General features: G+C 41.6%; 14 protein-coding genes across 40 annotated transcripts in view; 8 read left to right on the forward strand and 6 right to left on the reverse strand.

Annotated features, from left to right (window-relative positions):
* Positions 1 to 6,950, reverse strand: part of LOC6572454 (protein Lilipod) — an 11,045-nt gene extending 4,095 nt beyond the window's left edge. The window contains exon 1 of the mRNA XM_001998526.4: positions 6,515 to 6,950. Coding sequence (XP_001998562.1) covers positions 6,515 to 6,586 — 72 coding nt within the window. The 5' untranslated portion in view covers positions 6,587 to 6,950. The remainder of the gene's footprint in view (positions 1 to 6,514) is intronic.
* Positions 6,951 to 7,012: 62 nt separating this feature from the next.
* Positions 7,013 to 7,761, forward strand: LOC6572453 (complex III assembly factor LYRM7). Its single transcript, XM_001998525.4, has 4 exons — positions 7,013 to 7,123; positions 7,187 to 7,330; positions 7,391 to 7,472; positions 7,529 to 7,761. Exons 1-4 carry the CDS (start codon positions 7,100 to 7,102, stop codon positions 7,693 to 7,695), a joined length of 417 nt encoding a protein of 138 aa, XP_001998561.1. The 5' UTR covers positions 7,013 to 7,099; the 3' UTR covers positions 7,696 to 7,761.
* On the reverse strand, positions 7,711 to 9,654 carry LOC6572452 (peptidyl-prolyl cis-trans isomerase sig-7). 2 transcript variants are annotated; one of them, XM_001998524.4, is made up of 2 exons: positions 8,148 to 9,654; positions 7,711 to 8,085 (listed from the first exon to the last, which is right to left on the reverse strand). In XM_001998524.4, the coding sequence occupies exons 1-2, from the start codon at positions 9,563 to 9,565 to the stop codon at positions 7,770 to 7,772; spliced, it is 1,734 nt and encodes a 577-aa protein (XP_001998560.1). In that variant the 5' UTR covers positions 9,566 to 9,654; the 3' UTR covers positions 7,711 to 7,769. The 2 variants fall into 2 exon arrangements, with proteins under 2 accessions (XP_001998560.1, XP_015021924.1); XM_015166438.3 differs by having other exon boundaries at positions 7,711 to 8,097.
* Positions 9,655 to 10,107: 453 nt separating this feature from the next.
* LOC6572451 (SAFB-like transcription modulator) lies at positions 10,108 to 15,427 on the forward strand. Of its 4 annotated transcripts, none has more exons than XM_015166436.3 (9): positions 10,108 to 10,380; positions 10,445 to 10,924; positions 10,983 to 11,010; positions 11,321 to 11,450; positions 11,574 to 11,620; positions 12,662 to 13,739; positions 14,092 to 14,241; positions 14,299 to 14,820; positions 14,892 to 15,427. In XM_015166436.3, exons 1-9 carry the CDS (start codon positions 10,261 to 10,263, stop codon positions 15,253 to 15,255), a joined length of 2,919 nt encoding a protein of 972 aa, XP_015021922.1. In that variant the 5' UTR covers positions 10,108 to 10,260; the 3' UTR covers positions 15,256 to 15,427. The 4 variants fall into 4 exon arrangements, with proteins under 4 accessions (XP_015021922.1, XP_001998559.1, XP_015021923.1 ...); XM_001998523.4 differs by having other exon boundaries at positions 10,109 to 10,380; positions 14,889 to 15,427; XM_015166437.3 differs by lacking the exons at positions 11,321 to 11,450; positions 11,574 to 11,620 and having other exon boundaries at positions 10,109 to 10,380; positions 14,889 to 15,427.
* A 1,266-nt stretch (positions 15,428 to 16,693) lies between these two features.
* LOC6572450 (bestrophin-2) lies at positions 16,694 to 28,910 on the reverse strand. 11 transcript variants are annotated; one of them, XM_032730388.2, is made up of 10 exons: positions 28,806 to 28,910; positions 22,900 to 23,135; positions 20,760 to 20,870; positions 20,274 to 20,697; positions 19,868 to 20,200; positions 19,452 to 19,814; positions 18,839 to 18,919; positions 18,017 to 18,719; positions 17,814 to 17,864; positions 16,694 to 17,375 (listed from the first exon to the last, which is right to left on the reverse strand). In XM_032730388.2, the coding sequence occupies exons 2-10, from the start codon at positions 22,968 to 22,970 to the stop codon at positions 17,032 to 17,034; spliced, it is 2,481 nt and encodes an 826-aa protein (XP_032586279.1). In that variant the 5' UTR covers positions 22,971 to 23,135; positions 28,806 to 28,910; the 3' UTR covers positions 16,694 to 17,031. The 11 variants fall into 11 exon arrangements, with proteins under 11 accessions (XP_032586279.1, XP_043863655.1, XP_043863654.1 ...); XM_044007720.1 differs by having other exon boundaries at positions 28,655 to 28,901; XM_044007719.1 differs by having other exon boundaries at positions 28,590 to 28,901.
* Positions 28,911 to 30,608: 1,698 nt separating this feature from the next.
* LOC6572449 lies at positions 30,609 to 50,190 on the reverse strand. 4 transcript variants are annotated; one of them, XM_044007639.1, is made up of 11 exons: positions 50,127 to 50,190; positions 48,019 to 48,177; positions 38,626 to 38,874; positions 33,856 to 33,962; positions 32,639 to 32,748; positions 32,492 to 32,570; positions 32,328 to 32,425; positions 32,069 to 32,263; positions 31,855 to 31,997; positions 31,649 to 31,794; positions 30,609 to 31,048 (listed from the first exon to the last, which is right to left on the reverse strand). In XM_044007639.1, the coding sequence occupies exons 1-11, from the start codon at positions 50,181 to 50,183 to the stop codon at positions 30,937 to 30,939; spliced, it is 1,455 nt and encodes a 484-aa protein (XP_043863574.1). In that variant the 5' UTR covers positions 50,184 to 50,190; the 3' UTR covers positions 30,609 to 30,936. The 4 variants fall into 4 exon arrangements, with proteins under 4 accessions (XP_043863574.1, XP_043863573.1, XP_043863575.1 ...); XM_044007638.1 differs by having other exon boundaries at positions 38,611 to 38,874; positions 50,127 to 50,188; XM_044007640.1 differs by having other exon boundaries at positions 38,611 to 38,874; positions 50,123 to 50,138.
* A 5,449-nt stretch (positions 50,191 to 55,639) lies between these two features.
* On the forward strand, positions 55,640 to 85,778 carry LOC6572446 (synapsin). The gene is given in 12 exon segments (XM_015166421.3): positions 55,640 to 55,731; positions 57,195 to 57,271; positions 57,604 to 57,947; positions 59,987 to 60,150; positions 60,213 to 60,284; positions 62,090 to 62,233; positions 62,308 to 62,412; positions 77,621 to 77,838; positions 78,246 to 78,342; positions 79,994 to 80,161; positions 80,228 to 81,704; positions 82,946 to 85,778. Coding segments are annotated over 10 exon segments (3,015 nt in total). The 5' UTR covers positions 55,640 to 55,731; positions 57,195 to 57,271; positions 57,604 to 57,724; the 3' UTR covers positions 83,293 to 85,778.
* LOC6572447 (tissue inhibitor of metalloproteinase) lies at positions 61,855 to 75,711 on the reverse strand. The gene is made up of 5 exons (XM_001998519.4): positions 75,439 to 75,711; positions 63,359 to 63,563; positions 63,209 to 63,294; positions 62,907 to 63,125; positions 61,855 to 62,840 (listed from the first exon to the last, which is right to left on the reverse strand). The coding sequence occupies exons 2-5, from the start codon at positions 63,489 to 63,491 to the stop codon at positions 62,646 to 62,648; spliced, it is 633 nt and encodes a 210-aa protein (XP_001998555.1). The 5' UTR covers positions 63,492 to 63,563; positions 75,439 to 75,711; the 3' UTR covers positions 61,855 to 62,645.
* A 223-nt stretch (positions 85,779 to 86,001) lies between the features above and the next one.
* LOC6572445 lies at positions 86,002 to 87,329 on the forward strand. 2 transcript variants are annotated; one of them, XM_001998517.4, is made up of 3 exons: positions 86,002 to 86,537; positions 86,603 to 86,922; positions 86,988 to 87,329. In XM_001998517.4, exons 1-3 carry the CDS (start codon positions 86,295 to 86,297, stop codon positions 87,103 to 87,105), a joined length of 681 nt encoding a protein of 226 aa, XP_001998553.1. In that variant the 5' UTR covers positions 86,002 to 86,294; the 3' UTR covers positions 87,106 to 87,329. The 2 variants fall into 2 exon arrangements, with proteins under 2 accessions (XP_001998553.1, XP_032584133.1); XM_032728242.2 differs by having other exon boundaries at positions 86,390 to 86,537; positions 86,593 to 86,922.
* On the reverse strand, positions 87,155 to 88,182 carry LOC6572444 (multiple coagulation factor deficiency protein 2 homolog). The gene is made up of 4 exons (XM_001998516.4): positions 87,926 to 88,182; positions 87,777 to 87,864; positions 87,563 to 87,704; positions 87,155 to 87,505 (listed from the first exon to the last, which is right to left on the reverse strand). The coding sequence occupies exons 1-4, from the start codon at positions 88,081 to 88,083 to the stop codon at positions 87,378 to 87,380; spliced, it is 516 nt and encodes a 171-aa protein (XP_001998552.2). The 5' UTR covers positions 88,084 to 88,182; the 3' UTR covers positions 87,155 to 87,377.
* Positions 88,183 to 88,269: 87 nt separating this feature from the next.
* On the forward strand, positions 88,270 to 89,066 carry LOC6572443 (UPF0691 protein C9orf116 homolog). The gene is made up of 2 exons (XM_015166420.3): positions 88,270 to 88,508; positions 88,570 to 89,066. The coding sequence occupies exons 1-2, from the start codon at positions 88,370 to 88,372 to the stop codon at positions 88,773 to 88,775; spliced, it is 345 nt and encodes a 114-aa protein (XP_015021906.1). The 5' UTR covers positions 88,270 to 88,369; the 3' UTR covers positions 88,776 to 89,066.
* A 1,548-nt stretch (positions 89,067 to 90,614) lies between these two features.
* On the forward strand, positions 90,615 to 113,293 carry LOC6572442 (golgin subfamily B member 1). Of its 9 annotated transcripts, none has more exons than XM_032728115.2 (11): positions 90,615 to 90,749; positions 90,816 to 91,186; positions 101,475 to 101,797; positions 101,863 to 101,988; positions 102,055 to 102,174; positions 102,240 to 102,631; positions 103,842 to 104,042; positions 104,097 to 110,352; positions 110,419 to 110,529; positions 110,591 to 111,049; positions 112,794 to 113,293. In XM_032728115.2, exons 1-11 carry the CDS (start codon positions 90,745 to 90,747, stop codon positions 112,917 to 112,919), a joined length of 8,490 nt encoding a protein of 2,829 aa, XP_032584006.1. In that variant the 5' UTR covers positions 90,615 to 90,744; the 3' UTR covers positions 112,920 to 113,293. The 9 variants fall into 9 exon arrangements, with proteins under 9 accessions (XP_032584006.1, XP_015021901.1, XP_032584008.1 ...); XM_015166415.3 differs by having other exon boundaries at positions 110,422 to 110,529; XM_032728117.2 differs by lacking the exon at positions 112,794 to 113,293 and adding an exon at positions 111,141 to 111,245.
* Positions 113,294 to 113,445: 152 nt separating this feature from the next.
* Positions 113,446 to 117,083, forward strand: LOC6572441 (glycine dehydrogenase (decarboxylating), mitochondrial). Its single transcript, XM_001998513.4, has 7 exons — positions 113,446 to 113,711; positions 113,772 to 113,850; positions 114,050 to 114,576; positions 114,653 to 115,386; positions 115,449 to 115,851; positions 115,905 to 116,831; positions 116,891 to 117,083. Exons 1-7 carry the CDS (start codon positions 113,535 to 113,537, stop codon positions 116,999 to 117,001), a joined length of 2,958 nt encoding a protein of 985 aa, XP_001998549.1. The 5' UTR covers positions 113,446 to 113,534; the 3' UTR covers positions 117,002 to 117,083.
* Positions 117,084 to 117,843: 760 nt separating this feature from the next.
* On the forward strand, positions 117,844 to 119,558 carry LOC6572440 (ruvB-like helicase 1). Its single transcript, XM_001998512.4, has 3 exons — positions 117,844 to 118,823; positions 118,880 to 119,078; positions 119,134 to 119,558. Exons 1-3 carry the CDS (start codon positions 118,007 to 118,009, stop codon positions 119,486 to 119,488), a joined length of 1,371 nt encoding a protein of 456 aa, XP_001998548.1. The 5' UTR covers positions 117,844 to 118,006; the 3' UTR covers positions 119,489 to 119,558.
* The last annotated feature ends 2,338 nt before the right edge of the window (positions 119,559 to 121,896 follow it).

The following is a 121,896-nucleotide window of genomic DNA, read 5'->3' on the forward strand; positions in this document are numbered from 1 at the left end:
ATTTCACCGTTCTCAAAAATATAATACGACTTCTAAAAAATATATAGTGGATTCCTATTATAATGGAATATGAAAATTATGCCATAAACACAGGTATTGAAATTAATTGTTGCATTTAGCTTTTTATGTGTTATTTTTGACACTTTCTAGGCATAATATGTTTATATTAAAATGATTTATATATTGTATAGGTCATCTATACTTAAGATATTTCCTCACTTCCTTATATGATTATTTCAAGGTTGTAATATTCAGATTGACAATTGAAAAATAATTGAGAATTTATTTAGAAGCATTAGAAGCCTTTTAAAAATATTTAAAATAATAAGTTTAAGTTTACGATGATTAAAAAAAAAAAAAAACAATAATTAATCGTTAAAATAAAATATTGTTGGATACTTATAAACAATAAGAAATGTATTACACAAGCATTATATGACTTCAAATAAATTAAAATTAATTTGAAACTGTTCAAATTTTAGTAATTACAAACAAATAATATCAATTCTAATTTGTTTACATAAAAGAATTTTTATTTATCAAATAGGAATTCCAGCCGTGGAGGCACATTCAATGCTTTTGTATATAACCCAATTATCAATATAAACAAACATTTAATCCAACAAGAGGCAAAATTGTGATCAAAGGTCAAAATAGATATTTCTTATCGGCAGCTGACGACAAGACGGCAGTTGTATTGATAAGGATTAGATTGAATGAAATGAAAGCGTGGCAATAAAGCATTAGGGTTATGTAGATAAAGCTTTGATTAATTACGAGAATAATGAAATAGCTGTAATAATATTAATATAGTTAATATAATAATAAATTTAGCAATTATTATGGCGAATGTAGAATATATATCATGTATTAAAAATTTATCAGAATATGCTTTTTAATTACCTATCACTACTGCATTTAGCTGCTAAACTTGCTTAAATTAATATTATATAGACAATAATTTTGGGATCAAAGATGGTAAGCAGTGAGTCAACTTTAAAAACTGTAGCATATATATTTTTAATGATTGTCAAGCCATAATAGTTGTACTTATGTAACCTTGACCTTCACTATTACAATACATATACAATCGTATTATATATAATAAGTTCCAAGTTTAGTAGTATGAGTTGTAAAATATTTAGCAATGCTATAGAACTTGGGTTTACATTTATTAATATCATCTATCTATTTCATAATGTCATCAGTCGCTTTGTTTTTATACGATCAGAAGCAGAAGCTTTGAATGAAAACAAAATGTTTCTTCAATATCAGCAATATATTCCTCAATTAAATGAAAGTAAAAGTAAATTCGGAGCACAGGGGAAATACTTATGCCTATATATACACATACATATGTGTATAAGATAGTTACCAATGATTGGTACTTTTCAAAAATAACTAACTTTGAATATATACTAATATAGATATAAATATAATTTATATACACTTGAAGTTAATTTCAAGTAGTTATTATTTTAATTTTCTTTCAATTCATATCAACTTGGTCCACTTGAGTGCAATAGCAATCAATTTGTTTTGGCGACAATTTCCTTAAAGTCTAAACTCAGATGCCAATTTAAAATAGCTAAAGTGTATTCAAACACACATAGATAACCAGCGACACTAAATAATGAATAAATGGAAAACAGACGCCTAGCGCGTAGAGCACACGTCATTGCTTTTTACGCTGTGAAAAATTAAAAACGACAAAAAAATAAAATAAAAAATAGAAAAAAACAACAAAAACAAACACAAAAGAATATATGTACAAGCATGAGCAAATATGCAAGTATCATTAATAAAAGACTTTTTTCATGTTCTCAACAGAAACAGAAAAAACCAACAAAATATCTACAAAGCAAAAAAACAATAAATACACAATGTCTCGAATGGCTGTTTGTTTTTATTTTTTTCTTTCCTTCTACAATTACGTTCCCTGATTCTTGGCATATAATGAATACCACAACATAAACAATAGATGAGATATATATAGACATATATACATATACATGAATATATAATAGATGTCGTATATGCATAACGGTGAGGTATGACAGCTTGCAATGAATTTAATGCTTCAATGAGACCAACAGCGTTGATTGGGATCGATTGATTTGATTGAAAGAATAATTACGTTTATTCTAGCTATTTATAGCACTATATAAATACATTTATTGTTAATTAAGTCTCTTTTTCTCTCTCCTTCTCTCATTGAATATTACTGTGCGTTTATTTATAAAAACCAAAAAGTATTTATGTAATATGAAGAATTATGTGACGTTTCGCTTTTTATTTCAATGCTGTTGAACTTGGAACGCGTGGAACGTCCCGCAGTTCGCTTTTAAAATAAAACCCAGAGATAAGCGCTATTAAATGCCAAGTCTCGGTCTGGCACGAATACTGAATGAATATGCTTCAATACGGCGATACGAGCACATTTGGAATTCACAAGAACAAACCGCAGCTCAGCTGTGTTCAGTTGCCAGAGAACACTTGCGGAAATCTTTACGTATTGTTACCCAAGCGCACTTGTTGTATAAGCGAGCGTACACGACTCCGCGATACACTCCACAACAGCCTACACAACAGCTTGTGTGGCAGTCAGTGCATCGCTTTGGAGCTCTTGAGTTAATCAAGTTGGTTAAGAGAAAGACAAACTTCACTTATCGATTTCCTTTAGATGTTAATGAAAAAGCCAAAGGCTGAAGAGCCAGGGAGAAATGTCAATTTTAGGAATTCTATTACAATCAGTTGTAAAGGACATTAGAGTGTCTCATACTCTTTAAATATAAAATATTTACTGACTAGTGAGTGTCCTAAGGGTTTTACTATGTCAACTTGTTTGCTAACGACCATATGTTCTAAATAAATTTTATTAATAAAGCTTCTTGAGCATGAATATGACATAACTATGTATATAGATATTTGCTAAAGCACATGTCTCTAGTATTTGAAATGCGATCAGGAAATCCGAAAATAATAAGTATATCAAAAATCTCTAGCTTTTATGTGATCTGAATAAAATTAGAAACAATTTTATATTATTATAAATTTTTATTGATTACAAAGAAATGTAAAGAGTATCGGATAAAATGATAAGCTCGTACTGTGTATTCATATACAGGCGCTCAGACGGTCACAGTTATATCGACTAAGCTCGTCGTCTTGATCTAGAAAATATGAACTTTATGTGTTCTGCCACGCCTCTTTCTGCCCTAGATTAACAAAACCCATTAGTCCGTAAATTCCCCATTTCCAATGAGTTCAGGGTGTAATGAATACATTAATTATGGTAATGTTGGTAAGCAGTTTATGACATCGAATACCTGAATTGGCACGTGTTCGGATAGGACTACTCTATTATAAAACTATATAAACTAATTTCTGTAGTATCGAGTTACAGATATATATCCTATGATTATATAATTCTCAATCAACATTCCAGATGAACCTTTTCACATGCTAGCACTACATTCATATATTATATATCTATAAATAGAAAAATATTTAGAATACTTAGATATAAGACATTATAATAATACGTCTACAAAGTCACGTATTTATTGAGATAACCTGGAATATCTCTAACTCGCTCGTTGCCCGCTTGAGCTGATGGGCTCAACAAGTTCTGCGAGTTGCATTGGCCAAGTTAACGCACCGAGTCAATGACTTGACATGAACTCGAGATGAAAATACGCCCAAAACGACGACGCAAAACTTGGCTATAAATAGCGATGCATATATTCCGAATGGAAGAGGGGCAACATGAACCAGAGGCAGCGACAATCATAAATGTTGTCTAGGCGGCATGCTGCTGCTGCTGCTGTGGTTGTTATTGCTGTTTCTGTTGCCATGCCGTTGATGTTGTGGTGCAACAACTTTACCGGTGAATGGTGGATCCACAAATACGTTTCGCACGCTTCCATTAAGTGAAAGATGTTTTGCAAATGGCCAAATAAACTATTATTTATTTTCCAGCCAAACAATGAGAAATAATGGACAGATACTGCGAAGGCTTGTTTAAATTTCAGAGAAGTGTCCGCTTAAGCGGCATTGTCAAATTGAGCATATATCCGATTGACTTGGCATTCAACATTGGTTTATATTTGGGATGATGACTATAAAGATTTGCAGTTCAATCTAAATGATTTAGAGCTTCAGCTTAAAGTTAACTAATTCTGATAATGACTCTAGAGATTGTAATTTGAAGATTGGTTTATATTTGAGATGATATTTCTAGTGATTTCCAACTTAAACTTCAACTGTTTTCCATGTACTGTTTGAAAATATTGTATTAATGTATTGATAATGTTAAACTAAGTATTTTTTCTCAGTGTGGCCGAAATTCTCACATAATAGCATTTTTATACCCTGAACCCATTGAAAATGGGAAATCAGGGTATAATGGTTTTGTGAAAAGTATGTAACAGGCAGAAGGAATCATCTCAGACCCCATAAAGTATATATATTCTTGATCAGGGCGACGAGCTGAGTCGATATAGCCCTGTCCGTCTGTCCGTCCGTCCGTCCGTCCGTCCCTCCGTCCGTCCGTCCGTCCGTATGAGCAAAAGGATCTCAGAAGATATAAGAGCTAGAGAGCTGAAATTTGGCATGCATACTCGTGTATACCATAGGCAGTACAAGTTTGCTTTATTTTTTCGATAACTTGTCCGATAAATTTTTTATCGAGAATAATCGAAAAATCGACTTTGTTTTTTCAGCCTAATTTGAACACTTTTAGACCTGGAGACTTCAAATTTGCGTTGTATATAAAGTCAATGGATACAAAGATTTTGTAATTTACAGATTTTGGATACCACGCCCCATTCGCCCCCAATTTGTCAAAAACGCATTTCAAGTACTAGAGACTTGTGCTTTGGAATGTACACACATTTTAGCCATATGATTACGCTTTGAAAGTTTCATTAAGATCATACGTCTACAAAAGAAATTATTCAACAAATAAATTCTCATAATATTGCCCACATTGCAGCGCAGCCCAAGCGCAGTCGCTGCTTACTGCGCTGTTAGCAGAGCGCGTGCTTATAAGTGCATGTGTATGTATGTATGAATAAACGAAGTCCAGAATGATTAGAATATCAGCTTGGAGGGTTCAGGGTATCTCCTAGTCGAGCAGTCTCGACTGGAGCCTTCTTACTTGTTCACTTTTCAGTTTGCATAGCTTAGACTTGACAGTTTGAGAGTATTTTTACGAAAATCCCTATAGGTAGAATCTTATCTTGACCAACCCCAACATGTCTGATGTGACACCTACTTATAACAACACTCGAATGACATTTCCACTTATCTGTATAAAGAAACGCCGCAAGAGTATTTAAGCTTCGGCATGTGTACCGAACATCGTTCATTTTCGTTTCATTTTCGATTCTTTTTTGAGGGGTTCCTGCATGGGCGCTTTGACCAGGTTTTTGGGGAGAGCATTGTGAATGCGACACACGCACTCTAATTGCTGCTGACCCACATACCGCCTGACATTATTCAATTTTCGTTAATAAATGCGGTGTAAACTGAGAACAGTTACAGCAACCAACGGCTACTGGTTTCCTGTTAAACTTTGAATAAAATTCTAAAACTATATATTGTATTAATTATAATAAGTAAACATACATGCACATATATAAGCATATGTATATATAGTATATCTAAGCAATTGTGCGATTTAAACAAACGAAATGTTTATTTTTAGCTGCATAAACATCGCACTGGCAGACATCAACTTTTCGTGTTGACTCTCTGTGTATAGTGTGTCAAGCTGAAAATACTGAAATATTTGTGAATTGTCCGCCGTGGCTGCTATTGTTTAAACAAAAGACAACTGCCACACTTGAACTTAATAGATTGGGCACGAATCGCGGCCATCTGCCCCGCACTTGAACCTGTTAGCAAGTGCAACAATTTTTCGAAATTATTTCAAATTTGTTTTGATTCGTTTCGTTTGCGCAACGCCTTGTAAACATTTATGCATATATGTATGTGCATATGTCTGTATGCTTATAGATTTAATTACAAGCCAAAATGTTTATTAATATACCGAAACACTTTCACTTGTTGCTGCGCGTCTCTTTCTCGTGTGCCGTTTTTATTAATTTTTGCATTTTACAGGTGCTAAGTTTTTACAGACGGCGCCTCATAAACCGTTGGTCATGCAGTTAACAGTCGAGCAGGAAATTAGTTAAGTGGCAACTTAAATAGTAACTTAGCGATGTCGGCGACTATCACAATTTTATATATTTTCGCCTCGTAAATCGAGCAGCGCCCAGCTGATAAGAACCATAAACAAAACGAAACACAGACACACACTTTCGCACACTCACACACATGCAAGTGTTTGTTCGACTGTAACTGTGATTCGCGACGTGTACGCTGCTGTACCAACAATAATTGTTGCAGCTGCAACAATAACAATAACGTAGGCAGCTGCATCCCGTTAGGGGTGGAGTTGGTGGTGGCACTGATGTAATGTGACGTCACAGTAGTTGATGCTACTTACAATGTGCTCCCGAACTGTATTGTGGAATAATTGCAGCTTCAGATCTGTCACCTCTTCCTCTTCTTCCTCCATGTTCTTGAGGAAGAAGCTTAATTTGTCGTTTTGAGCCAGTTTCGTGCTGATTTTACAAGGCCCGCCCACGCCCTGGAATAGTTTATTCGGCTCTTGAGTGAGGCACGCACACAATTAAATGGCCAATAGTAAATAATTTCACTTTTCTCCCGCGTACGCACGCGACCGCAGTCCGGATAGATATATAGATACTTGTTGTAATTGCGTATTGGTTAAATTCGTGTTTGCTTTCATTGCCGTTTTATACAATTTTTAAATAAAAATAATTTTGACTTTTTAGCTGTACAGCATTTTAGCTATGCCCACTATTCCTTCGCGCCGAAACGACCGTCGTACACAACCATACAACGTAAAAAATTCTTTCAACTGAACTGGAGATGTCAAAAACAAAAGACTATCGACCGAATTTACGATAGACACATTCGATAAATTAACAACTTGCAGCTCTGCAGTGCTTTAGGGTTGCCTATCACACTTAAATACCAGCTGATTGTCTATTAATGACGTAAAAAAATGTCCCAGCCGTTGAAGCGCCAGGTAAGTTTCTGATTTTTTTTATTTGATTGATGAATATAATATTTACTTTTATGATACCCACAGGTGCTAAGTGCGTTTAAAAAGCTCCATCGCACGAGGCAGTATGTGTTTCATGGGGATGACAGGGCCTTAGTGGCTGGGCGGAACAAAATAAATGAATCCTTTCAGCAGAACCGCAACGAAACCAATGAAGAGGAAATTAAAAAGGTGATATCCGCATTTTAGAATCATTTAAAACTTGATCTATATCGTGTTTTATAATTGTAGATGATTAAATTAGCTGAGGAAGTAGACTACGAGCTGCGCACGAATGTAATACAGGCTAAACAGAAGGAAGACAACGTCTTCGGTAAGTAAATATTACATAAATAGATTCCCATTCACTCAAGGCCACAATTCTTCCAGAGCTTCGCATTACGCCAGAGACAACACGCCTGGACAATGTGCCTTTCAATCCCGATGTTGTCATTGAGGCACCGCGCAAACGGCGAGGCGATAAATCTACAGGCTGCTGTGGAGGTGGAGCAGCCATGGCAGCGCTACAGGCCGAGATAGACGCGCGCAATAAATGAAAATAAGCTTTGTGATTATTGGCAAACTAGACTAACTAAAATTATATGTATTTCTTTTAGCAAAAAGTCAGTCATTATTTCTTATGTTTCTTCTTCGACTTGTGTTTCCTCTTTGTTTTGCTCTTTTTCTGCTTAGACTTGCTTTGTTTTTTGCGTTTGCTACGCTCATCCGAGGAGCTTTCGTCGGAGCTATCAGTTGAAGATGACTCACTGTCTTCAGAGGAGTCGCTCGACTCCGAGCTACTGGATTTTGCTCGCTTTGATCTTTTCTTAGATGCTCTCTCCTCTTCCACAGCTGCACGTTTCCGATCTTTTGAGACATTTTCTGATTCCTTTTCCTTATACTTTCTTTCCGCTTGCCGTCGCTCGCTTTGTGAGTTCGCTTGGGTTCTAAATGAAGGCCTTTAGATAGATGTTACTAAAACATTTCCATATCATTTTAATTTACTTACCTGTGATGCCTGTCCTCACTTCTATCACGTTGGCTTTCTCTACGTCTGCGCTCTGGCGAGTATCGCGAGCCTCTGTAAGGCGATGTGGGCCTTCTGCGATCTACGTTTCGGTCATTCGACCTAGATCGTCGTCTTTCGTATCGTTCGTTATGCCGAATATTGGTTTCCCTTGATCTTGAACGTTGTGTATTATTGCGTCGGCCACGATCTTCGCGTTCCCTTTGCTCCCTATGTCGTTGTTCACGAGCCTTTCTCCGTTCTTCCGAGGTTATTTCTCTGTTTTGTTCGTCGTTTCGTTTTCTATCGATACGTCGATCTCCTTGTCCTCGCCGATCTTCTTGTCCCCTCTTTCTCGGTTTGCTCTCGTGTTTCTTGCCATTGCTTTCCCTCAAGTTGTTAAAGTCCAATTGGCTACCATCACCAACGACGCCTCGTCCCTTCCCCCGCCACGTCACCTTAGACACAGACTGAGAGAAGTCCACGTGTATGCGGCGATCGTCAATAAGAACATTGTCCATTTTAAAATAGGCCGCCTCGCATGACTTCTGATCCTCAAACTCTACAAAGGCATACTGCAAGGAGTCACCTGTCTTGCGGTCTCGTATCACTTCGCAACCTTTTACAACGCCAAAGCGGCTAAAAATTATTTCCAAATCGTCGTCCGTAGTTACGGGATTGAGTTTGCACACAAAGAGCACGTTTTCTGGTGGCGCCATCTCGGCATCTGGCAGGTCACCCACAATTTCCAGAATTGTAGCACGAGCTTTAGCCTCACGCTCTGCCAACATCTCTTGCATCTCTTCCATGGTTTTGCCGTTGGTTTCATCAATGTCCTCGTCGGCCGCGATGCGTCCATTTTGGAGTCTTTCGGCACTGGGAGATGGAGAACGGCTAGGCACTTGAAAGCCACGAGGATTTGGAAATGGATCTTCGAGAACGACAGTATGCGTTATGCGAATATCCTGATAGGGTCGAAAATTGTCGTCCACAATGGCATCATTCAACTTTCGCAGTACTTCATGGCCCTCTACAACTTCACCTATAACGCAATGATTGCCATCCAACGAAGTTAGATTTTCACCGAGTGTGAAAAAGAACTGTGAGCCGACTAGATTTTTGCCGGCACTGACCAACGAGAGCATGCCCGCACTTGAGTGGTGTATTTTCGGTATGTATTCGGCCTCGAAAAAACGCTTCTGCATTCCTTCCACAACGCCCCAAACGGAAGAGCCGCCATTTCCAACACCACTGGGATCGCCGGTTTGAGCTATGAAGCCTTGCTGCACAGTATGAAACAGGTTGTAGTTGTAGTACTTTAGCTGGCAGAGTTTAATAAAGTTGAGGCAGGCAACTGGTCGCTCGTCCGTGAAGAGGTCAACTGTTAAGTCTCCCAGTGTGGTCTCAATAACCACCGACATAGTAGGACTATGCAAAAATCCACAATTATTTACAGAAACAAGCGGGAGGAAAGTGCTTTACTGAAACAATGTGACCGTACACAGCAATAAAAAAAAATGTATAAATAATAAGAATACACTATAATTCGAATTTCACCGCCATAAATCATTTATAAATCCAAAATTAATTTAAATGTATTAAATGTTCTTTAAAAATAGAATTATACTTTAACTTTGTATTTAAAAATGGTTTAATTTATATTAGTGAGCTTCTATATTAATTAGTTTATTGTACTATAATCATGCACCATATAATGAATATTATTTTAAAATTAGCTGCTTCGAAAGCCTTTCATTAAGTTAATATATAAATATATTTTATTTTTTTAACAAATATTCAACTTATAAAATTAATTCAATAAATATTATATACCATAAATGAACGGACGCTAAAAAATGAACGGACGCTAAAAAATCGAACTATCCCTGACTATCTAACAAAAGTTGAGTAGCCCTCGCCTATCGATATTTGATTCCTGGTAGATTTTTCTTATGTCGCCATTTTGATTATAGGAAAAATTGTGAAAGATTCTCAGTTGGCATACTGACCAGCACATTGTATAGTCGAGAAAATTTTCTAAAATTATTTCTACTTTAAGAGAATTTTTCATACATACCGGTTATTGTGTTATATTTGTGCATAAGAATTAATTAAAATGCCCGAGATCGGCAAGAAAATTAGCGAGTTGCGAGTCTGCGATTTAAAAGATGAGCTTGAAAAGCGCAAGCTGGAAACTGTGGGTCCAAAGGCAGTGCTAATCGAACGTCTTGAAAGGGTACGTACGCGGTAGACTTTCAAAAAAGTAATTGGTCTCACTACAACAGTGTGTAAAATTGTAGGCACTAAAAGAGGAGGGCGTCGACCCAAACACACATTTGATTGAAGCGACTGCTAAGCCAAAGAAGCCCACACCGGTACCAATGAATGAATCCACAAGCCAGGTTATAATCAAGGAGGAGCCAGTTGATACCGAGGAGGAACCCCAGGTAGAGGGTAATGAATTCGATGGAAATGGGGATGGGGAAGATAGTGCTCATCATGCCGACGAGGACGGTCACGAAATAGACCAAGTTGGCGATGTCGACGATGTATGCGTTATATTAGATGACGACGAAGAAGAGGGGGCAGAGACTTTCGATGAGTCAAAGAATGGCACTGAAGATGCAAATGAAGGAGAAGCCGCCGAAGAGGGCGATGGTGAGCCTGCAGGCGACGAGGAGATGCAGGAGGAGAATACAGGCGACACTGTAAACATGGATAATGACGAGTCCATTAATTTGACAATTGGTGAGGAAGAACAGAAACTTTTACACGATGAGGTAATTTTTATAAACATATCAATATTGGCCGCCTTCTAAATGAATTTGATCGTTTCAGGCCCCTGACGATAAGTCTATTAAATCGGGTAAGCACAACTACTTCGTCTGCCCGAATGTTAAATGCATGTACACGTATCATAACTATACTATATACACATGTCATGAGCACTGCGTCTATACTAAACTGGCTAAATTAGGTTTTAAGTGTGTCAATGCCGCTTTTCAGATCTTGTAGTGTCTGAACACATTTCTCGCAATCGTGGGCTGAACTACAAAAATAATTATCATTATTCAAATTGCATCATAAGCCAAATAGGATAGATTTAATTTTAATAATATAGGGGACTATCTTGTGAGATTTATTGATCAAAGAATTTAACTGATGACGATTTTCAGTAAAACCGGCAAATAAAACTGATAAATTGGGTGCAGCTGCTAAAGACGGTGATAAAAAGATTCACAAGGATGATGAGAGCGCTCGTTCAAAGAAGAAGGATGACAAATCCACTGATAAAAAGGATTCTAGGTTGGTTTATACAAACTGCCGGCTTAGCTTAAATCATGTCTATAATTTATCACAATTCTAGTTACTAATCTCGCTTTAAATTTCTTTTCACTTTACTTTCAATATATATTTTGGACCACATAGCGACCCAAAATCGGTTTCCAAATCGTCGAACCAGAAAGACGATAAAGGTAATTTATGTTACTTTTGCGTCAGGAAGATCAGTGTGCTTGAAAGGTTATACATATAAGTTGGTTAGGCCACGCATGAACTAAGTAAAAAAAAGCTTGCGATAAAAAACACCATATGCGGCACACTTGTAAGACAGTGTGTAAGAGAGTGTGAATTTGGTTGGGAGTGGAATGGACGTAACTGACTGCACAGCAATTCAACTTGGAGGAATCCCATCTGATCAGTACACAGATCACGTAAGACGTAACACAGAGAAATCGCCGTGACGAACATTTGACCATGCTGGATGCGAGGCTTCTGAAGGCTCTTCTAGATTTGCAGCACTCCATCGATTTGATTGTATTTGGGTTGATTGCATGCAGTATAGTATCCCTACGCAAATACTTCGAAGAGAAGCAGCAGGTGAATTCCTCCGGAGAAGAGATATTTCACATATTAAACGACTGTAAATTTGGCAAATTCGTCGATGTTCTTCAATTTACTTGGCGAGTCCTGCACGGCGCTTTTTAATCGACCTGTAAGGTGGACTGATTTTCCCAGCATACCATCTATAACACGTTGACGGTGAATGCCTTTGCCAATGGACCTACAGCAGCTTCTTAAACGATGAGCCAACGAGTGGCGTCGATCTGAGGAGCACGTATCATACCCGGCAACTGGCAAGCTCTTCACGTTCACGATGGCTACGACAGCATGATGACTTTGGCAGCCCTTCTGCATGGCATCCTTCTTTGAGAGCGACAGAGCAGCGACAGTGGAATCATGAGCAGCAACCCAATCAAATTCACACTCTCTTAGCTTTCGTAGTGCGCAGTTTCTCACGATATACTTATAATGTAGAGTCAGATTCAGGTTCGTTATGACAATAATTTACAATACAACAGCAAACAGCAGCAGCTACAAAGTGTACGTTTAAAGTGCTTCCCTTAACGATCAATGATAAAAAAAACAATACCAAATACCAAAACAGTTTTCCAGCCACTCACAGCTCTGACCATAACTCTCTTCCAATATTGTTATTATTTACATGGAACTTGCAGAGAAAACATCGACAACAGCAGCAGGTGCAGCATCGGCATCATCGGGTGCCGCTGCCAACAGCAAGTCGGGATCGGCGGGAGGTGCAGGCGCAGCTGGTGCCTCGTCCAGTGCTGCTGGCAAGCAGGCTTTGCTGTCACGCAATCTCTGGGTATCCGGTTTGTCTACTTTAACACGCGCCAGCGACTTGAAGGCCATTTTCTCGAAGTTCGGCAAGGTGATTGGAGCAAAGGTGGTCACCAACACTCGCACTCCTGGCACACGCTGTTACGGCTACGTAACCATGTCTTCGTCCGGAGATGCCTCGCGCTGCATTGATAATCTGCATCGTACGGAGCTGCACGGTCGAATTATATCAGTGGAACGCACCAAGAATGAAATCGGCGGCAGCGCAAGCTCATCCAAAGACGTTGGCAATAAGGGTAATAACAAGACGAACAGCAAGTCCAGCAATGACTCGAAGAAGAAGGATGATGATAAGAAGTCAGGCGGCAAGGGAAACGGGGGCGATGACAAGAAGGGTGGCGACGCCAATGGGGATGGCAAGAGCGTGGGTGGGGAATCTAGCAACAAGCGCGACGGCAAGGACAAGGACCGCAACGGCAAGCCATCACGTGATGACAAGGATAAGTCGACAACGGGCAGTGATAGGCGCCACGAGCGTGATCACCGCTCTGGAACGGGTCACAAGTCTCAGCACCGTGATGAGTCCCACGAGCGTCGTTCGGCACGCCAACCTCGAGATGACCGTGAGATCCAGCAACGTCAGCGTGAGCGTGAGCGTGAGCGACGCCAACGCGAAATGCTGTCCTATCAGAAGATTCGTGAGGAGCGGGAACGCCAGCGCTTGCGTGAACGCGAGCGTGAGCTTCGCGAGGAGGAGCGACGTCGTCGCGAAGCACGTGAACGCCAGCGCATTGAAGAGGAGCGCCTGGCCGAAGAAAGACGCAAGCTGGCTATCGAGCGGGAGCGCCTTGAGCGCGAGAAGGCTGAGCTGCTGCGTATGGAGCGGGAGCGTCAGAAGCTGGAGCGTGAGAAAATCGAGCTGGAGCGCCTTGAATTGAAGCGTCAACAGATGAAGTATGATAAACGTAACAGCGTTGCACACACAATGCTATATAAAAAAAAAAAAAAAAAAGAAAACAACAAACACCATATTTATTTTTACATATTCTCAAAGGGCATTTGGCCTTGTAAATTAAGCTAAGTGTGTTAAGTTGCAGCAGCCACGTTGTTTCTTCAACCTCAACAAAACTGCCGGGCAGTCTAGGCAAATGCTTTTGCATTCATGTATGTTTATGCAACTGCAAACGAACTGCATCCTAGTCTAAACTCTATTTACATTTATGTGACGATCTGACCTGCATTCCTTTGAAATATTGCTAATATATTATACTTTACTCTTTTCATCTTTCCCCACTTGGCACTCCAGGATTATGGAATCACGCGATGATCCCGTTAAGCGTTCGCTAAGCAAGCGCTCTGATGATCGCTACACCGATGTCTCCGACCGCAAGCGCTCCGCGGTCTTTGATGCTCCACCACCGCCACGTTTTGACACATCTTTGGTTAGCTCACGCAAGTACGTTTCAAAGATTCCCATTGTAGATTGGCATTAATCCGAATTTGTTTTTGGCAGCACTAGTACTTATGACAAGAAGCATGATGATTATGGCACCTCGTCGACCTCCAAGCGTGGACTTGATGACTATTCGAGCTCCAAGCGAATTGAATATTCCTCAAACAAACGTAGCGAATACGGCAGCTCCACTGGTACCAAGCGTGGTGCTATCGATGAATACGCTGCGGTGCCCAGTAAGCGCTCTGGCAATGATTATGGCACAAGCTCCAAGCATGATTACTCGTCGTCCACCACCAGCAAGCGTGATGATTACAAGCGCGACGTTGAGGTTCGCCACTTGCCGGTCTCATCAGGTGGTGTAAGCACCGGTGGTTCGAGCAGTTCTTATGTTCACAAGAGCAACACGGGCGGCGGCGCCGGCTCATATGTGCACAAGAACAACACTAGCAACGTTACCGCCTCATATGGTCACAAGAACAACACAAGTGGAGGAACCGGTGGTGGGAGTGGTCGCTACAACGATGCCGACCGCAGCAACACCTCTAACTACAGACGTGGCGGCGTCGACGACATGTCCCAGTGAGTAAATGAATAAATGAACTTTCCTAAATTGAAGACATTATAAACGGGACTTTTTTCATTTTTAGTAGCAACAAACGTTATGATAACTCAACCAGCAGTGGAGCAACCAGTGGTTATGGCAGCAACTCGAACAACGTTAACATATGGGCACCATCCAGTGGCGGCAGTGGCAGCGCTCATTTGGGAGGTGGCGGAGGCCCATTGAAATCTTACAGCAACAATGGAATGTCATCAAACATGCATGGCAACAATTCGTGGCAAAAATCGGCCACCATCGATGACAACTGGCGTCCAATGCAGACACAGAGCCGTTTTGATCGCAGCTACAACGAACGCTCCAGTGGCTACCAAGGCAACAGCGGAGCTGGTGGAATGTATGGAGGTAGTCGCCCGGCACAGGACCGCTATGGCGGCCAGGTGACACGCTATTAGCTTGCTCTGCTAGCACACACATTTAATGAGCCAACTGATAATCCTGTCTACGCACTATCCCAACCAACTTGATGATTTTCCCTTGAACGCTTTTGGCGTTTATGTTAATTTCTATTAGTTGTATTGACTTAGTATCTAAAACTATATTAAATATCATTAGATATATAATTTATATCAAGTGTTGTATGTAATCTTATTAAGTGATGTGAGACGATGCTATTTGGAGATTCTTATATGTACGTACGTTTTTATAAGTTGAATCTTAAGTTCGAACGTGGATCACTTATATTTATTAACTTCTTTTTTTTTTGTATACGGATTGTAAAAGTTAGGAAATGAATACAATTTAAATATCGTATAAATGAAATTAATTGTTTTGTGCATTTCATGCATGCGTTCAACTAACTTAGTGCAATGCATATCTCAAATAAATTCGCATTATTTCATCTTAAAATACTGCCATTTACTACAAATTCTTAAGACCAAAATTAAGTTCCTACAATCTTGAAATACTTTTGTTATTTTACGCAATGTGCGTCCTAGTGGCTCTTAGATAATCACAAATTTATCGAAAATTTTAAAGACTAGTTGATCACACACAGTATCAGAATGACTGTGAAGCGACCTATATCAACATCAGTTTGTTGCCTCCACAAATAATCCAAGAATTTTATGATGACGGTTATGAAGAAAGACAGAATATTTTTAATTGATTTTTATTTTTATATTATGAATTTCTAAGTTCCATAATTAAATAACTGAAAAAAGAAAACTATAGCTCGTAAAATTTCGATTTATTACCGTCGTCTTTCAAGTTTAGCACATATAATGTCGAATTACGTATATTACCCATCCGTTCATCTCTTTCTAACAAAAAAAAAACTAAAAAAAAAATATAAATTTACGCTTTAGGACACCTTTGGATGACATAATCGTTCGTAAAAGTCTCATCAACAGCAATCGTTAATTTTGTATATAACTCGATTTCCAATAGTATGGGTAACATACAGTGAACCTTCGGTTGACGAACACAGTCGTTCCAGTCGTTCCAGCATCTTGTTTGTTAACTGAAACCACAAATTTTGCATCTTAATTATCTGCAATGTGCTAAAACGATTAATGGAAAACACTATAATGTGTACTTGGGGTTCCGCTATTTCGTTGTTTGACATCGACAGATATTTTGCATACAAAGAATGTTTTCCAAAATTTGTTTAGTCGTTATGCGAAACCTTGTTCGTTAAGCGAAACTTATTTTTCCCAAAAATCGAGATTTTTATCAGAGGCTCGTTAACCGAAGATCTACTATAAGTATATGAAAATGACTCACGAACCGATTGATTGAATATCAGCTGCGTGCATCAGTGATATCAAGGTAGTCAGGGCAGACCCGCTAGAGCTCTCGATTCGACTTTAATTATCAATAAAACACAATTGATTGGCCATTTAGAAAAACTTATATTATTGTATAGATTCAAATCACTGTTGACTTAACTGATAAATAATAGTAATATTATATTAACTGCGCTAAATGGGTCCACTTTCACTCAAGATCGTTTTAACGTTATGAGCATTCTTAATCTGTTTCTAACTCTGCTTATTTGTTTTTTTTTTTTTTTTTTTTGTATCATTGTGCTTGTTAAGGTATTAAGTTTAGCAGCATAGATAAATTAACTAACGCTAACTAATCAACTTAAGGGTAGTTTGAAAAAGTATACAGCACAGGCGGCGTACTCCCTATGTAGTACGCCCAAATGTAAAACTCTAACTGTCAGTTCAACTTCCTGTGGTGGCATCCTCGGACTTGATGGTCGAGTTGGTCACTGGATTAGTGCCGGCGAGCAAGTCAGCATTGGAGGGCACTGTTCTCAGCGGGGTTGGGGCGGCCGGCTGAGCCGCGGGTGGCGCCACTAGTGCCACTGGCACCACAACTGGCACTCCGGAGGCATCCACGCCCGGGGCGGTGCTAATCGTCCGCGCCAAGTTCATTTGCTGGCGCACCAGCTTCTCCTTTTCGCGAGCAGCTCGTAGTTTTTCGAAGTCATCGCCAGTGTCTGGCGGGGGCTCGGCAGCTGGATTGGCCAAAACATCGGCCGATGCTTTGACGTCGAGATTTTCGACTGCAAGGACAGAGATTGGTATTAGCGTCAAGTGGAACAAAAATAATCAGGGATTAATGAGGGTTAAGTAAGACGTGCAACGGCTAGAGGGAATACGGCTAGGCAAAATCTAAATATAAATTTTACGGTAAGGAAAGTTTTACCTTATCAACAACCTAAAATCGAAGAATCAAATACGAGTCTTATGCAACACAATACAAACTACGGATGCAAATTATGGTTAGTAATTCTAGTTAAAAAGTCTACAGATGTATAATAAAAAAAATATATAAAAACAACGAAAATAATATTAATAATAATAATTTGTGATTTAGAGAGCTGAAAATAATAGACGATACCAAATGTCCGACAAGAATAAATTTTGGACTGGCAACAAATATGCGGAAGAATAGGCTAAGGAACGAAATAAACTTAGTTTGGCCAATGCTTGAACTTTACCGGGCGTCACGAACCACCGGAAGTACTGCGGTGCATCGGGTCTCTCACTCGCTTTAAGTATTAACAGTCGAAAGATCGAGATGTGTGTGTGTGTGCGTGTGTATGGATGTGAATAGATGAAGATATGTTAAATATGAATATCAAACACAGGAGAATGAAGGCTTTGTGGGCATCATTCCATGGCACCAGGGCCGACCACTTACCTGTCTCGCGGCTGGCAACCCTGTTCGGCTCAAACAGGGATTTGCTGCTGTCGCCTTGCGGCGAGCTGGGCGCCGTGTCTCCTGCCAAAAGCGAGGGACCGTCTCCAGCCGGCGCCGAGGTGCTCAGCAGTGCGTCCACACCGCCGGGTGGGAAGAGCGATGCTGTCGGCTCATACTGCGAGTAGGCGCGCTCGTATTGAGGCGAGCGTCTGGGTATGTCCATTGGCTGGGAGCGCGCCGGCAGTTCGCCGGGTCTACTTGCAGGCGGTGGCGGTTGCAGTGGCTGGCCGCCCGGCTGATGCTGTGGGTCGCCGGTGGTGGGCGAGAAAATGTCTTTGACATTGGGGCGTGGATCGTGGGGGCGTGTGGAAGTGATGGTTGCCTGCTCGTCCACCTCCTCGATGACCTGTTGGGTGATGCGCATGCTGCCCGCTGCCGGCTTCACAGCCGAGGAGCCAACGTTGGGTCCTGTCAAGCTGGCTGTGCTGGAGCTGTTCGGGAAACGGTACTTGCCCGGATCGTCGCTGGGCGTAGCGGAGCTCGGACGGCTTTCGTCGCGACTGAGCAGGCGTTTCAGTGCCGAGGCTACAGTGTTCACCCGCGACAGCGTACCCGATACACTAACCAGGCTGGGCGAGGAGCCGAGTCCCAGGCGCGATTTGCCATTGCCTGCAGAGAAATGTATGCCGCTGGCATCGTCCGCCTGCGTTTACCATTGGAAACGGGGAAAGGGTGGATTAGTTGAAAGTAATCAGTGAGTGAGAAAGAGAGAGAGAGAGAGAGCAAGAAAGAGAGGGAGAATTTAAATAGAGCATAGGTTACTTGAAACCAATTTGGTGCAAATTTCGTTCTGGGGTGCACTAAAGCAACCGAAAGCCGTGCAGAGCGTAGTGCAGTTAGAGGCTGTAGGCAAACAGATTATTGTTAGAATCAAAAGTTAGTATGCAGTCTTATAGTTTATAGAACAATCACACAAACACCACAATAGAGTTACAACTAGGTTAGTGATAATGCTCAGTGGACTCCATATGAACCTTAATCTGTTCTATAGCAGGTTTCGTCATCACAACTTTGATAGCCATATAACAAAATATTTCAGTATTCATAGAATCCACTGTTCATTTCATTAGAGCTTTCAATCGTATATCTTTCAACTCTTAAGTAAGTCTTAGCTATAACTACCAAGCACCGTTGTGATTTGAAATGCCAATGATCGACTTGAATCCCATATGAAATACATATTTCAGGTCATTACAGAAGATGGTTAGAAAATACTTTCATATTTGATTATTGTTTTGGTTAATTTGTTTGTTTTTGTTTTGTTTTAAATTGAGTTATCCGCCACGCCATGAATGTACATTTAGTTAAGATAGCCGATTAGTTGGTGCCAATACTTCGAATCGCTAGTGAATGCTGCCAACGTTTTGATTCTAACCTCCTCGTCTGGTGCAGCCTTGGAAAGGTCATAAGTAACTGTCTGATTGGTTGCCCCTTGCGACGGCTGCTCAGTTGCAGTCGGCTTCGACCCAGAGGCGACGCTGCCATTGTTACCAACCATTTCATCGATTCGCACAGATGACATGCCCGAGGGCATGGCCGCGTTCTTGGGCACATCGATTTTGGCAGTCGAGGGCTCCGGATGATTCTCACGGAAGCGTTCCGCAGCGATGGTGTAGGGCAGCTCGTTGGGGAACACCTCGTCCCAGTACTGATCCTTCAGTAGCTCCGGATGATCATGGTGCATTTCATCTACAATTAAATACGAAACTTGCAAATTGCGATCCACCATCCAATTGACCTAAGGATTAGATCAGTTATCACATGATTGAACACCTCAGAAGATCGATCTACCTCAAAGTCGTCGTCGTCCTCGCCAAAGGGATTGATCAGGGACTCGGCCACCTTCAGCCACCCCATGTAGAAGAAGAACTGCAGCGTGGTGAACACTGGGAAATACAAATCCACCTTGTTCAGGTAGCTGCTGCCGCCGACGACTTTGCCATCTGTCCACTGCTGACCCATGCAGCAGGTAAGGAAATATGAGTATACGGCTAGCGTAACTACCTGGGTGTAAACCAGGGGCACACTGATCGTATCATAGCTAATCAGTAGTCCGCACTGTCCTCGGAACTTGTTCAGCTCATCGATGATAGTCTTCACAGCAAAATCGTCCCTTATGCGGCCCTACATATGCATGCATAGATATATAATATTTATAAATTAACACATCTCATAATGTTATCCTTGCTATTATTACCTCCTTCCTTGCTCGCGTAATGATGCTCGCCGCCCAGACAATGGGCAGCCAGTGCTTGGAGGGCCTGGGAAATGATTTGTTCATCGTCTCAATGATGGTGCGCTCGTTCTCGTTGAGCAGACCCGCCTCCACCAGATTGTTGAGGCCGGGGAATCGTTTCTTGACGCGCGGCGACACATTGGCCAGCACCATGGTGAGGCAGAGGCACACATAGCGCATGATCGTGCGACGCATGACCCGACCACGCTCGTCCTGGCCGTGCACATTGGAGCTGACGAAGACGGCGATGGGATCCGGCCAGGGGATGGAAGTGTACTGATTCCACCAGCGAGTCATCACAATGGATACATAGAAACCCAGCACAAAAGACAGCGGTATGAGATCACGATAACTATTACAATAGGCGACGATCGCCTCAAAGGTTCTACATGGCAAATAGACTACAATAAGTATGTGCACTAGTGTAAACATTCAAGCTTCACTTACTCTTTCTGGGCCTCGTTGAGCGCAAACCGATAGACCAGATTAAGTAGATAATATAATGTGAGGAAGGCCAACAGATCCAGCCAGACTAATTTGTAAATACTTCCGCGCCACCTACAAGAAAACACAAACATATCAAGTCATATTTATAAATAGATCTACAGAGTGGTTGATTCTTAGTAACGCTACTCAAATTCCATCATTTATGGACCCTATTGGGTCCCACTAATCGAACGTAAGCTTCTATTTTAATAATGTGCGGCACAGAGTCTGGCATGTGTTTACCAATATTCCTTTAGCTGTCAACGTCATTGGCCTGATATTGGGCCATAATCATGCCACCGTCGAAACGTCATAAAAATTGGTCTATCTATATGCTATATGTATACTATATAAATTTGAAAATGTTCCAGCCATTATTTGAAATGAAAAGCCCGCTAATTATAAAGTAAATTCTTATCAAATATTTCTGTGATAAAAACACCAAAAGCAAACACGTAATCATTTATCATAAGCAAATGACAAACAAAATTTTTAACTTTTATCAGTTAGCCACAAAGATTTCAAGGTCTGTCCCAGCTGATAAATTTAATTCAATTTTGAGTTGAGTTCAAAAAACTTTACAGGGTATATGTTTACAAGCTGCTATAAATTATATAAAGTTGCGATCAATTTCGCTATATTTTTTTTTGTTATTTTTAAGAGATAAGAATTAATCTAAAATGAAGACCAACTTGGCAATTTAGCATTGGCTTGATTTCTTTTAATTCTTTGCAAACATATATCAAGTGCATAATGCATTAAATTAGCGAAATTGGTTTATCATCAATCTAGGCTGGATGGTTCATTGATTAGCAGAGGCAATCATGCCAGCTGACACTATCAGCGGATCATTCAAGTAAATCAACTATCAGCTACTAGACCGTATGTGTCATATATGTACATACACAGGTTTACATACATACATGCTCATAGATATGGCTAGCAGCACTTGCTGCCAATTATTAAATTCTAATTCAAATTACACGCATGACAGATGTCAAATGTGGCCAAGATAACACTGCAGCAGTCACTGTTTATGTAAATAGGGATGTATATCAGTATCAGTAATAGTATCAGTGGCAAGGGCAGTGGTAGGGGCAGTGGCAGGGGCATCTGGTGTGGGTGGAGTTGTTGCTGGTATCAGCGGAACTACAATCTAATACCCGCTGTACGCTGTGTGTGCATGGAAAATTCTATTATTTGCATTAGTTGCAATTGTCGGCTGTCGCCTGACGACTGTCACTTGCTCAATTGCCGAGCTGGAGCGAACTGTGTCAGTTCTTTAATTAGCACTGGACTTGCAATTTTTTACACGCTTCGCATTTAGCACTGTAATTCGTAGAATATAGCTTGTTTTGCGCATGATATGGGAACTTGAAGGCGTGTGTTACGCGGCCTTGCCCTAACTAAGCTAATATTGGTTTTCTTTTCTTACTTAATTTCATTTCATATTCCATATTGCAAGCTTGTAATCTAAAGTTTATTTTGCTTGATCGGCTAATAAATCGGTTCAACAAATAATTGAATGGAACAGCTGTTGCTTTCGTGTATAAGGGAAACTTTTTAATTGAAAGTGTGTGTACGTGTTACACAGACCAACAGAATTTAGGAATCAAGGCTCAGCTAATACTTTTGCAAACTCTTTTGCTGTAGATTCAAGTTATAAATAATAATAAAGAAGATTAGATAAAGCTCTTCTGGTTTCTAATTCGGATTCGAGTTGTGTGATTTATAAAATTCTTTATATAACTTGATCAACCTAATTCAAACCTTTGTAACTAATTTTCTACCATGGAAAGGGGAACTCACAAAATTACTGAATTATATATATTTTAGCAATTTGTCTAAGCAACTTTCCAAACAAGTTTTGCGCTGATCTGAGGAAATATTGCCGAAAGCATTAACCAATAAAATCATTTAATACTTTCTTTTTCTGCTGGTTATCAAAGATCTTGGCAATTTAATTGATAAAAGAACAAAAAGTAATCAACAAAAACTGTCGTAAAAGTCTTTTAGCTCAGTGAATACGAATCAGTAGCTTACGTATATATTTATATATATACATTATATCTTATACATATATATAACTTTGATCACTTACCTGAGCAGCAGTTTGAGAAAACAGCCAAAGCCACGGCATGTGGCCACTTCACCTGTATATGTTATTGTCATTTTCGCAGCTTGTCTCTAATTGGCTTATTATATATGTGTATATTTGCAGTTGAGATTTCAGCTTTTGTTCTTTAAGTCACTTGGTTGTCTTTATCACACTTTGCGAATTTGATCGATGCACATGTTGCTGGTGTTTCATTGGGGCGTAGCCAGCAGGAAGCGTCTCTGAGCGAAACAATAGATATATGTATTATGTATTTTATTAAAGAGATCCAAAATCAAAGCGAACAAGTCTAGATTTATAATTCTTATATAACTCGCAATTAACAACAGCACCTGTTGTTTTTAGGGCGTCTCTAACCATGGCAACAGCCACGATAATAATGCATTTGAAAGTCAACAAATCGATATTTCCAGCTAAAAGTCAATTAAACATGCGACATTAAAAACGCGGAACACACAAACGAGCTGCATGCATTGCATTTTATTTAACATTTCAGAAGGCAACAGTTACAGGCTGATTAAATTAATTGCAGCAATTTAACAAATTGTAGGCAGCCATAGGGTATATCCAAGCTCATCCAAAGTGTCGATATAGGTATATGTATGTGTATATATCATATTTGTACATGTGATAGAAATTGACGCAAGTTTAGCACTGACAGATCGCGTGTGGGCGATGCCATTGATGGTGCAACAATACCGAGGGTCAGCTACTGGCAGTGCAAATAGACGAGCTGGAATTCGAATCGTAAGATGTCGCCGACATTCTATAGCTCTGATACCCTGTATTTATTAAAAAGGCAAGGGCATGCATTTAACTTTTAAGTAAGAATCAAAGAGTTCGATTTCCCGTCAAGGCTAAGGTTACAGTATTTATACTCTGTAGTTATTAGATAAGTATTAAAGTATAATAGGAACCGCATGCCCAGTTTGTTGTTTTATTCACGGCATAAAATAGAAACTTTGAAAATATGTCTGTCTTTATAATAATAGATTTTAATTTAATGCCGTATGTATCATCATTGAAATCCTTATATTCATTGGTAAACCACCAGTTGAACACTCGATTCGCAGTTGAGATAGAGTTTTCATTAGATTTTCCAAAATATGATTTTACAGCCATGATTGTTTTTATAGGGTACGCCAATGCCGAGCACGAATGCTTAGGTCACCCTAAATATTAGCTCTATTTAATGGTATTTTAAGTACGTATATAGAAATTTGAGTATATACGCATATGGCGAGAAGAACGCGAATGGTGTACGCAATGGTGATCAAAGATGAGCTCATAGCTACGACTACGAGTGGGAAAAGTCAGAAAACCAGTGAGCAGAGCGAGTGGATGAATTTCCGTATGGAAGAGAACAAATAAATAGAGGTATTTCGCCAACCGGTGAGCTAATGATCGACATAGACAGCAGCAAGAGCTGAGCTCAGCACTTTAAAAAATTCAGTGTACGTGTGTGTGTGTGTGTGTAAGTGTGAGTGTGAGCCGGGCTTTTGGTTTTAGGTCTGGATGGATCATGACATCATCCGTTGACTTGTATTACGAATGGAATTGGAGGTACACAAAGACAGAAAACCAGCCCTTCTAGCATTATTATTATTTATTTGGTTTCCAAACTCATAAATCAGAAACAAATCAAAATATTGACGCAGTCATAATACTAATAATCATATATATTGAAGCTGGCTGTTGATTACGCGGCAGCGTATCTGATATGCTATATACTTAACTGGATCACGAAATGCGTGTGTGTTCGATTTGCCAGCGTGATCAACTCTGATTAGTGGGTATTTAGGGTATTAATTTGTACATAAATAACATGCGTATGCTAGGCGCGAGCGTATTATGAATATGTCTGTGATAAGCAAATGACTCACTTGACTCTTGTATAACTGGCGTTTCCTTGCGAATGAAACAAAGAACGAGTTCCGAGAAGAAGAAGAACTCTGATACAAGATTCGCACACAATGGTAATAAATCGAGATTGTGTCAATTGGGTCATACATATACAATATATACACTTCGCGTCATCAGGTTAGCGCCCCCCCTTACACTCATTTTCTTTTACGTTTTTCTCTTTGCCTATTGCACGTAACTTCTTGGTTTTTTTTTTTATTTCATTATCATCATATGAGATGTCTCTCATACCAAAAAAAAGCGCGAGTGAAAACCCGTTATGTTTTATTTTCTATTCTGCTCTATTTTCGCAAAAAATGTGTGCACTTATTTTGCGTCATCAGATTAGCGCCCCCAAATGCAATTGTAATTATCTTGCTTATTTTGGCAATTACACTCACCAAATTTTTTGTGAAGCTCAAAGTATTCAATATATTTATAGTATGGGTAAAGAAACAGTTTTATCTTTGGTTGAAAATCAAAGATTGAGGCATACTTTGAATCTAGACTATGCAACCATAAAATTGCTGAAAAATCAGGAAAAAACACAAAACTAAGTGGCAATTTTCTTACAAATAGGGAAAACTATGGAAAAAACTATATAAGCGGCAATAATCAAGTGATTTCAGAAGGAAATAGAAGAGCATTAGTTCGAGAAGCTTTGAATTCCCACGAATCGACCACCAAGATTAGGGTTAAAATCAGTGTTAGGACGAGCTTATCAACGGTCTAAAGAGCAATTAAGAAAGTTAATTACTTAAAGAAACAGAATGTAAAAAAAAAGACACCAGTCGATATGCTGAGAAAAGAAATACGCATTAATTTTGGCCGGGCGAATATGACGTGGTCTACCCAATGGCAGCATGTTGTCTTTTCTGATGAGAAAAATTGAATTTGGAAGGAACTGATGGATATAATTATTATATCCATGACCTACTCATAGAAGAACATTATTTGGAATGGTTTCCAAGCCGCTGCGGCGGGGGGGTGGTGTGGCATTTGTGTAGGTATCAATATCTTACTACAGCACTTGCAAGCTTCAATTTTTGACATCGCGCATGAACGCATAAGACCATAATATCGTGTTTAAAACTGCTGTTCCGCATTTCTATAACCTGTCTGAAAACCGGCATTAGATTTTCCAGCATGATAATGCCTCAATTCAGACCGCCCGATCTCTGAAGTCCTGGATTCAGGGCCAAAAAATTGATCTCATGGAGTGGCCACCATACTCACTCGACCTTAATATCATTGGAAACGTCTGGGGATGGTTGGTCAGGAAAGTATATGAGTCCGGAAAGCATTATAGTACAAAGACAGAGTTAATCGAAGGTACTGACCACGCTTAATCAACCATATCCTTGAATAATATTGAACAACTTTATAATTCCATTCCTAATCGAATTTTTAAAGTAATTTCAAACAAAAACGGCACTACGCACTACTAATATTACTTAAAAATAACAATAGCTTAAAATACAGGTGTTATTTTTGGTAATTAACTTAAATAAATTGAATTTAGCGCAGGGGGCGCTAATCTGATGACCAAATTTTTGTTACATGTTTTTTGTACATTTTACAAAAAAAATTATTTAAAAATAATCCTTATTGTTACAGTAGCCATTCTTTTTGTATTTTAAAGAGAAATAAATGGAGTATATTGTAAAAAAATTTCAAAGATGGAGCTCTGCTGGTTTAGATTTTATTTAGCTTTGAGGTTGAGTGTAAAGGGGGGCGCTAACCTGATGACGCGCAGTGTATATACATATATGCATATATATTTTAGCTCATGTATATCCATAACTGAATTAAGAGGTATCAGAACACTTAGAGGGTATTTCAGTGCTTAACTGCATTTGATATTTAATTCTGAATGAATGCAGCGTATCGAATGGCATTAAAAAACATGGATATATTTTGTATAACAGGGTATATCGGGGAACGACAATAGCTTCCATAATATACTGTAGTATTCCATGATTACATGAATCATAGTGCTTGGCGTATATCAAATCGGCTGAAAGAACTCTATCACTAGTGCACTATAAAACATACATATATAAGAATACTGAAAAACCTATACAAACTTTAATGCAAACTAGATTTTATATATGAGAGAAAAGTATGCAGAATACTGAAAAACCTAAATCTAAAGTTTAATGCAAAGTAGATTTATAGGGCATTTTAATGTAGAGCAGAAGAACTACTACTATATGTTAAATATTTCGTAATTGTTTATATGATGGCACAACATCTCTAATTAGATTGCAGGGTATCTGTGTGCTTAGCATTCTTGATTTATATTTCTAACTGCATTCATGCATTCCTTTCCTTCACGCTCAATGAATGCGACTTATCGAATGACAACAAAGAGCTTTTATTATTACAAATCACTTTTACACATAATGTGAAAACTGACCTTATTTATTATTGTTTACTCAATTCGATGGCTGCAACTGCAAGAGACACTCAAAAATAAAGTGCTCCATTGCAGATTCCATCGATAATTGTGTCATCAGCTACAAGCATATATATATATGTATGATATATGTGTTGAACTCTTGTTCTGTTCTACAACTGTTTCGTGGCTTATATAACAAACCCGTTTAGAGCAAGTGCTTTATGGCACTGGAAAAGCAAATGGCGCATAAAATCAAATTATCATGTCAAGTCAGTCACGTGAAAATTGTTATCATTTGAATAAATGAGAAGTTTGTATTCACGTCATTTCAATGCGAATGACAACATTCGAACTCGCTTCGTCGATCCGTCGATCCGTCGATTCGCCGATTCCTCGAGGTTAATGACATTTAATGCAAAAAGTAAGCGTCTGCGGCCAGATCGCCGAGTCTCTAAATATATTTAGTATGCCCGCTTCAACTAGTACATATTTACAGAAAAACACGAGCACTGATGCACACGCACATACACTCACACGCACACACACATACACATACATATATATACGCCCATCTATGTACAGGCATTAGTAGAAGGCAAAGGTTTTTACATAATGATATTTTTATTGCCATTTGCCTTTTGATGAACTTGCTGACAACTGAGCGCACCCGAGCAGCATTTAAATCATTTTTTGTATTTTTATTTGATATTATATTGTGAGCTCTTTTTTTGTTGACAAATTTGGTATTTATAGCCGCGGTGCACTTTAAAATTCATTACGAGCGTCGCTGGCGTCGTCTAGTCAAAATTCGCATGCGAGAGTGCCAAGGGTTAAAAATAAACTTCTATGTGTTGGAGTAATTTGTGCTGAGATTGCATATTGACCAGCGCGGATGACTCACAATGCGTGCAGTGGACCTACACACACACACAGAAACAAAAACACAGACCCCACACATTTGAGACACCTTCACTCATATAGTGCAGTCGGCATTTACGCAAATAGAAGTAATATTTAATACACATTACTGTGGGGAGTTTGGAAGATTATGCACAGTTCTCTTAAGATTGCCAACATTGTGTTAGGTGAGTTGAAATCGATTCGCTTCGCACTACGCCAAGCATCAACCGGATGCAATTTGAGAGTCACGCGGCGCTGACGTACAGAGATTAAGTACGGGTTAGATGTTTGAGTTGGCGGATTGTTTGCACAGTTATTAAATCACGTCATGAGCACTGACTGCTCCCAACTAACACTGATGCAAATTGTAACTTTAATTTACAGCGCCAGTCACGTGAAAAAGGCAACAAAACTGACCCAGGCACACGAGGAATGAACAGCAATAGCAATAGCAACTCCACCTCAAACTCACCAAAATAAAGGAACGAAAAAAAAAAAAAATACAAGACGCTGACGCTGACGCTGACTCTTGGCTACCGTTGTTATTGTTGTGTTTTGGTGTTTCTTTCTTTGCTTGGCCTTTGTGCTTCACTATTTCGATATCGGTGTTGTTATTCTTCACCCACACACACACATACGCGCACAGACACACACAATCACATAGAAATGGACGCGAACGTAAACGTACCAGTCATTCAAACAAATCGCGCTCTGTGCCCGTTGCCCGTTCTCTCTCGCACTCTGAGCACTTCCACGCTCAACGACCGACCAATTCAGACTGAAACTACATTGCGAAAATGCCAACAGAGCTGGGAACACTTTGCCGGCAGCTGTGCCATACCTACGACAATGTAGCTGGCAACGAGACAGAAAGAGAGAGAACGATAGAGAGAGCGCTACTGGCTGTGAGCGCAGAATGGCGATAAGCCAAGCACAGGGTGGGATTTGGCACGGTTGGTGGTAGGCGCTGAAATTCGCTCAAATATCTCATGTTTTCTCTTCATTCTTGATGTGGCTTAGCAACCGGTTATATTAAAGCTAAACCAGCCGAGGTCCTCAGTTGCTAGTGCTTAGGCTTTCAGCAGTTTTAATATCATATTAATTCTAATCTGTAATAAATCAAATAAATAATACGATAATAAAAGGACCTGATAACAATCTTTAAAATGCTAGTATACCTATTTATATTTTAACACAAAGCAACATACCCTTATATCAACTTTTGGTTAATGAATGATTGGTGTAATAAATAATTAATTATTTGGTTAATTATTTACTTTAATGAACTTCATCTTGATAATTATTATGACCTTTATATATTGTATAGAATCTGAAAAGCTGATAAGTTTATCTGACATTAGCTCTTCAATATAAATGTATTTATTTAATATTTAAAATGTTATGTTTTCGAAAGCCATTTTTACCATCTTTTACAAAGGTAGAATTCCACCATATGACATTTAGCATAGGCTACAAAACTCCATTTTCCCAGTTTGTAAAATATAAAAACCTTTTTTCTTGGGTTTCAAAGTCATTAAAGCAGGTAAGCTACACAAAATGAACGGTCAATTATGATTGCAGTTTACCTGTGTAAAATGCTGTATACTTTTAGGGATATTACAATTGTTTTCACCTATGTACATTGTATACATAGATCAGACTCATCATACACAATAAATATTGCTTACCTTGAAGACATAATCGTTCCTAATATTTATCTGTTTAATATTTTTTCGTCTACTTAAGGAACGGGCTCCAACGGAAAATCACAATCTTCTTATTTTGCTATTGATTTCAAATTTTCCGCGTATTCATAATTTCTTAGTAGTAATCGCATTCCAAATATTATCTCTTAAGTTATCTTAAACATTTTGTAGCATTGATGTCCTTGCATATTCATTAAAAGTCATTGGAAAAAATTTGTAGTTTTCTTTCTTCTTTTATAAACTTGTTTCTCTAATCGAGGTTAGGGTTTCCAAACTTTGTATATAGATTCATGTGTGTGTTATACATTTTCGACTTTTGTTATATTTTGGAACCAGCTCCAAATCCCCCCAATTTGAAAAAAATAAAAAGAGCGAGTGGGTTATCAGTTCTTGGATGCCTCAGGTCATATTATAGTGAATCAGTCTCGACTAGAGCTTGTTTAAATATCCAAATTATTTAACATATTAATTAATTATTATTCATGAATTTATATAGATATACCTGTTCTTTTTGCTTCATGTAATGTATAGAGATATAAAAACCGATTTTAGTCAGTTATCCATAATAAATAATTAAAATTATAATAAATGAAAAACACAAAGTTTTTAAGTTTTGTTACTTTATTATCTCATTTAATAAAAGATTTTATTTAAATTTATATTTTATTTTAAATTAATTAATTACAATTCGTAAGTTTTACTTTTAACGAAATTTCAGAAATTCGCTTCAATTTTTTGGACAACTCATAGAAAGTTGTTGCGTTTCGAATTAGTGATTTTTCATAGTTTTCTTTTTCTGGACTTTCATATTAAAATAAAACTCTTCACTTAAACTCGTACACATTCAATCGAACTTATGACAGACTAATGACTTATGTTTAATTGTTATTTAAATATTAGGAAAGTTTTAATGATATAAGGTTTTTGTTTTTGTTTTTTCGTTTAGTATTTTACAGCGAAATCAGATTCATCGAAGAATTTAGAATAGAGTTGACAGAGAGTTGTAATATTTCGAGTTATGTACATTTGAGACTTATTTGAAGTGGGCAATAACTAAACTATGTTAAACATTAAAAAAAAAACTGTCACATTTTTGACTTAAGCATTAGGATCTCATATATTACTGGGCGGTCCGCGGTGTGCACGCTGTCCATGCAACGTGGATGAATGTCTAGAGCCGGGTCGGGAATGTACAATTGCATAATCGTTATCAATTGGAATAGACCTTCGAAGTAGTACGTTGATAAGTTCAATGCAAAATCAATAGTTAATTATAATATATATGTTTGTATATATATGTATGTGGCATATTTCAGTGGAGAATCTGAACAGTTTAGTTAGCAAATATTGATTGAGCAGGACGGTTAGTGTTTTCGGGTGTGGACCAATGGAAACTCAAAGATCTAAAGTTAAAGTTAGTCATAATTTGAATTTGAAAATGCAAATTATCAACGGTTAATTACAGTTGCAATACAAGGCACAAATAGATTCATTCTTCGATTCATTCATAACTTTTTGCTTGTGAACACAAGTTGTTTTCTTTTGTTTTTGTTTTGTTGTAGATGTTGTCCAGCAGGGCGGGTAGACTTCAGTAGAGTTAACAATAGATACGAGTTTAACAAATTACGATACATAGATACGGTACAAGGCTGTTTAGACATGCTTTATATATGTATATGTTTGTGTCTGTGTGTGTGTGTGTTGGCTACCAGAAAATATTGAAGAGCAGAGCAGATGCATATCAAGTGTAGAATAGAGCTTTGTGTCTGTGTGTGTTGGTGTTTGTGTGTGTGTCGTTTGTAGATCAGCTTAATATCTATCAGACCTATTTGAGTGTATCGTCGAGCCACCGCTAGTATAGCCCTTGTGCGCATCTCGGCCATGCAGCGAGTACCGGGAGCCATACTGACTGCCATGCCAGCTGCGATAAGGATCGTATTCCTCAATGATCGAGGGCTCCTTCTCAATGATCTGCAAGAGAGACGATGGTATATTTTACTTGTATTTGTAAAGAGGAGACTCCACAGCTACCTCTGTATTGGCGCAGCTACAGCTCATGGCAGTGCAGAGGAAAATGTTCATTAGCAGCATGATGAGGAACAGAACTCCGAGTGTGATGGCCAGCCACAGCAGCCAGCTGGGTCGAATGCCATCCTCGCAATTTGATGAAATAACTGCAAGTTGAATAATAATTTAGTGTCAATTTCAGATCATTTCAGGGTAAGCTTTTCTGAATTCTTCTTACGTCGCGCCTCGGCGGGATCTAAGACGAAGACCGTTGTGCCCGCAATGCTGGAGCCCTCCTCGTTGGGGCCAAACTTGCGTGGGCCATTGCCGCTGCCCTTGGTGAAGCCAGCCAGAGCCACCTGACTGCAATCGTCGATCTCTACGCAGCGTCCATAGCACTGAACGACATCGCACTGCAGATGCACCTCAGATCCTGTCAATAAATTTGAGAGTAATAATAAAGATCTTTGTCCAGGGGCAATAACGCTTCAACCTACCCTCGGGGAACTTGAACATGGAGTCCAGTGTTGCCTCCGCCGCACGGCCGTCGATCGTGGGCACAAAGCGGCTCATAAGGTTGGGATCATAGGGGCAGCTGTGCATGAAACAGAAACCGTTAGCTGCCGTTACAGTGGCTAGTGGAAGGCTGCGCTGCACTTACCCGCGATCGTCTGTCAGCTCCAGGGTGATGTTCTTCTTGTCAAAGGCAAAGCAGTTGCCCACACGCAGGCCATAGGTATCTAATTATTGAAGGGAGTCTTGATTAGTGATCTCTGTTGGGAGTCGACGGACTGTGTTGATTACCCACCGTTTGGCTTGGAGAACTCGGCGCGTATCTTGTACTTGTGGCCGTAGACCGTTTCCCGCACGCGGTGATCGTTCTCCAGGAACTTGAGAACCACATGGGCATTGTCATCGCTGTGAATTTGAATGGAAATGGAAGTTGAAATGGGAAGGGAAATGGAAATGGATGTGACACATTGGCTAATAGCTATCTAGGTGGACTTCCCCAATTGCGCAGTGGCTAATTAAAAGCGCAGCCAATAGACCCGAAAGCTGCAGTCCACTGTGACTCGCTTGCAGTTTCATTATGCATTATGCATTATGCAATTGCCGGCCATTGCGTTATAGACAGTTGCGTTTTATGCCAAATAGACGGGCATCGACAGCAACTCCACAGCGACATCGACATCGACCAGCATATACCATATCATATGAATAGTTTTCATTTTCACTATCTTGTTTCCCGTTTTGTGCATTTCTGACAATTTGTTGTTTGTTTGCTCATTTTTTATTTAATTTGCTTTTGGCTTTCGGCTCGTGTTTTCCTGTGTGCCGTTAACAGAGCGCAACAATTTGCAGAAATTGTTGGCTTTTTAGCCAAAGCAAACATTTTTTTCTAAATTGTTTTTCTATTTGAATTGAACGAAAGACTTAGGCAACGAACTTGCTCAATTCAGCATTGTGGCAAAGTCATTGGCATTATGCAAATGAGGCGAAGGCAAATTAAATTGTTTCTTCAACTACAGATTGTAATCTTTCAGAGAGCTACCATAAATAATTTACCGTTCATTTGAGCCAGTTGTTCAGGTGAAATAATTTGGGTGCAAAAGCAGAATAGAATTCCATGGAAACAAATGCTAATGGCCTTGAGTTCTATTTAGCGCTGATTCGTCTATAGAGAGATCAATAAAAAAATTGTTCTATAGAAAGGCAAACACCTACGAGTACCCATGTGTATATATATTATGTATATATTTATATGTATTTATATCAGTCGGCATAATTCGATCTTTGATTTCATTTGTTTTGCGCCGACGCCGCAAACGAGTTTCGTGAAATAATCTGAAATTGGCGAACGCTGCCAAAACTCCAAGCACTCGAAGCACTTTGGCCTGACGGAAGCTTAGCCAAATTACAAGCATCTACATACGAGCAGTCAACAGTAGTAAGTGCAATTGTCTAGACAGCTACAGCTACAGCTACAGCTAGAGGTTCAGCTTCAGCTGAGGTAGTCAAACTTACCGAGAGTAGCCCGATTTGCCACAGGTAATCACATAAAATTTATCATCCGCCAGTTCAAGAGTCTTGTGCACACGCACCGCCAGCTGAATGGAACGCTCCTCAGTGCGCTAAAGAGTGAAGAGAGAGAGAGGGGTTGTGGTTATTAAAGCATTTATGTTGATTGGGTCTGAAATGGCGCGTTAATAAACTGAGCTGAGCAGGCGTTGGGAGCGCCTTTTTAGTGATCATATTTATGTTAAGCTCTGGCCTCTTAGTACCCATTGGATTTGATGGGACTTATTGGCTATTAAATACAGCATATGTACGAGCATGCGGCTGCAGCAGTCTGTGGCACTAGCGGCACGTTAATTGTCATTATGATGTAATTGCAGCCCAGCAACAACAAGGAAATGCAAAATGCCGCCAAGTGTGACGCTGTCAGCCAACGCAGTCAGCCAGGTGGCCCACACTGGAGTCTAAGTACACACATATTTTCCAGTTGTTTGTTTATCTTATTTAACAATTTTCTTGGCCATGCTTAGCATTGGCCTGAACTTCATTGAATCTTATGCTCAGCAGCCGCTTTAATAGCTGCGCTCTCCACTTAATGAGTTGGCTGCCTCTCAGTGACTCTGGCAGACATTTCGGTAATAACATGTTTGCATTTCATTTCGAATGCGGCTGAGCTGGCATTTGATGTAATTTAGCGTTTTAATTGTGCAGCCGCATGTAACCAGCCAGCCAGCCAGCCAGCGAGCACAAAACGAAAGACTTAGGCGAGAAACTTGGTGCAGGTTTTCTGTTTTTACTGCTTCTAATGGCTGCTCATGGTTATGCAACTAGCTGGCTGAGTTATTAAAAGTGTTGAACTGTCAGCATTTAGCTTCTGCATAACGGCGCTACTTATTGCCATTATTCGAACGATCAGCTGATGAGTCAGCTGCAGCCTTGACCCGCAATTGACAGCGATTAAGTAATGCAAACAACTTGCTAAAAAAGAAAAGACAGCTGGCCAACTTATATAGCAGTTGCATATGTATGCGAATAAGCACAGCATCCTCAGTTTGTTTAATTCACAATTTTTACTTGTCGCAGCTGACAAACCGGTTGCACCTTAATGCCCTTACATATCTCGTATATATATCGTATATAATAAAAAAAAAGATATGATTTTATTATTTATTTATTTCTGATTTATCTGGTTGACGTCCCACGCCTGCCTGTATCAAATGTGATCAGCATCTTATGAATGAATTTCTTACTGCTACGGCTTTGACTGGGCTCAGTGCTTTTTAGTTGATGACTCAAGAAACTACATAGATAAGTATATGTATACATGGGTAGTAGTGTGTGTGTGAGTAGTTATTGCAGCATTAGTAGAAGCTGTTAGCAAATAAACACTCGATAAATACCTCTGGCACAGCTGCAAAATAATATCTATTCAGCTGCGGATCGAGCCTGGCCATTTGTGTCACAATCTGTTGGCCAGCTCGTGCATCAGACTCGAGACCAGCCGAGCAGCTTACGGCTAGCTGCACAGCCGGCACAGCCATCAGCAACGGATGGGCTCATTATCAAGTTATTATCAAAGCCGAGCTAGAGCTGAGAAAATTACTTGCGATGAATTTTCCATATGAGATGGCGCACAGCGCTCAGCTCTGAGGTGAGGCAATAATTCAAGAATAACTTAATGCTAAATTGGCGTCAGATTTGCTGCCTGTGTTGTGCAATTAACATTTGGATGATTATAATAATGCTGCAGAGCTGCAGAGTTGCAGAGCAGAGAACTCGCCGTAACACCCATAATAAAATAATGACAAACAATTTGCGAGTCTGCCGCATGCGGCATGCCCACTCGCCGTGCCGACGAAATGGGTTCAAGTACGCCAAACTTCAGCAATAACAACTTGAACTCGGAGTTAAATTGTTGGCTTGCCGCGGCTTGGGCGTCTTGCCATTGTCAGCGGCAATTTCATGCTTTGCCAAGTACGGCCAGGCGAGGGCTTTGCTCAGGCCATAACAAACCAAATCAAAGAGATTACGGCGCTGCAGCCGAGCTGTGGCAAGGGGAAAGGATCTACTTGTGCTTCAGTCTCTGGAGTGCAGGGCCAAGGTCAGCCAAAGTCGAGTCGGCATTTCGAAAGCAATTAAAGCCGTACGAAAATATTTGCCAAGAAATAGAATCAAAATTGCTCGAGAGTTTTAAGTAGACAAAAAAAAAAAAAAAAAAGAAAAAAATTCTTTTGACACAAATACCGCGCACACGCCGAACAACGAGAACAACGAGAACAACGCAACTCGAACAACATCGGCCCGGAATGCTGTCAAAGCTGAAGCGTGGAAACCCTTGTCTGGGCATGTGTAGCGCTGTCGGCCTAGGCCGCAGCTAGACGCCACTCCCAGGCCGCAGTCCCTCACTCACTCATTCACTCACTCACTCAGTTGTTCAGTTCTTCAGTGTTTCAGTTGTCCACCCTCGCCCTGTCCCTGGCACAGCATTCTCAGCGCAGTCGGAATGAAACTAAAGCTGCCGTCGCGATAAGCGTGATTTAATTTTATGGGGGACCTCCCTCCTTTTTTTCGATCCGCAAACGGAAGGTGGGCCAAGAGCTCTAAGCTCCAGTGCTACACCTATGCATATGCAGGTAAGTCAGCTAAGCCGGCCCAGGCATTCCGCGAGTGCCCCAGACAGGGTTTATTTATACAATTCGGACACAGGGCTGGACTGGGACTGCAATTAATAATGTTGTACTCGCTCGCATGTGCTCAAAACTTTGAACATGACGCGTAAGCTGATAATTTGCATTTCGACACTTTTCAACATGTTTGCATTATGAGCGCTTCATAGACACACACATACAGAGAGAGAGATATATATAAATATATACACATATGTATATATATTTATACTATCTGGCGTATCTACTTACACATGGCGCTGGCTAATGCTAATGGCTCTGCCTGGGCTCCGGCTGCCTTTGTCTGCCATTGTTCGACTTGGGGGCTGCTTACCCACACGCAGCCGCCGCCTGTCAACGCCCGTGATGCACGTAGGATTAAACTTGATTTTTATGGCCATCGTTACTATATAGACTGACGACTACCCGACGTTGCCAACGCCGTCGCCGTCGCCGTCGTCGTCGAAGCCGAAGCTTCGCTTGCATCGCAGCTGTTGCTGATTTGCCTTGATTTGGGGCTAAGACCCAAGTACACCAGATACGAGACTCACTTAAATTTATGGACATGCGTGCCCCGGCCCTTGCCCGTGACAAGGTCTTTGCGCTAAGCACATGCAAAGCAACACGACACGCACGACTAAGCGATACCCAATATCTTATTATTATTATTTCACTTTATAACAACTATAATTGTGCTTTCCTATATATTTATTAAATGGGTTTCTACATGCAGTTTTTTTATAGCTAAAAGGGGTTTGAGTTAAAACTTTTGACTGTAGCACATGGCGAAGTAGATCAAGTATAAGTGTAACCTGAAGTCACAAAAAATAGTGATTGGGATATCTTATTTTCTATCTAATATTCTTGTCACTCTTTAATAGTTTCTTTCTATTGAAATTTAGTACAAAGAAGTTATTGACAGAAGTATTCCCAAGGTCATAATATCTTATCTATGTCTGAGATGGACGGGATACCAAGAATCTTTTTGCCTATCTGTAACTAATGGGTGAAAGATATTCATGGCAGTCTCATGAAATATAGAGAACTAGCTGTCGTAACTACTGAATCTTTAAATAATATATTTACAATATATTCTATACATGTAATATATGTATGTACTTCAGACATAGAGAAAAAGTTTCTAAATTCATCAAGAATAAAGGCTTTATACACTAACTATCGGATTATTCTCATATGTACTGCGCGTCATCAGCATAATTTATATTTTCGGTTAATGTTGAATATTTTCTATATTTCTTCAGACAAGCCCTAAAATGTTTGCATTGGACTAGGTGTTTTTCAGGTATAAATAAATTTAAATTGTATTCGGTATCATTTAATAAATAAAAAATTATTTTGTGAAAAGCTTACAAAAAACGATTGCTAATTGGTCCTCAGGATAGAGCATTCAAATTTAACAGTAAATATCTCATTAAGAGTGGCAAGCATAGCTATCATATTCGTTATATATATAACGAAAGTGTTCTTCTTTATACTTTACCAAGATATGTAGTGAAGGAATATCGCAGATTGAAGCTCACTTTGATTCTCGACTAGTTTAAGTAAAATAAAAGCTTATAGACATAGATTACAAATATATTTACTTTTTTGAAAATTACGAATATGACTTCGCTGAATTAAAACTTCTTGGGCAGGTTAAACAGATAGGCGATCCACACTGATAAACCCTTTAAGTTTATCTATAATCATTAATAATATATTGAACGTATTTCATCTAAGACTTCACCTAGTTTAGGTCTAATAATACAAGAAGTGCGTATGCCTTCTCCTAGTTAATAATAGATGTGCACAGGGTATCTTCTAGTTGGGCATATTCGAGGACAATAAACTGAATCAATTTGTCGTTGACAATAATAAAATAAAATTTGTATTCACAAACAGCGAGAGTTTTAAAATGCTAAAGACTCGAAAAGAATAAGGAAATTAAATAAAATTGAAGAGATCTGAGCGATCTACGTGAACTAATTAAAAACTATTTTGATTTAAATCTTGTCCTGTAATAAATAATATGCTTGGCAATTCATATAGATTCTTAGTTTGGTTAATGTGGTTAGGGAAGCTGATTGGTTATGCTTACATTGCTTCCACTCACGTTGCTGACCAAGATGCCGCAGTAGTCGGGCGCGCCCTGCTTGGCCCAGAGGTTGAGGCTGAATGCGACCGAGTCGCTGCCGTCGCCCATGGCCATGCAGGGCGGTGTGCGATGATCCCGCGCATGGACGGCGCCTGTGTAGCCGGAACTGAACTTCACCTTGATGTTCATGGTGCCCGCCTTGCAAGTGGCCGTAACATGGGGGGCGAACTCGCCGGGCGTCGCCGCTGGGTCCTGGGCGGCGGCAATCTGTGAAAGGAGACAGAGAGAGTGAGAGAGTGAGAGAGAGAATGAGAATAAAGTGCTATTAGAGTTTCGGCTTTGTTTCGCTAATAACTATGACCCATTTTAGGTACCCTGGGAACGCGCACGGCAGTTGAGATGTTGCTAAGAAGTTTTTCGCCAACTCATTGGGTAGGCATGGGAAGCCATAAGAACACGAGAATTCTAATTAATTTTAATGGCTAGCCAAAGAGTCAGCAAAAGTCGCAATTAATTGCAAGAGGCAGCGGCAGCCGACTCGAAAGCTTGGAACTTACTTAGACCCACTGCCACATCGAGTCGCGTTTGGCTATGTTTGAATTTGAGTTTCAGTTTGAGTTCTTTGGCGGCCTGCACGTTTTGGGCCAGTTTCTGGTCCAGCTCCAGTCGCGCACTGTCAAGGCATTTGGCTTGAAGATAATTTATTGGCATGCTCTCGACTTGGGTTGCCATCGCGTCGTCGTGATAATTGAATTTGTGCTCCAGCTCCAGTGCCAGCCAATTGAAAAGGCAAAGCTAAGCTGGAGCTGGAGCTGGAGCTAGAGCTCCAGACCGTAGGCGCTAGATAAGCAGCACAAAAGTTAAGTAAGTCATGTCATGACAATCGCACCGAATCCGCTTGATTCCGCTTGATTCGGCTTGATTCGGCTTTATTCTTGCCTTTAGCTTTTGGCTTTTCGGCCACTTCTGATCACGTTCTTGGGAGTCGGCCCTCAGGCAGCGCCTGTCTAACAGAAATGCCAAAGACAATTCCCTACGCCCGACATGCCTGCTGCCCCATTGATTTATGTCTATTGACTTTCGAAAGGTGACCAGAGAAATTCGCTCGAGATGCATTCGGCAGTGCCAACTGCCCAGTCATTAAAACTTCACCGAGTCCGACTCCGACTCCAACTCAGACAGAACCAGAGTGCGCGGGCTACTGTGCGTCAAGTGAAATGCAGCAGCGAAACGACCTAATTTTTTCTTGCTGCTGCAGCTTGTGTCTATGCCAAAAACAAAAAAACACAAAAAAAAAAAACATGTTGGCCAGTGTGCCACTTTCTAAGCTACTTTGGCGCTTGATGCCAACTAGAACGTCCACTTTGCATCGCGAAAGGAATTTATAGAGCTGCGGCCAGCTAAAGGCTCTGCGCTGCCTTTTGTCTGCATGCCAGCTATATATATATGTAAGTATATATTGTATATGTATATATATATAGGTAGATCTTTTGGCGGCGCAGTTCAATGCGCGCTGCCAACGCTCGAGGGTCGCATACAGCACGTAGCAAAAATGCAATTCCAATTTTATATCCAACTTACAACTGCAACTGCAACTCCCATGACAATTTGTCGCTTGACAAAATGCAATTGTTTTGTATGAATTTTGCATTTTACATTCAGTTACAAAGACCGCAGAGCTGTAGAGCTGTAGAGCTCTAGAGCTGCAGAGCCGCCTCAGCCGGAGCTAGTCAATTAAAATTGTTTTTGCATGCTCGTTTCGCTATCGTTGGGCTTGTTAAAGTCGCAAAGCAAAAATTGTTGCCAGCTGTTGGCCTTTGTATTATGCAACACGCTCTGATTGTCGCTGGCTCTCCACACAAGCGAATTCCAAAAACAAAACTGAAATGAGCAAAAAGTTCAAACCAAATCGCAAATGCTGGCAACAAAAAGCGAAACTCTCAAATCACAATTAGACACTTGCGCTGTCAGTCACGCCACAGCGAGAGCTCCAGCTCGGCGGCGACCATTAAATCCAATGAGCCCAGGCTTTGATTTTGATGGATCTAGACTGGCTCATGTGCTCAGTCATTAGCCGCTGCCGAGTTGAAGTTGGAGTTGCAGCAGCAGCAGCAGCCGCAGCCGCAGCCGCAGGATACTTGGGTGATTTTTCATAAAATTCCTTTCGGCCGGCGATTACGGGCGAAACAAAAGACTCGCAGCACAAACTTGTTTGGTCCCAGCGCATGTAAATCGTATCAAAATCAGTGCCGGCCCCAGCCACGCACAGCTGGAGTTGGAGTTGGAGTTGGAGTTGGAGCTGCTCCGACTCTGGGTTGCCTGCCTGGCTGGCCCATTAAGACCGGCCCACAGCTAATTTATTTAGCTGCAAGGGGTCAAACGTTGTTGCCATAAACCAAAAATCTTCTGACGCGGCTTTAACCATTTGCTATTACGAACAGAAATGTGTGCAATTAGTAATAGAAAGTTTGGCCAGACTGAGGGCAATTAACTGCTGAAGAATGACAAAACTGCAAGAAGCTTTACAAGAGCTGGAAATCTGTGCTGAAATCAGAAATACAACAAAAGACAAACAGCTTGAAATTAACAATTTCTTATAGCCGTGTGAGATCATGAAGACCCAAAACTTGAAGTTCAGATGAGAGAGATTAGGCAGGAAATACAGTCGAGTCCCGATTATTCGAAACAGTGGATCAGATTGTTTTCGATTGACACAGAAATTAGAATTAACGAGAATTATTCAAGGGGACAGAATTTATTTCAATTTATCGATATTTTGGATTTATCGGGGCTACAAATTATCAAGACCCGACTGTACCTAAAATGTACATCAATAGAAAATGCATTTATCAGGACTTGAGTAGGGTAGCAATATATTTATGCGTCAAGCTTTTACATCAGATCTTTAAAATTAAACTTATTCGAAAACTGTGACGTATTGAGCAAATGAAGTATTCATGAGTTGTGAATCTATATAGGAAATGGCTCTAGTTTCTTACAAATTTCATTCAATTTTATTGAATAAAACTAGATATTCGTGTATTGCATAAAGTTCTTTTATTTTATTTTAAAACTTTATCTTTGCAACATTTTTTCTTTTATTTAAACATTTCTTTTAACAGTAATAACTGTTGTTATAGATATGGTATTCCACGTTAGGCAATTCGCGCATAGAACACAAGTATTTATCTCATATCCCCGTAGTGCATCGTATTTTATACTGGCATTAGCTGAGAGATAAGAGAAATTGTGCTTTGTAAAATAATTTATAAATGCAATATTATTGATCTTTATATTACATGGAGATTAAACTAAAACAGAAGTCTGGATTTTATTGTTTATAGTAAAGAGAAATACAATTGAATGAATACTAAAGATAAATAGATTATCGACCAGCTGAAAAATTCTGACTACCGCAGTTAGAATTAGTTGAAGACTATTTGTTTAAGATAAAAAGACGAAATTATTATTATTATTATTATTTTTTTTTTTTTGGCATGTAACTTTGGTAGAATACAAAAGGATAACGAAAAACTGATCAATAAATTATATTGATTATATTATAATATAAATACTTCTGAACTTTAGTGACAATTTTAGCTAGTATCAAGCTGAACTGAAGCCATGTGATTTTAGACAAATGAAACCAAATGGACCAATGGACCACAAATAGTAAAATAATAAAACTATAAAGGTCAAACGACTGCTATACTGGGTATATGGGTGTACGAGTACATGAATATTGTATTTATAATATTTTTAGATATTCGTCTCGAAGAGTGTGACAAAATCCATAACAAATCCGTAAAAACTTTTGCCATCTGCAAAGTATAACAATATGCATGCAGCTTAAATGCACAACTAATTGAAGTTAACTTGTGGCCAGACTTCACACACACACACACACACATAGATAGCAATAGCATTTGGGTGTGTTTCCTTGTACTGCCTATTTAACAAAAAAAAAGAAAAAAAACATTCATATTGCGCAATAGTTGTTAAGCGATACAATCGCCAGAGTCTGAACTGCGAATGGGCGACTGCAGCCAGCTGTGCATATTTTCGACTGATTGCCAAATAAATTCGCTAATGTTCAAGCTAAAGCTGAGCTCGGTAAAACAACAACAGCGACAACAACAACAACAACAACAACAAGTTGTGTTAGAAGCAAAACGAAACTCGTGCATAACAAAAGACGGCCTCCAGAACGGCGAGGGGAAGTGAAGGAGTTAGGCTGAGGGGAGGGTGGGCAGTGTGCGCCTTAACATATTTTGTGTGCATTTGAATTTCCGCTATGCGGCCGTGCAGTAATAAAGCTTGCCAAGTAAATTATAACATAAAGCCCCAGACCGGCCAGCCACAGTGCGGGCCACTCGCGTATCGCCGTCCCCAAGTCGGAGCCAAGATATTGCCGTTGCGGCTCTGGCTGCTGCTGCTGATTGCAAATTGTCACGGTATTTTAGCTGGCAGCGCATAAATTGCCGTTTAAGCGCTCGCATATCACATTACATTGCGGCTGCAGAGTCGCGCAGTTGGCCGTATTTATGTGCAGCATCGAATATTTTGGGCCTGGCCGAGAGCCTAATGAAGTCGCAGGCCAGTGATCAGTGCTCTGCTGCTCTCAGCTTACATAATGAGAGCCGACTGCTGCAATTATTGAGGCGTTTGCTACAATTAAATTTCTATTGTTGGCGCGCTCGTCCATTGATGTTCTGGCGCTGACGCGCTAATTTCATGGCACGTACCCAGCATGCACGTTCCGCGAGTCAGACCCAGACCTAGACCTAGGCCTGGACCCGAACTTGGCATGGGGGCTCCTGCTGCTGCTGCGGCTGCGGCTGAGGCTGAGGCTGCTGCTGATGCTGGTGCCGTTGGCTCTCCCTCTGCCGCAGTCGACGTCGCTGTTCAACACATGCTGGGGTCAATTGTATGGCTTTTACGCTGTCGTAGCACTAATATAATAATAAGCACTTGTCTATGGCCTTTTGTGCTGCTGTCCGTGAAGAAAAAGTCTTCAAACTTTTTCTTACTGTTAACCGATGCACAAAGCAACAAGACAACAAAAAAGAAGACACAATAGCAACAGCAACAACAACAGCAGCAGCAGAAGAAAATCCATAGAACATGTCATGTGCCGCCGACAGTTGTTGCTTATTTATGTGTTTTACTAATTGTTGCTCTTCGAGTGGCTTGGTACCCGGAGACCCAGCTCTCGCCCCTGCTCCCGCCCCTGCTCCAGCTCCAGTCCCAGCCTAACAGTAGCTGGAGAAAAGTTCGTTTAATGGGTTTTCCATCAGATGCAGCCACTTATGAGCATGGCCAGCACTTTCTTGGCCAAGGCGATTATCTGAGGGCATCATGCTGCTAGTAGAAATGGACTAAAATGTTTTGAAAGCTGCCTTTAATTGAATTTATCTCGGCCATAACCCTCTTAACCCAATAACAATATAGCCGGAAAATAACTGACAAATTCTTGTCATAATTGCTCCATATTGATTTTTGGGGCCCTTTAATTGTCATTAATCAAGATCTAAGTGATCGCATAAGAGTTAGACATCATTATTTTCGATATTTCAGCGATTTGCAGCTTGTTTGGAATTTCTTGAAATATTCTTGAAACTCTTTACTTTTCCTTACCTAATGGCTTGCGATTGTTTGCTCAGCACGAAAAACCTATTGTTGGGCCTCTGGGCTGTACAGCATTTTCCATTTTCCGACATGCCCGCGAGCGCTGGGCAATTTTCATAAACGCCACTTTCCAGGCGCCTCAGCTTGCTGCCATGAAATGTCAAAAAAATGTCTCTCGGAGCAGCAGCTCGCCTCATGAAAATTTCACAAATGAGAACTGGCAAATGGTTTTCCATTTGTTTCAAATAATACCCACTTTTACCACAGCTACAGCAGCAACAACAAAAGAAAAGTAAAAATCATTGGCAACCACAATTTGTAGCTGCGTTGAGTGACAGGGCCAAAAAAGAGCGGTAAGAGCAGAGGCAGAAGCAGAGCAGTGCGCACTGCACTGAACGTTAACAATGCAAGCTAATCAAATAATGAAGTCGACTAGCCAAAACCAAAACCAAACAAAAGAAAGAACTTTCTCCCAGTGGCGCACTGCTGAGAACCAACTACTGCCGCCTTTACTCCTCCTGCTGCTGCTGCTGCGGATGACCCAATATGCGAAAAGCTTTTGCATATATTTCAATGTTTTTTTACGCTAGACTGACAACAGGCAACAACAGGCCAGCAATAATAATGACAACTGGCAATGGGCAATTGGCGAGCGGCCAGTAAACAAATAATTTGCACTCGAAATCAACGCGGCGTTAAATTGCGTCAACTCAGAATGCTACAGGCCAATAGATTTTGTGGCCAGTTTGTTGGTACATGACATAAACACGCTTTTTTCTTGCTTCAGTCTCTGCTTACTTTTTTTTTGTGCTGTGAGAATTATGGCCAGCAGTTGGCATCTAACTGCGCAGCACACCCAGCTGGGCAATCTAATGGGACAACGCTTCCTGGCCCATACCTCTACCTCTGCCTCTAGCACTACCTCTACCTGTAGCTGTATCGGTGTGCCTGTACCTGCCGCAGTGTTGGTCGCAGCGTCTCCAGACGCCGACACACTACTAACCCAGTGGCGGTTGCGTGCGGCATAGAAACTGGTTGCTTTTCTAATTGGCCCAGTCCAGCCGGCGGTTAGTTCCACTACGAGTATGACAACATGACAATCCGGTGAGCTGCACCTCGAGCAGCTCACTTCATTGCACACAAAATATATTGCGGTCGCGTTATGATTGGATGCGAAGAGAACCTCACCAAACGACTACCCGGCGAGCAGGCGAGCCGGCTGGCCGGCTGTTAATTGGAGCATAATGCCGTGCATCACAAATATTCTACTATTTGCATTCTGAAAATGCCAAAAAAGTCCCATAAACTACGACTAGAACCAACCCAACTGTGATCTGGTCGGCATTTCTATGAATGCCTAGCTGTTCTGGTGTTTTACCGTTTGCTCAGCTCTGGAGACACACATAAACATAAATAAGAACAGAACCTGTGATGAAAGAGCTTCAATCAACATATCTGAAACAACCAACAAGTTTGTTGCCTAAGTCTTTTGTTAGCGGAACTGCTGAGAACTCAGAAAAGATTTCTGTGAAGCAGACAATGAATCATATGCCAGGTAAAAAAGTGCGACATTCTTAAATGATTGTATATATAATATAATGAATGTATACATACAGATGTATAGATATTATAAAAACTATATATATATATATATATATTCATTCGTTTAGACATATTTCACTTTAATTAACACTTGCAAGACACGTGCTTGTTTAACTTTAGTTGGCAGCTGATATATATACAATATATGTATGTAGGTGTGTGTGTGTGTATTTGAATACAGATATACCTATCTGTGCATATATAATGCAAAATCGGAGTGGCTCTACCTGCTGCAGCTATTTGCGGTCACACAAGCCGCGTCACTTCTGGCCAAATGCGCGAGATCTTAAATGGCTTTTGTCTGGAATTTTGGTTGCCTTTCGCAGTTCGAACAATATGACGACATGCCTAATACACACGCATAGCATAGCTATTCATATGTGATTATATACACTTATACATATGCAGTATAATAATATATGCGTGTGTGTGTTTGTGAGAGAGTCTCTACGTAAATTAGCATATTTTTTTGAGCTATGACATTGAAATGCTTTTTAATGGCCCGTAACAATGACAACAACTACAACAAAAACAACATATCTCTATTCTTCGCTAATGTGCAAGTCAATAATTGTAGTGTATTTACATTGGGGCGACAATTATATTTAATAACACGGTCGATAGTTGTCGCAAATGCGTGGCGCATTTTAAATACGTTTTTCGCTGGCCATGTCCAAATATCTCTTGGCCGTTGTGTGAACAACCTTTTGTGGCTTAAAACAGAAAACGCAAGTTTGTCCGTTGCTTAATGAGTGTGAAAAGCAAAGCGGCGAAGCAGCAACAACAGCAACGACAGCAAAAGTACCGTAAGACAGCTAAACATTTTCAATTTTAACAGATATTTAACATGCAGCCACTCGGGTGTTTATGTGTGCGTGCGAGTGTGTGTGTATGTGTGTGTGTGAAGCTTGTATACGCAGCCTCAAAGCCATTGCAGACAAAAGTCGGTAAACTTATATTATAATCATCATTAGCAAACAAGCTGTCATAATGAGCATTAAGCCCTTCATCAGCATCCTCATAATCACCATCATGCTCATTATCTGCATCTTCGCGATGATGAACGTGCTCATCAAGCTGCTTCGCTGCGTTTGTTTGCCGTTGTTTCTGCTTCAAGGTTCTGTGGGTTTTGCATTAGCCCGAGCTAACTAAAAGGTAAATAGCTGTTGTTGTTGCTGCTGGTGGCTGTTGTTGTTGTTGCTTTGCATTTAGTTGTAGGCAGCGCTTTTAGCCAAGCCCAAACGCCTTGCCGATGCCCCACGTGGGCGCCGTTGCGTGTGTGTGTGTGTGTTATGTGCCTCATGTGCTTTATGATGTCATTCTTACGCGGCCGCTGACATCGATAAATACTTGCTTCACTTCAATCTGTCTTTGCATATGCAGAAACTGAAAGTTTCAGTCAGCACAGCCCCAGCAGAATGGCCAACGGTCCAGAGTAAATGCTTCGCTTGCTTTTCCTCCCAGATTTCTCTGACTAGCTGCAGTTGTAGTCGGCAGTGGTCGTCGTTGTTGCAGCTGCCTAAAGACCGGCTTGGACCAATTTCAATTGATGCCAAGCCTTTGCAGCTGTCGCCTTAATAGATTTGTGCCATTTCATAAGCCGAAAACGAAATCAAAGCATTTCTCGGCCGAGAGCTAACAATTGAAAATTGGCCCCGGGCGGAGAGAGGGCCGAAGGGCCAGCAGCGAACAGAACTTCGGCTTGGTCTGGTAAAAGTTAAGATTTCGGTCAGTGGCACATTTGGGAAGTGAAAAATAAGTACAAGCTTGAATTGCCGCCTCTCTATTGATAAACTGAGGAACCGGAGAACTGAGCAACTGAGCAACTGAGCAACTTAGTAACTGAGCAACTGAGCAACTGGCGCAGCTGCGACTAGAGCCACAGTTCATTAATTTGTCTTGCCTGGAAAATTGCCGTGGAAAATTCACGTGCCCGCAGCGAATGTTGTTTGTACGAGTTAACGACGAGTGCGCCATGAAAATGGTCAGCGCTAATGTCGGAGGCCTTTGTTAACCTCGTTTTTAGGCCCGGCCCAGTCAGAACAGTATTGTATGCAAATGAAAAGTGAAATGGAAGAAAACTACGCGCCATTTCACTAGCTATAATTGCCTCTACTCACACAGCGAGAGACACCTCTGCCATAACCCCCCCTGGGTGTGTGCGTTGACTTATTAGCTTACCTGTGTGACTAGCAGAGCGCTGAAGAGCAGCGAGAATGCCGCCCAGCTCGAACGGCTGGCGCTCGCCTCCTTTGTGTGGTGGCTTGTCATTGTGGGGCACGTTTGTTGCCTAAGTCTTTTGTTTGCTGGCGCCCTGCGAGTCGAGTATCCTTTTGGCCACTGCAAAAAGTCGTTGATCAAGCACGCTACAAATTGTTATTGCAAATTATGGCAAATTTCATGCGCCTCACGCAGCCGCCGACTAAAAGCTGCTGCAGCTCATAGCAAATTACTCATTCAAGTTGTTATTGCTGTTGCTGTTGCTATTGCCATTGCTATTGATGTGGTTGCTGTTGCTGTTGTTATTTTTCAAATGCTCATCAGACGATGAGTCAGTGTGACGAGAACAATGCGAGCTTTTAACAATTGCCCTGCCGCCATAGCCGCCATAGCCGCCATAGCCGCCAGAGCTGCCACAGCCCCAGCCGATTTCCTGCGGTTTATTGCCTCGCTTTCAGCGGCGCAGCTGCAGTTCAGATCGTTTCGAGATTTTTGTGGTTTTCTAGCCATAACTTTCTAGGAAATTTCAAGTGCGCAAACGTGACACAAGTGTAAAAGGGCCCGTCCACATTAATATTTCTAATCTTTTAATATGATTTCTGATCTGTGAAACTTCTGCTGCAATGTGGGCCACAAGCCACGCATCTGCTGCTCACGTACACGATTTCATTTTCAATTTCACGTTGCGTTTTTTTTTTTCTGCTGTGTTTTTTTTTTTTTTTTCTAGCTAACTAAATGCGACCCCGACCTGATTGATCTGTAGGAGCGGCGCATTAAAATTAAAATTTAAAATGAAGCTGCTTGTTTTCACGGAAAAAGTTGCGCGAATCGTTTCAAATGAAACAATGAGAATTAGTGTGCGAAACAAGTTTTTTCAGGCGATATACATATGAATTTATGGCATACCAATTGAAGCTACGGAATAAATAATAACAAATAAATGCCAATAATGAATTGGCGCGCAGAAAACAAAAACTTGACTGAGAGCGGGCTTACGTCATGAGATCGCATTGTCATAAAAAAAAAACCAAAAAAAAAAACCTGAGCCAAATTGTTAAAATGCGAATTGTATGTGACAAAATGTGATACAATGCCATAATGGGCTATCAAAAATATTTTGGCCAATAAATATATATACATATATATATTTGAACAATTGATAATAGTTTTAATTGCTGATCCACAATATCAACAGCTCACAGCAAGCGCAAACATCTAAAAACTTTAGCTAAAGTTTTTGTAATTTATCAATTTATGCAATAGGACGTCAAAAAAATAGCATTTGGCCAACAGTTGTTAACTTTTGGCTTAAAACAACACGCAACGAAGAGAGAGAGAGAGAGAGAGAGTAATATGCAGCTTAGTCTAAGCCAAGTTAAGAGCGCCGATCGTAGCTCTGCGAAGAGTTATTCGCGCAAGTTTCTTATAAACATTTATCGCTTCCTAAAACTATTTTGCCTAACTGCACATGAAATTTGCCAATTTGTTATATTTTATATAAATATTTATGGTTTTGTTGTTGTTGTTGTTGTTGATTTATGCAAAGTGCTTCAACTAATGCCAGAGCATTCACTCACAGCGCTTTTGCGCTCTTCAGCAAATATTGTTAGCGCGCAGCACGTGAAAACAAGTTTATGCAACAAGTTTTTGGGCGATTTTATTGTTATTGGAAATATTTAAATAGATATCAAGTTTTTGTTTTGTTAAACTTGAGTTTTCATAGCTGCACTCACATAATAACTGTTTATAACTGTTTGTATATCGCTAAATATATCGAGAGTGTTCGACGCGCTTAACTGAAACGAAAACTGAAACTTCCGTCTGACACGTTTGCAACAACTTTACGGCTCGAGAGTTTTGTTGGGACTGAAACTGGGAGCGTGGGGCCTTCGCAGCGCTAGATGCTCGAGCTCCAACTTGAGTTAGCATTGAGCTTAGTTGCTGTCAGTTGTCGTTATTGTTGTTGTTGTTGTTGTGTGCGCTCTACGCTCTACGCTCTGTTCGCTGCTCTCTGCGCTCTTTGCTTTGGCTTTAGTTTTTATTATTTTTGTTGTTTTGTGTTTACCTACAGACATTTTTTCATGTCTCGCTTTTTGGCCACATCTTTCGTTCGCTTGGTATCTCATCCGTATCTGTTGTTGGCCATGGTGGCAGCGTGTTGCCAGATCGCTGAAAAATGATTGAGCCACGGCCACTCCAATTTGCCTTTTATCATTCATAGCGTTACCGTTACGCTCTCTGCTGATAAAAGCACGTGTGAGTGAGTGACTGCATGTGTGTGTGAGTGTGTGCGCGTTTCTGTGTGTATAGTTGTGCGTGCGTGACGGTGGTTGCTAGTAAGAAAACTTGAATGAATCGATACTCCCGTCGGTTTACTATCAGACGCATGCGCCGTAGCCCCTAGAGGGTGACAGAGCGCAGAGAGTGTAAAAGCGAAGCAGTGTTGATTAACACCAGAGAAATAACGGATATTTACAACTTGTATGTAAATTGTTATAAAACTGATAAGCTCTAAAGAGTACTTGAAATATGAAAAGCTGGATAAAAAGAAGGAAAACTTCACATTCAAATAAAAGTTTTATTCATTTCATTTAACAGTTGTTTGCATCTTGAGATTTTTTAAATCTCGCTCTCTTTCATTGCTACTCTGTCTCTCTCTCGTGATTCGACTCTCTTACACCGTTACACATAGCATTTTGGTGGGAAATTAATATATAACAACTCGACTCGACGCTCAGTGAAAATTTCATCACCGTCGTTGATAGTTCAGCTATTTTTTGCACTGTGCGCTCGAAATTTTATGACAAAATTGAAAAAATAAAAAAAAATCATTTTTTCGTTTTTTGATCACTAAATTTAACCACAGCGTTCACTCCGTTATTTCATCAACAATTTAATCATTTCATTACGAGACCCACAAAAAGTCCGTGTGAATTCCTCTGCTCTGTTCGGCTAAGAAAAGGTGCGACTCACAAACCCAAAGGAATTTGGAACTGCCAAAAATCGAAAAACGGTAAAAATTTCTGTATCACTAAGTCAGTCAGACGGGCAGCGTGTGCGTGTATCTTTTATACTAAGCTTAGTGTGTGTATGTGTGTGTGTGTGTGTGTGTGTGTGTATGATAAGTGTAGACAGACGCCGTAACAACAAACCCCAGGCAAAGGCTGAAAGCAGGGGCAGAGTCCGAGTCAGAGACGGAGGCCGAGGCGTTTTATTGAATTAGACGCAAAACAAAAAGCACCGAGCGATTAAAGCGTTTGGATTGCGTCTCCACGGATTGTCAACCTGCTAACCCACAAACCCACTGTTAAGGAATAATGGGCGTGGAGGGGAGCACTTGACAAAGCGAGAAGAGGGGCTGAGTTGCTTGTGCATTTATAATACGCTTTGCTAATTGCCAAGTGAGCAAATATTAATTAGAGCAGTAAACAGAGGGAAGAATTTATAGAGACAGCCCGAAAGTATGCAATGAATAATATTTATATTAAGTTGGGCTTATCGGAAGATATATATATATAAGTTCTCTATAGCAAGAGATGGTACGTTTAAATGAGTCGATAGTCTAAATTTGATGTAGGGCTAATAATAGGAATAATTGGGTGTAATGAAGCTCTACTTGCTATCCAATTAAGTTATAATTTATATAATAGACAAAATCAAGGGTTTATCGTAATCTTGTTCAGATATCCCAACAAACCTAAAAAATGAATGATAAAAATAGTAGATACACACACACACATATACACATATATAGCTGTGGCTTGCCTGCGTAAGCCACATTTTGCTGTTGCTTTCCTTTCATTTTTTTTTTTTTTTTTTTTTTTTTGGGCTGCGAGTCTTTGACCTCTGTCACATTTGTGTCACATTTTTGTTGTCAGTTGTGTGTTTTAATTACCATTGAAAGCACATTAAAGCGCTCGTTTTCGTGCTCAGCCAGCGGGTCACATGACCCGAACGCAAAGTGCCAGTTAAACTGTTAGGAAAGGAAATGCGACCTGAAAATGGGTTAGATGTGGCTGCAGGTGTTTGCGGCAATCGTTCGCCCCCCGTCCCCCCTCACTGCTTTTTGCGGCAACAGCAATAATGAGTCCACAGCTCCTGCCTCACCGACTGCCTCCTGTCATTTATTATACTGTATGCAGCGAGTCGAGAAAAAGTTTCATATGAGCCAGAGCCAGAGTCACAGGCTAAGCTGCACTGCCCACTCGTGTCGACGTTGATGGATTGTGAGCCACAATCGACAGCCATCAAGTAGCTAAACGCTGTAATGGAGCTTGGCGCACAGATTCCCGGCTGACTAACGGAAAAGTTGTCGGAATGCTAAGCTCGGGTTATGAGTTCAGAAATTTTACAAATTGCGCATACCAGAGCCACGGCAGACGAGCTGGCGTCAGGATATCAAATTTCGTCTGTGTGCGTGTGTATATGTATGTGTGTGAGGGCAACAGCTTAGAAATTACGAAAGAAAATTAAGAAATTCCGGCTATGCAACAAATGGGAATTTCCCTAAGGAAAACAATGAAAATCTTTGACTTCAACTGTTATGTAAGCCATCGAAGGCTACAGATGAACACACTGATTCATCATCCACTGTGCAATATTTAGCATGGCCAAAGTTTGCGTGCAACAAATAATTTCAGACGCTGCATTAAACAGCAAACATCCACGAGCAATATCAGTTTACTCTGCCCACCAACCACATTCCGTTTCCGATTTAGTTTATTTGGCACAGTCATCCGTCACCTTTGACATTTGCAGCCAAACAGGCGAGTGCGAGTGTGAGGGAGAGCGAGAGCGGGAGAGGGAGTGTGAGAGTGAGAGAGCGAGAGTCTGTCTTGCTATCGAAATGGCAAATGCCACACAGCGGCAAAGGAGCAACGTCAACACTTGCACAGCTTCACACACACACACACACACACACACACACACACACACACACACAGAGTCGAGTCAGTCGCCCACGCGAATGTGGCACAAATAAGCGTCAGCGCAGACCCAGTGACGCCATTGCCGAACTACATGGCGTATGCGTAATGTCGCCAGCTTCAAATAGCCCATCATGCGAGCTTATGCCATAAATGCAAGTCCTACATTGTCCGAATCCAAGCTTTATGCATATTTTATGAGCCAGTAAATTTGATATTTGCAATTCCAAGTCCCATTCCCGTGCAAATTCCGCTGTCTAACGAATTTCAATTTATGTACATATCATTAGAGCCTGCCAAGGACATACATAGGAGAGACCAAGCAGCGAAGGCCTAAGGCCTTTGTGTCAATTTGTAGCACGCACACCTTAAGCTTCACTCAAGCTTTTTGAGTGAAGGCCCACGAAAGTGGGCCAACACAATAATTGTCAGGATTTATTTCTATGTTTTAGCTTTAAGGAAAATCAAGTTTTTAGCTTATATTTATTTGATTATAATATTTATTTAAGTGAAATGACTTTATTTGTGTTTCTCAATATTTGCCTTTCAATGTATTTTATTTATAGTTCATATATAATTTATATTGAGCTCTGCTTTAATGGAAGCTCATAAAATATGTATATTAATTCGATTTGTGCAGAGCTTTCCTTTGCTCTAGCGTGGATTCACAATAGATAAATATTAAATTGTGAATGCATTTTCTTTCCTTTGAGAGAATACATAAAGCAGTCAGAACTAAATAAAGTATGCACTGCTTAAGAAAATAATTTTACGGAAGTTCATTTTACATTTTTGCAATTTTCTTATATAGAATATGAAATAGGAATATGAATTATTTAGGTGATTTTTTGTTGATCTAATGTATTCTGTTTCTTATTCACTTATTTTTAATGAGCTCCAGACCAAATCAATTGGTAACTTATGTCAGTTTTAAGGCTTCTGTTTCTTCTCCTTAAAATATCAATAACTGGACTTAATGAGTAGTGGATATGGGGTGGATTCGTCCGTTATATTGAGTCAATCTACGCACTGTTTTTATATCCGTGCTAAACATGGAAATGAATATATGTACATCTATGTATATATATAAATAAAATATTATATAAAATCATTATAAATTAAATAAATACCTCTGTATTTATTTCTATTTATTCTATTTATGATTTTATTTTATTTACATTTTAAGTTTAAATTTGTGTGTACATGTCGTAAGAATTCCATAAAAATCGACAAATTCATAATCCGATTTAATGCCTGGGACATTTACATACAAATATAAGTTTAAAATAGACAAAAAAAATATATAAAATTCATATACTGTGTAACGAAAGGAGTATCAGCATAGAATTAAAAATCAACACAAATATATCCTAAATAAATACAGAGAAATCATGTCTCAATAGAATCCCCAAATGGGACATGGGCTGGGAGCATTTTATGTGCATGACCGCTCGGCTTTGCTCCAATTCACAGAAAAATTTACTCGATAATATTATTCAACCATGATGCAATAAATAAATATTATTTGACATTAATGCAATATACAATATACATATTAAAATGGAAATTTAAAGATATTTGTAATATATTTTTTAAAGAATCTTAAACATAATTATTAGTGATTACAAGTAAGAGAATAAACTTAAATAAAACTTCAAAAGGCAAAGAGAAAGGAAGAACTTAGTGAAAGCGACTAAAGCAAAATGCGAAATAATGAGATAAAAAAAAGGAACACAACGCGATACGAGATATTTATGTAATTACTTCCACATTCTACATTGGAGCCTGTGGCAAAAAATATTATAAAGTTGTTAAAAGCGGCCGGATTGGGGTGCTTAAAAATAGGTGTTTGTTTATGTAAGTAATGGAATTAGGTTAGAGTGCGAGGCTAACAAAAATGTATATTTTCCACTTAATTTATCCTGTCTAGTGGGCTAAGAGTCTCTAAGCTTTTGTTTATCAAGTCCTTATTAAACTAATAAAGTCGTTTGCTTAGCAACAGCAAGTATTTGTGTACTTAAAATTTGAGTAGCGAAAGGAAAAACTTCGTATCTCTAAAATGCTCTTCAGTTTCCAAATTAAATTTCTTGGCAGACGCGAGTTCGACGATATGACGAAAACAAATTGTCGGGTCATAAATCATTCAGCACGAGGAAAAGTTGTTGGTCTTGTGAAAAGTACAATATATTTTCTCTGCAATTATTTCGTACTCTCAGTTTTGTAGGGGCCACAGTTATACAGTTTTTGCTGTATACTTTGGCCTATTTTGCGGCAGGCGAGTGCATTGAACCAACAATAATAATCGTACGAGTTGGTCGCAGCAACAGCAGCTAGACAGACAGACAGACGACAGTCAGACAGATAGACAGACAGACAGTCATGCAGTTGGTTTGTTCTGCGAGTCCTGAACAAGGCAACCAGAGAGTCCTGTCTGTCCTGTTTCTTTATGGAGTTTGCCTGACAATTGAATGTTTCGTTTTTGCTGTCACAAAGCCAAAGTCGGAGTGGATAAACTACAATACGATTTCTTTGTTCTTTAATTACAGCAGTCGGTGAAAAAGAGAGAGACAGAGATACTCCTGAGGCTCAACAGACCACGCGGAAGATATCATCTGTGCACAGAGCTGCTCAGCGCCACCGAGAACTGAACCACTGAAGACCGGCCAACTGTTCGGGTCCATCGTTGTCCACGGTCAATATTAGCGCCATTGCAACTGCTGGGTGTGGGCGAATCTGCGCCCCGCCACCGGTAAGGCAGGGCCGAGCTCTCGAATCGCTCATATCTATGCATTCATATCGTTGACACTCACACAGATGCACCCACCTATATCATGCCACGCCTTGCATCAGCAATTGCATCACATTTTTTGTTGTGGTTAGCTTTTCAGTTTTTTATTATTTAGTTGTTCAGCTTTTACGTTTGGCTTAAATGCCTTTAAAGCTTGAGCCCACACAAGCCCGAGTGGGCCATTTGCTTATTGTGCGTGTGTTGGCCCACAATGTCGGCTTGAAAAGTTTCGAGTGCCTTGGGCCCAAGGGGCACAGGCAATGCAAATAGAGCTCAATGGGGCCAGCCGCATGAGAAGGCCGAGCAGCGCTTTGACTACAAGTGTTTGGCATGCTCGACGGACCGAACAAGGCGCCACTGAAATTCGTCATTGATTTTCTTCTGTATATTTTCTTATTTATTGCTGCCAACTCGAGTCCACAAAGGACGCACACGCAGAGTGCAGCCCTCGATGGGCTCGCTTGCTTAGCATTCGGCAGGCACTGTCCGCACCGCGGCGGACTGGCGCTTGGCACCTGTTGCCAGGCTGCGCGTAATTAAATTTAATTTCAGGCATTCTACTCTTATCCTTTGCCACGCAATTACTTTTTATGTTCGTTATGCACATGTGCAAGTATTTTTCCATTAAGACTCACTCTCTGCTTTCGAGCGCAATTTAAACAGAAATTTCTTTTAATTTTCATTTACCTCGACTCTGACTCCGTCCGCTCGACCATCGAACCCACACAAAATATATGCATATATTCTATTTGCAAACCCTCATTGCAATTTCATGCTCTGTAAACACACATAAACCAGCTGGCAGTCCGTAAGTGACCCACCCGCATCGCATCTAGAGTCTAGCAATTAAATGATCTATGAACAATTTACTAATCGAGTTCTCAACGAGATGACATATGAAATTTGAAATTGGGACTCCCCATTCGACAGTGCGTTCTCGTTCAATGCGAGAGTCGTGTTGCGAGCGCATGTTTGCTCTCTGTTTTACGATTTTTACCATCTTTCACTGCGTGAATTTCCATTCGAAGTGACCAACAAGTATACGCCCCGTGGGCCGGCAATTAAAATGCAAAGAGCCACTCGCTCAGGGGTGAAATCGGGCAACCCAATTGCCGAGTCAAAGCCCAACCAGATCAGACCAGAGCCGTGTGCCTAAGTCTTTAATTGCATTTTAAGTTAACGCTTTAAACGTTTTGCCTTGAATATACTACATATACTATATACATATATATAAACAATACAATTAAAGTGCTTACGTATTAGATCGATATGTTAGTCAATGTGTCAATCAATGCACTGCAACAGCAACAATTCGTTTACTGAATGCCCAAAATTTGCAGCACTTATTTAATAAGTTTCAATAAAATACTTTAAACCACTTTGTCTCTCTCTCCCCCCGCTTCGTTCGCTCGCGTGCCGCACAGGAACCGAAAAGCAGCACCCTGAATTTCTCGTCGTTTAAATCAAGCTTCACTTCCAATGTTAATTTCCTGAAGAGAAGGTAAAGACCTTAAAAGGAAACGCCCCCTTCCTCAGCGGGAAGGGCGGCCTCGGTTGGACGAGACTAATTTGAGATTTCATATGTTTGTCTATTTTCTCTCCTCCCCACGCCGCGTCACGCCACGCCAATTGTGTGTGTGCGCTCTCTCTCTCTCTCTCTTTCTTTCTCTTTCTCTCTCTCTTTCTATCTTGCTCTCTCACTCAATTGCGCTGCACCTTTCATTTGTCTACCGGTCGAATGGTTTCGATAATCACAACAACAACAACAACAACAACCATCACACCACACCCAAACACTAACATCTAATCCACATCCACGCCACACGCGCGCAGATTCAGCTCGGGAGACTTGTCTTCCGAGGTCGACGATGTCGATCCCAATAGCTTGCCGCCAGCTGCGCGTCCTATTCAGGACCAGCCAACGAAGCCGCCTGTGGCCGGCGGCCCACCCAACATGCCGCCGCCGCCGGCACCGGGCCAACTGCCGCCGCAGCCCGCCGGCGCCGCTCCGGAGCTGTCGCTGAGCTTTGGCGCTGGCAAGGCACCGCCGACAGCGGCTCCGGCTCCGCCACGTGGCGTGAGCGCGCCCACCAGCCCGGCCAAGTCGCGCGAGAGTCTCTTGCAGCGCGTGCAGAGCTTGACGGGCGCCGCACGAGATCAGGGCGCTTCCATATTGGGTATGCTATGGCTAGACAATATACATATTAAATGTGAAACCAGGAACGGCTATCGTCGGACTGCCGACGATATACTTACTTTCGTTAGATATATACAGAAGTTAGGTAAACACAAAATGAGAATCTGAATTGGTAAATGCTCAAGGATGATAGTTTATAAAATTATTTATGCCATATAGCAAGATTTTTGGGAAAACTTTTATTATCGGTTAGTCGTAAAACCCCTTTACCATATATAGAAGTTGAGTGCCGGGATATACTATCGTTAGATATACATATACAGAAAAGAAAAGTGAGAATGGTGAATGCTCAAGGATGATAGTTTATATAATTATATATCCCATTTATCCATTACTCAAGGAGTCCCTATTAGTAGTTGAAAAGGAACTGATTAACAATGATTATTACAACTTCTTGAAGGCAATACTTATATATATATTTGCCTGTTAGTCTTATACTACTCATAATTTGATATTATTCGAATATATACGTATTGTCCTCAAGCAATTATAATAATAATTGTCAACGAATTCCCTGCCGGGTCGCAGAAAGTAAAAATATCTTAAATCCCAGATGGGGATGACAGCCATGCAAGCACATGTAAGCTGCGGAGTAATTGCGATACGCCCACTGCTTCACCTGCAGAGTGTCAGCAGAGGCTTTCAGCTTATCGCTACCAATTTGTTCACTATCCGAGTGCACTTTCCCTGTCGGTTTCCCCTTTCGTATCTGGCTCAGCATCAGGCAACTTTTCTCCCATGCTGAGAGCGCCAACTCTGCGTAAGCCACAATGCTCCAACGATGCTACCACAAGGGATTATCTGAAGCGCAATGAGAGCGCTTGGAGCACTCTCAGCCTGTGACACAGAGCTTAAAGGATCTGTATACCCTACCTATTCTGCTCTGTTAAGTATGAACGCTATAGTCATCTCATTAGTCATACCAGACTTTTACTACGAATACTATTTATTAAATAAAATCTATTTATTTGACTAAAATCTTCCATATCTCAAAAGTCGTCTCAGCTACAATAGATGTTGCTGGATACAGTAAAAACTAATTTTGGTATACTTTAATTTATGTTGCATCCTTAACTAATGAGCAGTTAAGTTTTGTGAATTATAAGCGATTCTTATATATACTAAATTGTAATGAAATGTGTACATATATTTCAAAATCCAAAAGTCTATTTATGCATGTGCTTTAGTATGCATCGTGCCAACAGTAGGAAATACCCTATGTTTATGTATGACGTTGATCTTGAAAGCCTCATTCTGATGTCTTCAAGTGGACTTCGGGAAATCACGACTAAAACCAACAACAGGGACACAAGTCAAATAAATAAAAGGCGTATTTATTCGAAATCGATCTTTAAAGAGTATGTGCATTGTTAATTCGAACAGGGTTATTTATGGTATTCATACAGCTCTCTATTAAAGATTAAACATGTTTTCATATAGAAACTTAGCTTTTAATAGTAACCTCATAAAAAATTTAGCAATAGGATTATTCAATTTTCAATATATGAAGAGTGACTGTAACAGAAATACCAAATGATAGCGATTAGACTAGATTAATGATTGATGGCATAACTAATGATGATTGTGCAGTAGAAATTTGAATTGATGGTCGGTAATTGTCGCCTATGTCGTCTATGCAAAACACAAATTCAAGGTCAACCTACAGTAAACTCACCCCGAGTATTAATAAATCATTTACTCGTCAATCGTGTCATGTTTTATAAAATTAGTTAAATCAATTTTGGGCGTGAGTTACGTTAACAACACGTCAAGAATTTATGACAATGATTTGTGATGTATCAGAAATATACTTAAATTTACTGCTCCATAGCTATCTTCCTAATGGTATGAAGTATTTCAGTTCAGATAAGCATTGAAGAAGTGAGATCTTCGCGAAACTTGGCGAAATTGTAGACGAAATGAACGCGAGAATCAACTGAATGCCGTCCGGTTTGGAAAATAAATTGAAATTAAATTATTTGCTAATCCCTTTCTACCCTTGCCACACCCCACCCACAGGAGCTGCGGTCCAAAGTGCCACCCAGCGGGCGCCCGCCTTCAACAAGGACAGATATTTCACGCTGCTGGTGCTGGATGATCAGAACACGGACTGGTCCAAGTACTTCCGTGGCCGGCGCTTGCACGGCGACTTCGACATACGCGTGGAGCAGGCGGAGTTCCGAGTAAGCTACAGTCACACTAACACCATTGTGTACCCTCTCTATTATCTGCTGTGCATCCGCAGGACATCACCGTCGTCTCCAGCGCCGACACCGGACCGGTTGTCACCATGGCCGCCTATCGCAGCGGCACCCGGGTGAGTTGTAGCCCCTCATCGGAGCCATCCTGCTTGCTCTTAATTAGTGCAACGCTCCTCTATAGAGGATAGATGACAGAGGACAGAGCGCGCTCCCATTCCCTGTCTGTCCTGTCCAGTTGTTAGCCGCCTGTTTATTTGCAGCCTTGTTATATTTGTTTTTATTGCCGTCGCATTTCAGTGGTAGTAAGGGTCGGGCTGACACCGCCAGCTATAGATTGCATCGGGCACGCATTCAATTTATTTCCTAGCTAAAGGACACTCGAGTGCTCTGCTTATCAACGCTTTTCTACTCAGAGGTGTTTATTTATCTTCCAGCACTTCTGCTGTGGCCACCATTGAAGAGTAATCAAATCGCAAGTGCCTTACCCATGACCTACTTGCTGCATACTGCATTTATAGTTTATACTGTGACTTATTTGCCCGTTAAGTTAGTTGATGCGTAAGCACCGGATACTTGTAGCCAGCTATAAAGAAAGTACATATAATAAAAATAAATCTCTTTCAATTCAAAATGAAGCTTAAGGACCTCACAGTACATATACCATATAAAGTTATTTCATAGTTTGTGCTTAGTTTCTATTATTTTGTGTTCAAGTTGTGTAGATTGGATGAATCAGAACTAAGCCAAGTCTTTGACCATTTTCGAAAATTTCACTGGATATCCGAATTAATTTTCAATATAACATGTATTTTCACCACAAGTATTTGTTGAGTGATCCCAAAAGTATGCAGCATAAATATTGGACAACGCATTTAGGCTTACCCAAGTTTATAACCTTATATTATTGCAGTCAATCGCTAATTTATCCGAATTATTATCCGGCATCCAAATCAAAGGCAGATAAATATGAAAATCATTTTAGATGATAAATTGCTTTAAATACCACTCTAATATTGCGTCAAACAAAAATGCCTAATTTTATAAGCTGTATAATAATATATTCGCCAAAACTTTGTAGCAAATATCAAATTTAATAATTTGTTTAAATGATCAATTTATTTAAAATCTTAAAATATTTAATACCAAAGGGTCTGAATTATGTTCAGTAAATATTGTCAAACTTCACTTTCTCAGCCCAAAAGTATGCTATAAAATAAATCGTTATCCAAAACCTATGCATTTAAGCCAAGTGTCGAAAAGTGCCAAGTGACAAAAATCAGTATCAATATCCATGAGAAGTCTGAAATATCATATAAGCTTAGCACTTAGTTATCCGAATGTGTATTCCGTATCCAAAGTATCCAAGTCACATCATTTATTCTCACCAAATGTATTTGTTTGCTCAGCTAAAAAGTATGCAGTAAAAAGTATGAATCGACAACTCTTGAATTGATGCATAGCATATGGAACGTGATAAAATTATCCGAATGCTTACGTGACAGCGGGATGTGGGCAGCACGTAATTCTGTGCGTGTGTGCATATTACGACTGAGTTGACAGTCACATATAATTACGAAGCATATATGTATGTATGTAGCTTGATTATATGTGCATGCATCGTTGCAATTTCTGTGCTGCAATTAAGTGACGCCTTTGCAAGGTATTTAAAGTAAAAGAGTGTTTAAGTTCAATTTAACGTAAGCTGCTAATGCTTTAAACTTGTGATTCTCATATTTATTTATGCCACTTTGCGTTCAATTAGTTAAGACTCGGCTAAAAATAAAAATATTGTAATCCGCTCTTCATACATATGTATGTATGTGTTTCTAATGTAACTTTGGAATATCACACACCAAAACAACTCAAATTAATCATAAGAATAATAATAATATTTAAAAACATAAAAAAACTACAAATACAGGTTGCCCGGTCATTTCGGCCGGATTTCGTGTTGATACGCCAACCGCCGCGCGATGGCTCCAGCGACTTCCGCTCGACCATTTTGGGCCTCAAGTACGGCGGAGTGCCCAGCATCAACTCTCTGCACTCCATCTACCAGTTCCAGGTGAGTTGGAAGAGGACCTCTTCTCAGCATTGACTTGGCCTTTGCTTATTTGTTTTCTGTTTCTTTTCGAATAGGATAAGCCATGGGTGTTCGCGCATCTGCTGCAGCTGCAGCGGCGCCTGGGACGCGACGGCTTCCCGCTGATCGAGCAGACATTCTTCCCGAATCCGCGTGATTTGGTAAGTGTATTAAAGATTAAGTGCTAATTACTAATTAAGTTAAGTAGCTACATCGAATCGTGGTCACAACTAAAAGCCATCCATTAATAAATAACACATTAATCATAGCGTACGAATTAAAGCTCTACACAATTATAAACTCGAGTATAAAATTAAAATTAAAAAAAACTGTTGCATAACAAAAGCCATTCCACGGCCAGATCCAGCTCCAGCTCCAGCCCCTAGTCGACACCCTACGGATAGCTCAGGCACTTTTTGTAGAGCAGCGTGCGCCTCCAGCGGCAGTACTGAACCTCGCCCACAGGCGTTTGCCTCTTGTGCAGCACGCAGGAGGAATAGTCCCGCTTGCACTTGTCATGCATCGACCACGAGCAGCTGTCCGCGCTCTCCCGCTGCCAGGGGCACTGCTGCTTGTAGCACGTGTTGATCTGTGGGTGGATTTAAAGGGGATGTGATTGCAGCTGAGTGTCGACAGTTCACTCGATCCCACTTACTGTGCAGTTGCAGGCGGTGCCGTAGGCGCCGCTGAAGCCGCGCCGCTCGCTGATCGTCATGTTGATGTACTCCTTGTAGTAGCTGCACAGATTCAGCTGCGGCATTCGGCCGGCTATGATGTATATCTTGCCGAGCTCCAGCTTGATGGCGCACATGGAGTCGCTGCTCGGCGAGGACAAGCGACCGTCGCGCAGCATGCGACGAGCTTCAGGTGTGGCCTAACGGGAAATCAGATAGGATGAGCTCTGATAAGGGCACTGCCCAAGCAATGGCAGTGGCAATGCCAATGGCGAGTGCTTACCTTGTAGATGCGCTTTATCTGCACCTTGTACACCGTCTGGTACTTCTGGAGGGTTTCCGATTTGCGGAGAACGCGCAGCTGCACAACTGCAAGGCAATGCTGGCATTTAGATTAAATTCGCCAGGGACACGCACACTCACTTCCACTCACCATAATCAGCGTTGCAGTAATGCTTCTGTGGATGCGCGAGCTCGCACACGCAGGCATCTGTGGAGTGGCCATAAAACGCCAGCACCGCGACCAGAGCGAGCGCCAATAAACTCAAATGTTTGGTTAACTCCATGGCGCCGTTATAGCTGCGCGAATCCAATCCCTATTTGTCGCCCTGTCAACAGCGTATCGGGTCGTCGTGAAGCTGAAGAGAAATGTGATTGCATTTTATTACGATGAAGATGTAATGTTTGCAGTAACCCAAAGCCCCTGCTGAAGGTCACTCGGCGCTAAGTGTGTCTTGCTTATGCCATCGGCTTATCTGTGAAGCGTGCTGCCACGCATCAGCCTCAGCCTCAGATCGGACTGGGACTGGGACTGGGACTCAGACATCCATCAAGGTGCTGTCAAGTGTCACATATTACGTATACGCCCAGTGGTACAAACAATTAATACATCCCTCTCTCTCTCTCTCTCTTTCTCTCTGCCTTTCCCTCACACGCATGCCACACGCATTATTATCGCTGCTTGCATTATTTATTTGCTGAGCAGTACATTTACTCTGGCAGCCACTGTGAGCATTCGCATATGCACTTCAAGCTGCGTGTGAAATAGATTTCTATTTCTATTTGAGAGCGAAATTCCATTTTCATTTGTTTGGCCATTTGATTTCAATTTAGTGTCGCTGCTGCTCTCCTCTATGATGTGCAATCGACTTGGCTGCACGCATAAGTCCTATCGAACTGAAGCGGACTGTACGAAGGAAAAGTAGTTCAATTGCCAGCCAAATGCATTCCATTTAGCATTGTTTATGGTAAATTCATAGAAAACTTGAGGCGAATAGCTCGAAATCCATTGCAACGCTGCCGACGCCGATGGCAATGCCTATGCCTATGCCTATGCCATGCACATATATCAACGCGAAAATATTGTATAATATCGAGAGCGGAGCGAAATAATCAGTCGCCGTCGCCGTTGCAGTCCCATTCCCATTCCCAGTTCCCAGTGAGCGTGTTGAACTGATCGACAGAGATAGGCAGGCCCATATAGACAAGCATATGCATTGGCTATGCCGACTGCGGCTGTAGCTGGGGCGACTCGGCAATGTGGCAATTAAATTGAAATAAAATTGAATTAAAAGCATTTTGCGGAAAAGCCACTAGAAGCAGCAACGAGTAGACAAAAGGGGGCGCCGAGTCGGTTGCCTTATTGATTGAATGCAAGCAGAAATAATGCATCAAACTATTTATTAAGTGGCAGCCCAAAGTGGCAGCCAGACAGACGGACGCCGCGGCTAATGGGCGCTGCGAAGCCTTTGTCAAATCCAGATCTGTGTCGTAATATGACTGGGGATATTCTTGGAAAGTTCTTCATGAAATGAAGCTCCCTCTCCCTCTCCCCCTCTCGGCAGTGTTTGTGTTGGGCATTGTTCGTGTCTCGTCGGTCTGGATTTGACACTTGTGCTGGCAATTAACGGCCTGGATTTGTTTAACAAACAGCCAACAAGACAACAAATAAGCACACACAAAACTGGCACGTACACACACACACACACACACACATACGTTTAGCAACTAAATCAACTTCAATGGAAAACAAGAAAAACTTTTTACACTCGCTGCAAATTCGCACGATTTCCTTTCAGTTTTCCACGATAGCCGCCGATCAGTAGTGGCAGCCGCAATTAGCATGGCCATATATCACGCAGCCATACATTTTAAGGTGGGTTCGTGGCTGATGTGGAGAGGGGGCGGCGGGTGGGGAGCGACGCGTGTGTGGGTGCCTACAGCTGAAGCTGGGGTAGATGGTGCCAACAGCTATGGATGCCAGAGGCAGCCGTGTTTTGTTGACAAGCTCTATACATGTGTCAATTAAATGTTGTATATCATAGCACTACCACACTCACACTAACACACACACATACACATAGAATGTTGCTGACATGAGCATGTATGCATATACACTTATGGACTGTTGCTTTGACGTCACATTCATAGTTGTTTGCCACACTTGTTGTTGTTGTTGTTGTTGTTGTATCGTCATCCACATAGAATTTGACATTTGACACTGAAACAGTCGGCAGTCGACGGCATCTCTGAGTGTCACTTAGCTATGCGGGCCGCCAACAACAACAGTTTCGAAATACGCACGCATTCAGAGCGACAAATATATGGAGTCAAATATCGACATGACTTTAATTAGCATTGATTTCCACTTTGCCCTCAGGCCATTTAAATGAGACCAGCCGCAGCAATGAGAGCAAAGAAAGTGCCTTACAGACACACTCACACACATGCAGCTGGCATACATATATATACATATATGTATATGCACACGTATATATGTCAAATTGGTGTCGCATAACGGCCAAGATAAACGATCGCAGTTAAAGACGAGATAAGATACAGACATCTTGCGACTGCAGATACACAATAATTCTCTGGTTGCGATCGTATTTACTCCGTTTAAGACACATCATCTGAAGCGAATGAGAAATTATCTTCAAATGCCAAAGAATGATTAAGAGTGACGTTCGTTGGCTTATTCAATTAGCTGTCGACTGACAACTGTGACAATATTGAATAAACTCATTTGATGCAATCGTGTATATGCATGTAAAGTGAGTCAATTAGAATGAGTTTTAGGCATAAGGTAGCAAGTAGATGACCTTAGGCATATTTAACTACCAATCAAGTTCAAATTAGCTGAATTGAAATGTGCCTAGCTCTGAGCAATGCAGAACGCAAGTTGATAATTCTGCGTTATATGTGAGCTGTTAAAAATCAAATTATTTTGAGATGTTCTTATATGTAAACCTATATATCTATCCTATATCAAGGTCTGTCGATGTCATTCTATATCTATATCTATCTATTCTATAACTAGATTCCTTCTTTTTCCTTTAAATTATCAATGGAATTTTATTTAGTTCAATTGAATTGAACTTTGCCCATATAAAATGAAAATCTTTTATACGAATCTTATAAGAATCAGATAAATCTCGAGACGCAAGCTGGTGATATATTAGGAAGTGTAAAGAATGAAAACTAAAACTTGAATATACATAGGTTACCATTGAAGCTGGCGACTTGAGGTTTGAGGGAAATACTTGGGGGCATTGCAGCCTTATAAATTGTTGAGACTTTCCCCATATGTCCTCTAGGGGTATATCCGGTAGAAACGATGTTATTTGAAGTACGAGAGACTTGAAATTTGTATAACGCAGGCCAGACAAGATCAAGAAGATATAGTGGATATTGGGAGTGTGGAAATGCTGAACAAGCTACATAGAGTAGAATCCGATTATAACGTCGCTCAAGGAATCGTCGTTATAACCGGAAGACGCTATTGCCATATAAGTTTACTCTATAAGTTTGTGTGGCGACCAGAATTTTCGTCGCAATATCCGTGCGGACACAATAAGCGAAGTCGCTATAACCGGATGCTACTGTATATCTCTTTGCAATATGGGACAATACAGGTAGTGCAGGCTCCTTTATGAAGACATTTCAACTGTTGATAAACGTAGTTGGTGAAGCCAACAGTTTTGCTTGTTTCCGACTTCGCTCAGATTTCTTTTGTGTGAACAATTTCGTAAAAAGATTTTATTTAATTTTTTAGTTTATAGCTAAAAAAATAATCACGAGATTCGAGTGCATTTGTCTGGAATTTTCCATTTTATGCCTTTTTATCTAATTGCGAAACTAAAAGTAATATATAATAGTTAATTATTTACTGTTATTATATTTGCATTTGCGATAGTATTCCGTTATTCTGTCTGCCATCTGTTGGGCGAACGTGAGAGGATTAAATTGCAATTTATTTGTGGCCGACGGGTTACCTGGAATACTCGGAATATTCGGAATAGTTATCATAGGTCATAATTTACTTCGACGAGGTTGGCTGGCCGACTCAAAGACTTAGAGCGAACTCTAAGCCAATGCAAATGCATATTTATTTGGAAATAAAAACAGCCGCAAACAACGTGGACAGGTGACGCAGTAAGGAACTGATTTATATATTTCTATATAGTACAAAAGGCGCCACAGGTTTGAATTATGTAAATATGCATACAGATTATTAACACTTGGCGCCCCAGAGGGGCGGCCTTCCAGGTAAACGGTTTGTGGCTTAACGAAGCGTTGAAAAGGCCAAAACCGAACAGGTTAAAGAGCAAAATAAAAAGGCTGGCAAAGGACGAAAAGCCGAAAGGCTTTGCCACAAAACCGCCTTCAAGCGACTGGGTTTTAGGCTTTTGGCTAGATTCGGATGCTGCCCCAAATGGCCTACGGAGCAAAGCCGCATAATTAATGCGCTTCGGCTTATCTGCGAGCTGGCTGGACTCTGGGACTGTAGGGCTATTGGGCTGGGTCGGTAGCAGGGCATAAAACTGGCCCGTAAATGGAACTGTGGAAAAGTTGTTTTTATGAGCGCCTAATTGAGTCATAAAACTCCGCTAATGCCTGCATAATGCACGGCACACAAAATATTGACATGTTGCGCCACTTGTGGCACACAATCGCTCGACCTCTCCCGCCCGATGGCCCCGGTGCAGCGCGCCGCACGTAAATAAAGCTGACGACAACAATTTTCGCGCCTGCCTCGAAACAAAATAAATCAATGCACATAAAACTCAACCACAATCGACTCGAAATAAAAGCCACAAAAATTTAATTTGTTTCGTTTGGTTTTCTGTTTCATTTTATACGCCGCGTCGGTCATTTACTTTTGGCTTCTCGCTTTCAGCTTCGCCGTTTTGTCACAATTCCCTCTCTCTCTCTGTCTATCTCTCTCTCCCTCTCTCTCTCCCTCTCTCTCTATGTGTGCTTGACTTTTATTGCTGATTGGCTTTCTAAACAATTCGCTGTTTGGGGAACGGCCAGCTATATAAATGAAGGCGCATACAGAGAGATAATGTAATGTCAAGATATATTGCCAGCAGCGTCTGATCGGGAATGAATTGAAGCTCTTCAATTTGAATCTGACCTTCCTTTTAACACATTTACAAAGCTTACACTCTACAGCAACTCGTAAATGCACTTGGCTAAATGCGCACATTGCGTTGCCATTTCCCCCATTCAAATTGCATTCTCAAACAATATTTATATGGCCTAAATATGGCGAGCTAATGTTTAGACAATGTTGAACAAATTCTTGTTTGAAAATTCCATTTTATTTATGAACTAAATCAAAAGTATGATACGATATTTATACCCTTTCATTTAAAGCAGTTTTTAATACTTACTAGGAACATAATTTGACAATTATTCGGGCAGATGTCATCGCAAACACCATTAAGTATAAATATTCCTCAACAGGACGACAAGCTAAGTTGATCTAGCCATTTCAATCTATCCCCAAGTCCATCAGAGTGTCTGTCTATGAGTATGAACGTAGCAATCTCGTAATCCACAAGTGCTAGAGACTTGAAATTCAGAATGTATATACTCGTTCATACCATCTGTTGTATGAGTTTATCTTCATGCCATTTCCCGATTATCGAAACAAAAATCAAAAATTTAACATTTCTTTTCTAGCGCGAATTCCGTAAAAGTTAAGAGATTTAAGACTTGCAGAATGGATACAGAAAACGTAGATTAGTTAGAAGTTAGTTAAAGTACAGGGTATTTTCAAGACGGGTACTCCAAGTAGAACAGTCTTTTTAATATTATACTAGAATGCGCGTCAGAATTCTATTTCTCGAAAGCAAAGAAACTAAGGTTCCGTAAATAACAAGAAATGGAGTAGAGACAATTGATTTTTAAATTGTATAGAACAATTCCTTTCCATAAAGGCGACACCTTACAAAAGTAAAACGATTTCCAATAATTATAATTTATCAACTGTTTAAGTTTGAGCAAAATATGCTATTAAATATATTGATACTCTTAAGAAAAAACTCCCGTTATATTAGCTCAAGTTGTATGTCAATTTTACTGAATTGTAGAATGCAGAAAGGCAATGAATAGTTAAATGGCACGTTTATACTACTATATTTTAATAGCTGTATGTAAAAATAACTTAAACAGCTGTTGAGCGTCTATATCAATGGATCGATGATTATTAAAATAGGGTATTCCAGATAGCGTTTTGAATGTATGTAACACATGACGTGTCTTATTTATATTTAATACATACTTTTTCTTTGCTTTATTATGATTCAGACTTCCCATAGCGTAAAAAATAAATAAATAAATAAATCAAAGATTTAAAACATTCAGAACTCAATGAGAATTGGAATCAATGCTAATCAATACCTAATGAAATTTTCGGGATCTGCTTTTCTAATCCCTAAGAACAGATCATTTAGATTTCGAACTTTTTATATAATTTCTATATAAATCTGACTTAGAGCTGAATAATCATACCTAATCAGCTTGTCTTATTTCCGGTCTAAGTATAATTGTATTATTCATTCGTATATCTAAACTTAGTTGAATGCAGATGATGTAGTTGCTTAAGAATCCGATTGATATATATGTATGTATAGTGTTTGGTGGCCAATGCATCAATTACATCATGGTCTTATTTATCTGTCTATGAGTGTGCAGTACCAGGGAAGCCTTATCGACAAATTTATCTCTCGAAAAAAAGCAATTTGAGAATTTTTGTAAGTTTTTCTCGTTAAATGTTTACACTTTACTCTGTAACTGATAAGCAGAGTGCAACGCAATTTCCATGCCAAATTTTCCAAGATATTGTGGTTACTTTTTAGCCGTTTTCTTTTTTTTGGTTTGTTGGCCACAACGAGCACGAAACTTTCTTTGGCCAATGGCGACCTTTGTGGCAACTGGCGGCTAGCGTGCTTCCTACCATTCGCCGCACAATGAGAGAAAATTAAGGAAAATATCAAAGTCACGATCGGCAACGCCATAATCAGCATGATCAATGATGCCCCAGCCCGAAACTGTGCTGGCCCTGACTGGCCAAACGAAATGTTTTCTTGATTAATGCCCAGAGCCAAGCCGTTTCTCAGCTGAACTTTGACATGCAAATCTGAATGCGCGTCGAGTCGTGCCATTGCTAAATATATGTATGTATATGCTCGCGATTAACTCTTGGCTGTCCACACACGACACGCTAAACAGACAGATAGACACCTGTTAGTTAGTATAAATGCCTGGCTGATAAGGCATGTTAACGTCAATCGGTGCTCGCTAATTGAATTTCGACTCCAACTGATGCATTAACGACAACATCAACATGAACAGCAGCTGCAACTGCAACTGCAACTGGAAATGCAATTGCGTTTGACGGCTCCATTCGAGCGTGACGCGATCTTGACAAGGCGGCGCCAGCTCAAAGCACTCGCAACTGGCATTTGTTTGAAAATCTCTGCCTAAACTGAATAGAAGTTTGAGAGAGAAAAATAGTTGTGGACAATGCTGTGAACCGAAATACTCATCAAAATCAATAAAACTGTTTTGCCTGCATAAAATAATGCAATATTTCGAATTTCGAGTTTCTACTGTTGGAATAAAAATGTAAATAAATATGGAAGTCACGATAAGAACTTGGGAGTTTGGCTAATCTGATTAGATAAAGGCGGCTCCCTCAAAAAGTTTAAATTAAAATCATATTTGTTATTTGCCGATTTCTCACAACTCAATGAGCTTCCTTTTTTGCAATAAATATAAAAATGGCAGCAGTCAAGCCCCTTGAGTATTTGACTGATAAAGGAGACTTCTTGTGAATAGCTAATATAAAAATCTGATTTGTTGGGGTAATTTATTTATATTTAAGAATACAAAATAAGGATGAACAGATTTGATATTTGTTAAATTTGTTGAAATATCTCGAGGCATGCATAACCTGGTGCTTAGCTGCTTGGCTACTGCATGCTTTATGGATCGTTAAGCTGAAGTGATTTTGTAAACATGTGCTCCTTATACATAGTATAGGCATACATACATATCTGCACCCGCTTCTGCGGTGACTGGCAGGCTGGCATCATAATGCCGAAAATAAATCTTACGCATTGCTCATATTTGGCCACTCAATACATCCGTCTGCGGGTAGATAAATAAACAGATTGCGAATTGCCACAGTTTTCGAAATGTCGACTTTCGTCACGTTCGACACTCGACGCTCTACACTTCGACTTAATTCGGATGTTGTTTCAAAAAAGAAAACTCCAAAAAGTCTCTCGAGTGTGACACAAAAAATAAAATTGTTGGCCAGCGGCGAGCGAAAATAAACAAAATTGGATCGCCTGACAAAGCTGGGCCAGGACGCCTAACAAAGAGCTCAATTATGAATGCTAATGCGAAATGGGTTCCCTCTGCCAAGGGCATTCGTTCCCTTTTCCGTTCCCGCACTTTGCATTTGCAGGTCATAAAAATAAACATTATTTTTTATTATGTGAGAAGCGAATCGAATCGAATCGAATTCTCAACTGTTGCTTGCAGTATGCGCATATTTGCACATATGAATGTGAATGTAAGCAGCTCAATTGAATGTTTTGCTACTATTCAATTAAATACAGACAGCAAGGGACAGCCGTGAATTGTGCAATCAACACATAGTTCAAATTCTACCGAATTCGCTTCACATCCATCTTATTGACTTTCCTTTTTTACTTCACTCACACTATCTTAACTCTTGAAATTACTTTTTTAGCTAATCTAGGTCGCTTGTACCTTGCACTTAGCTTAGAATATTCATTATACAGTGCAAGGAGATCTGAGAGATTTCATTAACTCATCGAGCAGACTCTGATTACTTAAAGGAAACACTTGACAATTGACGTAGACAGCTAATATAATCTGCCATACAATATAATATAATATAATGTATGTATAACCATACCAGGTAGCTGCGAGTACAATATAATATAATAAAAGCTTTGTGTGAACTAGCACTGACTGCAATTGCTAGATTACTAGATCCACATTAGATCAATGATCTCGTTGTTGACAGGTTCGATCGAATTTCAGAAACAAATATGTTTTTGCAGTTTATTCGCATAGCTATAATATAATGATCGTTAGCCTCAAATATTTAAGCGTATGATTTTCGTTCACGGATCGTCTTGCTGTCTGTATCTCCGTCAGGCAACAAATATATTTCTCTCTCTCTCTCTCTCTCTCACTCTCTAAATTTAGTCAGATAATATCTCTACAATAACTCTGTTGAAGCTCTCAGTCTCACACCAACACTTATAAAACTGACTCTGCTGCTATGACGTCATATTTATGCAATCCGCCTTACAAATATTTATCATGTTTTTCAAGGTCACGTAGTAGCATTTATGTGTGACTTAAGATCTTTATATCGACTAACGAATCCTGTTAGTAATTCTTAAAATCAAGTATGTAAATTCCCATCGTAAAAATGAATTGATGAATGGTGAGAAAGATTTTCTCATTATGTTATGATGCAACTTGATACTCCAGAGGATGAAAGTTTTATAGCTTATAATATAATTTATGTGTATATATATGTATATTATTTTTCTCACTGGCATGTATTGCATTGCCTCCGCTGTGATATATGAGAATTCATTCGTTTTGCTCATTTGACTCAATAATTTGGCTTCATGAAACACTTATGAATTCCATCAAATTATTCATTGATTTATTAAAGTATTTTTTTACTCGGTCAGAAAAATGCAATTTTTAATATAAAAATTCCATACTCATGCACAATAATGCGCTCTGACAGATCTTGTTTAATAAATTTAAAAGCTGACAGACAATCAGACAAATTGACAAATTGACAAACCCAGGCGACGTCAGTTTGGGCGCACTGAGCCCACACAGAAGCGAGGCAGACCGTGTCGACCCATCCCCAGGCCAAACTTATTATCATCCCCATCCATGGCCAATGCCAGGCCGATTCCATGCCGAAGCCAGGCCGATGCGTGGCGGGAGGAGGCGAGCGGGCAGTGAAGAGAAATCGTCGTCAATAAATTTGCGATTCTGAAATTTACACGATGCGAATACAGCGAATGCTCTTTGTCGAGCTGTCTTTTGCATTTCTCTTTAATTGTACAATAATATTTAATTGCAATGTGGCGCAAGAAAATTATTAATGGATTTCTGGTGGTTGGAGCCACAGCGTCAAACAACACCCACCCGAATGACCAACGGATAATCCCAAAATCGACTGTGGGTGTGTCGCCATCGCCATCGACATCGCCATTGTCGGAGACTTGTGCCAAAAGTCAAACAAGTGTAAAATAACAAACAATCATTCTCTATATAAGGCGAAACACTTTAAACAATTCGCTGACGCTTCGCACTCCTGGCTGCCCCCAGTCCAAAAATACACACTCAACGATGTGCGAAAGAATTGTGTTCGAATTTGATAAGCCTGTCAGGCCCAGACTCATTAATTGACTCGAATCTTAAACCCATTTGTTTGCTTCGAAATACAATAACAATACATATATGGGAACGAGCTCGATCACTGAGCTGAATTCAATAATTGTTTAACTGAAAACATAACATAACTCTTGTAGTTATTATATTATTAGACATATGTATGTACATATACGAAATAAACATTTATATCTATCAATTTTCTATCTCTGATGGCTTAGACCTTTGATTTACTTTTCTATCGTTTGTGTTTATAATGGTATTTCTCTTTATATCTAAAGTTCTATATATATATATATATATTTTTTTTTTTTTTTTAATTTATTTATTTATTTTTTTTTTTTTTTTTTTTTTGTATATTTTTGTAATATACAAACACATCAAAGATGTAGAATTAGCAAGAAATCAAATAAAGATAATGATAGTTTTCTGAAAATGAACAATATCTTATTTAAAGCGAATTTTCCCAAAAGCTATAATACCAATTATTATCAGCCATTTGTCCAAATTAAGCGCATTAGTCATAGGCAATACAGCAAGTAAAACAAATCATTTTCATTGGGTTCAGGGTATAACAAAATAGAAATATTATTCTAAAAATAATGCTTAATTTGAGAATATTACATTAGAGTGGACAATAACTTCAGGCCAAAATAAACATATAATCTCTTGTCAACTCAGACTCAAGGCAAAATAACCAAAAAATCAACAACAACAACATCAGGCTTTTCAAGAATATATAAAACATATATGCAAAACAAATACATATGTACGATATATATGAAAATCAAGTCAGCTACATATTCATGCTCACATTTCCCAGAATAAATACAAATATAAAGTATGATATATATATATTGATGGAATACAGCAATATATTGAAATGCTGACTAAAGCAGAAGCAAAAGTAAGGTCAAGTGAAGGAAATGCTTAAGAGTTGAACGAAACTGAGCGAACCACTCAAAGCACTTTAAATGCAATGTGTAAAATATTTTATGGCTAACCAAATTTTGCACTCAAATTTGCATAAATTAACAAACGTTCTAAAGAAAAATTGTTAAACATGTAATGTTTTATAGTTTAGGCCCAGGCGTTAAGTGGCCAATGCCAACAGCGACACGCATGGCGTATACGTAATATGGAAACGCAACCAGACACACAGCTTCCCTTGACATTTTTAAATGTGTTGGATGTTTTGGATGTTGGATGAGCTTTACATAAATGCGTACAAATATACATTTGCCCACGTTTTTGATGCCGTGTGCTAAATGAATTTATGTTGCTGGATTGCACAATACAGAAATATTTTTTTATAGCTGCATTTTGTTTACAAATTGGCGACATTAGAAACTATTAAGACAATTCAAAGTTGAGCAGAAAATTAAAAAAAAAACAAATATACACACACATAAATATATATGTATGTGTTGCGACGAAGTAAAGCAAAGCAAAGCAGCGAGCGAAGAAATAAAGAAATAAAAACAAATTAAAAATAAACGCAAATATGTTCGAGCACAAATAAATAGAAAGAAATGCAGCCACGTGTGTATGTGTGTGTGCGTGTGAATATGGAAAACTGTGTCGCTATGTCAACGATGCTGCAACTGCGAGTTTGACGTCTGCCCCAACAACACGCGTTTTTAATCGCGCGCAAAACGCGCACAATTCTTGCTTGTTTACGAATTGCATTCATTTCGAGCAAATTCATAAATTCCTTATGCTAAGTGCATGCAAATAAAACTGAAATAATTAAAATACCTGAATCGTCAGTCGACTGCAAATAATTTGTTATTTTTTTTTTTACGGAATAATTAATTTGTAGCTCGTTAATCGTTAAGCACCAAAAACTGTTTATTTAGCACTATTAACCACTGCGGGGCTCTGCTTAATTTGTTCACTCGCACTGTCAGGTCTCAGACTTGTTGCATTTACATTTAATAATAATTTTTCACACAATAATTTTCGCCGCGTCGTTGCCGCCGTTGTCTTCGTGCGTTCTACTTCGCTGCGCCTGCGGTTCTGCACTGAATCGTGAACTCAACCATTTAAAGTCTTTTCATAGCCGAAGCCGACCGCCAGTCACTCGGCTCGCGCCGAGAGAGTCAGCGCGATCGTTACAGTTAGCCAAAGAGCGAGCGTTCGGCTCGTTGAGATTGAGCTTTTTTCTCTGCTTGCTTGAGTCGATTACCCGTCCGCACACCCGCACAGGGTACTCCTTAAGTTGCTTCTGCTTGCTGCTGAGAGGCTTTCGTCGGTCGATCAAACGCATTCAGAAATTCAAGAGCAACGCGCAATGAGCGCATTCCAATTGAGTTTCTTCCAACGGTCTGAGTCTTTTGTACACCCGCACACAATTCGAGTTACGCTCGCCGTCGCTGGCCGATCAAAAGCGTCGTAAATTCATTAGAAGAGGCGAGAGAAGAAAGACAAGAGGTAAGAGGAATAGAGGAAACTCTAGTATTTTGGCGGCCAGCGGCTGCTTCAATTGCATATGTACGTATGTATGCATTTCTGCGCATTATTTTACCTTGGCAGCAATATTAATTGCGTGTATTGCGGGCATATAGTTTATGCTCACAAGCATGGCTGGCGCCACAGCAGATGCAGATGGTTATGGAATGGCACGAACACCGAATGGCGCATCTGTCAGGGAGCATATCAAGCAATAATTTAGTTATACTTTACACCACAGTCCAGCCCCTCAGCAATGACTTACTTCCAGGTCTACATTCACAACCACTCTAAGACTCACACACGCATGCACACACACATACACATTCATATGGGCAGTCCAAGTGGCTAGCCATGTGGCGCGCACACGTGCAGGGCATGGGACTGGGCATGGGGGCATGTTTCATGCAACGCCTACAAGTACAAGCCGAAGGCATATGCGATAATACTATGTGGGAGCTGCTAGGTAGATGCCAGACATATATCTTTCAGCGGATGCGTCACTGTGCATATTTTAAGTGCGCTGATATAACCCGACAAGTAGCCATACGAGTAGTATATATGTATGTACGTAGTACGTGCCAGCTTCCAAGAATGCCAACAATGCGGGGGTGTGACCACGATTGGCTAAGCACCCCTTGCCTATACATACATCCATCCACTCATAGGGGAGGGCATCCGCTCAGCACTCAGCACTCAGCACCTCTCGTCGCTCCCTACTCTCCCTTCTCCTCTAGACATTGTCATTGATATTCATTGAGAGTTTTCTTGCGCCGCGCGCCAATTGCGACAATTTTTCTGTCCGCGTCATCGTTTGTTATGGTTTGTTGATCTGTTTCTCTTTGGGGGCTTTCAATAAATATTTAAAGATTTCCACATGTTTATTAATGATTTATGTGCTCTTGGCTCTATATACAATATATCCACAAATTGGGGCTGACTGTAGACTCAACAAAATTTCATTGGCTCGGTAAATTTTTAACGAGCTACACATAGCGTGTAGTAAATAGATGGAACACATTTTTACCATAATAATATTGAAATATATACACATTTTTTCTCTTGCAAATAAATTATATTTTAATCAGAAATTTTGAAATATTTATTGACTTAATATAATATTTTTAAATATATTTCTGAGAAATATATGATTTATTTCTAACTAATAGAAAGATTGTTTTGCAAATCAATAATTTTTTAATTTTCTTGAAAAGTTTCTTTCAGCGCAACAACAAACAAAAGTCAATTCGCCCATGCTTATCTGTAATAAGTAAAAATATAATATATACTTAATTCAATTAGCAGAACACAAATTCGAATTCAAGCAAAGCCATTTTGGCACTTTTCCAATGAATTTAAACATACGTTTACAATAGAGTTAAATTCATGTTCGCCAGCGCATAAAGGAAAAGCCGATAGCGGGCACATTTAATTTATATATTTCCAATCAGTCTCAACTTTGGAATGTTGTTTTCTTTTGTCATTGCAGTTCCAGTTCACGAAGTTCCCCAGCGTGCTGAAGGCTGGACATTGCCATGGCGGCGTGGCCACGGCCCGGCTGGAGAACCAGAGCGCCTTGCAAGATGCCGCGGGACTTGTCAGCGGCGCTGGCAACGATTCGCATTGTTATTGCACCATCGAGCCCTACATCGATGCCAAGTTCAGCGTGCACATTCAAAAGATTGGCAACAACTACAAGGCCTTTATGTAAGTGACCACAGCTCCAGACCGCAGACAGCTGGCACCGATCGGCCGATCGACCGATCGACTTGACTCGTTGACTCGATATCAATGTAGATGGCCATAAGGTCGAGTGTCGAGTGCCTTCGCCGCTGCTGCCTGACAATTGACCTTGGACTCAACTGCCACCGTCGGCGCGCAAAAGCCAGCTAAAAGCCGTCCAATTGGCAATCATCCTACCAAGTGCAGTTCATTGTTTGGGTTCAACGACGACGACGACGACTTCGATGCGGGTTCAAAGTACCCAAAACGAGACAATCGTCTACTGCTATGCATTATCTACGCTCTTGCAGCTAATTTATTATGTTTTCATGCATGCACCCAACTCTCACTCTCTCTCTCTCTCTCTCTCCCTCTCTCTTTCTCTCTGACAGGCGCAAATCCATCACTGGCAATTGGAAGACCAATCAAGGCTCAGCCATGCTCGAGCAAATCACTTTAACCGAGAAGTACAAAACCTGGGTGGATGAGGTAAGTCGACCTGCCTGAAACCCAAAACAGTTAGTCAAATTTGAAGAGAAATGCAATGTGCTCCAGCTCATCGAATTTCAAATACGCTTACGAATGCTCAGATCGTATATGATATATAAATGGAATTAAATGATGATATACATATATGATGATAAATTATAGTGATAAAAAAAAAAAAAACCTAGCTTAACATGGAATTTAGATTTGTGAAGTATGGGAACTACATACATAAATAGAATATATTCCCCATATATATATACTTTTGCTCTATATATTTTTTATTTTTTATTTATTTATTTTTTTTTTTTTTTTTTGAGTATATTTTTGATAATTTGAGATTTTATATTATTTGTCTAGGCCTTTCCTTGCCCTGCCCTAGCCTGGCCTGCTGACAAAGCTAATGTAGCCCAAACGGCTAACAGAGATCGGGCGTTTAAGCCGCATTTATGAGCAGCCAACTGAAAGGCAGCCCAGAGCGGCGAGCACATTTATCAAACGTTGCCAATCAAAATTGCCAACAAAATCGACTTGAATTATTCGCGGCACATTTTTTGGGCCAACAATTTGGATTTGGTGGGCTTTACTCCTTGGCTTGTGTGGCGCACGCCGCATTGAGCCAGCTTCGATTCGAATATTCGAATATTCATGAATATGCAGCGCACTTTAAAATAGATACTGCACGCATTAGTTATGATGCAACGGAACTGAGTACCGCAATAATTACTATGAAACACGAGAATGCCATCAATTGAGGCATTTCATCATTGGCCATAAATGGCATAGAACTCAGCGTGCAAACGCGGCTAGGCCCAGCGCGCTGACTCAGAATTTCCGCGTACGCGCACAAATGAATTTCAGCAACTGCAATTTGTGCATTACTTAGATAAACGGGCGGGCAATGCGGCAATGCAGCGACGGCGCTTTAGGTGGGTGGCCCATAAGCCAGGCCTCGCTCTCCGTCTCTCTCTCTCTCTCTCTGTCTCTCTTTATGTCTGTCTTATGCCCACAATTCTAAGCAATGCGACGTTGCCCCTAATCAAAACAAACTGTGTTTGTAATTAAAACCAAGAGCTGACGACAGCAACTGTAACAACAACAAGTTGTAAAGATTTTGTCGCTCGAGTCTTATGCACGGCAAATACTCTGTAACCTGTTGAAGCCTAGAGGAGGAAGAAGATTTTAAATGGAAAAGTGATCTAAAGCGAATTTAGATTATAATTTAATATTTGTCGAATTAGAAGTAACCAAACAAATGAGTTCCAAAAAATTATATATTAATACTTAAACTCCAAAATAAGGTTAAGATCCTATGCTTAATTTTGTATTTTTATGAATTTTTTAAAATTTTATTTTAAAATTTTTATAAATACAGCTGTATATATTATATAGATTAAACACATCTAAAACCAAATCTTTATGAGTATTAAAACAAGCCAAACTTTTTGAAAACCAGTAAGCCAATATACTCGCTTAGCTATTGTCACAGGGTATCTCAGCCGCAAACAAGTAACAACCCACACACAGAACGAGCAAATCGAAAACAGATTTCGATTTCGATTTCGATGGCTAGATTCGATTGAGCTATGCGCATATATAAATACAAATATTTCTGTATGAATTTACATATATTCATGGAGCGCATTATTCACAGATATCGGAACTGTTTGGCGGCATGGAGGTGTGCGGCCTTTCCGTGGTGGTGGGCAAGGATGGGCGCGAGTACATAATCAGTGCCTGCGATAGCACTTTCGCCCTGATTGGCGACAGCCAGGAGGAGGATCGCAGGCAGATAGCTGATCTGGTGTCTGGACGCATGCAGGTGAGTTTCGGATCACAGATCAGACTACGAGTTGGACATTGACTTAGCTGAGTGACTCTTTTCTAGAACGTGTGCCGGCCCAGCATGGCGCAGACGGGTCCTGGCAAGCTGCCGTCGCGCTCTTCGGTCTCCTCGCGCGCCGAGAGTCCCACTGATGACTTGGCACCGACTCCGCCTCTGCCCGCTGGACCGCGGCCAGCCCCGATGGGCGGACCACCACCAATACCGGAGCGCACCTCGCCGGCGGTGGGCTCGATTGGGCGTTTGAGCAGCCGTAGCAGCATTTCAGAGCTGCCCGAGGAGCCGTCCTCGTCGGTGCCCAGTTCGGTGGGTGGGGTGCGTCGCGACTCGCAGACGTCGCAGGCGTCGAGCATCTCGACTGCCTCCAGGGTCGGACAGCGTCCTCCGCAAACTCAGAGCTCCGTCGTCGAGGATGCGGAGGACACCATGAAGAATCTGAGGAAGACCTTCGCGGGGATATTTGGCGACATGTAGGAAATCGCTAATAAGAAGCGCGGCAGAACGGCGAGCGAGACTAGCAACAGCAGCGGGCTGGGCAGCGTGCCCAGCAGCGCTGGACCCACCAGCAGCGGAGGCAGTGGCTTCAGCGGCTCCTTTCTGGGTAAGCAGTTCTCGTTCGCCTCGGGCGGCAAGTCCGGCGGTTCGGATGTGATCTCCACACAGCCCAGCCGACCGCAGGAGGAGCCAGCAGCAGCAGCTGCAGTAACGGCCGGCTCAGCCGTTAGGCCCGCTGCCAGCGCTTCGGATAGCGACAATACTACGGATATAACAACAACAACAGCAACAACAACTGCAGGGTATAAGCCCGTCACCAACTTTGAGCCACAGGAGCGGGTGAATCCCTTCGACAAGGAGCCACACAAGTCGGTTAGCATCGCCAGCATCGGTGCCGCCTCGAACACAACCTCATCCTCATCATCGATTTCGTCGTCCTCAATCTCGTCGCGCATCAATCGCAATGGCAACAGCATCAAGTCGCCGCCACCTCCGGCCGGTCCACCACCACCGCCGCCCAACGTGGCCACCAATGCCAACATCAACACGAACACGAACACGAACACGAACAGCTCGAGCGTCAGCGCCAGCGCCTATCGCAGCAGCTTCAGCAGCACCCTGAGCAAGGACAAGACCAGCTACGGCAACTACGACAGCAACAGTTCCATTGAGACCATCACGCGCATGGACACAAACACCACAAATACCGCGGCCATTGACACGGGTGCAGGCGCCGGCGCCGGCGCAAGCGAGGCGAGCGGCATCACGGCGATTAGCACCGGAGCCGGGACCGGGGGCACCGCCAACGCCGCCATCACCAGCTCGGCGTCCAACAACGATTGGCGCTCGGCCATTGGGCTGCGCTCGGCCAGCGTCTACAGTGCGCCGGCGGCTGTGACCACAGCCGCTCTGCCGGGCGACACCTCCGGCTACGATTCGAACTCGCTGGCCTCCCAGGCCGGCTACAACAATCCCAGCGATCTGCCCTCGTACACGCGGCCCTCTTACTCCCGCTCCGAGAGCAATGGTAATTATCTAGCCGTGGGCGTGCTGCTGGTCAGCCTAACGCTGCGCAAGACCTAGAGTGGGCTGCCAGCCATCAAGATCAGTGTATAGACATCATTGTATCATTATCCAAGTATCATATCTACATCAGCATCAGCATCTGTAACATCAGCGCAACTTACGAATAACCCCACAATAATCTCAACTACATGCCATACTACACATATTCATATATACATAGCTACATTGATACGAGTATATTTGTATATTAATGCGAGTTTAGCAGCGACCAAGTTAAGATGTAATCGATAACCAAGCAACCAAGCAACCCCCTTAGCCAAGTAGACAGCGATTCTGAACGTTAGCCAAAGCCAATTAGGCGCCACTCTCTGTGTATTCTGCAGTGAGTCTCCTCATATGATAGCCAACTTTGAAAGTGTAAGCCAAATATAACGTATACGACGCGTGCGCCGCAAAACTGTTTGTAAGTTCGCCACTCGCCAGTGCTGCTATTCGCTTGCCTGCACGCACGAATCTCCACAACGACACACAGAACTCAACACACACAGACAGGAACAACAACTATCTCTGAAGTACAGTAATTACTCGATAGAGCGCACCGCAAACTCAGTTAATTTCTCGGCTTTCTCGGCACGCACAACGAAACACACACACACTCATACATACAGAGAGACAGATACACAGACACACACACGCCAGCATAATCAAGTATCTAACTGAAGCTTCAAGTAGAACAAAATTCGATAGATGTGTTTTTCTTGCAACCGTTTCAGTTCTTTTATCTTAAATTTATCTTTGTCTATACGTATATGTGTATGTGTGAGTGTGTATTGCAGCGGAATGCAAGCAAACCTAGACCGACCCCCCGCCCCCACTCCCCTACCCACACCAAATATAGTTCAACACACGAATTCCAACTTGAATTCTATTGGCGAGATCCATTCGAACATCGCATGCACACACACACACACTCACTGTCAAGTTGATTGAGGACTCTTGCAAGACTCTGAAACTGCTCGCTGTCATACTCATACGCTCATTGTGATCGCATTTCAAGCCATCTCTCATCACTCACCTTAATCAGTTAATCCAGTTTGATCCGTGTGTAAGCAATTGGCAGACGTAGTGCTAATTTTAAGCGCGCTAGAATTGGCTCCCAACTGCACCCACGCAAAATTATTGTGCATTGATCTATTCATTATTGTTGGGCATTTATTAATTCGTGTGTGTTTGCATTCACAGCCTCGAAGCAATCGGATATGGACATCATATTCGGAGATGGCAAGCCAACCACAGCCTCCAGCTCGGGCAATGGCAAATACACGCGCTCCGGCGGCTCCATCTCGGATGCGGACATGATCTTCGGCGGACCGCCCTCCCACTACAAGACCGATCGCTTCGGCGCCTCCAAGAGCATGAGCATGAGCTCCAGCGGCGTTGGAGCCTCCAACTCCTACAAGATATACGAGGGCATACAGAATGCGGCCTTCAGTGACTTTAGCGATTCGGGCAGCGTGAGCAGCGTGAACTCAACTGGCAGACGCTGGAACGCCAAGCCCGAGGAGGAGGACGAACTGGATTTGAAATAAGTCCAGAAATACACACACACACTCACACTCATACAGAGACACACACTCGAATACTTCATGGAGCATTCATAGCATATCTCATTCACAAACACATTTAAACTATAGAGAATCTGTCTTTTTTCTGCCTCCGAAGTTTCCTGGTTTCATAAGGGAATGAACATGCATTAGCATCAGCAACAGCATCAGCATTAGCATCTGCATCAGCATTAGCATTAACATTATCTATATACACATTGAGTTACTATAGTTTTCACTATCGATACAAGAGTTTTATGAATATGCTACAATATCTATATGTACAATCTCCTGTTATTATATATATAAATAATATGTATGCAGTTACTTCTCATTTGCGATATGGTAGCAGGAAAGGAGAACTACTCTCAACTACTCACAATGTATAATTATAACCACCAAAGTAACAACAATAATAATGCAAGAATAGACCACACAAATATGCGAAACTTCGACGATGACTTGACTGGTTTTGCAACTGAGATGGATGTTAGGGATAGAGACGCAAGACGTCTGACATATAAATAAACATTATTGGGCGGCAGCTTGAATGATGGGAGAATATTAATAATTATTGAGAACAGTTTTATGGCATATTCAATGTTGCTAAATAAATACTATATTCGCAGGCGTATATTAAATGTTTTAACTTGCTATTGAATTTATTCGTATAATACTAAAAACCAGAAAAATAAAATACAAATTGTTATCGAGCGCGATGAATATTAAATAAATAAACTACTAAAAGGCACAGATCGTGAGTTCCGTTGAACTCGAGTGCTTAGATAAAAGACAATATTGAATGAAAATGAAACTTCAACTAATATATACTAAATGTTTACAATGCAAACGATGGTTATTAATGAATACTAATTTCAAAATAACAACTATACATAATATATGAACATATATATATATATATATAATATATGAGCAAATGTTACATACACAAAAGCTAATTACACACAAATTAAATGTTTATATGCCCACAAATATTATTGTACAACACATACATATACATACATGTGTATGCATACATTTATATATGCATGCATATACTAGTAGTTAATGTTTACACACACATACAAACGTACTCGCATAGCTACTCAAACAACAGCGAGCAAAGCAATGTTAAATTAAGGTAAATACGAAACTGAAACAAAAAGTAGAAAAATGAATGCAAATGGGAGATTGGAGATTGGAGAGGATCGATGCTCATGCAATATGGACTATTCCCAATTGTTGGATGCCACAACGAACATACAATATGATAGCAGAGAAGCCAACAGAAGTAGCAGACATATTGCATTGAGGAACTAGGTTAATGCGAAACTTTAGCCGTAAATATTAAATTGATTTTGTTACGCACATGTTTAAGCATTATTTTAACAATAGCTAAATATATATAAATATCTATATAGATTGATTTTGTTGTTACATATCGCGAGAAATAGTTAAACCAACTTTAAGCTTGGGTTGTATATTACAAACTTTTAGAATATGTATTTGAAAAGTGACGACCGTTATCTCAGTTAGTTACGAAATATACAAATCGAACAATAGATTCTGTTTTAATCCCAGCTCCCCTTTTAATATAAACTTTACAATTCAGAAATATTTCAATTACAAATATATATATATATGTATAACTCAAATTTAGTAGTGTTTTACAAAAGTGAAAAGTTTTCGGAATATGTATTACGAATTTAATGAATAATATTTACAAAGAGCTCTATCTTTATCATTTGAGTCCTGAGCTTGGTTTGTTCTCATGGCATAATGCATTTTAATTAATGAATATCATTCGAAAATACACACATACATATGTACATCATGGGCCACACATACATACATCATCATTTCGAATCGAATCCAATATCTACATACATATATTATACTCAACTGGCACATATGAAATCATATACAATTGTTTTACAAACATCTATTTACAATGGAAGAAGGTTATATACCTTCAAGACACACACTCACACACACATACAGGCTTTATATCATATATCATCACATCAAACAATATCATGGAGCGCATCATGAAATGCTGAAATCTAAGACACAAGAAACATAAAAGCAAAAGCAAATAAAATATTTAAAATTATACACGCATACTTATACATATATTAAAATAAATAAATACTTCTTTACATACATACTACGTGCAGATGTTGCAAAATATACCAAATAAATACTCATACTCGTATTATTGTGAAAGTATAGTATCTACGCACATTTATATATACATATATACATATATACATACATATATACATTATGTATTTGCATGTTGTCTGTAATTGCATAAAAATCGAAATTGTATGAATATTCATATTTATATATGAAATTAAAAGTTCTTCTAAAACAGCAACAACATTTGAGTAACAACAAATCAACGTTTGTTTCGAATCTGCATTAAACACGCATTCATACATACTTAACAAACAACAACAACAACAAGCAACACCCAAGTAACAATAAACGAGTTGATGATTGATACAAAAATATAAATAAATAACAACAACAAAAACTAAAGCAAAAACAAAAACAAAACTATGGCAATTGTGTTGGTTTACTTGAGGACACGCACAATTTCGCGTGCGTTTACCTGGAAATCTCTGACATTGGGCAGGTAAGTGGCGATCCTCGAAGTGGAAAAATGTGTGGCCAATTTCAGGCTAATGACACCAGGAAAACACTCTCGATCTTTCGCTGCCGCAAATGCCGCACTGTGAGCTCTCTTTAACGGTGCAGCCAGGCACAACATTCACCGGCGTCTCTGGGCCTCTGGCCTTGCCGCTGCAGCTACCTGCAGCCAAGCCAAGACGGAACCGTTTTGGCCACCAGATGTGCGACAGATAAAAACCAGGCACTTGCCGCAGCTCAGACCAGTTACGACGCGACAGCCACAGCAACAGCAACAACAACAGCAACAACAACTCGCACGCGATCTTTAACAAGTAATAATAATAAACAAAATGCTAGCCAACTGGATGCTTGGGCTCGCGCTGTCATTGCTGGCAATCCTGGGCTGTGGTCGGGCAGCCAGCGTAGCTGTGCAGCTGCAGAGCCCCGCAACGAATGAGCTGAACGACACCCAGACGGAGCTGCGACCGCTGTCGTGGCTGCGGAGCGCCCAGGATATGTTCGCCAGCCCGGCGGGGCATGTGGTCGTCCAGGTGGCCAAGGAGCTGCTGCATCGCTCCGCGGGCAATAGTCAAGTGCGTGCGCAGTTTGCATATTAACCAATCGAAAGATGATTACTGCATGTGTCAGCTATTCGCAGGTGCTCAGCTTGAACCTCACCAATCTGCTGATCATAGTGCTGCTCAAGGTGCTCATCTTCTCGGCCGGCCTGCTGGGAGCGGGCCATTGGAGCGGCGTGGGCTATGGCCATGGCTATGCGCGCTCCGCGTCGCGCATCGACGGCACCTATGGCCTGGGCCTCAGCTCCGGCGATGATTATCTCATAATGGGCTTTCTGGCCGCCCAGGGCGCCGGCCAAGACGACTGTCTGTATGCCGCGGCCTGCGCCTGCCCCAACGCGGCCTACGAGTACGCCAAGGCGGGCCGCGCGCTGCTGGGCGCCATCGATGTGTTCCAGGGGTGAGCTTGAGCCAATCTGTATTGAAATTGATTCACACTTTATTTATGGAGTCAACTATTTGCAGCGCACCGCTGGAGAAGCCGCGCTACAACGACCTCATCGTGCTAATGGAGCGCGCCGCCTACGACGGCTATCGAGGAGCCAACTGCAACACCACTCAGTCCTGCGATGGCCTCTTATAGCCCGCCTGCCCCGCCTCCAGCGCCTAATATACTAATACTCCCGGTTCAATTATTGTAGTACAAATGAAATATTTATTTAAATAGTGCTATTGTAGTATTGCTTTTGGCTGCGGCTTTATGGTGGTGTGTGTGTGTGTGCTAGTGTGTACGTGTGTGTGTTATGTACAGTCTCAACGGTTCAGCATGGAAATACACGTGTGATTTAACTAAGTGCTACAATTTAACTAAGCTATATCTATTATTGTATCAAGAGAAGTTCATCCGCACCCAGTTTAGCGGAGCATGTTCCGCTCCAAGGCCAGCTGCTCCTTGCCTCCGGTGACGGCCTTCACGAACTCCGGGTAGTGCAGCAGCCCGTCGTTGTTGTCATCCGCAATCAGCAGAAACTTGTCAATGGCATCTGTGAAATGATCGTAGGGTATTATGCCCATTCGTATAAGGATTCAACTCAACTCACCTATGAAGTGGTCCAGTTCTTCGCTGGCATTTGGCAAATAGCTGTCGCGTTGCTTGTTTTTCAGATAGTCGTAGTTGTGATGCATGGCCGACTGAATCATCTCCAGGCCGTCCAGAGCATTGTTATTGTCATTGTCGTGCGCCTATTTAAGGGTGTGAGTGTGAGTGTGTGGGTAAGTTAATGGAACTCGCAGCGAGCTACTGGAGCTGCTTACCTTGAACATGTAGAATATTTTCTCCTCCTCGCTCATGTCCTCCAGACTCGCCTGAATGCCCATATCCTTGAGGTCGTCATCAATGCGACTGTTGGGAAATCAAAATATTTATCTGCAAACTATTTACACTCCTCTCAACCAACACTCACTGCTCCTCATGGGTGAGATGCTGGTCGACTCGTCGTGTTTCCCCACGCGGATGGTGGGGTCCTCGCTTGACCGCCAAGGCCCCGTCGAACGACTGGCTGAAGCTGGCCATGCAGATGATGAAGTTAAGCACATTCGACAAATTGTACATTTTGTGCATCCGTCAGACCAAACAAGTTGCTGCCCAATTTGTGTATATGTTCATCATTCAGGGCTGGCATCTGCCCCCCATTTGTTGAACTGTCAAGCTGACAGCTCGCAGCGCGCATGCGTTGTTGTTGCCGCCTCGTCTGTCAGTTTCGAATCGTAACCAAGCAACCCTTGGGCGAGTGGAGTATTTGTTCGATATGCTCGGATTGTAGCACAGTTAACCATTTAACTAAAAACAACTCAGAACTAACAAATTTTACATTTACATATTTGAGGTTGCACTGATTTCAGTGAAAATGTGTGAAACTTTCTGTGATGATTTGGAGAGCTTCAATCCAGAAGCGGAATTTCTTAAATTTATCAAACGTAAGCCGCAAGTGCAGACGGCCAAGCTCTATGAGAATCTGCACAAGCGCGAGGATATCAAATGCCCCTGTAAGTGATCAGCCTCTACTTCTCGATCTACATGGAAATTATTCTCGTAATCCCTTCACAGATAACTTCAAGGGCTATGGCGTGGAGAAGGACACCAATACCATGTACCGCACTTGCAACTCTGAATATGGATACTATGCTCCGAATGCCTATACCATACCAACGCGTTTCTTTCCCCTCTCCCAGAAATTCTCCAACGATGTCGTGCGCTTTGGAATGTATCGAAATTTCTCGCTGAACACACATATGGACCGAACATTCTATTGAGATCCGCGTTGAGTCCCGATTCAGAGAGTGCGTTAATGTTTTTATATTTGTATAATCACTCATACTATGAATGATGAGCAACAAGTCAGCAAGCACAGTGAATGAAATCTGCTTGGACATCTTTTCAAATTTTTATACCACGTCCTCGATCTTACAACGATGCATGAAATACTTGCCACAAAATTACCTCTGACCACATTTACAATATTTAGACGTTGTACACATCCTTAGTTGCACAGTTGCAGAGCATAAAATTTATTGAAATAAAATTGTTTATGGTTAAAAGAAAAAGTTAGTTTTATTTTTGACTTTGAATTGAATTTATTTAAGATTTTAATTAAATTATTCCTCGAATAGTTTCTATACTAATGGGTAATTGAACGAAGAGTCTGCAGTATTTGTGCACGAATATTGAACTAAACGTTTATATATTTTTCAAAGAGATCATCATAAATATATTATATACATTATATTTCACATGTGAATAAATTTATTACGTATTTATATACTCATTCAAGGAAATATTGGAGTTGTATCATGTTAGTCTACCGTCCATCAGTCTGTCCGAAGCAATGTACACCATTTCCCCGCAACACATGCAATTTTCGAATCAAAAAGTGTCAAATTTTCCCTTATCCGAGCACTAGGCATGGCAAATAGACATGGAAAATGCATTTCCGGCCACTGAAAGATTGGATATACCATTTGGGGTGTGAAAATGGGGTAAATGATATTATGTAGTCAGTAACAGCTGATTACAACTTATTTCATTTATTTAAATGTATGAAACAACAAATGAATTTTCGTTTATGGTTATTTATTGATTTATAAAATAATAAACCAATAAATATACTTATAAGCTTATTTATTAAATTATTTATATTATCATTTATTTATTTCGTTTCTAATTCATTAAATTTACTATTATTATAGGTCTATTAATTAATTTTTTAATTTTTTTTTTTATTTATTCATATATTTATTGACTTATTTCGTTATTTGTTGTTTATTTAATTATTATATTTAAATATTTTTTATTTCTATGTGTACCTCTTAGAGTTAAAGCTAATACAAGAAAGGAAATTACAGATAAACTTGGAATATTGTGTTATAAAAATAAATGCATAAGGCTAGGCAAAATGAAATTGCAATTCTCGTCGTAAATCTCATAGTGCTATAGATAATAATGCATTAATGAGTTATCAGGGACAATAACTATTCCAATCGTAATGTACACAATATGGTAGATAGGTGATTAGCCTCAATAAAGCTTAATTATTGAGAACAATTCTATATGATAATTCTATATGATAATCAATTTAAATAAAACAAGTAAAGTAGTGCTAGTCGGTACTGCTCGATTGGAGGATACCCATTCATAAACACATGTTCTGCTGACTGCAACGTTAACGCAGCAGCGAAGAATGATCTATACTAAGCGAACTGTATGGATGAATAATAATATGACACTCAGGTGTTCCGCCGAAACGCCACCAATAGAAAAACTTTGGAAGACGTGGCCATGGATATAGCTTATAGATATAAGTTTTCAAGTTTCTACTTCCTGTAAACGCAGACTAGAAATGATTTATCATGGATTGTATTCCTAAATATTTACGTATATTTACCAATTAAAATATTTTCCACGTTCTCTTTTGGCGTAGCGGTGGTATCTAAACATTTGTAATGGCGAGTGTACCCACAGGTACAAATCAGTATACAAATAAACAAGTCTTTGCATGTCCAATTCACCAGGTTTAATGGACATTTCCATAGCTCTAGGCATTGGGCAGGAAAATTTTCCGAAATTACTTAAACTTAATCAAACAATGCTTCGATTATTATGTAAATTTATTTTGTATTTTCTGTTTTATATTTTGCATAAAAAAGCCATTACGGGCGATAGAAGAAAATACCTATTCGGCAACCGTTGAACAACCACTGTGTCCTATCACTGAAGTCTACGAAAATGAGGTGAGGTTTAATTAACATTTAGCATTCGGCCCTGATAAGCGTTAACCTAATTGGCAACAACCACAGCGACACGAAAACCTTGCTGAGTGCATTGCTATGCGACATTTATGGCAAGCAGGAGCAGCAGGCAAGACGTCTGCGTCGCTGCCGTCGCCACCAGAAACTGCAGGAGAAGCCTAGCTCCAAGGAGCAACGTCACTGCCGCAGATCCGCAAAGAGGGAGACTGGAGCGAAAATGGCCAGCGGCCTGGCGGGCAATCAGAAGGTGCTGCAGACGCTGAGCGTGCGCCAGCTGATCGATGTCTGTGCCATGCTCAAGGTGGAGCTGTTGATGATGGGCTACATGCTGGAACGCGTGCTGATCACGCGGGATCGCCTGAAGCGCCACCAGGAGGTGCTCTGCGAATTCGTGACGGCCATACTGGTCGTGGAGACTCGTGAGTAGCAAACCACGCTTTCTCGCAGTGTACAAACAGCTGTCCGGCTGCGTCTGTGGCCGCAGTGCGCATGACCCACAGCTGGTGTTCTGGCCTCCGGGTAAGCAGTGTGCTTCCAAAGCAAACCCAACTTAGTCAAGTGCGGAACTCTCAGCTGTGTGCGTCGTTAGTGCGGAGAACAGCTAGCAAAGCTGAAGGAAATTCACTACACGCAACGCGCATGTATGTGCTACATATATATACATATATGTATATGTGAGTGAGTGTGTGAGTGTGTATATGTAGACTTTTCTCTGTGTGCATACAGCTCAGTTCATTGAATGAATGTTGTTTGTGTGCGGGCGTGCGTGCGTGTGTCTGTGTCTATATCTGTGTCTGTGTCTGTGTAGTGGGCAGGTAAGCCTACGCATGTACACACACACACACATGTGTGTGTGTGTGCGGGTGCGTGTATGTGTGTGTTCACGTTGGGGGTTGATGACGACACAATGTCAAGCGAGTGAACATGAAAACAACTCAAAGGCGGGCGCTTAGAGACTGTCTGACGTGCAGAAGACACACACACGCACACACACATACGCACACGCACACACACTTACTACGTGTAGCTTCCAATGCGTTTCTTTATGTAAATATACATATATATGTGAATGTGCTGGCACGTGTAGATGTCGCTGCTGCTGCTGCTGCTGCTTGGCCTCCGCAAGTATTTTGCCACTTTTATCTATGTTTTTATATCTGTGCGCTGGCTCGGTCGCCTGTCAGTTATGGTTGGCGTCGTCATTGTGTGGGCTCGTTCTGTGTGTGGCCGCTGAACAGTGTACCCTTGATATTCGTCCAGCACGTAGAGCGTTGGCTACATCGACCGAGGCGACGCCGACGTCGACGTCGACGGCAGCACAGCCACAGCGGCAGCACCGATTGAAAGCGCGCACACGTGCAAAAGTAGCTTTCTGTTTTTTATTTACTTTATTTATAATTGCATTGTAGCTTCTTTTTTTTCCTGTTCTGCAATTGTGAAATAACGCAATTAATTGCATACAGAGCGTAGTACAATGGTGTTTCAATGCCAATGGCCATGTGTGTGCGTGCTTGTTAACTCTTAATTGAATGAGGCCATAATAATATCGATCGACCGGAATATTGCAATTAAATGCAATTGCTGGAGGCATTTTATGCAGCTCCTAAAACTATGCAACAGAAAAAAGTTCACTCTATCGAACGTCGACTTCCGTTTTGCGGTCGAGGGCAGCGAGCGCGCCTCTTCAGCGCGGCCCATTTCCTGAAGCGCGAGTGAAATTGTATTTGCTGGCTATTGATATGGTTTGTTATTCACACACACACACACACACACACGCACACATAGAGAGAAAGCCACTCACACAAATACATGGGGCATGTGTGTGTATTGTTGTGCTTGGACTGTCGCTATTAAAGCATATCCGATTTCTTGTGATTCACGTCATGCACAAACACACACACACACACACATACACAAGTTCGTGATGAAGACGATTAATAAAGTTCAGTTAGAATTCGGTTAAGGCTGAATAAATTGATTAAGCCATTGCATAACAGTGAATATTCACTTACGAAATTTTACCAAAAATATTTGAGTTAAACATAAAAATATCAATAAATTACTCAACAAATCAAATCAAATTTCAACTCGATATATCAGCCTGAAAATGGCATTGCATTGCAATTGCACCAAATAAGCTTGGCTTAGCCACAAACGCCAAAGCACACAATTTCTGGTATGTCACAGACAATTTGTGAAGGTAAGCTGAAATGTCAGTTAAAGTTTTGTAGATTACGGTTAGTGTTTGTTGCTAGTGCTGGCTATTCGACTTGGCCAGCACTCAAAACTGGGTCAAGACGACAGTTAGCAACTGACAAACAAAAAACAAAAAAAAACAAAAACCAGGATCGATGAACGACCGAGCAAAAGTCATAGTACAATGGCGCGGCAACGGCGACGATGTCTTCTTACCTAATCCAAATCCATGGGCCAGCAAACAATAAAGAAAAACAAAAAAATAAAACTAGTTCAGCTTTAGTTGCTGTCAAGGTTTTGACTTGGCTCTCTCAGTGCGTGCTGACAGTGCTATGAATGCGGACAACTTTTCGAAATAGAACAGAAATATATATGAAAACATTTTTTATGTGCGAGTGCGAGTGTGAGTGCGAGTGTGAGTGCGAGTGTGTGCGTGTGTGTGTTGTTACATAACATTAATAAAAGCATGCCATTTATAGTCGGAGAATGTAGTAAATTTCTGTATTTATTTATATAGATATATATGCCATATATCTATGTATGTATTAAGTAAACAATACTAATAATAGGCCACGACAACATCAACAACAGCTACAACAGCAACAACATACAGCTGATACGTACAACGCAAAAATGTAAAAATAAAACTAAGTAAATTGCGAACCCATCACAACAACAAGAACAACCAGTACTACTAAACAACAGCAATAAACATCAACAACTAAAACAACAGCAACAGCAGCTTCGATTTTAATGAGGCGCCACTGAAAGCCGTCGTAGAAATCGTAGCATAACAAGCAGCGCACGTTTACTTAACATGGGTAAATATGCCAACTGTGCAAAACAGACTGTCAATTGATATACTTTAATGCTCTCTCTCTCTATATATACTATACATATATATATATACATACTAATATACATTTATGTGACGTATTTGCTAATTAATGTGCTCCCCACCTTTTTAGCGCGCCTTGCAGCAATCAGAGCTTAGCTGCGCTCACTCTATGTGTGTTCAGAATTGATCTAATTGTTATAATTGTACATTTATTGCCTCTCTCTCTCTCTCTTTCTTTCTCTTTTGCTCTCTGTTTATGTATTTTTTGAAATCTCTCTCTCTATTTCTTTGACTCTCCAAACTCTCTCAAACAAACAACAATTACCAACCGAAAAGGTAAATTCTTCTATGAAATATTTATGCAACACCATCAGCCTTGCATACATTTCATTCTGAATTTCAACTGGCGCTCATCAACTACATTTACAAGCCTAATCCAGCACACCCACAAACACACACACACACACATACATACATACATCTATACAGTGTCTGGCATTAGTCACGCATAACGCGCACAGTTCTAATTTTGGGGCCGCTTGTAATTAACATTTGCATTTTTCTCATGAATATGCCGAAGCGAGAGAGCAGCCAAAACTGCCAAGCCACGCCCCTACCACTACCCACTCCGTTCCGCCCCCCTGGATCTGTCCATCGCATTCATTTACATGATATTTCATTATTGTTATGGACGTTCGCAAATACCCCCTTCGACATTTTAATCCCCTCAAGCTAACCGTTTAATTAGAATTTCTTCTCACTCTCTCATGTTTGTGCAGCCGCCATTTGATTCTGTTTTTAGATAATTTCTCATGACGTCTCCCGTCATCGGCAGACTTCAAATATAAATCGAACGCACACGCACACGCATGCCTACACAAACACAAACACAAACACACACACACACCAAAACACACACAACTGTTGCATGCTGCCGTGTTGTTTCTGTTGTTGTTACTTTTAACTGTTTTTATTAACTTTAAAATTGTTGACTTGTCTAACTATTATCCAACTATGGCTTCATTCGAGCTTTGCTTTTGTTTGTGTGTGTGTTGAATTTTCACACTTTTAACGCGATTAAATCGAAATTGCGTCTCAGCTGATTTTCAACCCTTCCCTCGAGCGAGTCTCTTCAAAACAGGTGTTCTCACACCTGAGATTATAGCAACAGCAGTTGGAGAGGAAAGTTCAATTAACGTCAAGTTAATGGGAAATATTCTGTAATTTAAAGATTATTTAATTTTGTTGTAGTAATTCCATGATTTATTAATTTGTGATTATGGAATATACTTCAAAAATTATGATTTCATAATTAAAGTTAGCCAATAAATACGTTTTTATATAGGTTGATGGGCAGAAATTTTATAATTAATTTCCTTTACTATTTGAGCCAATTTAGAATACAAGTTGTTTGTGCTTAGACAAAGATGAATTTTATAGATGCCCAGAAAGACTGAGAGCTAGTTGCCAAATCTCTACGATTGTTAGACAGACCAAAAACAGTAACAATAGGATATACTATATGCATAATGATAAATATATAAATTTGTCTGTGAATAAATATATAAATTAGTTGTGAAGGCGACGTTGGTATTTTTGCATTTTCTAGCAAGCAAATACAAAATCAACAATGCCACATTCAGCAAATATATATTTATTTAGTCATTTATTTGGTATATGCATAAATATATTTATTATGTATATAATATAGCTAAGTCTTATTCCTTTTGTCTCTCTAACAATAGTAGACATTTGGCAGAGCTCACAGCTCACATTTGACTTCATCTTGGTCAAGTTGCTTTATATGTGACCCTATGACAGTTCTTTGAAACGTAAGATTGTTTCTTACTCATAAATTGTTCTTATCAGTCTGTTTATATAAACTTATCTGAATTTTTCGCAATTCAAAAAAATTGATTTGATATTTAAAATGGTATATTAGTAAAATAATCAGAAGCATATCTTGCATTCAGCACTCCTTTAAATAAGTACCTTATACATACATATTTTTTATTTAAAAACTAATTTTCTTCAGTTGATTTGGCGCTTGAAATGTTGTTATTATCAATTTGGAGTTCAGCTTATGTGTGCATGTAGTCTATATCCTATATCTATATATGAGTTATTGCATTACAATCTGTCAGTTAGTTATTCTCTCCGTAAATTAGCCTTAAACTATTCCCGAAATGCTGGGCATAGTTTTAATTATCCTCTCTCAGAGGTATACCTACTCTTTATAAGTAAAACAACTTTACGTATCTCTCTTAGATATTACCCTGTGTTTCTCTATGTCGTCCATTCGTATTCTCTCCCATACAAACCAACATGCATCAGCTATAAATAAACATGTTATTTCAATTACTTTCAATAACCACATTTGTAGTTAATCTTCTACTCAGTAAAATTACTTTGTTCTTCATATTTAAATTTCGAATGGGCTTAGGCATGTGGTGTCAAGGAGGGCTCTGGCCATCATTTTTAGAAATCTAATCAAAACGAAATCTATAAAAGGCTCAATCTGTCAGAATCAGGCCTGAGCACAATATACGCGCTATTACCGCCTGGGTCTGCCTTGGTTGCTTCGTACTTTTTCACAAATTGCTGCGTGCTTCGCATACAAAACACCAAAAAATAAAAAAATAAAATAAAAAGAAGTAAAAGTACGAATAAAATATATGGTATGATTTTTGTGCAGTTTCTCGCATTTTTATATGCAAAACGCGCAAACACAGAGCGGATTGTGTAAGCCCAAAAGGCCAAGACGACGGTCGAAGCAGGAAAAACGGCGAAAACTGTTAGGGAAAAGCGCTTGAGCAATTTGCGAAGCTTATTGAAATTGACAGGCAGCAACTCGATGGAAATGCTTAAGTGCTGCAGCTGATTAAATGAACCATCGACTGATGAATGCTCTACCAAATTGCGTTTCCTATAATCAATGTTATGCAACAGACAACAATAGACATGTGATGGACAGCTTTTCAGATATCAGCGGAAAAGTAAACAGCCAACGCACGCCGGGGTGCCGTTATAAAATGGAGTCCGTTGCACAAGCCCTCGAAACCAGGACAACAAAGGCAGCCACTCGAATGCTGCAGAACGTGACACATACATATGTACATATATATGTATGTGTGTGTATGTGTGTGTATGTATGGACTGCTAGCTGAATCGGCATTTCAAGCTTTTGTCTCTGCAAGTGAAATCGTTCGCCCGATATAAGCACAGAGTTTCAATGGGTTAATGAACCAAATAGCGTTTCATTTATTATGTAACCTCGGCGCTTAGCCCATTCCCTTTCCATCCCTCTGTTTGCCTCAGTGGCCAACTGATTGCAGCTGCCTTAATTGACGGCAATTGCATCGCACGTGCTGGCGCATTGACCAAAACGTAATACATAAACATTCTCAGACGCTGTTGCTCCACAGGAATGGGAATTACATGGTTAAGTGCCAGTCAGTGCAGACTAACTGACGCTGGCCAAGCATCGTGGCATTCCCCAAGGATAAATGAGAGTGTGTATATGTGTGTGTGTGTGTGTGTGTGTGTGCCTGCCTCTGCTGCGATTGCGGCGATGAGGGTTAGCTGCGAGCGAGCTGCTTGATTTTTTTTATAGCCAAGTGCATAAGCCAAATGTGTGCGCGGCTCATTAGGCCAAAACTCTTGGCTTGCTGTTTTCTTACACTTCACGTTGCCAAATATAAAACAGACAATGCACACATGCATATATATACATATATCACATACACACACATATATATATCTCTCAGAATACACACGTGATGCCGCCTAAAGTTCAGTTTCTGGTCAAGGCCTAGTCAAACGCTAGTTCAAACTGCCTGGCACAGCCTTGACACAAAGACGCACACACACACACACACATATACGTGAGTCTTTTTTGCATTCTTTTCGCTTTGTAGTGCATTTAAGATAATTACGCACAGCTATTTTTTAGCCATTGTTATATAAATCATACTTAGCAGCTGCTGTCATACGAGAGACTCCTGCCCTAAGGCCTATGGAGAGTCGGGGCATAAAAATATTTTATGGGCCGCACTTAATTTGCGTGAGGCCCATTACATAAGTGTTTGTGCAATTAGTAATTCATTAGGCATTTGCCGGCCTGTTTGCTTGCCATTAAAGGCCAACATGAGCAACATTTCCAAGAGACTTCTGTAAACAACATTTGGTTGTCTTTATTTCGTTGTTTTCATTAGTTTCGCACTCATTTATGCAAACAGAGCTGAAATTGGAAGTGTTTTCTTTGCCCGGGCGGGCAACAGCTGTAAGCAGCTTATGTAAGACATCACATTTACATATATGTATATGTATCTATGTGCAGAGTCCTTAAGATGCTGCCCCAGGAGACGAGTTGCCGATGCGAGCAAGGTGGGCATCGGCATTTCTTGTTGGCGACTTTTAAATTTTCAATTAACTTTTCGCAATTCTCTTAAACGTGCTCGAGCTGCGCAATTTAATTATTTATCATGACGCGAACCACATTTTTCCTTTTTTCCCCATTCCTAATTCCAATTAGCTTCCGTGGAAAATTAATTAAAATTATACTTTCATTTGAAGCACGCATATTCAGCTATTCGACGACTTATGAATTATAACAAGTAAGAAGGTCCAGTCGAGACTGCTCGACTAGGAGATACCCTGAACCCTCCAAGCTGATATTCTAATCATTCTGCACTTCTTCCATGTACACATACATACACATGCACTTATAAGCACGCGCTCTGCTAACTGCGCAGTAAGCAGCGGCTGCGCTGCAATGTGGGCAATATTATGACAATTTATTTGTTGAATAATTTCTTTCGTAGACATACAATCTTAATGAAACTTTTAGAGTGTAATCATATAGTTAAAATGTGTGTACATTCTAAAGCACAAGTCTCTAGTACTTGAAATGCGTTTTTTACAAATTGGGGGCAAAGGGGGCGTGGTATTCAAAATCTGTAAATTACAAAATCTTTGTGTCCATTCACTCTATATACAACGCAAATGAAGTCTCCAGGTTTAAAAGTGTTCAAATTAGGCTGAACAAACCAAGTCGATTTTTCGTTTATTCTCGATAAAAAAGTTATCGGATGAGTTATCGAAAAAATAAAACTCGTACTGCCTATGGTATACACGAGTATGCATGCCAAATTTCAGCTCTCTAGCTCTTATATCTTCTGAGATGCTCATACGGACGGACGGACAGACGGACAGGGCTATATCGAATCAGCTCGTCGTCCTGATCAAGAATATATATACTTTAGGGGGTATGCGATGATTCCTTCTGCCTGTTACATACTTTTCACAAGACCATTATACCCTGATTTCCCATTTTCTATGGGTTCAGGGTATAAAAACAAAATTCTTAACGTATTCAACATGAGTTTCATATGAAGCCAAGCTTAAGCTTAGAACAAAACTCTTTTTTTTATGACTTTTCCGGCATAGTTAAGTGAAACAATAATGATTAATTAAAACCCTTTCACTTGTGTAGCACTTAAGAATACTTAAGATGTTAAGCAGGTAAACATGTTACAATCGGGCGTTACCGACAGCATAATACCCGCTCATTCACTAAATATTAAATCGTGAATCTTTTTGATAAACAAGCTAGAAACCAGCCATTCTGTTTCCCTTCATAGCATCAATTCATTAAAGTTCAAATTATAATCTATTCCAGTTTACCTGTTTATATTAAAATATCCCTTTTAATTAATAATATCTTTATACATGGCAAATCAATCGAAATTCTGGGAGAGGCTACAACTTTACAGGGTATACATATTCGAATTGCCTTGCTCCCAAAGGTCATAACAGGAGTCGAACAGCAATTTTTTAATCGAATTCGCATGTGGCTCTTAGGCAGTGTACCACGCCTCTTTAGGAAGACTGCAGTAGCTTAACTGTTCAACCTTCAGACCCTAGTCCTTAAGACCCTTTTGCCCACAAACTTAAATTTATACCAAAGACGTCTTGCCTTTGATTGAGTACAGAAGTTTGGACAAACACAAAGTCTAGATACAATTTCAAGTCTATTGCTCCCAAAATAGCAACAAATATAGAATTTTCCGAATTGTTACATCCTTTAGCCTGGGTGGCAAGTATAAAAATATAAAATCCTTGTAGGAATTATTTATTCATGTATATTCCACATAACATGTTATACACTGATAACATATTCTCAAGTATATCATGCGTAAGATAATGTGTATCATTTTTATTGCTATTTCCAAATTTATGGAAAGAGTGGAGGCGGACAGAGATATAAAATGCGGCATAAATATATGTATTATTTATGCTTGCGTCTATTTTGGTCTGTGTATGTCAAGAAGGGAGTTAGAGCTCATTAGACGGTAACTGAGGGAGCTATAGACCCACACAAAATATTTATAAGTCAAAAATGAATTTTATATTGCTATCAATATATAAATATATAATGCGTAACTTTTTAGGTGCTGTGTGGGATTATGGGAGCAGCTTCACCTTAGTTACCGTCTAATGAGTTTCCAATAAACCTCTTTGGCAATAAAGTAAACTTATGTTGTCATACAAAAATATAATAATAGCGTCCCAATCAGAATTCCCATCAACGTGAAAAGTATTGAATTTTAATAAAAAACATAGATGCGATTTTCGCTGCTTCAATAACTGAGAAAACAAGCTGAAGCTAAATCAAACCCAAGTCATGCAGTCAGATTGCCCCAGTTGCTTTTCACATTTTGGCGTTTGACGCCTGCTCGGATTGCGGGGAGTTTTCTTCTTCTTTTTGGTGTTGGGGCTGAAAAACAAGCAACAGCAACAGCCACGGCCATAATAAGAAACTGAAGATTTATGCGCCTGAAGGCGCAGATAGAGACAGCTCAAGTGAATTAAGTTTTCATATCAGAATGCCAGCGTATCAAGTGTCCAGGACTCGCAGGATGAGGAGCGAATAAGATAAGTACTTTGGCCAGGACATGCGGCATGTTAAACTGTCAGCAGTCAGTGCACACACTCATTAATACTCACACACCCACACACACACACACACACGTTTGTAGATACATCATGGTCAATGTGAGCAGAGGCAGCAGCCACATGCTAACACCCCCACTACCCATCCCACCCACAGCTCCGGGACTAGAATGTGGCTTGTGATGTTTGGCGTATTCATTGTAGCATATTTTATCACATTGTCGCACAGACAGACAGACACACAGACAGACAGACAGCTCTGCACAGAGACTGCAAATCGCATTTGCCATCGCATGCGGCAAGTTCTCTTTTATCAATTGCTTTCAAGCTTTCGCTCATTGTTGACATATCGTTCTCATGGCCTCAGAGGGCTTCAGCAGTGTCCAATATTATATCGTATAATCGTATAATAATTACTCTATAAATATACTTATCTCTTTTGTTTTGTTTTTTCTTCTTCTTCTCTTTCGCGTGTGCTCTTTAATAACTCGATAATGAACCGTATTATATAATCAATCCTCTTAATCTAATCTATAAATATATATACTTGGGTAAAGTTTGCATACTGCACGGATATTGTAAGTCAACTCACACGGACGTAGCCAAAGCCAACTAGTTGTTAGCTCTTAACTGTTTGCATACTGTTATAAATTTTCTTCTTCTTCCTCTTCTTCGATTACACGCATCTACTGACCATTTGAAATTGACAACTTTTGCAGACGATGCACAGCCTAAAATGCGCTTTAGTCTCTCACCACCGCCACCAAAAGTCAGCCTAACTCCACCCACTAGCACCACAAGCGCCACTAGCAGCTCGACCACCACCAGCAGCAGCAGCAGCAGCAACAACAACATCAGCGGCGGCCATCGCAAGGCTCTCAGCCGCAACCGCAACAACAACAACATGCTGAGTACTGGGCCGGCCAACGCCAGCACCGATGCTGGTGCGGATGAGGCGCTGTCGGACTACAACCAATGGCTGCATGCCATGAAGCTGGTGGCTCGACTGCCAGGCGGCACGCCACCCGAGTTCCGGCGCAAGGTAAATGGTTGAATTTGCCTTTGGTATTTAAGTTATAATATTGAAATTAATCGTTGACCCCTCAGCTGTGGCTGTCCTTGGCGGACAAGTATCTGAAGTCGAAGAACATTGATTGGGCGAAGCAGCGCGAGAAATGCTTCTGCGAGGAGTGGCGCGAGGATGACGAGGAGCTGGGCATTCAGATCGTTAAGGTGACTAGCAATTAACTCCCATCTGAGCAGACTAACTTGAGCCTAATGAATCGTTTACCCCCATAGGATCTGCACCGCACGGGCTCGAATTTATGCACCGGCCCCGCAGGCTCCATCAACCAGGCGAAGCTCAAGCGCATCCTCCTCGGCTACGCGCGCTACAACCCCGAGGTGGGCTACTGCCAGGTGAGAGCGAGCGAGTTGCTTTTGTTGTTTCTCAATTATAGACAACGGCTTTCGTGTCACCCCAGGGCTTTAACATGCTGGGCGCGCTGATACTGCAGGTGATGGACAAGGAGGAGGAGGAGTCCATGAAGGTCATGATTTACTTGGTAGAGGGCGTGCTGCCCACAGGCTACTTCTACGGCTCAATGGGCGGCCTACAAGCGGACATGGGCGTCTTCCGAGAGCTTATGCAAACAAAGCTCCCACGCCTGGCGAAGCACCTACAGCGACTGCAGGGACCCATGGAGAATGCCTATGAGCCGCCGCTCACCAACGTATTTACCATGCAGTGGTTCCTCACCATGTTCTGCACCTGCCTGCCGATGTCCTGCGTGCTGCGTGTCTGGGATCTGGTGCTCATCGAGGGCAGCGATGTGCTGCTGCGCACCGCCCTCGTCCTCTGGAGCCTGCTCGAGGAGTGAGTACTGCTTCCAATTTCTCATGCAACAGCTCAGAACTTGTGTTTGCCCATTTTTGCGTCGGCGTTGGCGTCGGCGTCTGCGTCGGCGTTGGCGTCAGCGTTGGCGTCAGCGTCGCTGTCGGTGTCTGTTTTCTATTGGCCTGCGGGCCAAAATCTGTGTCAAGGCTTATGACAGACGCAAGGTTACTGTCATTTGCCAACGTTTTTTGCTGGCCAAATGCAATTTTCCTGTTTGTCGAAACAGCTTTTGTGTGTGTCGTAATTTCGGGTTTAAATATCAAGCAAAAAGCAAAGTTAAGAATACAGCAAAAGTTTAGTATAGGCCGTAAATTTCTGTGTGCAGGATGTGGATTTTACGATTCAAAAATAGCTTGTCGTGTAGCATACAGATTCAAGTCAGGTTGAATCTGTTCAGGTAGTAGTCATCATTATATAATGAAACATATTTCAACCCCTTCATATATGTTTGGATTTGCCAATCGATTAGTATAGGACATCCACATAGATATTCATGAATACAATTGAAAACTTTAAGTATTTACATACAATGTTCATCTAGCTTTCTATCCCTATGTCTGAGTGCCACCTCTATTGAGATTGATTTACTTTATCGTAGACTTTATAGAATAATGCAAATTAATTAATCAAGCAAAAATATTTCTGTCCGGTTGATAATGGATATATCATGTAAATTGTAGTTCCAACATAAAAATCCCAGACGGCAAACCAAGAAACTGGATTTATATATTCCGATCTGCTATCTGCTATCTAAATATTACCCACCATCAAACTATGCAAATGTAAAAGAATATGTTCCAAACTTAAGAGATATATTAGTATATGCAAATATGTATGAGTCAATATTAACCATATCTGCATATCAGTTATTGACAGAAGATTTCACAAGGTTATATCTTATATATTTATATGCAAGTGATTGACGGCAGAGGCCCAAAGGATATAATATCTCTTTGTCTATCTGTATCTACAGTAGAATCCTTATAATGACGCTGAAGAAACCGTCGTTATACCCGGAAGACACTATAACGATATAAGTTCGCTTATATAAGTTTGCCTGGGGACCAGAATTTCCGTCGCAATAACCGTACGGACGCTAAAGGCGGAGTCATTATACTGATACTTTATATGTAGAACTGATTCTGTTTTCAATATCTTAAAAACTTATTCTTGCCCTATTACTCCCCAGACGTGTCCTAAATGCACGCACTGCTGATGACTTCTATGGCAAAATGGGATCCTTCTCCAATGAGCTCTTGAATGGCCACCTCATCGATTCGAACGGCCTCATAGAGAAAGTGGTGCAGTTAGGACCTATAGCCGACATCAAGCAGCTGAGGGAAAAGCATCTGTACAACATTACTCCGCTGGCCAACAAGCAAGGCTTGCAGTAGGTTCACAATTAAATATAGCGGGCAATTAGCTCAAGTTCCATTTCTTGCAGGCTTTACTACGATGAGGAAGATACGCATTCTGACGATGAGTCGCGCATGGCAGTGGCCACTGTGTGGGGCCTGAACTGGGGCAGACGCGGCTCTGTGGGCACGGGCGCAACGGGGGCAGGCAAGCCGCAAGCGGAGCAGAAGGACCGGCTGGCACTGGACATTTCGTTGCTGAAGAAGCAGTACGATCGCCTGCGCGAGCGACAGAAGCAAGCCCACGTGATACTGACCTCCGCCTGCTCCACGGCAACTGCACCGCGACAAGCGAACTCCAGCCAGTTGCCAGTTAATCAGCTGCTTCTTGGCCGCCCGGCCATAATCACCAACAAGGGGAAGCGTGTGGGAGCCCCGTTGGGCGCCATTCCGCCCGCACGCAAACCCTCGCTTCCAGCCGTGCTGCATAGCAAGCCCCCAGAGCGACAGCTGCGGCGCGGGGAGACGCTGCTCTGGCGGGACACGGATGCCACGCAGCATCGACGTGATAGCCTGACGTGGAAGGAGATCAAAGCCGATCGCGCTGCCATATTTCGGGAAGGTAGCGATGCCACCGCGGTCAAGTCGCAGAAGCTGCGTTCGCGCCTGGGCAAAAGTGATAGCTCCTCGTACAGTGAGGATAGCGATGGGGAGCAGGAGGCTGAAGGCAAAGATGGCTCCAGCACCGACACCAGTCTGTGCGATGACGACGATCCCAAGTCGAGCGAGCAGAGTCCCAGGCGCAAGGCGAAGCTGGCACGCAAACTGAAAGAGAAGCCCAAGCTGGCTGTATCACGAGAGCCTAGCCTGGAGCGCAGGAGACCCAAGTCCTGGGCGCCTAGTAGCCATGAAATACCCTTTATGCTCATGGGAACCGAGAGCGGCGATGAGAAGGAGCCGGCGCCAAAAGAGGAGGAGGACAGTGCCACTGAATGTGATCGCTTTGACTACTCACGGAACTTGGACTGGTCAAAGGAAGCAGGGGATCTGGCGTCGAGCAAAATAGAGCCACTGATAGGAGCAACTCTACCAGCTACCAGCACTGCGCAGCTCTCTCCCCTCCGAGATATGGTCAGCTATCTAGGCACAACCAGCATTAGTGAACTGCCTTCGCCCAGGCTAGAATATGCAATGTCCGATACCGAATCGGTTAATCCTCCCGATGTAGCTGATGCTGCACCCAGCGCAGCGGTGGAAAAGGAATCCACTTCAAGGCGATACGATGTTAGTGACGACGGCGTAACCAATCAGTATTTTGAGCGGGTCAATAGCGTGGAGCGTCCGAAGCGACTAGAGCTCTCGTTCTCCCTAAACGAGGAGGATGCCGAAAAATCCTCGCCCATGGAAGAGCAGCGTGCGCTGGTCGAAGGCCAGAGTGCTGGGTATATAGCAAAGAGCATGCCTTTCGATCTTCCAGCCATAGAACTAAAAGCGGGCATACCCCTAATACGCGATGACAACATTCCAGGCGAAAACAAGGACGACTACAAAGAAGTGCTGAGCATGACGATAGAAACGAAGAAGGACGCATTGCCTACGATCCTCAGTAGTGCCAGCCGTAAACGTCGAGATCCAAGACGCAAGACTCTCACAAGATCGTCGACGATTGAGCTGGAAGAACGTTTCCAGGCGCTGGAGCGGCGATTCAGTCAGGAGAAACCGAATCGACATTCGGCAAGTGATAAACTAGAGGGCACCAAGTACATACCGAGCACTGCGGCTCTGGAAGAGCGTTTCAATACACTGGAGAAACAGCTAAGTGCGGAGAAACAAGGTGGGCAAATTATCGAGCCTACGGCCGAATGCTTTGAGAAGCCGGAACGTATTCCCTCTACAGCTGACCTGGAAATGCGTTTCAATGCTTTAGCCAAGCAAATGAGTTCCACTGAATCAAATGCAAAGGCTCCCATTGAACTTAGGGGTCAAGAGCAGCCAGCGGGCAGGAGTTCAAAGGAGGGAAATGAAAGCGAGAAAACCAGCAAACTGCATAAATTGGATGACTCTCAGACAGATACAGCAAAACCTGCCAACGAATGCGATGCAACTGACAAGAAAGAGAGTGAAAGTAAGCAGAAAACGGAGACACCGCGCCTTAAAAAATTGCCTTCAACAGCCGAATTGGAAGATCGCTTCAATGCATTAGAGCGAAGAATAAGCGTACAAAAAGCCAGTCCTACCAAAGCAAAGAAGGAACCACCTGACGAAGGCAGAGAAAGTAAAAAGACTTCACCCAAGAAAGTTGCAGAGGCACCAGCAAAGGCAGAAAGCAAACCAGAGAGCAAGGAAGTAGCTGAAGAAGTTAAGCAAACAAAGAAAGAGACAAGCGATGCAGAGATTCGCAAACATGCTGAAGGCACAAAGCCAGAAGCCTCGGATAAGAAAGATGAACCAGCCAAAGCTTCACCTTCAAAAAATGAGAAAATCCAAAGCGAAAAGAAAGAACCTGTAAAGAGCAAAGAATCATTAAATGAGGACGACAAGAAAGTTGAGGTACTCAAGCGGAAGTCCCCACCTTCCACAGAGGAACTAGAGAAACGTTTCAATGCCCTGGAGAAGCAGCTGAGCACCTCCAAAGGAGATACAAATGGAGAAGTTGACAATGAGAAGTCTTCTAATAAAGCTGAGCCTGTGCCACAAGAAGAAAAGCAAACTAAGCAATCAGAACAAGGTAAGGAAAATAAAGTCAAAAAAGAGGAGGAGGCTCAAAAGTCAATTAAGTCGTTTGATGAAAAAGTTAAAGCAATAAGTGCAACGTTGACAAACGATGAGAACACAAGCGAAGTATCAGAAGCCACATTGGAGAAACGGAGGGCCTTTGAAACCACATGCAAGACAGCCAACAGAGTCTTAGAAGCCGAGCAAAAGCCGTTAGCAACTGAAACTAATGAAGACACTCAGAAACCTGTCAAACCAGATCAAAAGTCAGATCCGGCAGCTGAACAGCCAGAGAAAACACAGCCAGCAGAGCATAATAAAAGGCGAGCCTCCGAACCCCCTTCTATGGAAGATTTGGATAAGCGCTATGAGACCCTGAAGCGCCGCATGAGTAGTAAAAATCACTTAGCCACCCAAAACGAAACAGTGAACGAGGCACTGGAGCGCATTGAACAGGAAGTAATGGCAGAGCTCGGCGACTCGGAGGAAGACACAAAACCAATCAAAAAGCAACCACCCACAACCGAGGACTTGGAGAGCCGCTACGAGGCATTACATAGCAAGGACACAAAAGAAACTGAAAGTAAATCAAAGCCGGCGCTTAAGTCACCTCCACGCCGTGTCGATGTGGCCATCGAGGCACACATACCTGAACCTCCACCGCCCCCACCAGCAGAGCACCGGATCATCATCAATCCTGGGCAGCATCAGCAACGCGCTCTCATTGAAGAGCTGCAGAGCAAGATAAAAGCGCAGTCCCCGGGCGAGGAGAACTTGAGGCCGAGCGAAATAAATCCTCAGCGAAAGCGCCAGCCAGAGCAACGACAGCTGCAACAGCGACCCACGACAATGGGCGATGAGACATCGGAAGCACCTGCAACCACCGCTTACTACAGATCGGGAAATTACGAACCCTGGCAATCGCAGCGAACGGTTCGTCGTTTCTCCGATTTGCCGTCAAGAGCCGATTTGGAAAATCGCCTACAATTCCTGGAAAAGAAATTGTACAAGAAATTCTACAAGCAGCGCTGTGCAAGTGATTCCGAAGTTGCATCGAGGATGTTTAGCTATGAGGACAAGCCAAGCACCTCGCACCAAGCGGAGGCTCAGCTGGAACAGCGTGTTCTGGCCCTGGAGAAGCAGCTGAGCGAAAACAGCCTCAAACTGCTGGAAGCTGTTCGCGAAAAGGAAAAGCAACAGGAGAAGCTGAACCACAATTCAGAAGATCTCTGTTCTCCACGTCGACTTAGCACTGACATGGAAATTGGCAAGGAGCTGGTGCGTTACACCCAAAACATCACTGACGTTGAGGAGTCGGACAAGCCGATTAACATAAGCATCAATATTAAAATGCTCCTCAACAAAGAGAACGAACAGCGAAAACCGCCAGCCGAACCCAACACAGATGATTTGAGGCGACGATTAGAACAGCTCGAACTGGAGCTAAGCGAAGCGCGTGCCAGGAATGGAACAATACCGATCCCTGATGTCGAGGCAAGCACCGAAGATGCTCAACTTCCGTCGACCGAACAAAGCGAAGAAACTGAGACAAGCAAAAAACAGGAAAAGGATAGCCACAACCAGAGCGTCAAGTGCGACGAGGCCGAAAAACTGGAGGAACCTGCAGTGCCCTTGATGGATAGTGCAGAGCCCGAGACGGTAAAGGAAACCAAAACCTTGCAAAACGAAGAAAAGGCTCAATCCGGTAATAAAGAATCGGACCTAGCAGATGCCACTAAAGAAGAACAAAAGGCTGAGGCTAAAACTGTTAATGAAGAAAATGAAAAGAAAATCGAAAAGAAATGTTCCCCCTCAATCGAAGAGCCGAAAATTCCAGATGCATCTCTAAAAAATGATCCTCAGCCAAATAGTGAGAAATCAGATGCCATTGAACAGAAGTCAACTTCAGCCGAGGAACCACTTAAAAATTCCGAAGAAAATCTTGTTATTAATCCAAGTGATATTGGCCCCGTAGATCCCAATAATAAGACTGTGGTACTTCTAATGGATAATGAGCCGAAAGCATTGAAAGTGCGCCGTCTGACCAGAGCCAATACTGAAGAGCTCGAGGGTCTATTCCAGGCCCTTGAAAAGCAACTCAACGATCGCAATCTCGTCAAGTCCAAAGATGGAAAACTGGTTCGAGCAGAAAGTAAGCCATCTGCTGAGCAAGTCGAGCAGGCTCAAGCCATATCAGACCTGACCAAAGAAATTGAAGACTTCACCAGTGGCAAGCCAGAAGAAGAAGCAGCGGAGCAGAAACAGGAGAAGGAAAAGGCCGTTGAAGAGGATCCCAACTATGACTGGGGACCCAATCCAGTTAAGCATCACCTGAAACGGAAAACCGTCTATCTGCCATCCACCAAGGAGCTAGAGGCTCGCTTTCGGTCCTTGGAGCGTCAAATTAAACTACTCGAAGATGTTGAAAAAATTGACGTAGAGCAGAGACTCTGTGAAATCGAGCGAAAGATCAAGCTGCAGTACTCGTTATCGCATGAGAAAGACCTCAACAAATTCCTAGAGCTATGCGAAGGCAAAGGCCTAGACGATGAGGAGGATGTTCATGTGGCGGAGTCTACTTCTCCAGTCAACGACCGCTCACGCAGTCCATCACGCAAACAAGCTAGCTCCTCCGCGAGATCACCATACACGTCTCCAGTTTCCAAGTCAGTGAGCAAGTCGCCATATGTGTCGCCTTCACGTAAGGAGAAGAGCACCACAAAGTCACCTTATACGTCACCTTCACGTAGGGAGAAGAGCACCACAAAGTCACCTTATACGTCACCTTCGCGTCAGAGTAATAAGACGCAGCAAACATCACCTGCGCGCGCCGCCAGCAAGAAGAGTCCCTACACTTCGCCGGCTCGCCGTCAGCCGCACAAAGACGATCTGCCCATCTCTGACGACCTGGAATACAAATATCGCGTGCTGGACCTGGTGCGTTCCAAGTCCAAGGACAATCTCTCCAAGCGTAAAACTGACCCCAATAAGAAACCACCTATTCATCCGCTCGAAATGCTGCTCGATCCGAGTCCGGATGATAGTGAAATACCGACTACGGGCGAGCTGGAGCATCGCATACGACTGCTGGACGAGAAACTAAAGTCCCCTGTGCGCCACAAGTCACGTTCCCGTTCGCCCACCATCGAGGATATCAAGCGAAAGAAAATGCTAGATGACCAGCAGCCCAAGACGCCAGTACACAGCCTGGAGCGCTTGGTCTACTCGCCCAGCAAGCCGGAACCACCCACTGCCGAAGAACTAGACAAGCGTATACTTGCGCTGGAAAAGGAGCAACGCTTCGATTTCAAGACCCAAAAAGACTACAAAGAATTCAATCAAAAACTTAAGGACGTGGTGTCGCCCTCGCTATCCTACGAGGAGTTCAAGTTGACAAAGTCGCGCGAGCAGAGTCCCCGGCGACAAGCCCCCACAACGCCAAAGTCAGCAATGCGACGCGAAGAGATACATGACGATTACCGTGACTATCGCCGTGAGGAGACAACTTCGTATCGGCCCACCAGCCCCAAGGTCATACGGTTCAGGGATGAGGACGAGGACTACTACGAAGACTCGTGGCGTCCCAAGTCACGGCAGAGTCAGGGACAGGGCCCAGCCAGCGAGCGAATGGTGGGCATAACCAATGTTTTAAGCTTTATGGAGGAGAATTCTAAAATTCTTCAACGTATTCTTAAGAAGACTCTTGCAGATCAGCCATCAGCATCAGCATCAACAGCAGCAAGTCGCAGCTATATCAGCAGCACAGCCTCTGAAGGTGTCGATGCCCTCGGCAGTCGCCTGATGAGGGTAAGTGATCTATGAATTGGCAAAGCTCAAAAGACTTATCTCAGTTTTATACGCTTCAAAGGAAACATCGCCCATAACTCGAACTGGAACCCATACGGGCGTACCGCTGCGCACTGGAGACAACATTAATGATCGCTTGAGCTCCATCAAGAACAGCATCAAGTCCATCGATAGCTTGTGCGAGGAGAAGTCCTATCAGAAGGAGAAGTGCCAGCGCTACATCGACTCTCTGTTCTCTGACTCATTGCACTTCTCCAACAAGAAGAGCTCGGCCGAGGACTTGACGCACAGTCGAAGCGAGAGTCGAGGACGTGGCACGCAGCGCTGCTCCGACTATACGCCAACAATCCGGATCAGCTCCGAGCATCGTTCGCTCGGCTCCGTGGAGTCGTTGCGCACGGGCAGCCCGCTGCGTGCTGCCAATCCGCCGCATCATCGTTCGCACAGGGATGTTAGCCGGGAGCTGTCGCCGCGTCGCCGTCGCGAGACGGAAGAGCTAGAGGAGCGCGAGAGTAGTAGGGTAAGACGTGATAATATGTTGCCAAATTATTTAGCTGATAATCGTAGCGAACTAGGTAGCTCCAGTAGTTTAACTAAGTTTCACAAAGTAGATAGACAACTAGAAGAAACCTGCGCCAAGTACGCGGACGACAGACGCTCCGCCTGCAAGTCCCCGTTGAGCTCGCCGTACGAGTCCCGAACAGCAGGCACACGATACAACACAACAGCCACAGTCGACAGTTTCCCTAGGCCCGTGTCGCCCTATCGCCAGCCCTATGACCCAAGCAGGCCCTCACGCTCCAACACGCCCGTCTATCAGCCAGCCAAGCTGGAGATCCGCCACACGACTGTCACCTCGACCTTCTACGATCGCTTTCTCACCGAGAAGCAGATTGAGAAACAGACGCTGCCTCGCCCGCCCAGCCGCTCGCCCGTTCTCTCGCCATCGGCAGCGACCAAGAGCTACAGCGATCTGCCCAGCACCCTGACGGCCCACAAGTACGGTCACGAGCTCATGCCCGACGTGGCCGCCACAAGCGCGAGCAGCTACTCACCCATGTCCCGCAGCTATGCGGGCAGCAGCAGCAACTACTCATACCTCACCCCACTCACCACTGCGAGCGATCTTGCCGCCACCTCCACTCCAGCTGGCAGTGCATCTGATCAGCGCTTGCGCAACAGCTCTGAGAATATTCCCAGTCCCCAACCCAATCCCACTCTCACTCCCACAACCACTAGCACCAGCTCAGCCATACCATATGCAAGCGTGCTCGGCTCGAGCTCGACAGCCTCCACTGCATCTGCATTCGTTCCATACAACTTCAGTAGCTCATTTAGCAGTCGGCTGGGTGATCCGGCGAGCACCTCTGGCACATCCACTCTCAGCTCGTACTCCACCGGCGTCTACAATCCCATGATGTCATTCACATTGCGCGAACCGCAGATAAGCAGCTTGCCCAGCTCGTCATCGGGTCAGTATCAATTCAAGAGCGCGTTCGGCTCGACTCTGGCAAAGAGCGAGCTCGATAAGCCGTAGACTCGATGAGTAAGTGGGCATACGAATAGGTTGTCATCTCTGAACCATGCCACATTCTCAGCACATGCTCAAACTAAATTTACTTTAAGCTAACTAATTACTCGTTGCAATTATATAAACAAGGAAAAGGAAAACTCTCAAAGCTCTCACAGATATGGGACATAGTTATACAGAGAAAGGAAAACATTTCACACGTTTAACTACAAATATAATCTATATATACTATATATACAAAACAGAATTTTACGACGATCTCTTTGCACCTAAACAAAAAACATATTCTGGCTTCTTGCTAATAGCTAATTACCTCAACTGCATTCATGGCACCAATCAACGTAACTGATCATAGAAATAGCAACCGAAAACCATTTTATATACATATATATATATACATATATATACCCTTTACTATATACATACTAAAAATATATCTAAAAAGAAAAATAAGAAAACTTTTAAGACGAAATCTCTATTCGAGCACTGCATCACTCAATTATAATGTATATCTTGAAAAAAAAAAAGTATTCCAATTTCAAATTAAATTTCGTATTTATGAAACTAAAGAAAAACTTAGATGATTATGAGATGGGTTAGCTGACTTGAAATGACAACCAAAAAGACGTTAGTTAAAATATATATACATATACACGACATATACAAATGTTTAATAATATATATGTATATACATATATATGTTTATATATATATTCATGCATACCAATTGCAGTTCGAGAATTTCAATTATGCAAAATCGAGTTCCAAAACGGAAAAGACAAAAAATGGCTTCAAGAATTATTACAACATCAAGCTGAGAAACAAAAAGTTAATCAAAACGATTAGAAAAATTTTATGAAACCCCGAAAAATTCATTTGGCTAGATAGATAATTGCTGAATGCTCTCAAAATATTATATGTTAAATGCAATTGTTAAAAAATCAAGCAAGATCCATATATACTTATATATACATATATAATTAAGTAGGCAAGAAATTTGACAGGCTTCAGTTCGATTCGTGGAACAACAAAATGTTTGTATTTATAATGTTATCTTTTGGTTTTGTATGCGCATATTCCGTGTTGTTGAAACTTTTTATAATATTCATTTTGTTAATGTTGAAAATTTGTCAAAATATTGAATATACAAAATCGAGTATTTTTGTTACAAAAACGTTTTGATTTCATTAGAGCAACAAATAAACATGTTAAAGTGCATTTAATGCAAAAATACCCATTGCGTGTTGTTTCTATTGGGCATGGCGTGCGTAGCTTATAAGAGCAGCTGCGATCAGTTCAGCTCAGCTCAGGTTAGCTCAGCGTCGGCTTCTCTATTGATAAGCTTGGAGATGCGCTCTATCAGCTCGCATGGAGAGACACTCGAATCAGTCGCTGTTTGGCAGACGTTTGGACTGGACGTGACCGAGGAGGTAGAGCCTTACAACACCTTTAAGCACCGCATAGATAAATCAGAATGCAACGAATTGTGGCAAAGCGCAGCTGCAGCCTAATGCTGAGGCTCAATACTCGCTCCCTGGCAACGACGCCCGTGGGCGATGTGCTCTTTCCCACCAAATCAGATTTTCCCAGTCGTCATATAGGACCACGCAAGACGGATGTGGTTGCCATGCTGGATACGCTGGGCTTTAAGGTAAACTAGGAGAGAAACTATTCTTTTGGCTAACATATTAATATCCTCTCTCCCTCTCAGTCCTTGGCAGAGCTTACCGAGAAGGCGGTGCCGCAGAGCATACAATTGAAGCGGGATCTGAGCCTCGACAAGCCTCTAAGTAAGTAGTGGAAATGTTTTTCAAAAATAGTCAGCCACGTCGACCCCCTGTCGCGACCCCCCGGGCAGTGATAAGAGATAAGCGCAGTTCAATAGGTCCGCCAGCTAGCGCATCGTTGTCTGCCGTTTGAATCAAAACACATTACCAATACATACTTATACAATATTTATACATATATATAATCTCAATCGCCTTACAGACGAGCACGAGCTAATCCAACGCATTCGTGACATTTCGCTCAAGAATCAGCTGTGGCGCTCGTACATCGGCATGGGCTACCACAACTGCCACGTGCCCCACACGATCGTGCGTAACATCTTCGAGAATCCCGGATGGACCACGCAGTATACACCCTATCAGCCGGAGATCGCCCAAGGTCGCCTTGAGTCGCTGCTCAACTATCAGACGCTCGTCACCGAGCTCACGGGGCTGGATGTGGCGAATGCCTCGTTGCTGGACGAGGGCACAGCTGCTGCGGAGGCCATGTGCTTGGCCAACAGGCACAACAAGCGCAGGAAGCTCTATCTGTCGAACAAGGTGCATCCTCAAACCTTGGCGGTAGTGCAGACGCGTGCCGATGCCCTGGAGCTGGAGATCGTTGTGGGTCCCATTGAGCGGGCCGATCTGCGCAGCCGTGAGCTGTCCGGCATTCTGCTCCAGTATCCGGATACCTACGGCGATGTCAAGGACTTTGAGGACATTGCGGCTCTGGCACGCAAAAATGGCGTAAGATCTATTACAGATTTAAATGCCGAATGAGTTACCTAAGTCTTAGCTATCTCGTTCTCTTTCACACCCTTAGACCCTGGTGGTGGTGGCCACCGATCTGCTGTCTCTCACGCTGCTGCGCCCGCCCGCCGAGTTCGGCGCAGACATTGCCATCGGCACCTCGCAGCGCCTGGGCGTGCCCCTGGGCTATGGTGGCCCGCACGCCGGCTTCTTCGCCTGCAAGCAGAGTCTAGTGCGCCTCATGCCGGGCCGCATGATTGGGGTGACGCGCGACATGGATGGCAACGATGCCTACCGCTTGGCGCTGCAGACCCGCGAGCAGCACATCCGACGCGACAGGGCTACGAGCAACATCTGCACTGCTCAGGCCCTGTTGGCCAACATGTCGGGCATGTATGCCATCTACCATGGCCCGGAGGGTCTGAAGGCCATCGCGAATCGCATTCATCACTTCACACTGACGCTGCAGACGGGTCTGCTCGAGGCTGGCCATGAGGTGGTCAACAAGAATTTCTTTGACACGTTGCACGTGAGACTCTCCGGCGACCTCTCGCTGGAGGAGCTCAAGGAACGCGCCGAGCACAAGCACATCAACTTGCGGTACTTGCCAGATGACACCGTATGCGTGGCCTTGGATGAGACGGTGAGTGTGGCAGATGTGAACGACCTCTTGTGGTGCTTCAGGGCGCCATTAACGGTGGAGGAGCTGCTAGCACGCAAGGATGTGCTGAAGAACTCCATTGAGAACTCCAAGTTCCTGCGCACCTCACCCTACCTGCAGCATCCCATATTCAACAGCTATCACAGGTAATCAGTCAGTCAGGCCGTCAGCCAGGCGGAAGGAAGTTAACAAAGTATTTCTCCCTTAGCGAGTCTCGCATGGTGCGCTACATGAAGAAGCTGGAGAACAAGGATATCTCGCTGGTGCACTCCATGATTCCACTGGGCTCCTGCACCATGAAACTCAATGCGACCACCGAGATGATGCCCTGCTCGTTCCGACACTTCACAGAGATTCATCCCTTTGCACCGGTCGAGCAGGCTCAGGGCTTTCATCAATTGTTTAGCGAACTGGAGCGGGATCTGTGCGAAATCACGGGCTACGACAAAATCTCATTTCAGCCCAACTCTGGTGCGCAAGGCGAGTACGCCGGCCTGCGCGCCATCAGGAGCTACCACGAGCACCGCAACGAGGGACATCGCAACATTTGCCTGATTCCCATTTCCGCGCACGGCACTAATCCAGCGTCGGCCCAAATGGCTGGCATGAAGGTAGACCAAATTTATACAATCCTTACCAACATGTTACTAACTTTCCATTACAGGTAGAGCCCATACGCATTCTCTCGGATGGCACCATCGATATGGCCCATTTGCGTGACAAGGTGGCGCAGCATGCCAATGAGCTGTCCTGCCTCATGATCACCTATCCCTCGACCATGGGAGTGTTTGAGGAGACAGTTGCGGAGATCTGCACCTTGGTGCACCAGCACGGTGGCCAGGTGTATCTGGACGGTGCCAATATGAACGCTCAGGTGGGCCTGTGCCGGCCCGGAGACTACGGTAGCGACGTCTCTCACCTGAATCTTCACAAGACCTTCTGCATACCGCATGGCGGCGGCGGCCCTGGCATGGGACCCATCGGAGTGAAAGCACACCTGGCACCTTTTCTGCCTGGCCATCCAGTTGTCAGTCCACTCGCTAGCGAGGAGCACAGCTTTGGTGTCGTCTCAGCCGCGCCCTTTGGCAGTCCGGCAATCCTGCCTATCTCCTGGTCGTACATTAAGCTCATGGGTAGTCGTGGACTGAAGAGAGCCACCCAAGTGGCCATCCTAAATGCGAACTACATGTCCAAGCGTCTGGAGCAGCACTACAAAACGCTGTACAAGGCAGAAAACTCGCAGCTGGTGGCCCATGAGTTCATTCTGGACATACGGGATCTTAAGAAGACAGCCAACATTGAGGCCGTCGATGTGGCGAAGCGTCTGATGGATTACGGATTTCATGCACCAACCATGTCCTGGCCCGTAGCCGGCACACTGATGATAGAGCCAACTGAGTCCGAGGACAAGGAGGAGTTGGATCGGTTCTGTGACGCCATGATTTCCATAAGAGAGGAAATTTCAGAGATCGAGGAAGGACGCATGGACAAAACTGTTAATCCCCTGAAAATGGCGCCGCATACACAGGCCCAGGTCATATCGGACAAATGGAACCGTCCCTACACACGTGAACAGGCTGCCTTCCCAGCGGTAACTATTCCACATTAAACCTTACATTAGTTATATACCTAATTCATTTTCATCGACAGTTATTTGTGAAGCCAGATGCTAAAATTTGGCCTACTGTTGGAAGAATCGATGATGCGTACGGCGATAAGCATTTGGTGTGCACGTGTCCGCCCATTCTGCCCGACTTGTAAAAAGCTTGAACAATATGTAAATATTCTAAATATCTACCTATAAGAAAAAAATATATATCATTTAATAAAAAATATAAAAATATCTGAACTCGTTTTGCGTTTAATCTAGCGCCATAAATTTGAACATTTTCACTCAATTCAACACGGTACCATTCCCAGCGAACGATCATAATTAATCGATAGCAACTGATAATCATCGCAACACAATATATAAATATTTATATCGGTATTGCCATAAGAAGTTCCACAGATATATATTTTACTTAAATTAAAAATTTAATATCGGACGATTGACTAAGTGTAAGAGGGTAAAAAAGTGAATTTGCATCACATATTCTTAGCTAATTGCATGTATATAGTTTAAATGGATATTCACATAAGTTTACATAATTCATAAATTTATGTTATTAAATTATCGAAATGAACAATTAAAATATACATTTATACATATGTTACCACATTAAATCAGAAAAATTGTGTGATTTCTGCATGGTTATTTGATGGAAATCAATGAAATTTTTAATTGTTCTATTGAACTAAATCAAAGTTTTTATGTTGCTCATCTCTAAATCTTACAGACAAATTACTCAAATTGGCACTGCTAACGCATAGCGTGTGATTTTTGCTTTAAATAAACACAGAAGTACTCAATTTAACTTATGTCTGTCAATAGGATTTTGTTTCGTAAATATGCCGTTAAATTTATTCAAACCCTCAGTTAATTTGTAGCTTACTGTGCCTAGGAATACCAAATTAAACAAGTAACATACGACCGGCATTTTTGACAACAAATTCAAGGGCTCTGCTGTTATTAACATTTACACAACTGTTAAATTGTTAGATGCTAAAAGCATATGTTGTTGTGCTGGTAACAGAAAAACAAGCGTGCGCTCAGCAGCAAACAAATTTTGTTTTACAAATTAGTTTGATCAATAAACAGTATTTCGAGATTTCGACGTCGACAACAGTAACGCTACGGCAGCTACTCGAAATTAAACAGAAATCATGAAAATCGAGGAAGTAAAAAGCACCGTGCGTACCCAGCGCATCGCGGCCCACAGCCACGTGAAGGGACTTGGCCTGGACGAGACTGGAGCCGCCATACAGAGCGCCGCTGGACTGGTTGGCCAGAAGGCAGCCCGCGAAGCGGCCGGCATCGTGGTGGACCTCATCAAGTCCAAAAAGATGGCTGGCCGTGCTCTGCTACTGGCTGGTCCACCCGGCACTGGCAAAACCGCCATCGCCTTGGCCATTGCCCAGGAGCTGGGCAACAAGGTGCCCTTCTGCCCAATGGTCGGCTCCGAGGTATTCAGCAATGAGATCAAGAAGACCGAAGTGCTCATGGAGAACTTCCGTCGCTCCATCGGGCTGCGCATACGCGAGACCAAAGAAGTCTACGAGGGCGAAGTGACCGAGCTGACTCCAGTGGAGACCGAGAACCCGATGGGTGGCTACGGCAAGACCATCAGCAACGTTGTGATTGGATTAAAGACCGCCAAGGGTACCAAGCAACTGAAGCTCGATCCGAGCATCTTCGATGCTCTACAAAAGGAGAAGGTCGAGGTGGGCGATGTCATCTACATTGAGGCCAACAGCGGTGCCGTGAAGCGCCAGGGACGCAGCGACACCTTTGCCACAGAGTTCGACTTGGAGACGGAGGAGTATGTGCCCTTGCCTAAAGGCGATGTGCACAAGAAGAAGGAAGTCATCCAGGATGTCACACTGCACGACCTGGATGTGGCCAATGCCCGACCGCAGGGTGGCCAGGATGTGCTCTCCATGATGGGGCAGCTTATGAAGCCCAAGAAAACTGAAATTACAGGTAAATCGCTTTGAATCCCTACTCAGTCTCGGAACTGACTAACGAATCTCTTGCAGACAAACTCCGTATGGAAATCAACAAAGTCGTCAACAAATACATTGATCAAGGCATTGCGGAGCTTGTGCCCGGCGTCCTGTTCATCGACGAGATACACATGCTCGACCTGGAGACCTTTACCTATTTGCACAAATCTCTGGAATCTCCCATTGCTCCCATTGTCATATTTGCCACCAATAGAGGCCGCTGCGTTATTCGGTAAGTCCCGCTTTCATTTCCCGTTTCTGCGCATTTAACAAATTTTCTCCTACAGTGGCACCACTGATATAGTCTCCCCCCATGGGATTCCATTGGATCTGCTTGATCGCTTGCTCATCATTCGCACACTTCTCTACTCTACTTCGGATATGGAACAGATCATAAAATTGCGTGCCCAGACGGAGGGTCTCCAGCTGGAGGAAAATGCTTTCGCACATCTCAGCGAGATTGGAACAAGTTCCACTTTGCGCTATGCTGTCCAACTGCTGACTCCGGCACACCAGATGTGCAAGGTTAATGGGCGCAATCAGATCACTAAAGAGGATATTGAAGACGTACATTCATTATTCTTAGACGCTAAACGCTCATCCAAGCATCTATCCGAAAAGAATAATAAGTTTATGTTGTAAGTTTACGCATGTAAAACACAATTCCATGTTCACCGATACTTTAATAAATTTGTGGAACTATCGAGTCTAATCGGATGTCATAATATATCGATATTAGAAATCAGCTGCAATGTTGCTCTCTTTCGAGAGAGAGAGCTTGTTAACATTGGTACTGCTAACTCAATATGCTCAAACTAGTGCTGACAGATGCACATCTAAGACAAATCTGTTTCCAGCAGACATGGAGCTTGAAATAACCACATCTAACTGGTTTACTTTCCATAGATATAACTAACCAAACAGACAAATCTGATGTTTCTATTATTTTAATTTTATTCGTTTGATTTAATCATTTGAGAGTCGTGATTGGCGCTCGTGCCTTGTTTTCTCACGTGCGCACCGCTTCTCTGTTATCAAACTTCTCTTATAAGAAACATTTAACAGAGTTTTTTTCAGTAACATTTTATATTTCGGTGCGTGCTATGTGCTTTTCGGCTACCGCTTGACGCTGTGTGTTTTAAATAATTTAAAATCTTACGCTCGTGTCAATAGTCTACGCTCACGCAGTAGCAGCACACATACACACGGCTAAAATATTAATTAAGTGTTCAATTGTCGTTTAAAATAATCACCAAAATAGCAGTTTACGGCGAGAGGAAACACCGCCTCCAAAAACGCAATTAACCGTTATAGTTATTTACACATTACATATTTACCTACATACGTATACACATGTACGTGCACACACGTACATAGCTGCATGAGTGTAAACGCATTATATTTTGTATACCGCCTTTGCAATAACAATTGCTTATGATTATTTGGGTGCCAATCAAACGGTGCATTGTGTTTTGGTGTCAGTCTAAGCCTTCCGATGGCTGCATTTTAAGAAAATGGAAACATTTGGCGGCCTTTGGGTCAACGAGCAGCTGCAACGACAACCACAACTACAACAGAGCGACGGCAGCTAGAAGACACCGTGTGTGTGTGAGTGAGCGCGCAACAAGAACAACAGCGAATATCAACAACAAATAACAGACGGTAAGTGCGTGTGCACGTGTGCGTGTGAATGCTTGTGGGTGTTCTCTCTTTCTGTGTATGTATGTACATATGTGTGAGTGGGGCCTTGCCTCCCAAGCAGCAAATTAGCGGTAGTATTACCCCGCCGACTGTCTACGCACAGCAATGCGAGACATGTACATGTATGTGTGTGTACATGCGTGGGTGCTCGTTATAATTTTTTGCATTAACTGTTATTATCATTTAAGCAGCACGCTAGCAAATTACATAATTTTTTGTACGTTTGTCGCTGCCAGCGAAAACGAAAGTTACGCTGGGCAGCTACTGGTTTTTGTTTCCACGCTGTTTGCTGTTTGTTGTTGGCTCGTCTTCATTCTTATTGGAATTCTACGCTAGTTTTGCCGCTTGCTTTGTTCGCCTCGCTTACAGCAACGCCGTGTGAAGCGCGCTATTTGTGTTTATTTATGAATGAGATTTATAAAATTAATGACATTCATACATACGTTTTCATTTGATTTGTGCGTAACAGCTTATCTGTTGGGGGAACCGTTCGCTAATTAGTCTCTCTCGCTCTCACATGCATACGCCTCTACATGTACATATGTCTGTATATACGTACATATGTATGCACGCAAGCGCAACTGGCTTTGTATCTGCTTTTCGCCGTAAATCAAATCAAGCATTGCGAAAAATATAATAAATATACAAAGTACATATGTATGTATGTATATAGATATGTATGTATGTATAAATGTGTCTGTATATACATATAAATATATTTATGTACTTTTTCGTGCTCACAGCTGTGCTTTCGACATATTCATTACATCTGTATGTATGTATAATTTTAAGGCGAAAATTTGGCTGAAATATTTAAACAACACATTTTTATGTGCCGCCGGCGACGTCGACTGCGTCGCCCACTCGCCGCTGTCGCTCTCTCACTTTTGAGCGCTCTCTCTCGTTCTCTCTCTTCCTATGTCTGTTTCGTTTGTTGCCCAATATTATGCCCGTTTTCTTTTTATATTATTTTTTTTTAAACATTTGTACCAAAGCAAAATGTCCAATACATACGGATGTATGTATGTATGTGTACCGAATATGGGTACGTAAATCCGTATATGTATTTAAGATGTATTTACGTACGCATGTGTAAACGGCTTGTACATTGACGTTGCTGAACAACTGCTACAATAACAAACTGCTGGCAGCTTTTCGCCGTATTTATTAGTCGTCGCCGTTTTCGCCCGGCATTGTCTGGCAACAAAGCAAATTTATGCTGCTCAAGACGTGCGCTGCTATTTACTTACTTGCAATTAGTTGTTAGTTTTGAATAGTTGCTGCACACAGTTCATTATTGTTGTTGTTGTTGTGGTTTATGGCTCCAAGCTACTTACTGTCACTGCCTC

This window comes from Drosophila mojavensis, unplaced genomic scaffold, assembly GCF_018153725.1.
Source record: "Drosophila mojavensis isolate 15081-1352.22 unplaced genomic scaffold, ASM1815372v1 contig_19, whole genome shotgun sequence".
Taxonomy (NCBI): domain Eukaryota; kingdom Metazoa; phylum Arthropoda; class Insecta; order Diptera; family Drosophilidae; genus Drosophila; species Drosophila mojavensis.

Excerpts from the sequence above, each read along its gene's own strand:
- LOC6572452 (XM_015166438.3), bottom strand. The coding sequence starts at position 9,565 with ATGTCGGTGGTTATTGAGACCACACTGGGAGACTTAACAGTTGACCTC. Across the intron at positions 8,098-8,147 it reads AGTGAGGACAGGCATCACAG|GCCTTCATTTAGAACCCAAG; the intron begins GTAAGTAAATTA and ends ATCTATCTAAAG.
- LOC6572451 (XM_001998523.4), top strand. The coding sequence starts at position 10,261 with ATGCCCGAGATCGGCAAGAAAATTAGCGAGTTGCGAGTCTGCGATTTA. Across the intron at positions 10,381-10,444 it reads TAATCGAACGTCTTGAAAGG|GCACTAAAAGAGGAGGGCGT; the intron begins GTACGTACGCGG and ends GTAAAATTGTAG. Across the intron at positions 11,451-11,573 it reads ACTGATAAAAAGGATTCTAG|CGACCCAAAATCGGTTTCCA; the intron begins GTTGGTTTATAC and ends TGGACCACATAG.
- LOC6572440 (XM_001998512.4), top strand. The coding sequence starts at position 118,007 with ATGAAAATCGAGGAAGTAAAAAGCACCGTGCGTACCCAGCGCATCGCG. Across the intron at positions 118,824-118,879 it reads CAAGAAAACTGAAATTACAG|ACAAACTCCGTATGGAAATC; the intron begins GTAAATCGCTTT and ends AATCTCTTGCAG. Across the intron at positions 119,079-119,133 it reads AGAGGCCGCTGCGTTATTCG|TGGCACCACTGATATAGTCT; the intron begins GTAAGTCCCGCT and ends TTTCTCCTACAG.
- LOC6572441 (XM_001998513.4), top strand. The coding sequence starts at position 113,535 with ATGCAACGAATTGTGGCAAAGCGCAGCTGCAGCCTAATGCTGAGGCTC. Across the intron at positions 115,387-115,448 it reads ATATTCAACAGCTATCACAG|CGAGTCTCGCATGGTGCGCT; the intron begins GTAATCAGTCAG and ends TTTCTCCCTTAG. Across the intron at positions 116,832-116,890 it reads AACAGGCTGCCTTCCCAGCG|TTATTTGTGAAGCCAGATGC; the intron begins GTAACTATTCCA and ends TTTCATCGACAG.
- LOC6572443 (XM_015166420.3), top strand. The coding sequence starts at position 88,370 with ATGTGTGAAACTTTCTGTGATGATTTGGAGAGCTTCAATCCAGAAGCG. Across the intron at positions 88,509-88,569 it reads CGAGGATATCAAATGCCCCT|ATAACTTCAAGGGCTATGGC; the intron begins GTAAGTGATCAG and ends ATCCCTTCACAG.
- LOC6572447 (XM_001998519.4), bottom strand. The coding sequence starts at position 63,491 with ATGGAGTTAACCAAACATTTGAGTTTATTGGCGCTCGCTCTGGTCGCG. Across the intron at positions 63,295-63,358 it reads TTACTGCAACGCTGATTATG|TTGTGCAGCTGCGCGTTCTC; the intron begins GTGAGTGGAAGT and ends ATTGCCTTGCAG. Across the intron at positions 62,841-62,906 it reads GCACCGCCTGCAACTGCACA|ATCAACACGTGCTACAAGCA; the intron begins GTAAGTGGGATC and ends ATCCACCCACAG.
- LOC6572450 (XM_032730388.2), bottom strand. The coding sequence starts at position 22,970 with ATGACAATAACATATACAGGTGAAGTGGCCACATGCCGTGGCTTTGGC. Across the intron at positions 20,201-20,273 it reads TTACGCGAGCAAGGAAGGAG|GGCCGCATAAGGGACGATTT; the intron begins GTAATAATAGCA and ends ATGCATATGTAG. Across the intron at positions 17,376-17,813 it reads CCGGTGGTTCGTGACGCCCG|TCGAAAATCTCGACGTCAAA; the intron begins GTAAAGTTCAAG and ends CTGTCCTTGCAG.
- LOC6572444 (XM_001998516.4), bottom strand. The coding sequence starts at position 88,083 with ATGCACAAAATGTACAATTTGTCGAATGTGCTTAACTTCATCATCTGC. Across the intron at positions 87,865-87,925 it reads CATCTCACCCATGAGGAGCA|TCGCATTGATGACGACCTCA; the intron begins GTGAGTGTTGGT and ends ATTTCCCAACAG. Across the intron at positions 87,506-87,562 it reads AGAACTGGACCACTTCATAG|ATGCCATTGACAAGTTTCTG; the intron begins GTGAGTTGAGTT and ends ATCATTTCACAG.
- LOC6572453 (XM_001998525.4), top strand. The coding sequence starts at position 7,100 with ATGTCCCAGCCGTTGAAGCGCCAG. Across the intron at positions 7,124-7,186 it reads CCCAGCCGTTGAAGCGCCAG|GTGCTAAGTGCGTTTAAAAA; the intron begins GTAAGTTTCTGA and ends TGATACCCACAG. Across the intron at positions 7,331-7,390 it reads ATGAAGAGGAAATTAAAAAG|ATGATTAAATTAGCTGAGGA; the intron begins GTGATATCCGCA and ends TTATAATTGTAG.
- LOC6572445 (XM_001998517.4), top strand. The coding sequence starts at position 86,295 with ATGCTAGCCAACTGGATGCTTGGGCTCGCGCTGTCATTGCTGGCAATC. Across the intron at positions 86,538-86,602 it reads GCTCCGCGGGCAATAGTCAA|GTGCTCAGCTTGAACCTCAC; the intron begins GTGCGTGCGCAG and ends AGCTATTCGCAG. Across the intron at positions 86,923-86,987 it reads GCCATCGATGTGTTCCAGGG|CGCACCGCTGGAGAAGCCGC; the intron begins GTGAGCTTGAGC and ends AACTATTTGCAG.
- LOC6572449 (XM_044007638.1), bottom strand. The coding sequence starts at position 50,183 with ATGAGATACCAAGCGAACGAAAGATGTGGCCAAAAAGCGAGACATGAA. Across the intron at positions 48,178-50,126 it reads CGAGACATGAAAAAATGTCT|TGGCCAAAAGGATACTCGAC; the intron begins GTAGGTAAACAC and ends GACTTTTTGCAG. Across the intron at positions 31,998-32,068 it reads AGATCCCGCCGAGGCGCGAC|TTATTTCATCAAATTGCGAG; the intron begins GTAAGAAGAATT and ends TTCAACTTGCAG.
- LOC6572442 (XM_032728111.2), top strand. Across the intron at positions 102,175-102,239 it reads CCGAGGTGGGCTACTGCCAG|GGCTTTAACATGCTGGGCGC; the intron begins GTGAGAGCGAGC and ends GTGTCACCCCAG. Across the intron at positions 110,353-110,418 it reads GCCCAGCCAGCGAGCGAATG|AAGACTCTTGCAGATCAGCC; the intron begins GTGGGCATAACC and ends CGTATTCTTAAG.